At 33.9% G+C, this 144,179-nt stretch overlaps 7 protein-coding genes across 8 annotated transcripts in view; 3 read left to right on the top strand and 4 right to left on the bottom strand.

Annotated features, from left to right (window-relative positions):
• Positions 1–2,411: 2,411 nt before the first annotated feature.
• On the top strand, positions 2,412–64,171 carry nord (neuron derived neurotrophic factor nord). The gene is made up of 12 exons (XM_089632812.1): positions 2,412–2,782; positions 17,843–18,019; positions 28,679–28,794; positions 38,368–38,462; positions 39,045–39,193; positions 50,690–50,937; positions 53,532–53,626; positions 56,078–56,248; positions 60,675–60,896; positions 61,254–61,390; positions 62,170–62,310; positions 63,097–64,171. Exons 2-12 carry the CDS (start codon positions 17,844–17,846, stop codon positions 63,233–63,235), a joined length of 1,689 nt encoding a protein of 562 aa, XP_089488938.1. The 5' UTR covers positions 2,412–2,782; position 17,843; the 3' UTR covers positions 63,236–64,171.
• A 9,457-nt stretch (positions 64,172–73,628) lies between these two features.
• LOC149426680 (uncharacterized) lies at positions 73,629–76,456 on the bottom strand. Of its 2 annotated transcripts, XM_089637952.1 has the most exons (4): positions 75,942–76,456; positions 75,281–75,442; positions 74,627–74,722; positions 73,629–73,971 (listed from the first exon to the last, which is right to left on the bottom strand). In XM_089637952.1, the coding sequence occupies exons 1-4, from the start codon at positions 76,102–76,104 to the stop codon at positions 73,865–73,867; spliced, it is 528 nt and encodes a 175-aa protein (XP_089494078.1). In that variant the 5' UTR covers positions 76,105–76,456; the 3' UTR covers positions 73,629–73,864. The 2 variants fall into 2 exon arrangements, with proteins under 2 accessions (XP_089494078.1, XP_089494086.1); XM_089637960.1 differs by lacking the exon at positions 75,942–76,456 and having other exon boundaries at positions 75,281–75,569.
• Positions 76,457–95,599: 19,143 nt separating this feature from the next.
• LOC149426681 (testisin-like) lies at positions 95,600–102,942 on the top strand. Its single transcript, XM_089640605.1, has 5 exons — positions 95,600–95,603; positions 98,400–98,583; positions 100,324–100,631; positions 101,732–101,883; positions 102,775–102,942. Exons 1-5 carry the CDS (start codon positions 95,600–95,602, stop codon positions 102,940–102,942), a joined length of 816 nt encoding a protein of 271 aa, XP_089496731.1.
• A 986-nt stretch (positions 102,943–103,928) lies between these two features.
• LOC149426682 (SET and MYND domain-containing protein DDB_G0273589-like) lies at positions 103,929–109,419 on the bottom strand. Its single transcript, XM_089637968.1, has 6 exons — positions 109,283–109,419; positions 108,985–109,180; positions 107,920–108,104; positions 106,074–106,199; positions 105,873–105,995; positions 103,929–105,781 (listed from the first exon to the last, which is right to left on the bottom strand). Exons 2-6 carry the CDS (start codon positions 109,171–109,173, stop codon positions 104,671–104,673), a joined length of 1,734 nt encoding a protein of 577 aa, XP_089494094.1. The 5' UTR covers positions 109,174–109,180; positions 109,283–109,419; the 3' UTR covers positions 103,929–104,670.
• Positions 109,420–109,597: 178 nt separating this feature from the next.
• Positions 109,598–116,049, top strand: LOC149426683 (SET domain-containing protein SmydA-8-like). The gene is made up of 3 exons (XM_089637976.1): positions 109,598–111,309; positions 113,146–113,330; positions 115,176–116,049. Exons 1-3 carry the CDS (start codon positions 109,989–109,991, stop codon positions 115,308–115,310), a joined length of 1,641 nt encoding a protein of 546 aa, XP_089494102.1. The 5' UTR covers positions 109,598–109,988; the 3' UTR covers positions 115,311–116,049.
• Positions 116,050–116,079: 30 nt separating this feature from the next.
• On the bottom strand, positions 116,080–130,084 carry LOC149426684 (neuromedin-U receptor 2). Its single transcript, XM_089641561.1, has 7 exons — positions 129,854–130,084; positions 124,849–125,164; positions 124,103–124,281; positions 121,778–121,921; positions 120,925–121,101; positions 118,206–118,367; positions 116,080–116,298 (listed from the first exon to the last, which is right to left on the bottom strand). Exons 1-7 carry the CDS (start codon positions 130,082–130,084, stop codon positions 116,098–116,100), a joined length of 1,410 nt encoding a protein of 469 aa, XP_089497687.1. The 3' UTR covers positions 116,080–116,097.
• A 3,643-nt stretch (positions 130,085–133,727) lies between these two features.
• Positions 133,728–144,179, bottom strand: part of LOC149426685 (uncharacterized) — a 23,197-nt gene continuing 12,745 nt past the window's right edge. Inside the window, exons 9-14 of the mRNA XM_089632832.1 lie at positions 142,467–142,572; positions 141,789–141,909; positions 141,300–141,458; positions 140,799–140,949; positions 139,536–139,610; positions 133,728–139,301 (exon numbers count right to left, since the gene is read on the bottom strand). Of these exons, the coding sequence (XP_089488958.1) occupies positions 139,245–139,301; positions 139,536–139,610; positions 140,799–140,949; positions 141,300–141,458; positions 141,789–141,909; positions 142,467–142,572 (669 nt within the window). The 3' untranslated portion in view covers positions 133,728–139,244. The remainder of the gene's footprint in view (positions 139,302–139,535; positions 139,611–140,798; positions 140,950–141,299; positions 141,459–141,788; positions 141,910–142,466; positions 142,573–144,179) is intronic.

Here is a 144,179-nt window from a genome sequence, read left to right on the forward strand (position 1 = left end):
AAAAGGCCTCAGCTATTTCATATTAAAACATTGAATTTAACCTATCAACTGTTACTCAACATAATTACTAATTACCTACTTCATAATTCGAAAAAAGGAAAAGCTGTATTTATTCCGTAAACAGAACCCAAATTTAAAGAAATTTTGCAAAAAATAGTAGTTTTAGTAATTCTGGGGAATTCAGTATAATCGAGGTGGAATAAAAAGTAATGTCGAAAATAGCAATGACAGTGGTTTGCCATAATAAATACGTTCGACTATCCGAATTTAAAAATATTACGCGATGCCCTAAATCAACGATCGAACTAAGTTAAGTTATTTTTTACGTAACTATATAAATAAAAATTTTCGTTTATTAAAAGTTTTAAATCTCCGAAATTTTGACACAACGTTGCATTCGAATACACGTGTTTTTTTAAATACCTATATTATATAGATGTCACCTGTGACAAGTAAAAACATGCTTTTTTAAACGTAAGACGTAAAACCAACACGCGCTATTGTTTCTCATCTGCACAGACAGACTGAGCCAAAACTACCTTAGAATAAAATGGGTAATTTTGTCACATTATTATTTCTTACTAATTTACTTGCATGTACTTGTATTACATAATTTATAAAATTATTCCATAATAACTTTACGATTCTTTTAGTGATAAATATTTCTTTTTTTTTACTTACACGTGTTACTAACAATAGGTACGTAAATAGTAGACGCACTAATTTCCCACGACATTGGAAGGGCAAACATTCGGAGTATTACTTATTGTGTTAATTTTATCTTGTTTGCTTTGACGTATGTCCCCAAAGTTATACGTACATCGCCAACTCAAGCAGGTGCGGAAATTTATATCACAAACAAATCTGGATAGTTAACTTTAAAGAAAAATAAGGAAATTAAGAGATCTATCTGAGCATTCTTTCCCACACTTATTTAGTGCGTATAAATTAGGATGTATCAAAAAATATTTCTTAGGAATTTCAAAATTTCATTAATTATTTTAATAAATACAAAAATATTGGCCCAAATAAAAAATAAAAAACATGTAGATCTCTCAAAAGAGGCTTAAAGTTATTGAATTTAATTTTTTTTGTAATGAAGGATGAATCGATTTATTTTTTTCCCAATCAAAAAAAAAAGTTATAAGGTGTGAAATAAAAGCATGTACATATTTATGTTAAAACACTCTAATGCAAGGACTCTCGCACGTGACCTTTAATTGACTCATTTTAACGTATTTTTTATCATAAATTAGTTTAATTGATGTTGGGAACACTAAATCTAAAAACTGTTTTTTTCAAGCTTTTTATTCAAGATGTTAAAGATAAAATCACCCCCTTAATTAGCGTATTTAGCCGGATATCATATCTGCTACAAAAGAAAATTAAAAAAGGTCTACATTATAGCCTCGTACACTCACATTTAAACTAATTGATTGAAATCTGGGGAAATGCATGTGAAACACAAAACGAAGTAATCAAAAAGCTATTTCATTTCAAACCTAGAACATCAACAAAAAAATTATAAATGGAAACAAAACTATTAAAATTAAGAAAATTATATGAATATAATACATGTCTCCTTATTTACAAAATAAATCATAAACTCATACATACAAATACAGAACTCATTAAAACGTCCCAAGCACACACACACTTTACACGGCAACACGACAAAATACATTTAAACACCATACATACTCATTATGGCAAGCAATCCATTGGTTACGAGGGGAGCAACATATACAATTGCCTGCCAGACGAAATTAAAAATGAAAAAAGTATTGGTATCTACATTTAAAAAAAAATTGTTCAGTTTTATGCTCAATCAACAAAACAATGAAAGTGAATAATATCGGTGTGTAATATATTTATGTGTTATATACATGTTATTTCTAGTTAATATTTTGTATTTTTTTTATAATAAAAATATTTTTAAAAAAACTTCAAACTATTAAAAAACATATATATAATTTATTAACTTTAGATCTCCTTTATCTTTAAACGTCCACAAAAAATCGATTCACCCTAGTGATAGATAGATAATAATAGATAGGGAAGCGTTCAGCGCTGAAAGTATAGCGTTACAACGTACACCCTGAGAAATACGAGTATTATCATTCGTCTACGTCGAAACATCCCCGCGCGTCGAGAAAGCTAGCGATTACTCGATTAGGTCGAGCGGGCAGCGGGCAGCGGGCAGCGATCAGGCAGATTGGCAGCTAGAGGTGCCGACTAGGTGCGTAATACGTGCCCGAGCCGCATGCCGGCCGGAGTCACTCCGCGCCCCGCGGAAGCAGTCGAGCGCCCATCGCAGGCCTCGCCGCTAGTCGCTAGTTACAAGTTCCGACGGCGGAGCACCACATCACTCCGCTACTCCTTCCGAGCTTTCGAGCGGCGTAGACCTCCGGTCAATTCGCACAATCCGTTCGAATCCACTCAAATATTTGTATATAAGTGGACCGGAAATCAGTGACCGCTCATAGACTCGTCGAAAGCGCCGGCTAGAGCTTGTTATAATTGTTCTAATATTTTATCTAGTATTTTTTATTAACTAAATGGTTTGAGTTCGAAGACAAACTGGAAAAAATAATCCACTCCAATTGATCAAAATAAAATATAAAATTCCAGTAAATTGTTTATTTTTCTACTCTTTCTTTTATTAGTGATGGGATACATCTCCAACATTGTGTGTAATTCTTCAATTTATTGAAACACTTTTATTGAGATTTTCTCGGTTCAGTTCTACATTGGATATACTGTTACTAGCTATCAAAAAAATGTGAGTTACTTTGTGTGTAATATATTTTATTTTGATAAAATTATATAAATGATATTATTTTATTTTTCTTATGATCAGAACACTTAAAAAAATGCCTCATCCCTTAAATGCTTGAAATAATATTATGTTATTGATTGAGCGTGGCAAAGTTCCGTTTTGCATTTTGTCTCTCTGTAAATTTATTTGTACGTACAATTAATGTGTTTTTTAACTTTCTTATTAGTATTTTTCTTTCTCAATATTATGATACCTACCTACCTGAAGAAACTTTGTATAAAGAATTGTCATTGAAATAGGGATGTATCGTTGGACAAATTATATAATTTCTGAGTTAAAAAAGTGTTACTTACTAATGTTCACGGAACTACTAGTTCTAACGTACGTATTACGGTAAAAATATTTTTTGTGAGGTTTAACGTGTGTATTTTAAAATAATAAAAAATACTAGCAGTTAAAAACCCGCTCCGCGGGTTTTTGCTGCTAGGCCCTGCGGGCGGCACTTCGTTGGGCTTCGCCCAGTTTGAGTGATACTAACAGTTACATTTAATAGGTAGATATTAGATCAATGGGTAGATATATAATAGAAAGACATTCTGAACCATTAAACACCCCTCACCCCAAAATAAATCTCGTCAATGAGAAAAATGTTTCCTCTTCCATACCACCGAAATGATTTAATTTTTAAATCGAAACTTAAATTGCAAAATATTTATATGTAATTTGAAAATAAAAAAAAATATCAACATATTACAATATTACATATAACTTTGGTAAAATAATATACTCTTACCAAAAGACTGTCAAAGTAATTACATTTTTTTTAAATATATTAAGAATTATTTTATTGGGATATGTCCTAAAAATCTACATATTTGGGTGAAATAATATTACGCTCTTACCTAACGATTGTCAAAGTAAATACACCAAAACTCTCTTAATTCTTAGGCTGAAAACCTTACAGGTGGGATAAATTGAGTCAAAAAACAAAACTTTTTAAGCAAGTACATTTTATTATACTTTTATTTTTTACAATCTACAACATAATATTATACACTTTCATTAGGAAAAAATCTCTTTATAAACAATATTATCCGTATACCAATCAGTCAGAATTTGTATAAATAACGATGACTGCGCTCAAACTGTCCATGAGAAAATACTGGTTCAGGAAGTAACAGTCCACCCCGTTCAAAAGTTTGTCCTTGAGATTTATTGATGGTCATTGCATAAGCTAATTTGACTAATTGTAACATCCGAAAAAGTGTTTTAAATTCTAGGAATGAAATGTACTGTACCTTTTCTGTTCCCCGTAATGATTTTGGCTTGAATTAAGTTACAGCTGAAATTTTTATAGCACCGCTTTTGTGAGATATCACCTCAGGGGCGCTTTCCGTTGAAGTACATCCTCATTGATAGCATAAACATGACTATTTTTAGGGCACAATATGGTACGTTGACTCATCACTAAGGCATCAGGAGTTGTATGTGTCTCACTGTATATATAGTGAATAATATCTTGACAAATATTTACATTGGGAATAAGCACAGATGATTCTAATGTTCCTTCTACCGAAGGAAGTTTGCCATCTTCCAAGTCCAAAAGCCATTTAGAAAATATATTTTCACTTTCTAAAGCTCTGACATTTGTTTTTAATTGAAAAGTTTTCAAATGGTACCAAAGTATGCTGCTTTTTATGCAAGCGGCAATTAATTGTCCTCGTGAAGTATGTCGACACACTGGAAGGATCTGACGAAAGTCTCCGCCCAAAACAATAACTTTGTTACCAAAGACAGAATCACTTCCCATGATATCACGTATAGTACGCTCAATAACTTCTAAAGCTACACCTGGTGCTTCATCCCATATTATAATATCTGCTTCCGTTATAATTTTCCGATTCTTTGATGTGACCTTACATGTTGTATTGTCCTGTAAATTGATGGGTAAATTAAAAGCAGTATGATAAAACTCTTTTACCTTTTCGTCTTAGAGTGTGAATTAAAGTTTAGTAAAGGTATGTTTTCCCTGTTTCGCCTGGGCCATCAATGAAGAAACATTCATTGTCATCATTTTCATGTGAAAAAACTTATTCAAAATAGAATTATATGCTTGAAGTTGTACGTCATTGAGTTTGGCAGCCATCAATTCACCTAAAGTGTTTTCAGAAATTACATTAAAATCAGATACTTGTCCAAAGGGATTGCATGTAAAAGTTATGACGACGACAGGACGACCAAATTTACGTACCATTGCCATTGAAACTTGATAAAGTTTATTCACATGGCGTGGTCCACCAGTAAATGAAGATGGAAGAATGACTGTATTACCTGCACATACTCCTCTATCGGTGGCTAAATTTCTTACATGGTTTTGCAAACCTTGATAGCATTCCACTCTGAGGTGTCGTTGGTTTTTCCTAATGTAATCTAGGCGACCAGATTGGTAAATAATGTAAGTGCCATGAATTAAATACTGTTGAAAAAGTTTACCCGCATAATGGATTGGATTAAATATGTTTCTTCGCACTGCTAATTTACTTGCATAAAACTACATAGCAGTTACAGTATGACATTGAGCAGTACAGAAATCAGCATGATGCTGAAAGCCTGGAGTCCAACCACATTCACCTGATGGAAATAGTAGTGGGAAAACCATGGGATCTAAATGCTTTGATAAAGTTGCCATCCTTTGAGGTCCTTCAACATTTTTAGGTTAAACAGCGATATCTATACCCGATGACAAATTCCCGTCTGTCTGCTACGTAAACCATGGCGATATCGTGAGAACTGGTTGGAGCATTGTACCTCTGATGAACGTGTAAATAATAGACGTATATCTCTCACCTGCCCACCCTCAGCCGCAATGCGTATTTCTTCTTCCTCGACAGCTTCTTTTAGTTCAATCATCAATTATTTGCATTATATTTTTATAGCAATCGGCATAACATGGATGACTCATACGCACTCTAACAGCCTCATCAGGATCATATAGATAAAGCTGAGCATAGGAAGGTATTTTACCTGCAACTTGTATACTTCTGGAAGTCAGATGATAAACCTAACCAAATTTTTTTAAACAATATGGACCATTACCTGGGATATTAGCTATTTGCGCTCCAAATGAGGCAAATCTATTAGCACTGTATACATCTAGTAGCATTTGTATTGACAAACAAAATTCCTAAAGTTTTTAGATTGACTACAATCTCCTGTCAATCATTCGTTAAGTGCTGGAGGATAAGCTAAAATTTGTGGTATATGGCACTTCAATCGCTTGGTAAATTTCCCTCTCATTCGAACATTCCGAAATTTGACCAATTCTGGTAAAATATTGCCCACATACCTTTTAGCCATAGTAATTAAATTGAAATAATAATCTGAAAATAAAATATTTCTTTTTAGCGATTCACAGCGATAGTTTTTAAAAGAAATATCTACGGTTATCACGTCAATAATAATTCTGTAATTATCACATATAAACATGACAGCTGATGACAGCGAATGGGGTCGGTGTTGTAATATCAAAAAATAATTAATTACGTATAAGTATCGAGTGGAACTGGTTATTTTTTATTTAATTTATAATGGTGGATTTATAATTATATATTATATTTATTATTTATAATTATAATATATCTCACATTAAATAATCACACTGACATTGTACATTGCTTGACACTAACTGGCTATAAAAGTTTTTTACATTGATTGGAAATCCATATACGCTGGCAACACTGAACAATCTGTCTTTCGCGTGAATAATGATAAACGTCAAATTTTAATACGTAATTGTGGACAATTTTTACTGTAATGTAATGAATCCAATGGATTGTCAACTTTCTAAAACATATTCTCTTCGATATTATCAAAAAATTATATGAGCATCGTGTCTTAATTTTGAAATCGTGTCTTTTCAAGTTAGCGGAATTTAACCGAAACAGACAATTTAAATTTGACCAATCAGAGGGCCTACACCGTCCAGACGCTGGAGTATTAATAATATCAGATTCCTTTTTTAGAAAAAAATATTAATAAATTTTTTTGTAATTATTGAAGACAATATTAGCGATTTCTAAACGAAAATATGAAACAGAAAAATCAGAAACCCAGAGGGTTCTGGGTTCGAGTCCTAGATGTGACCGTATCCGTTTCCGATTTTTCTGTTTCAGATTTTCGTTTAGAAATCAATAATATTGTCTTCAATAATTAAATATTACAGTATGAGGTTTTCCTCAATAAAGTTATTCCAAAACAATAAATATTTTTTTTTATTTAACCAGATTATAATGGATTTACGAAACGAATTATTACGAATTTATAAAAAGCATTAACTTTGTGGCTCGTCATAATTTACAGATAGATATTAATAGAAACATAAATTTCTTTTTGACTACTTTAATTTTATTTAAATTTGAAACTTAACCGGTTTCGGAAGAGCCTTCATATTCCTTCATCAGAAGAATATTAAAACTGGATGATGGAAGGGTTCTTCCGAAACCGGTAGAGTTTAAATAAATTTAAAGCGGTCAAAAACAAATTTAATTAAATTATTACTCTTCTTACAAATAAAATTAATAATACCCAGCTTACATATTGTTTTAGTTCTAAAAGCAACTAATCCCCTATAAAATTGTACGGTTGGGGTTTCTTTCCCGCGTTTAGTTGGCAAATGTCAAGTTAATTTAGTTGAACGACAAATGGGAAACAAAAGGATTAGAAAGATATCGAATATCCCAGACACTCTTGTGTCGCTAAATACAGTGCATTCCGCTAATCTGCACGTTCTTGCTTCGACACAAATAAGCAGCAGTGCCTATGTATTACGTACAGCACAGCTACTGTTTCGTATACTTGATGTATGACTTGCCCAATCAGTCAATGAAGCATATTTCTGTAAATAACCGACCATTTATGAGCCGATGCATGAATGTGAATGAAACGCCGTGATAGTTAGTGAGTTAGTTGAAGAGTTCCGTGGAAGAATGGTAAAATCATTGGCCCTGAACTCGGATGTGGCGGGTTTACAACCCATGGAAGTGGGTAAAATGTGTTTTTTCTTAATCTTTCATCTGATATTGTTCATTTTGCGTCATTAAGCAAGTGTGACGAGACTTGAATGATGTTGTAAATACTTTTCACACCACATTTTCGGCATTTCGCAGTTACTAAATTATTACCCAAAATTTCTGACCCTTAAAATTAGGAAAAAATATTTTTAATTTTTTATATTGTTTTTAAATCACAGAAAAGCATTAAAAACCTGAGATATTCTTTAATTCTTCCCGGAAAGACAATATCAAACACACTATTTTTACTTTTTTTTACGTGTCCTCCGTTAAATCTGGTTCAAAGAACTCAAAATTGCTTTGAATTTAATAGCAATTTTCAAAATTGGAACTGAATTGTCGATTTGTTGAATATCCCGTGATTTTTCACAGGTCTGCGCCGGTATAAGCATAAAAACTTAATAAAATAATACAACGTAAAAAGTCATGTTCAATTATATATTTTCACGTCCAAAACAATTATTGTGATTTTTTTTATTTTTTTTTTATTTGGTACAATATTTTTTACATTTCAAAGTTTTCCAGTAATGTTGGCCTCACTGGGAGGCTTGCCCGTGCTGAGTCCTTCATTTTATAATATGAAAATATAAACTACATAATACATTTAAAGAGAAAATAATTGATTTAAAATATGATCTTGTTTGTTTATTAATTAATAAACGATAATAACACTGCATAATAATGCAAAATCGATCAGAATAGAATTAAAACAAGTTTAATAATTAGATCAGCATAACAGAGATTAGAGCATTTTCAACCCTTTCTCTACTTCTTTTCCTTCCGTAAAAAGTGTACGTGAATTATTAAAACCATTAAAAAGGTACCGCAAAAAAGTGTTACGTTTTTGGCATAATGTTTCGAGAATAGACAAATAAAAGGCAATAAAAGATGGCTGACCGATGGGTTCAAAGACGTTCCAGAAGATAGTGGTATTGTCTATCGGCAGAACCGAAGAGATCAAGTGGTGGAAATGTGTTGTGGGCGTTTCCGTGTGCCCAAAGTAAGATCACTTTATCCTTCCATCTAGCGAAATTAATCAAACATTTTCAAATATTGAATAATAAACAAATGACGGATAGGTTTTAGGTACCTATCGTTAAAAATGTTGAAAATATGTTTTTCTGATCATGGTGAAATGTTTATGTTAAATTTTATTATAACTTATTTATTTCTATTAATTTTACAGTTTGATTAATTCAATTATAATATAAAATTTTCATTGTGTATGATTTGAGATTTTCACGGAAAACAGTATCTATTCTTTAGCCAACATTTCGATGTTCACATTTGTCCTGATGATGCGTGCGCATTAAAAATAATATAAAATAAGTAAAATTTGCGGCACGTTCCAGAGTGGAAGATGTTCTCAGTATCGCCTTGGTGTATGACTACCATTCAGAATTAAAACTTTTCTTGAAATGGCTTTTGCCGTGTTTCGTGAACAGCTCTGAATAGCAAACTACTTCCCCACCTTCCTCTTCCCCATATATTTCCCCTTCCACTACCTTCAGCCTCACAACATACCCGATTGGGGATGCCATAGTCTCACTGGCTCCAGACGATAAATAAAAAACAGATATTTTAAACATTTTCATTGATCTGAGTCAGTGCTGGGAATTGTTCAGGAGTCTAAGGACGTGTTGTTTGGGAGAATTTGAACAATTCATCAAATTTCAACGTTCATTTTCGGGTTCTGTGAAAGTCCTATTCAAGTTCTGTTATTATATCATTGTAGGCTAGTTGCTTGACAAAACTGAAATTAAAACAGAACTTGAAAAAATCTTTCACAGAACTTGAAAATGAACGTTGAAATTTGATGAATTGTTCAAATTCTCCGAAACAACCCGTCCTAAAGGTCATATATACAAATAATTGCGACAAACGTTGTTTTTAAGGTTCTAGAGATTATTTGTTCAGTGATCGGTGGCGTAGCAGCGGGATAGGCGCGAATTTAACGCTTCGGTGACTTTTTGACCGCGTGAAAAATCGTCCAAACCCTCACTAAAAATCTCGTTTAATCTAGATTTAAAAAACCCAATCAATCGTGATTTCCGCCAATTACCACCGGCAGATTGCGGGATTTATAACATAATGGCTTTATTATTTACTGTTTATGATGGTAGAAATTAGATACGACAAGAGACACTTCCTTCGTTATATCACTCAACTATAATAAAATAATCCTTATCCGAATGGAAATAAATAATTCCATAGTTTTATACCTTAACCACATGCCTCCATCAACAAAATCATTAAAACAAAAGGTCCTAGAGATTTTTTTCATAATTTAACATCGATAATTTTAAAATATCTGTGTTTTTTAATCTGCTTATAATATTTAATGGCAATTATTACACAACAACATTTTATGAAATAACAACACTCAACTCCTCAGCACAGTGAGGTGTTCACGAAATACTATGTGTATAACAGTAGGTACGTAATATCATTCTTCCTTCGGACTACGCGATATATTTTACATGTAATTATAAACTACGCACATAGACATATGAATATTAGTAGACCTGCCCTAAGTGATTAAAAGCGTATTATCCCCACTCCCCATACCGGTTCCATTGGAGCCGGCGGGGCTCGCGTATGGCCTCAAGTGAAATTTGAAAACGTGACGTCATCATTCTTGTGCGAACTATGGTCGAGGCATCATCGGTTCATTTTACGAAATAACACGGCAAAATGTTGACTTGTACTATGAAAACTTGTAAAAATAGATGTGAAAAAGAGAATAAACCCAATTGTCGTATTACATTCCATATATAAGCATTATTTTACTTTATTTTAAGCATATTCACATCGTATAATATAGATCAGTTTTAGAAACATATACTATCACATCGATAAACGTCTGGACGCGAAACACAAAGCTGGTTGGTTGCTGGGAAGTAAATTATGAACATTTATAAAAGTGTCTTAACTAAATACTTAAACGAAATATTCGACTCTGAAAATAGAACCGAATTTTTTTGCCGAATTCGGACTTCGCAAATTTGTTCATAACGTGGCGAGTAATTTGCGCTCCCATGTAAAAATGTCTATTCATTCAAAAGCAGATTTTACTTTTAAGAAGTAAATGGTGATATTATAATGCGAGATGCCTATTTACTGTCAGATTGATTTATTGACGAATCACAGTCAGCTTCACTCCCTTCGTTCTTCAACAGTTGATTTTACCCCTCGCCATTATCTTCTCGTCTATTAAGTCCTATGTCTGTGACTACGCAACATATTACCCATATAAAAAATGATGTAACATCAACACAACCTACAGCCAACAAACAAGAAGATGTGGAATTCAACAAACACAGTCGACAAACATGAAGATGAGGAAATCAACAAACATGAAGATGAGGAAATGAACAAGCACGAAGATGAGGAAATCAACAAACACGAAGATGAGGAAATCAACAAACATAAAGATGAGGAAATCAACAAAACATGAAGGCGACGAAATCAACAGACATGAAGATGACGAAATGATGATATAATACCAACACATCTACAGCCCTCCCTCGAGAGGAGAAATGCGATTTAACTTATAACTTTATACTTTGTGTTCAAATAGTCATCAATAAATCAAAGTTCTAATTTAAAAATATTACTATATATAATTAAACTTAACTAATTACTTAATGAAGCAAATTGTACTAATTTAACTATAAAAAAGATATAATATATATTAATGAATAAAAAGACTTCTCCATTTATTTGAAATATTTAGCTCTTTAAAAAATGTCTCTAAAACACTAAACTTGCCAGTCTCTGTGTTTTTTCCCTCCTAAAACATGGGTCTCTTCAAGACCCATGTTCAGTCTTTCCTCTCCTCAAAAGACCCTCCACACAGTATCCCAGAGATGACATAGACCCTGAGGGAAATTATTTTCCTCGGGGTCTCCTGCGTAGAGCTAATGTAAAAAATCCGTTTCTTTTTACGTTTCTTTTTTTTATAAATATGGCACTAAAGATCTAACTGATGAGAGCAGTGGGACTATGGTATCCCAAATGTGGTCATGTTGTGAAGCATAAGGAAGTGGTACTTCTCCAATTTCCTCTTCCCTATCTCAATCCCCTCCCTACAACTTTCAGTCTTACAACTTACCACAAGGGGGATGCCATAGTCTCATTGGCTACAGACGGTTTAGAGCATTTTGATACCTTGTCCAGTACTCACATAAAACAAAAAAGTAGATCGGGGAAGATATGGGTAAGATTATTAAGTGCCGGGATATTAGGTTATAGTCACTGAACATAGCTAGAGCCATTTCAAGCAACGTTCCGTTTCTGAACTTTTCTTCTTGCTAGAAGAGTACATTGCATGGAGTATCTTAGAACGTTGTAAAAAATAAGATCAGTTATTAGTACCTATATTTTTTGTATTAGGCAATTCACCCTAAAGAGAGTGCTTTGTGCAAGTACCTATTATAATAACAATGAAAACAACTATCGAAAATAAGTACGAAAATACGAACCTGTGTAACTGTAAGAATAATAACCATGGAATTGCTTTATCAATACGGTATTTTCACTGTTTTTAAATAAAAACAGTCTAAATAGACTCGGAAAAATTACGATGATGAAGTAATTTTTTTAATATTTATGACAATTTGAAATGTGCCATTTTCGATCTGCCTCCAAAACGACATGCTTGTTTTTATTCGTGAATTCGGCGACGTTGACGTCATGCCGGGTTACGTTGGTGACAGCCGCCTTACAGACATTGGCGGTTCTAGGTCATAATGACGTTGTAGCCAATTGGAACCGTCTGGGAACGTGAGGTTTTAGATTGTTTTTTAAATCACTAATTATGAATGAAAATATTATAATTACATTTTTTTAGTACTATAATCATTTATTGTTTTTGTGTTTAATTCGTAGAACTCCATTTAATTTTTTTATAAATTTAATTTAGATTAAATTTGATAATATTATTATTAAGTTCTGCAAGTGTTTTAGTTTTTTATTATTGTGACAGCTGTTTCGGCTTACAAGGCCATTTTCAAACTGTCAAGTGACAGTTTGAAAATGGCCTTGTAAGCCGAAACAGCTGTCACAATAATAAAAAACTAAAACACTTGCAGAACTTAATAATAATATTATCAAATTTAATCTAAATTAAATTTATAAAAAAAAAAAAAAATACTATAATCATATTCATTAAAATAATATTTAAGTCTTTCAAACGTTTCTAACGGTATTCATAGCTCGTGAAAATACCCCACAGTGCTGTGATGTTTGCAGATTAAAGGCGCTGAAATTTTTTTTACCAAATTACTATCAGTGGTTACTTATAGTTACTCTAGTAAGGACCTATTCAGAATGATCAAACAAATACAAAGACCAAATATTACACCAAACTCAAGAGCTAGTTCTCTTCATTGGTTTAGAAATAAAACATATATGTTTTCACTGTTTGGTTATTATTACCACTATTTATTTTTTCTGTAACAATACTATTTTTTTACTTTTTATATTTTATGTGTTTCAAACGAATATATTGTGAAAAATACTTTTTTTCGAAAGAAAAAAAAAATTAAAAAACCAATCGCTAAATTACACGATGCTCTTAGGCACCATATCGGTCAATTCAGTTAAATATTTGTTCAAAATCGCAATTTATTTCTTAAAAACGTTTGATAAATTTCACCAGAAGTAAGGAAAATATAACGTACTTCAGCCACAAGGACACAACAGACTTCTATCGTGTTATCTATTAAGTGGGTTGAAGCGTATTTTTAACACCAGTGGTACGAAAAACGAGATAACCAGTAATTCTGTAAACAGTAGACCTCTCGTCGAAAAATGAGGTAACTAGTAGTTCTGTGAACAGTAGACCTCTCGACAAAAAATAGGATATTTCTAATTTGCTCTTATTTTAAATCAAAACCAATGCTTTCTCTGAAATCATTTTTATTTTCAATTTTGGAGGCGGGTCTGAGTACCGCCGACACGGGAGTCATTCATTGGATTGCCATTCACTCTGCTATAGGTCATCCGAACTTAATCGTTACGTTTGGCGAATTAGTAAGAGTGCCCGGGTTCATGGGGTGAAGTTTGTGTAGGACTTGGCGGCGGATGCCTCTGCCCCTACTAGGTGTCGGCCCAAATCGGGAGAGACTGGTTGAGGCAGTGGATTGGTTAGATTTTTACGTCTGTCACTCCTGGACTCACTGATCCTCACATTTTACCCACCCCTCGTACCTTTTTCCTCACCTGAACTTCTCTCCTTTTTTTCTTTAAAAATCTATCGACTCAGCATCCCACAAATGACATAGGCCTAGAGGGAAATTATTTTATTGAGGGCCTCCTACGTGGAACAGCTTCTTAAATATCTACCTACGTAGTTAATAAACTCGATGATTTCACATTTGAAAAATAATCTTTAATGAAACATTGAAACAACTACCATTTTCAAACCGGATCCGGAGCGTAAAAAAAAATTCCAGACAGATGAAATGCCAAATGGTCGATTTAAAACAAGAGCTAAGCTAAGCTCAGTCAACGAGGCAGGCGACTTTGAATGCTGTTGTATTTTAAAGTTTAAATTGATTTGAAAAAATCATGAACTTGATGTCATATTGTAAACTAATCACAGTTATAACTTTACAACATGACATCGAGTTCATGATTTTTACCTAGCCTATCTACTTATATACTAAGCAATACAAAAACCGATTTCTCATAGAATTATTAAAGTAATATTGCTTATGTTTTGTTACCCATCAGCATTTATTATTTACGCGTTTTACCACCCATATTATCCATCATTGGAGCTATAAAATGAAATGATAGATATTATTTCACTTCTTAAATTGGCAAATATCAAATAAATATCTTGTTTTATTACGCGTAATTTTTTAAAATCTTGTACAGATCAAAAGAAAATTCAAACATTAATCCCAATACTTAAATACCGATTGTTTATGTTTTTTAATTGCCTCAATAAAACAAAATGATTTTTTAAGTGCAGTCGCGAATTCAGCAGCCAGTAAGCCTAAAGTAAACGCTGTGACGTTTCCAGCAAGCTTTAGTGAAGGATTGTTTGTAAATATAGTTATGTCTGGCTGAAGCACTGAGCTGAAGACGTTAGGGCAGGTCTGGCGATCCAGCCACAGTCGCCAGACTATAACGCACAAATTGTCGCAGCATAATAATAGTTTCGAGAACTTTTATCGGTTCTGCGATGAAAACGGCGCGTGATTTTACTTCACGTACTCGACAGTGCAAATAGATTTTTATGGCATATATTTATATTTGACAGACGGCCTCAGTTGTGTTGTGGCTAGGACTTTATTAATGGGAACTTGTAGGCTTGATGAGAGTTAGAAATCCATCCGAATCATATTCTTCGATTGTTTTACGAATCAACCAAGTTTACTTTGCCGGCGTCGCCCAAGGGATATGAATCACGGTCGATCGATAAAGGATTTATCGATTATGTCGATAACTTTTCATCCTTTCCGAGCACGACTACAGATCGTTAACGTACAAACAACAGTTCACGTCAAATAAATTTTAGAACACTTATTCGCGGTGAACTGTTGTTTGTTCGTTGGCGATCTGCAGTCATGCTCGCGAACGTGACAAGTTACCGACATAATAAATAAAAAAATATTGATCGACTGTTCTATACATCCAGGGCCTCGATTCTCGACGAAGTCATTCCACTCGAACAACGAGTGGGTCAAACCACTCGTTGTTCGAGTGGAATGACTTTTGACGTTGGCGGGCGGCCTGGATTGGATAATCGATACCCGAATGTGTACATCATTATATATGTCTTTTACGAGTAGTTGCTACACAATCGGGATTCACTTTCATTATTCTAACATTTTTATCGAGCCTTTTTTTACTGTTGAATTATATCTTATTTTTTTAACGGTTTAAAGTGATTTTTCTTAGCTCCAAAGCATAGAAAAATTGTTTTTTTATTTGTGAAATAACTAATAGGAAAATATTTTTGAACAGATAAAAACGTTTTTTTTACTTTTTCGATAATTAAATTTATTTTTTTGGGTCATTTTAAATTGAATGAAAATAACCAACTTTGTCAACACAATATTTAGTCAAAAATATTAACATGTTTCAAAACCAAAAGTTTCTTCATAGGGATTTAATGTACCTGAACTAAAAATGAAGACATACAAAATATTAACATGTTTCAAAACCAAAAGTTTCTTCATAGGGATTAAATGTACAAACTAAAAATGAAGACATAAAAAATACTAACATGTTCTAAACCAAAAGTTTCTTCATAGGGATTTAATGTACCTAAACTAAAAAAGAAGACATAAAAAATATTAAGATGTTTCAAAACCAAAAGTTTCTTCGTAGGGATTAAATGAGCCTAAACTAAAAATGAAGACATAAAAAATATTAACATGTTTCAAAACCAAAAGTTTCTTCATAGGGATTCAATGAACTTAAATTAAAATTGAAACATAAAAAATATGAACACGTTTCAAAACCAAAAGTTTCTTCAGAGGGATTCAATAAACCCAAACTGAAAATTAAGACATAAAAAATACAAATAAGTACACCTGGAGAAAAATATAGCAATAAACGGTGAAAGAATTGTTGTTGTAAAAATACATTACAAAAAATATTATAAAATGATTATTGTATTTATTTAACAAAAACTTTTATAAATTGAAAAAAAGATCAGAGAAAACAAGATACTTGAATAACAAATATTATTTGTAATTATTATAAATATAAGTATTAATGATAAAATAAATATAGGATTTGGCTATTTTATTTAATATTTGGTTAGTAATTATTAATTCAAGTATTAACTGGCTTTGAAATGAGTGATTTGCTATTTTGATTATGCTTAACAGTTTGAAATAATAACGTTACTTGTCATGAAATTATTACAAAGCCTTTGATTGGGGTTTTAATTTGCTCACTTTTTCAATAAATAGGCGCATTGAAATTGTTAGTATTTTTGTAGTGCCACTCCGACTTAAGTATTCTATTCTGGAGTATACGAACAGTTTGGTACTTTCCAATATAAATGATTGCCCTCCCTATACTATCTAGATTAAGTAGAAGAACACGGGAATTTATTTTGGTCATCCGGTTATACTGGGAATGAAAAATGTTTCGGTGGAACTGGAGCGAAGCGAGGATTTCCCCAGTCTGCCTTCAACAAGCTGCCAATCTCTTGTCGCATGTTTTATGCTTGCATCTTAAACTGTATTTTAGCAAAAGAACGATACTAAATATACCACTATGGGATCACTAAAAAAACCAATTGAACATTCAGCAAATAAAAGTAAAAGTCGAATGCTGACTGCACTTTCCCGAAGAGTTTTAACAGTCGAAGTCTGACTGCACTTTCCCGAAGAGTTTTAACAGTCCAAGTTTGACTGCACTTTCCCGAAGAGTTTTAACAGTCGAAGGCTGACTGCACTTTCCCGAAGAGCGTTAACAGTCTAAGGCTGACTGCATTTTCCCGAAGAGTTTTAACATTCGAAGTCTGATTGCACTTTCCCGAAGAGTTTTAAAGACTAGATGATTCTCTCTTCATCGGTTCTTACGTCATGTCTCATTTTTTTAAACGAAGCTACTATCTAAAGATTTTAATCTAACGTGTGCGTGTTTGAAATTGATCACATTTTAAAGTTTTTTTTAAAGATCTTACTAATTATCTTAAAACTGTAAAACGGTAGATTCGTTACCGACCTAAAACAAAAATATAAATAAATATTTTTCATACGTCAATAATAATATATAATATGTTTGGATTTTGTTAAGTGCAAAATTGTATTTGTTATATTTTAGAAAATTAAAATTAAAACGATTTTTCTAACATTTAGAATATAAATGTAGCAACCTGATTTTAAATCACATTCATAAGAAACAGAAGACTTCTGAAATTAAAAAAAATCTTCTGATTTAAAAAATTAATAAGATAAGTGTTTAAAATAATGTTTTTTTCAATCTTAATCTAATTTCAAAAAATGATTTATATTTACAGCATGATTCTCCGATGGTTTCTGGTGCTATCCACCACCTCTCTTCACCTGGCTGTCACCTCCCCCGCCCCCGCCCACAAGCCGCCACCCAACAATGTGGAACTGGCCTTCCAGCAGTCTGGCCTGCTGCCCAAGGAGCATCAAGTGTCGCTCTACCTCAAAAAGGATGAGACCAAAAGGTTAGAAAGTAGATAAACTCACATAACGTGCCCATTGCCGAACCTAACTGAATAAATCAAAATGAATCAAATCAAAAAATATGACAACAAATAACTAACCTTATTATTAACAGTTATGTTTTTTGTTTTCAATTATACCTAATATAATATAGACCAGAGAGGATTTAAATTTTAATAATATTAGACGCAATTACAAGTTGTGTCTAGTGTAAATCCATGAAATATAAAATAAATGAAAAAAACGTTTTTGGTTAGATATTTTCTATTACAATTTTTTACTTTAGAAAACAATTTTTTTCTTTACAATATAAAATTACTTCTGCTAGAGGGTTTTTCCATTGTTTCATTTTTTATTTCATATGTACAAGGATACCGGAGTAAAATATATTTTTTAGAATAATTCGTCTAAAATCATTAAAAATCGGTGTCTTTATTATATTTCATAAATAAAAAAAACTTATTTCTACCTTTAAAACAATCTCCATAGTAATTTTTTATTTGATATGTAAAAAGTTTTTTGAGAATATATTTTTTTCAATTTCCGTTTATTCATAAATGATTTCCAAAATTACGTAATAATACTAAAAGAACCACATGCGTGCACTTGGTTCCTTTTAAAGCAACAATAATTTCTTACTTTCATGGGTGCATGGCTGTAGGCGTGATTTAAAATAATTGTATTCCTGCGTAATCATCCAAGTTCAATGAACTCTTAACATTCAACATTGGAACTGATAAAGATAAATCATATCATATCATATATTCATTAATAATTCTTTATTTGGATTCAATTTATTTCATTAAAATTTTTAACAGATTTAACTGGCAGGTCAATTAACTCTATGTTAAAAAACGCAGCATATTGCATGATTTGTAGTTTTTATTTTATCTTTCAATAAAATTGATATTATTTATTGGAACTCTAAAATTTGGCGACAAAAATATATTATTGTTTTATAAAAAAAAATTACAACATTTGTTTTTGGACGGTAATGACGTTATAATATCCAATGATTTTGCACGGAACTGTGTTAGTTATATACCAAAAGAACCTAGCTCTTTTTACTAGTGTAAAATCGAAAATATAAACCATAAAAACTCCTATTTTCTTCAAATATAAATGAATAAAGTAATTTTATTTTATGTTCAAAAATAATTACTACGGTAGTTATTTTTTCGCAAACTACGCCTACTATGGAAGTTTTTACTTGATTCGTTTCACGTCATAAATTTGTACTTTTTACAATTTAATAGCTGGGTCCTTTTTTAAAACAGTACTTATCTATACAAAAACTTGGGCGTTTTGTAAGAATGTAAACGACGAATCCAATCGATAATACGAACTAGTAACTAGAAGCAACTCATAAATTCAGCACCGAATTATTATTAAGAGCACGAGTATCGACGTTAATCTATACACGTTGAATTTATTACACGGCTTCTGAACTTAAGCTACTGGCTCTACAGATATATTTAGCTACTGGTTCTACAGATATACTAAGATTAATTACTTGAGAACATTGTTTATAACATTAGAGTATTATTTAATAATTAATACGGTCGCAATGTTAGCAGTGGTATATGAAAAAAATATCGACCAAAGTAATACAGTTTATTTTTCAAAATATCTTAAAACCACCAATTTAATAAACAGTCTAACCCAAACCTTTTTTGGATCTTTTTGAAGAAAGCAAACACTTTGGTGTTTGACAAACTAGAGGACACTATAAAGTATTTTCTAAATATTCGGTAGGTTAGGTTAGTTAGATACTTAACTACAATCAATATTTTGATAATTATTATTACAATTTCATCTATAAACACTTGTTATAAGACTTCAATTAGGTCAATCCACCATACATTACAATTTCATCTATAAACACTTGTTATAACACTTCAATTAGGTCAATCCACCATACATTACAATTTCATCTATAAACACTTGTTATAACACTTCAATTAGGTCAATCCACCATACATTACAATTTCATCTATAAACACTTGTTATAACACTTCAATTAGGTCAATCCACCATACATTACAATTTCATCTATAAACACTTCAATTAGGTCAATCCACCATACATTACAATTTCATCTATAAACACTTGTTATAACACTTCAATTAGGTCAATCCACCATACATTACAATTTCATCTATAAACACTTGTTATAACACTTCAATTAGGTCAATCCACCATACATTACAATTTCATCTATAAACACTTGTTATAACACTTCAATTAGGTCAATCCACCATACATTACAATTTCATCTATAAACACTTGTTATAACACTTCAATTAGGTCAATCCACCATACATTACAATTTCATCTATAAACACTTGTTATAACACTTCAATTAGGTCAATCCACCATACCCCTCCCTCTTCCACCACTTTCGTTTGTGCAACATCTTAAAATCTTAATTTTTATGTACTGCTTTGTAGATTTTTTCTTTCAATAGTTTCTTGTGTGCATATATTATTTACAATAGTCAATAATAATAATAATGATTTAATTATTTGTATAACGTCGTTTTCGTGACATATTACTGGGGAGGAAATCTTTAATCAGTTTATTTATGGAATATTATTTTATTTACTTTACTGTGTATTTGTTAGTTTCTAAAATAAAAAAATAGAAACATTATTAATTGATATTCTACCTACATTTATAAGCGTGCTAAAGTTTTTATTTCGTTCTGACTAATTTTTGATTAACTAGTTGGTATTACACCCTGAAAAATCTCAAAGTCAGAGCAGAACCCAGGCACTAAAACACAAAAGTTTTAATATAAAATAAAATGTTATTTTATTCACATCGCATCGCCTTGATGGGAATGACATCCATTTCCTCTGAGATGATTTAAGTATTAAAGCTCACCACAAAGGATATTAAAGCTCAAAGCTCTATATAACAGGCGCAGTATTATGGAGGTACTAACACAACACAAATAAAGGGAGACATTATCACGAGATTCAAACATAAGAATAAGCACAGATTTAATACTGTTACAAAGAATACTACATTTTAAAATTGACTGTCCCGAATTACTTCGATGTATCAATATCCATGTTCCCAAAAAATCATGCCGACATTTCTTACCTTTTTACTTTAATAACACCAGGACACTAGCTTACCAAAATTTTCCGATTCCGAGACTTCACAATCTCGGAAACAAATATTCTGATCTGGGTGATATATTTCATTTGAAAACTAATCAGTATAAATGTTGTATATATCACTTTTATTCTTTTAGACACAAATAGTTCTTTGTACGCATATAACTTCTCCGCTTCTACTATTTTGTTTTGTTGAATCTTTTAAATTTAATTATATGCGTGAGGATTCATTTTTGCCATTATGTTTACATTCTTCTTAATTGTATTATTTTTTAAGTGTTTACTCTGATACAAAATGCTTGTATTTTTTTTAAAGAAAAGCCGGCTAGGGCGCGTAATAAATAAATAACTAGTTTAAAACCACTCCTATTTATTATGAACAGAAAGGTATACTATTTATGTGTGATGGTCAATATGCAGCAATAGTCTGTTGGGATTGGAAAGAGCTAAACAGAAAGTGGAGAGCTTGATGTATATTTACGAATGTTTGGGCAGTCGTCATTGAGCCGACAGAAGGCTTCCCATCGGAACATAAATTAACCCCCTGACACGATTATTCAGGGGTATGCCACTAATCTCATGAAAATCTTACATGTTTTTTCCCGTTATTTTCTACTGATCACATTTATTTGTGTTTTATATCCTGTTATTATTTTTGGTTTTTATAAATATGTGTTTTATCTTGTCGCTATCTACAGATCACATTATTGATTTTTTTCACAAATATACAAAATAAAAAAAAGTGTGGAAATAATTTAGGTTTTGATTTTGAGAAGGGCTTTGTTTTTTTTAATAGCAGACTTTGGAGAAAGATAATGAAAGCATTTTTAGTGCTAACTGGAGATTTTATGAAAAACACACTTAGTTTTTAATTTTCAGAAAAAACTGATTATGGAGAAAAAACCTTAACGAAAATTGTATGCACAAAAGGTTATTCATTTTTTTATGCAGTAAAATTAAAATTCGCCTGAAACTCCTATTTAAATTGAAAAAATCTTCCGAGAAAAAAATACATGCCGCCGACGGGAATTGAACCCAAAAGTTTTTTTTTCTATTTTGTTAGTGAAAAAAATCCAAAAAGCAATAACTGATGAACGAAAGATACCAGTATATATTGAATAATTTGGCGGGTTTTGAATAAGCTAACGTAGTGCAATTGGTAGAGCACCTGACTGGCAATCAGAAGGCTGTGGGTTCAATTCCTGTCACCAGCATGTATTTTTCTCGGAAGATTTTTTAAAATATATAGGAGTTATATATTAGTTTCAGGCTAAACATTATTTCTTAAAAATAATATGTTATCCTTTGGGCTGTGCATAAAAACCCTTGTCTCTTAAACATTAGTTTACCATTCAAAAAAACTTGCATGATTATAATATCGACTGTGTTTTGGTAAAATCCTTAAATCCACTTTTTGGGCAATATTACTTGTCAGCAGATTTTAATAACAAAAATCCATTCCTATATTTTTTAAAGATTATATCAAAAAACCGTTTAAAAAATTACTCAAATCACAAGTAAATAGAATTCCAATATTCTCAATAAAATTTTAGAAAAACACAAAACCACTTTCGTATAAACTTTTAGAAATTTTATATGTATTTTATCCTGTAAAAAATTTATTTTGTTACTTGAAGGGTTTTAAACCAATAAAGGGATTTGAACAATTTTATGGTCGTATTTTTGCTTGTTTACAAGGAATTTAGAATTTAGATAAAAAATATATTTATATAGTTTCGGAGATAGTCTCCTCAGAAGAGTCTCAATTCAGACCATTGTGTTTAATTAAGAACGAATTTTGTAAAATTGTGAATATTGAATTAAATTTCAACGCATGTAATTTGGTGCCAATTCAGTTATAGATTATTCTGCGTGTGCACCGAGCCTTTCCACAAAGCCATAACGTAAACTGAATCGCACTATAATGGAACATATTTGCCCATCCCTGCTGTAATATTATTTGGTAAATCGGTAACATACTCGTATGTCGCATCTCAACTAGTTGGCGAAATGATATGTTTTAATGTTGGCGTGCATAGACCGCGCAAAGGATTCGCACACTTGGCCCTCCTCTACAGAATTGAACTGCATTTGGGCGTGTGTCACTTCCACTATTGCTTGCTGTATAAATAATTCCCTTTGTTCGGAAATATAAACCACGAGTAATTTACCGTGTCATGTTTTTGCGGAGGCAAAAAATACACAGCGAAGTCTTAGTGCATGTCGCTTGGTAACAACATGAGACATATGTAAGGTAGGTGGAGCGTTTAGTCGAGTAGATACTACTCTGATACAGCTTTCTGTGTTCGGTTCTGTGTTCTCTCGTGGCCTTTTTTCGTCTCCGAGTATTTCTGGCGGGCTTGATTAATAGGAAAGGACGGTTCTATGAAGCGGTCATTTTTTATATCAAGACCCGGTACACATTTAGTTTTGTCCGCCAAAGAAGAGTTAATTTACCCTCTCGAAATTGCAATTACTTATTTTGGAAATGAACATCTGTCGCATGATTTATTGGCCTTTTTATAAGTGGCAATATATCTCGTGTGACAGCATCAAGTGCGAACAACTTTTTAGCGGTTTACTTATTGAAAATTCGTTTAATTTTTTTTGAGTAAGTTAATACCCTTTAACGTGGAATGTTTTGGAAATCGTCTAATTTTCAAATTCCACGGTACGAGTATTACTATACCTTGACTATTAGTCTGATTCCAGTACTGCAAGTTAGTACTGCAGTTGCCATGATTAAAGTTTTCAACTAATCTAATTTTGACACGTAATTTAGTTTTTACGAGAGCCATTAAAATTCTTCCGCGGGTTGCCCTTGCAACCACCGATTCACTTTAAAAAAGATGCTTAATTGCTTTTCGTTTAGCGGACTTCGTAAAAATCATTTTCCGATTAAGGAATGTTTTACGGTGTTCAAGTGAACGCAATTAACCGAAAAAAAAGCAATTCTTTAGAGCTTTGGGGTTTGCGAAGTTGTGATGGTGAAAAACAATTAGCTACAATTATCTAAAAAAATATGTACATATTTACAAAGTCAACAACAATTGAGCTTTTCACGATTATACTTTGTTTGTAGAATTCCTTTTTCACTTAGTGAACTTGACTAAAGTATGGGAGCTTTTGGGATAGAATTACATAAAATGAGGTTAATATTAAAACTTTTCCTTTTAAAAGCTCGAATAACGTCCACGTCACGGTCGTGTATTAAATGTCCCTGAAAGGCCTAACTGACGTAATGTAATTTCTAAAGGTGTTGTCTGGTCTTCTGAAAAGCTTATCTCATTCAAAGGATTCTATTTTCGGTTCAGTAAAAAGTACTGGGGTAGAGAAACGGGGAAAGGAAAATTTTTCTTTTAACCCTCTTTATACATTATTATTATTATAACATTATTAAGCATCAGGAGCATAATAACAAAGTATTAAAAGGTCAAAATTTTTGAATAACTGTCATTATACGTAGTTAAATATCAACATTGCTATTTTCTATTCAACTATATCCAGTGTAGTGTAAAGTTGGTTAAGTTTAAAAAAATCTTCTTATCAACCCCTAATTTACACCATCAAAAGAACTTCGTTATGCTTTTCTCAAACACTTTTTCAAAGAAATTTTTATCCGAAATAATCTTTTCTTGTAGTGGTATTTTTAATAATTTTGAAAGTACCACTAGGTAACTAATTGGGTTAGGAGATGGGAAAGATAAGGATTTGGAATACCTGGCTATTAAGTTCTAGTTACCAAACACTGATAAAGCCATTTCAAGCAATGTTTCGATTTTAAATGATGATACTGAGAGTCAATTAAAAAAACGATATCGATTTAACACAGTATTTTTATCCCGGTGCATGATACTCTTACCACATATAGTTACATAATTAAATGTCATGTTAACGTGGAAAACAAATATAATTCAACCGAAGAGAGAGATCTTTGTTTCTTCTATGTTTACGAAATGTATTTATTTTTAGTAAAAAATTTATTTCAGATTTTTTAGTAAGCAGTCGAATAATGTATTTGCAATTTCAGGATGAAATCAAAAACAATTATTCTGTCCATCGACTTCAAGCAAACAAGAACCACTGTGTTTGGAGTAGTTGTGGCATTAACATTTCGCTGTATCGCAATAATGGGAAAACCTCGTAACTGAAGAAATTTACCTTTTAAATAAGTTAGAAAGAAAAAGTGGTTCCTGAATATTCATTTAGATTTTTTTTAAATCGAGGTATTCCATATAAATCAAAAATAGGATATGTTTATCCGAGACACTATCTAGGTTACAAACCAATTTCATTAAAAACTTTGTTTCCATTTAAAAAGGTAGATGCCAAAAATATGGGAACAATTAGTTGCAAGAAGATATTTGTTAGCTCTGAATTTGAAATACGAGATCGACAAATTGTCGCTAAATAGGTCCCAATGGTCGAATGATTTATAACAAGAGATGCTGGGTTCAATTCCCAGTTGTGACCGTTATCTTTTTATTTTTCTGTGTCTTGTTCTGTTTAATGTTTCATTTAGATTTATTAGTATTATCTTCTTCTTCAATAATATATTACATTGATGGATATAACCTTCAAAATTAGATTAAAAGAAAAATTTGTTGAATGAAAATATATTATAATTCACTGTCTATAATATAAAAGTTTTTATTGCATTGTCAAATAAATATTATTTCACAAATTATCTTACCCTTAAATGGTGTATATTTTGTAAATTAATTTTATGTTGGATAAAAAATATTACCGATTAATGTACAATATGTTTGAACAATAAATCATCATTCTTCATACATAATAACATTACAATAGTAAAATAAAACTGCTAGAATATTAAAATATCATAACACAATTTTTCTAATATCAATCAAAATGAAATTTTATCTTAATTATGTTATTTTTTTTTTCGGGAAATCAACACTTACAATACGGTTGGTTTATACAGGTGCAATTTAGTTAACTGAGAAACCAACTATAGATTTCCTCATTATACTTATGTATTACGTATTAAACATTAAAACAGTATATATATATATATATAAAATTAACAGATATTAAATAAAAAATATATAATTATAACAAGATAAGAGATACTCCTTAATATACGCCATTACATAATGTATACATACATACAATACATTTTATATGGTTTGGTTTAATTGGTGTACAAGTGAATACATTTTTAATTGAGTTTTTTTTTATTCATTTTATTGCAATGAAATCAGTGAGAATATTATTATATGTTGAACGCGGTCTCTTAAGGCAAGCATTTTGGCTTGAATTACTTTATTGCAATGAAATCAATGAGAATATTATTAAATGTTGAACACTTTTGGCTTGAATTGCTTTTATTGAACACAGCCTCTTAAGGCAAACACTTTGGCTTGAATTACGTTTATTGAAATGAAATCAGTGAGAATATTATCATATGTTGAACATAGTCTCTTAAAGCAAGCATTTTGGCTAGAATTATTTTTATTACAATGAAATCAGTGAGAATATTATTATATGTTGAACACAGTCTCTTAAGGGAAGCATTTAGGCTTGAATTATTTTTGAATTGTTTTTCATTAAAAAGCATATCCAATTTATATAATTTATCGTAGAATAACAAATAATTATAAATAAGTAAAATTAAAACATATTTTTGAGGTTTTGGCTGGTCCCATTCCGAATTCCGCGTACAAGATGTTAATCGCAGAATGTCGACGTTTTGTGAAATTTGTTTTATTTAACACCTCGAAATGTTGCACGCGCTCTTTGGCTCCGCGCAATTCGCCAGCAAAGTTCTTGGTCTTGGGATTAGTCACTTAACGAGAAATGTGGAAGCTTTAAGCCTTATAAATTTACTTACAATCCGTACCAAAAATATAAAATATTAAAACACTTTTGTAACCCCGGAGCTAATGAAACTATGTCGTGAATGTTATTATTTTTTTATTTAATTTTTTCACTTTATGTTTCTCATAAACTATCCACTTAATATTACACTAAGCACTTATAACTTCACAATACACTATTTTAAACATTTTTTATACAAACCGCATAGACAAATTGTAATATTTTTTTGTTTTATATGTCCACAGTTTGTTTCTTTCTAGGTACAATAATATAATGCATTTAACTATATTACCCACGCACAGGCTGCGCCTTAGTGAGTTTCCAATATTCTTATTTATTTTTATAATATTGTATGTACTGAATGTAAAAATTGAATTAAAAAAATTAAAAATTGTTGTGAGACGGAAGGGAATTGGGGTGATAAGGGTGGGGTCTGAACGTCGCGTTACTAAACACTAACATCGCTATGGTCGTATCAATATTAATAGAAATATATTTATTTATTAAAGCTTTACTCTTCGTTGTAATATTTCCTTTTCATTTGTGTTTCGAGTCTCAGTCACAGCCTTATCTTTTTCTCTGTGCTCTTTGATTTTTGCTCTTTGATTTTTGCTCTTTGATTTTTGTAAAAACAGATACTGTATAATGTATTTTTACAACAACATTACAGATAAATCGTTTTGCACAGTTACATAAAAATATTTATTATATCGTTGATTTAAGTGGGTTTTTTTGTAGGTGATACTGTTAATGTCAAATTATGTACTTTATGAACACCTCACAAGGAACCTCAGAAGAACCTATGCTGAGGTGTTTACGTGGCTGTGAAAGAAAAATGATGTGCTTTGTTAACACCTTACTAGGAGAACCTGTGCTGAGGTGTTCACGTGGTTGTGTTTATAGGCGATACATGTATTTATAAGCAGTGATTAGTTTTGTTTCTTTTTTATAGTGATTTGTTTTTGGGATATTATGTCGTGTTGCGCTACCTCCTTCTTTAGCCAACGTTTCGGACTTATTAATTAATCATTAATTACACATCTGCCCTGATGATAGACACTGCAATGCTGTCCGAAACGTTGGCTAAAGAAGGAGGTAACGCAACACGGTATAATACCCCAAAACAAATCACTATAATACTTTTGGTCGTGAAAATCACAAATCATACTTGTTTCTTTTTATTCAAAAATATAAATTAATCGAAAAATTATGATAAAATCCTTAAATTATGAACAGTAACAGTAATTAAAAGTCTATTAATCATTGGAATACCGAGGGTAAAATGTCACTTACTTGTTTATGCAAAATGATGATTATTGTAAATTAAGTCTTTCTAGATAATGTGTTTATATATTTGTATTTTTTTTATTTATCCATACATGAGAGTTCACATCAATTGAACAAAAATGTAGCACCCCTTATAAAAAGGAAAGGCATTCAAATAATATGTAAATGAACGAGCCGCTTAAGTATGTCCAATGCACCTTGTTCGGTGAAACAGGCGTGTTGTCTCAGTAACGTATATTCACTCTATTAATTCATTTAAGGATCAATAAACTTGAAGCAATAATGTTGGTACCTACTTTATCACTTGTCTGAAAATATATATGATAAGTAATTACAATAATAATATTTCACATAACTTACCCATGCACCAACAACTGAAATTATTATGTTTATAACATTATAATGCAGGACTGTGCTGATATCGGAGCGTGCCGGGATCCCCCTCTCAATCACCCTGACGCCCTGCTCCTCCACAGTGACCTGGTCCGTCTTCTATGTGCCCCACAATCACTCCATTGCGGCAGGTAAGACATCCATCGACAAACTATTATCTAGACAGGGCGTGTAAATCTTAAAATTAATACCGGTTTAAGAAAACATTTATCAAAAAGAGAATAAAATCTCATAGTTGAATGATAAGAACAAGCATTGCTTTTTATCTTTTGCTGGTCTGCGCTGAGCAAATTTGTCTCTCAGAAAGATCATCACGACGACGCTCAATAGATCAGTTTTGTGAAGATCATTTTTCAAACATAAAATTGAGGCAGTTAGAAATATCAGGTAGAGGCTTGTGATGTTTTGAATATCCACATAAATAAACGATAAATAATAAACGAACGTGCTCTAAAAATTTTTTGTCTAGACTAGCAACATGGGATAGATTATAGGCCTTAAGTAAACACATTCCCACAGAAAGGGATAAAATACGGGCAGTCAGTTCTTGAACGTGGATACGTTGACAGCTCCGAGAAATGAATACAAATCAGAAGTGTTGTGTGAGATTACAGTTAATTAGTGAATTCAGATGGTGTTAGAAAGCTTTGTTGGTTTTTGAATTAAAGTGAAATATTATTGAACCGGTGTTTGTGTGAAGTGAAAGTGGTTCGACTCAGTGAGAATACAATTAATAATAATGACAATAATAATAATTGGATAATTTGTAGAGCGCCGTTTTGTGAAAAATCACCCCAGGGGCGCTAAGGGTTGGGCGATCGCGATTATAATATAAAATGTGTTAAATTAAACGTGATTTCGTAAATATGTAGTTCAAACTAAATTACTTGTTTTAAAAACATGAAAATAATAATAATAATGATTGCGTTGTAAAATAGAGTGAACGTATTTAAAGGCAGGAAGTGTTTTAATCGGGCTAGGGAGGAATTGATTTGACGAGATGGCATTCTATCCACGGAGACCGAAATCCAGAGAATTAAAAAAATCATAAACTCGGGTTCGAATCCCAACAGAGATTAGGGAGGTACAATTGTATTTACAGAATTATTTAATTACCCTTTTATAAGCGTAGGGAGGGGACCAAAATTGAACAGATTGCAAGGATTTCGCTAAAATGAGGAAAGAAACCGATAGGGAGGAGATCGAAAATTAAAGTGATTTAGCTATATAGTGTAACCAGGTAAGCTTCACGCTGAGAATGAGAGATGACTAACTGGGTGAGTTTTTTTATATTATTTATTAAATTTCAGAGGACCCTTTTAAAATACGGATACAACCGAGGTACAGGAACTAAGTTTACGACACCTGCCGCCCAAATAATGTTATCATTAAAAGGGATGTGCTAGGCGAACTGTCAATCAGCTGTGAGCGAGAGACGAGTCAACGACTTTTCATATGTAGGCCGATAACTTTTGTTCTAGGGGAACGCCTTGGACCGAGGGTCATAATATCGAGAATTTACCTACCTGCCGAACTGTTATTCTTTTAAAACATTACAAATCAAATCATGACGTTGTCCCTGCGGTAGGTATTGAATCGCCGACGAAACATAAAATACCTATTACAAATTAGGCCAACCAATATAAATTCGCAGTATAAAAATACCTATCTACAGGGTACCTACCACAACACTGGCGTACAATTGAAACAGCGAACACTATGAGCTACAGCAGTGTACAGTCAGTCGAAGGAGAAGTTTTGCTAGCGTATGACCGCCCAAATAGAAAGCGATCGAATGCAACCAGACAAAACAGAATGAATACTTTTCTTCTGTTATTTGACCTTCTAATTTAATACTTTTCATATATTGTTTGACTTTCTAAGTTACGAATTGGGATGCACAAAAACAAATCTAGAGTCAAAAAGAGGGAGATGGTAATCTCCGAAATAAAACTACCATCCGAACAACTTTTCTCAACAGGTACCTTTCGAGAGGTAGGCAGCCTCTTTAAATTAAATGCAAAAATCACACCAATTATCCGTTTATACCTACTTGAGAGGATAGGTATTCAGTAGAAGTTACCCATACCTAATACACGAGGATGCTAGTAACCTCATAAAATAATTACTAGAACCGAATATTAAAATACAGACAGTCCTCATCCTAAATTTGGCATTTCGAGTAGACCTTACATATATCTCACATGATAATTGGCTGAATGGGTAGGCACACAACCTATCGCTAAAAAGCAGGCTAAATGTCGACAAGATCGTCGTGTGTTATCTATGTTATTGACCTAGAAAGGGATGTAAATCCCCGACGACGAGGGAGTTACAACGTTTTCTAGAGGTGGCACGTAACTTAGGACCTTACGTGTCACATTTTCGCGACTAGATTCGTGACAAGGGATGTCATGGTTTTCCCCTTCTACACTCAGTAAAGTAGATTTTCCTGGAGGTGTATGAGATTGGGGCAATTCTGAAATTGGTGATGAGACCTGGTTTTCTTTATTCTGGCGTGACGGTTGCCGTCGGTTGGAACAAGGGGAGACCCGGCCGGTTGTGATATCCAGACACGCAGATATCGATCGCCTTGCTCAAATTATCATCCATCGGTTTTGTTTGGTAAAGAGGAGGAGCCAATCTTAACTTGAAAAAAATTCATTTCCTTTCCTCTCCTTCCCCTCCCAAAATATATACATGGATGGCGCCGACAACTAACACCATAAATTTATCGTATGTATATCACATATATAAAATCTAACACTTTATTATATTCACATTACCCTACGATAGATAGAATCGCGTAGCTAGTTGGGGGAGCAGGCGACTTAGAAGATAAGGTTTATAAAATGGCTTTAAAACACAGCGGTAATGGATTCAACTCACTCTATCTCAAAAGAACCAAGGGATACCACACATACATAGATAGCTAGGTTTCTAAACCGAGAAACAAAAAACCAACACAACGTTCGGTGAAGCCTTTTTATACTGAACCGTCACGTGAAATGAGTACGTTCAAGGTCGTACGTCACGTAGAAAAACTAGGATGTACACACTTGAAGGGGTGTGTAATAAAGAGAGAGGCAAGGGATTGAAAGACGGCAGGGAGGACCTTCCTACCCCGGATATATACATAACCAAAGCCTTATGGAAAAGTTACCTATGGGACTTAAAGAAAATTTATCGTAGAAAAAAGAGAAGGAAAAAGTTTGAAGTAGAAAGGGCAGATCATTACAGGCTTCTGCGGACTTCATTATTAACAATTAACAATTTCATCATCTACCTGAATATTAAAAAAAATCTTTACCTAATAGATAGCTTCAAGGCGGTGCGTGTCTCGATAAAAATAACAATTAAGGCGATGCACTATCGTGTAATATTTAAAATTGAGCCGCTATCAATAATAACCGTTACGTAAATGGCGATAAGGTTTAAATTCCCGCTTAACACCATCCGCCTGTTTTGATTTATGTAAGAAAAAAACATGGCCAAAAAATGCTTTTTATTTTATTTTGTGGATGTTCAATTTTGTTTTTTCGATCATTTTATAAATAACTTAATTTTCCACATTATTCAATAAAATCATAACCAAAAATGGGTTCGTAAGTAGGAGATTTTGAACTTTAAAGCAGTTTTCATAGGCCTTATACATTATTTTTTTCTGGGCTTATAAAAAGACTTATCTAAAAAATACTCGATAATTTGAAAGGCAAAAATGTATTCTACTCGCAGTATTTAATTAAAGCATCTAAAACATTTCTAGGCGACCAAATTTTCAAACCAAAAAACATGATTTTGCATTACTACGTATGGCATCGCCTTAATAAAAATCTTTAATTTTTTTCTATGAAAACAACTACGTCACGCAACTTTTACCACCATTTATTTTTAATTACTTTTGCCATCAAATGAACGATCTTCACTAGTTTCGCATAGTTGGGTTATTAAGTTCATCTTGTTACACTTTGCTTTTCAGGCTTGCTATTGGCCGATAAATTAACAAATTACAATATATTATTTGAGCGATAACGATGTGCTCTATTTTATATAGTAGGGGACTTTATCTAGGCTATCGAAGCGAGGCATCGGAATTCGATGGGGAGTTGTATTATGAAATTACTCTTAGGTGTTGTTATTTTGATATTGAAACTAGGTATAAGGAGGTAATTTGAAAATTATGAAAACATCATATCAAACTTTTGTTTCCGTCATGGGCGCATTTAAGTGTCCATTTAACAGTAAAAATTATGAAAAATTTGTACGAAAAAGGTCGCGCAGCCGTTCCTCTTAAGTTTATACGAAAAAAATCATAATTCATAGATGGCGCTATTTATGCTTTAAAATATTAAGATGACTTATTTGCGTTAGTACATAAGCAATATGAATATGAATAGTTTTGTTCGTATGCAAACCCAATTCTTTCAACAAAGGCGTACAAATACAATACTGGAGTACAAATATCTCGAGAGTAAAAATAAATGCCGATAACGGGAATTGAACCCGCACCTTCTGATGTAGAGTCAGGTGCTCTGGACTACTGAGCTACTTCGGCTTATTTCCAACACGCCAAATAATTCAATATATACTATTACTTCAATATTTTTTTTTGATAATTGGTTATCCTTTGTGCTATGCATAAAAAACCTTGTCTTATAAACATTAGTTTACCGTTAAAAAAATAATTGAATCAACAATGTTTACGGACGCAAACAAATAATTTATCTTAGTATTTTGAAGCATAACTTTCAAAAGGGTTTTTTTTCCTTCTATGAAAGAGCAGATCATGAATTCTTTTATCTAAACCCCTTAAATCTCGGGCGATGTCAGGTAGGACTTTCTGTAAAATGCATTTAGAGTAATTAGAGTCATTAATTTTACGTAACTGCTTTCAGAAAGTGTTCAATAAATAGTTAATTATTTCAGAACTGTTTAGATAGGTACCTATTTATTTAATAAACTAATTGATTTATTTGAACGAAGTGAAGTTCAATATTATTTTTAAAAAACGTTCGTTTTTCAAAACTCTCTATCCACTAAAGAAATGGTACCTAAGTACATACATATTTTACACATTGTGGGCCTTTCTAAAAAGGTTGTAAGTTTTACCCTAAAAAAATAGTAATGAATTTAGGGTAATTGATTTGTATTCGTTCTCCAAAAAAGTAAATAACATTTATTATGAGGGTATATGAATGTCCCTCCCATAAGTAGGGTTGCCAATTCATGGGGAATTCCCAAAATCAAGGGGAATTTCTAAGAATTTTAACCGATTGGGTATTTTGTGGTGAGAACTTTTATGTGGAGAAAGTGTAGAGATTCTACAATATGTGAACTGACGTAATTAATACCATAAGAGCATTTCTTGATTACCCAACCATATTGAAAAATAAAATTTTCAATTGCAATTAAGAGAATCCAAATACGACTAAATAAAAAAATTAAATTACGTACAAGTATAAATGAACTTGTAGGGAATTGTTATTTTTTCTCCCCAGTTTGGGGATTTTTAGCATCCATTGTCAGTATTTTAGAAGATATGCATTGACAACCCTGCACATATCACGAAGCGTTAACAAAGTAGTTCAGTTATATTATGCGTTGACCGATACGTCATTATAATACGAACCTTTCCAGGTCAATACCCCGGTCCCCTGTCTCCGGTTCCCTGGTCATGGTCATATCAGTCAGGCGTGCTCAACTGCGTATACTGATTAGACGCCACCCGTGACCTTCGGAATATTCAGGGATATTTCAGAGCCTACCTATATTTTGTATATGTATTCAGTATTTTACGTGCTTCCCGAAACGCTAACCACTCATAGATTATCATTTAGTAGTTACAATTCATTCATGATACTTCAAGAAGATTAAAATTCTTCAAAGTAACGGAGATTCTAAAACAATTTTTGCAAGATTTTTATAAATTTTAATACCGGGTCACAGCTAGCTAGAGCCATTGGCACCATTGCATCCACAATATTTTTGGTTATATTATAAGACTGGAGGGGTTGGGGATGGGAAGGGGAAGGTTTATAAGTGCTTGACTAGTCAGATCTATTCACTGAACACGGATAATACCAGCAATAATTTAAGCAGCTTTTTTATTCTCAATGGTGGTCACAGTAATACTGAAAATGTCCACCACTCGGGAACTATTTATGTGTACCTACCTATATCTATTGTTTTGTATTTATTGTGAAATTTATGTGTGTTTATTCAATTTATTTACACACGCCGGTAACAGACCCAAATGCCCCTGACGTCATTCTAACCGTTTGCAGCGCCATTATGAAGCTATATGCAGAGATTGAAAACTATTGTAACGTTGATCTGATTCAAAATGAGATGGATAAATAATCAGGACAAAAATCTAAGAAAATATGTTTTCATTTAAGTTCGATAGTAAATATTGTAAACAGATAATAATTATGACTTCTTCAATTGTCCAATTTTGGGTAGGTATTGTAAGGAAAAAAACAATGTGAAGTGTAGTATAAATAGTGTATTGTTTTGCCCGTTGCAGCCAACAGAGAAGATCAAATTTTATTATTATTCCCAAATGTTAAATAAACAAAAACAATTATCAACTCCAGTATTAAACAAATTACTATAGTTCCTCATTCAGAGGAGAGACAGTATAAAAACCGTGCACATATTGACTCATGCACTAACATAATGCAAAACAGTGCTTTAGATACAAAGTACGAAAGGGATAACAATGTAAACGAAGACCCGCATACTAAACTTGTGATTAAGAAAGGAATCGTTTGAAGAACTGACTTCTTCGGGATAGCAGCTCATGAATGACCTATTCTAAAGAATGGCTCATCTTACAACTTGTTGCAAAATATTTACATGTTTTCGTCCATTCGTTATTTACGTTTGCATACAAACGCATTCAAGCAGATAAAATAGGTTCACTAACCAGATACGCCAGAGTTTCGACTCACTTCGAGTTTTTTTTTCAAATTATATATTACAACTGATAAATACAAAAGCATTCGAAATCGATCTTACCTTTAAATAATTATGATGATATAAAAATTAGGACAGAAAAATGTAAGCAAATTTCATCTCCCCAAAGTTCAACGTTGGACAGTTCTTGCTGCTTCAGAAATCAGATTTCAGAGTTGCATAAACCATCCATAACAATCAAAAACTGATACGTTAATGTTAGCTCAGATGGTTGGAGCTGGCAACACGGTATCACAACCTCATACATAAGCTCACATTTCACCACAACCTCAAATAACACATCTGCCCTGATGATGGACACTGCAATGCTGTCCGAAACGTTGGCTAAAGAAGGATTTAATAAACCATCCGTACATACGGATTTCGTCTCCAAGAGTTCAACGTTAGAGAATTCTTGCTGCTTCAGAAAACAGATTTCAGAGTTATATAATCTATCCATTCATACGGATTTCGTCTCCCCAAAGTTCAACGTTAGAGAATTCTTGCTGCTTCAGAAAACAGATTTCAGAGTTATATAATCTATCCATTCATACGGATTTCGTCTCCCCAAAGTTCAACATTAGAGAATTCTTGCTGCTTCAGAAATCAGATTTCAGAGTTATATAATCTATCCATACATACGGATTTCGTCTCCCCAAAGTTCAACGTTAGAGAATTCTTGCTGCTTCAGAAAACAGATTTCAGAGTTATATAAACTATCCATACGGATTTCATCTCCCCAAACTAAAGTAAAACTTGTTTGTGAAAATTTATAAGCTTTGGGCCATTTATTCAAAGTAAATTTATTACTTCTGCATTCTCTCAATTTAAGCTCTAAGAATATCTAACAGAAATATCAATCTTTAATAATATTTTTCTTACACCCGGCAAAGTTATATTAAATTTAAAAATAAGATTCACATCGAATGGTAATTTATGATCCCAGTGAGCAGGAATGATTTTTCATTGTATTTACCTCACGCAAACATTCAAAGGCCTACCACCTACCACAGCTGACACTTTGCTAATTATTGATAAATATGTAAGTGCAATATTTACCCAACAAATGCATACATTCCCGTCGCTGCAGACGTTTCAATATTGACGAAGGCTGTTGACAGCACTGAAAAGATACATTTCACACCAAGGTGCATTGGTACCATTTAGGATGTAGGCATACTAGGGTGGGCCGTCAATGTGTGCAGTTTTTTTTTTTTGAGATATTTGGGAAAATTTGCGATTATAATCACATTTTTAGTTTAAAGTGAAAATTGAGAGATTTTACGAAAAAAAATTCTATAATACATTTTTTTTTTCTATCTGTAGTGTGACAAAAAATGTAACATGTTGTAAATGGGTCTGCTAAAATTCTCTAATCGCAACCGGTACTAAAATCAAAAAAATTAAATAAGGTAGTAAATATACCCTAAAAATTCTTGACAAATTGTACAGCGCCCTTTAATTATTATTATTTTTAAGGTTTCAGTGACTCCAAAAGTCATAGAAATAAAACATTTTAGGCAATTTATGATTTTTTTTGAAGAGGATGTTATATAATAATATTAGCGCAGACCTGTGAAATTCTCGAGATTTAAAATTTTACAAAAAAAATGAAAATATATGTGTATCAGATTTTTAAATAAATAAACATGCTTGGTGATCTGGTAAGGAGACAAATGTATAAAGTAGCCCCTTTGTACATATATATATATAGAGAAAAAACCGTCGATCGCGAATAGGTAGATGCAGCGTACTTTCGCCGTCAATGTGATGATTCGGATCAGTGGTGAGGTCTACAGGATTAATCATATATATTCTTTTAAGTTACATTATGTTATTGCCAATAAAACTAAATCATGTAAAAAGGTCAAAGTTTAATATTTAGCAATAAAACTCTTCTAATATGCATTAGTTTTAATTTTTTTAAAGAAAACATAAAAAATTATCCGAATAGCCTCGGTATACCCTATTTCTTTTTAAATTTGTCTATTTCATGTAACTGTAGATTTCCTTTTAAAAAATAAATTTAAAAAATAATAGTTTATGTTATTACTAAAAGTAGTAGATATTGATTTTTTTAATCGAGCAGTCCTACGCGTCTAGATTCGGAAAAAGCTCTGAGGGACCACCCTAAAGTACGGGTATGCGGTAAAGGTGTTTATTATCCTGTGTTCGTGCAGTATTGTGAAAGTGGTCGCCAGTAGATTGAACGAAAATATTTATATTCCTCACAAAATATAACCTTTGTTAAGATTATTTTTAATATTTTACTCTATGTTTGCCAGTAGAAATTGTACGTCATGTTTGCATTGTTTTTTTTCCATTCTTTGTCGTTGCCGTTAAACTAACAGTGATATTTTGTGATAGCTACATTAAATTTGCATGTTACATACCAAATTCCCTCTACTTAATATTAAAAGCAATAAAAGCGATGCATGTATTTAGATGACTGTCTATGGCAATAATGAAAGCAAAAAAAAACGTAGACGCACGCCTGTTGCCATGCACGGAAAGGGGCGTGATTTATTAGTAGTTCGCAAGCGTTGGTTGGTGACTTCTTCACCTCCCCAAACTTGCCTTCCTAAGCGCTTCATTCTTCTGTGTATAACTACTATGATGTGTAACTATAACTACACCAATCTTTGGCTCTAACTATTAAAATAATAAAAATAATCCTTTCTCAGAAATAATTAGTTTTACAGCGTTGATTGAAGAGAAATTTGTTTAATGTGCCAATGTTTTTACAGGTCTGAAGAATGCAACACTTCTCATGGAATTTAAAAGCAGTGAAATGGAAACCTTCAACACCAGTTCTGCACAAATTGGACAGTACATAATAGAGGTAATCCAAAAACATGAGATAATCTTTCAACATGTTTATATTGATTGAGCGTAGCAAAGTCCCGTTTCAAACCGAGCGTTTTGTATTTCGAAATCGTCGTGTTTGTTTGGACTTCATATTCGCAATTTTTAATATTATGGTACCTGCCTGCCTGAAGAAAGTTTGAAAAAAGCATTCTCATGACAAATTGTGTAATTCCTTTTTTTATTATTTTGGTACAATATTTTTTACATTTCAGAGTTATTCAGTAATGTTGGCCTCCCTGGTTGGCTTACCCGTACTGAGGCCTTCAAATAATATCTTATATAAAAAGTGTTACATACAATATAAACATGATTTATAATATTTATTAGGTGGGTATTTAAGCACTTAAAAATCTGATGGTCTGGGAGGAAATGATGGTATTGATTTATTAAATAAGAGAAAATTAGAAACAGATCTTTTTTAGAGGCGACGTCACGGAACTACTAGTTTTTAGCACATTTCACAATATAATGAGAGCGATCCGAATACTACTCCTATTTTTTCCAATAAAATAACCGTATTTACGAAAATTTCACGATGTTTTGTTTAATTTAAAAGATGCTGGCTTTGGATTCGGGGACCTACCTGCAGCTTTTCGGGAGTTCGGAACCGGAACCTCCGCACGCAGCGCGCATGGCCCAGCGGCCGCGCATGCGTCTGCAACGCAGGCAGCGCCGCAAGAGGCTCACCGTCAAGTGGGACCAGAGGTGACCACTCACATATCTAACATACAAGAAGGATCAGCGGTGATCACTCATAAAAACATAAATCTTACATACAAGTGGGATCAGAGATAATCACTCAGTTACACTAAAATCTTAGGGTGGTTCCATGACAACGCAAAACAGTAACAAAACAGAATATATAAGAAAAGTGAAGAAAAAAAATAACCTCGCCCAACCTAACTTTACCTAACCTATTAATTTATAGTTCTCCCTTTTGTCGCTATTCTGTTTTATCCTGTTACCAAATGGAATGAAGGTATGTATTTTTCACCGAAATTTCGTCAAAAAAGAAAACTCCATTAAGTCCCCGTAGTAAGCTTTCAAATATTGTTTGAAAAAGAGATATGTAAATACGAATGTTAGAGGGAGCGCGCTAATATTAAAAACGATAATAATTAAGCGAATATGCTGAAAATATTTAACTAAACACGACTCGTTTGAAATGAGCCAATATCTCTCGAAAAATATTTTAGTTGCATTTAAAGATACAGTGTGATTTTTTCATACCTATAACATATTAAATAACAGAACAAAACTTGTTTTTAAAATTTTTCGAACCTTACTTTGCGATCTTTTTTCTATCGAGAGAATTTCATATAATTACCATTTCGGCATTACAAATGTATTAAAAACTTAAAGAAATTTGTTATAAATCTTAGGCTTAACGGTTTTGGTAACAGTCCTACCGCCGGAGTGCAGTAGTGCTGCTTTCACCATTGGCGGTAAAAACGAAATCTCGTCACCTTATCGGTAAAAATGATGACTACGTTAACTGTACTCCAATCCAAATCTGCATAATTCCGCTCCAAGCGTAATTCTTAATAATTAATACTTACCTCAACAAGGCTTGTCCTAGTGAGGTTAAGAGTTCTAACGTAAAAAAAGATACAATGTAAAGAAACAATAAACAACATGTACATGGAATTTGCTCGCAACTTCGATAAACAGTTCACTTTTTTTTGCATTGTGTAATTTTTTAGTACTTATTAGGCTTATATACTCGCATACGACGATTATCATTGATAGCCACTCTGCGAAGGCGGTAGAAAAAACTAAGTCAAGATCAATGTCAACTCTACGCTCATTATTATTTATTGACGAGGTCAGGAATACTTTACAGGAAACCAAACACGATATTATGTTCACCGAGTGTAAAATGCTCTCTAAGTGAACTTGAAAACGCCCGTCTAATATTACATAGGTCAAATAAAAAATTATAGGTTTACATAGTTTGACCACCTCCATAAATGAATGAACCAAATTAAACACACCTGCCTCAACCTTTTTAAAGTTGATGGAGATATAGTAGTTAAATCATTAGACAGGGTATCAAATAGACCGTTCTGGAACATCATCATATTGATTGATGGATCTATGAGGTCAAGAATAAAGAGGCTTTGAATTGAGTTTATTTTGTTAATGTACACAACAGACAGGAGTCAACAAAATAATTTACAAATAAAAATGAATGCTAACCGTCTAATAACGGTGTACAGCAAGGCGCAAACATGAAACAATCACCCTTTTAATATTAAACGCGCTTTAAATTTTACACAACCAACAACCAAAGACAATTAAAACAAGGGGTTCAAGAAATTTTGTAAAGTTCTGTGGTCAATCACTAAATGTGTCCGGAATCTTGCCACTACAGATGTTATATAGTCGACACATTCTCACAAGAGGTTGGGAGAAGGTTAATTTGTTTAAGAATATTGAGCGAGCTGCTCTGATTTTACTTCTTGTGTTTTGTGGTTGGGACTATTCATCATACTGAAAGTCTTTTCAAAGTTTTATAAGCAAGAATAATTGTTGAAAGTCAAAGCGCTAAGTGACATGAAATATATTCGCAAACGCGTCAGTTCCTGTGCTAATTTGAATATAAAATGGTGTTATCGTTTCTTTTTTTGCCTAGTAAAAGATGTGCACGAATCACAATACCTGCATGACATCCTTTCATCCGTGCTTTCGACGGCCTCACAGCCATTGCAGAGCTTTAGCCTCCTTTATAAGTCCATTCCACTAGTGATCTTTTACCCTTTCTTCGGAGCAATTCTTTTCTCTAAACATCTTCAAATTGGCAGCAATTCTAAGTGCCAGAATCTGGCTAATACATGCTGTTTATGAGAGGTTGATGGGATGTTCCTATATCTCAAAATGTTTACAATAACACCTTCTGTCGGCGTTAGGATCATATTCAAAATCGGCACGTCTTGGAGATTCCTGTCTGCCTCCATCTTCCGCCGGTTTCCTCTTCTTTTGACACCAACCCAACACAGGAGGGCCTAAGGAAAATATTTTTTCTCAGGGCCCAAGTCATCTTTAGGGATGCTGTGTAGGGGGCCTTTTTTATGGAAAGGAAAGAGAGGGAGCTCTGGGAAAGTAAAAAGTATGAGGGTTATGTAGCAATCTAGGGATCAGTGTAGCCAAGAGTGACGGACGTGTGAATATATTTCTTTCGAAGGTCGAGAGACCAGTTGGATAGGTCAAGGGGTCTCTCCAATATTCTCCTGATCTGGCACGCCATCCAGCTGGTGGGCAGGCGCATCTGAACACACCTCATCCGATGTACCCGAGCACCCCTGCAATATTCTCCCGATCTGGCACGCCATCCAGCTGGTGGGCAGGCGCATCTGAACACACCTCATCCGATGTACCCGAGCACCCCTGCAATATTCTCCCGATCTGGCACGCCATCCAGCTGGTGGGCAGGCGCATCTGAACACACCTCATCCGATGTACCCGAGCACCCCTGCAATATTCTCCCGATCTGGCACGCCATCCAGCTGGTGGGCAGGCGCATCTGAACACACCTCATCCGATGTACCCGAGCACCCCTGCAATATTCTCGCGATCTGGCACGCCATCCAGCTGGTGGGCAGGCGCATCTGAACACACCTCATCCGATGTACCCGAGCACCCCTGCAATATTCTCCCGATCTGGCACGCCATCCAGCTGGTGGGCAGGCGCATCTGAACACACCTCATCCGATGTACCCGAGCACCCCTGCAATATTCTCCCGATCTGGCACGCCATCCAGCTGGTGGGCAGGCGCATCTGAACACACCTCATCCGATGTACCCGAGCACCCCTGCAATATTCTCCCGATCTGGCACGCCATCCAGCTGGTGGGCAGGCGCATCTGAACACACCTCATCCGATGTACCCGAGCACCCCTGCAATATTCTCCCGATCTGGCACGCCATCCAGCTGGTGGGCAGGCGCATCTGAACACACCTCATCCGATGTACCCGAGCACCCCTGCTAAAATCACCAAACGTTCAAAACTTGGGGTGACCTCTGGCAGATGTGTTGGTTATCCAATAAATGGTTCTCGGGGCGGCGGTACCCAAACCAGCCTTCCAAATTGTAATGGCCATTTTATTCTGCTAGCCCATTCCAATAAGGAACTTGAGTGAAAAATATCATAAAATATTATTTAAAAAACTTATTCATATGGATCAACAAACGCTGATTCTTAAATTATAAGGTTTATTTTATATTATACATAGAATTAATAAATCGTAATTTAAAAACTATTACAAACCCAAGAGATTAAAACACCATTTGATTGATCGGCGGGTTCTGACAGAACTTACACCGCTGCCTCACTGGTCGATCGGCCGCGAGCATTAAGAATGTGGACAATTTTGTGGAAAGTTCCGCTGCGTAGACTCGCACACGGTTTAGAACTGTGGTATACAAATTATTTTTGAACATTTTTTTGGAAATCTTGGTAAATATTCAAATTGGGATTTGTTGATTTCATATCGACCCGAGTGGGATTGACCTTATTATAAGATCATTCCTATTTGCCAACCAGAAATATGTTTATGTTGCTATGACATTGTCCACTACCCTGCATCACTATGCGAACACTGGTCCAGAATCATGTGCAACTTTAATAGCGGTACTTATTTTACCACCCAATCATTTCGGAAGTTTTACTGTACTTACAATGTTTCATAAAGTTTAATGCACGCGTTAAACTAGAGCCATTACTAATCGTTAACCATTCAAAAATAATGTTTGTAAATAAATAAAAATATATATATATATATATATAAAGCCCGCTAATTTCTTAAGTCGTAATTGCAAGATCTGCTAAAACAATTTTTTCAAGGAATTGGAAGTTTTTCTGCACTATTTTACACGAAACGAGTGCAATATAACGGCCATTCCTCTGTTCTTTGTCACATTGCAAAAAATGACCTATATCTGGGAAGGTTACCCGTACAATAATCACATTGTACGTCTTTATGTATTCCAATAATTAAGATCGCACAAGTTCACGAACGCGACAGCTCGTATTTCATGCAAAAAAGGCAAACTTTAATGATGTAGGAATCGTTATTTGATATTTTACAGTTCGCAGTTTTGAATTCCATTACTGACATCTTAAAGCTGAAGTCAAAGCTTTGGCTTCATCGCAACAAATCCCGCGAGATAAACTTAGAAATCCTGTGGGATAAACTTAGAAATCCCGCATGGGTTGTAGGATTTTTTTAAGGGGTGTATTGAAATAATGCCAACATTTTTGTATTATTTGGTTAGATCTGTATTTGATACTAGTACATTTTTAAAAAAGATCTATGGTACAAGTCATTTATAGAAATTTTCGGATCAGTCATTTTTGGTTAACGTATTATAAAAAGATATTGCAAAGGTAACATCATTTATATATCCTCCTGATACCTCCGTTCTCAAAATGGACATCTCTTTCTTCAAAATCGATTCCAGATCTTGAAGTTTCTGCATCATTTCAGCATGTTCTGCATCATTTCAGCATCAAATATTGCTAAAATCGCACGACATTGCGGGATGCGGGATTGTTGGAGTGCTGTATCCCTAGTAGGGAATGCAATCCCGCAAGAAAATGTCAATCCAGGTATCTGCTGGACTGAACAATCTTAGTCCCGCTGGATCCAGGTATTTGCGGGATCCAGCAGAGTGGACTTAGATATCTAATCAATCGTTTAATAAAGACCTCGATCTACCAACCTTGTTTTTATACTTTTAAATGTATACCTATAATAAAACAAGTTCTTTGGGACATTTTAAATGATTAATTAATAGGTATACCTTTAGTTAGACATAGGTAAAGTTTAAGTCATAAATTGGCAATGAATAAGATAAGACATAAATTTACATAACATACTCGCCTCGGAACAGACTTTGTCTAGTGAGGTGGGTAAAAGAAATATATGTACACAAATGAAAATAAAATAAACGCAGGGATTGCCGGCACTGAAACTGTAATTGAACTGAAACTTAAATTTAAATAATAACGTTCACACGATAAACAATATTCTTGTACAATGAGCATCATATGTTTAATTAAACATTATTGTGGAAATAGCTTCGTAAAAAAGTTTAAATATTTATTTATTTATTCATTTTTGGGAAATCAACAGTTTACATTTTTACAGATTGTACATAAGTAAAATAGCCAAAATAAAACCAGTTACGGATTTCCTCCTTGTGACTTTACGTAAGACAGCATTAGAAGAAATAATTAAATTTATGAGAAATGTGAAGTTATAATTATATAAAATAAAAGAATTGTATAAAATAATAGAACAAAATAATACAACAAAAATAAAGGGGAAAAAAAAAACTAAAATTTATATAAAATAAAAGATTATCGATACATTGGTAACCATAATAATACAAACAATATTGTGCATATAAATCATATCATAACCATAACCATAAGAAGACAATGTTGTGCATATAAATCATACCATAACAGGATTATAAATATATAAATACTAGAAACATAAACATCAGAAACATCAATTCAAGAAACATCAGTGAAATACTCTTTTAAGGTCATTTTATATTTAGTAAATTCGCAATTGAAGATGTCGATATTGAATAATATGTTATTGTAATTATTACATATTCTGTTCAGGCAAGAATTTGTCTACAGTTCGTTTTGCTTTGATCGATTTTAAACAGGATAGAAGACCGTGTTAAACGTGCAGGCACATTAAATTTAATATTATTTAGCAACTCTGGGCATTGAATATTATTATTAATTAATTTATATAGGAATCGAGCATCTGCATGATGATATTAATTTTGTCATCTGATAAACGGCTTCTGATATTGGACACAAGGTAGCCAGCGGCTGAAAAAGCTCCTTCAGCTTCCACGCTGGTTGGCACAATAGTCATTAGCGCATTGTAAGTGAATTGAAGGTAATTCTCTGTAATCCCGCCAGTCCAGCGGGATCCCGCAAAATTTTCGACCGAGATTAGTCCCCCAAAATGTCTGTGGGATCTCGGTATTTCGGGATCCCGGTATACCGGGATTGCATTCCCTAATCCCTAGCAAACCCTAATGGCAACAAAGAAAAAAGGATGTATATTTTATTTTGACTTAAAGTTAAAAAAATAAAACGTTTGTTTCATACATTTCTTACTAAAATTTTGTTTATTTTTGTCTACCGGTCTCGAAACGTCCGTGTCATAAACTTTTCTTTTTTTGTTTAAATTTAATTTAATGTTGTTATTATTTTAAATTTACATATATGTATTTTTTAAATGATATTACTGTAAAGCTGCACATCTTGATACAGGAATGCCCTAGTGAGATGTGCAGAGTATGCTTTTTATGTAAAAACTGTTTTTTTTGAATTAAATAAATAAATAAATAAAAAAAAAAAAAAATAAAAAATTGCGACGGTGCACCAAAATATTGTGAGTAGGTACTAAGTATATCCAAATAAGATCCAACCTAAATTATTCTGTCATTTTTTCATTTGAAACATAGAAGTTTAATAAGAAATCTTATAAAATAAATGTAATACATTTATTAGTACATCGTTCCAAAGGGTGTACTTTCAAAATTGTCATGATAGGAGACCACCATTGGGAATCGAAATGAAGCTTGACGTGGCTTTAGAATTTTTGTAGATCTGAACAGTCAGGTACTTTATTCTCAACCTTCCTTTCCCCTTCTCTTTCGATCACGCAATATACCAGGGGGCGTATTAGTTCCACATTAGACAAATTAAAATAAATAAAAAACAAGATTTGTTCTTAAAAAAACTTATTAAATACTTTCCTGTATGTAGGTAGCTAATACTGAAATGCCAGCTTCAAAGTAAAACAATCGACCAACTGTGATAAGTGTTCGGCGATAATGATGTGGTGGATTTTCCGTCAAATAATTGGTTTCTCGTCAGTGATGGGAGGTCAGCGGTGTCAAGAGTGCTGTAATGTGTTTCCGACACTCGCAGTTTCGGGATAAATCTCATTCCGCGTCGAATTGGCTCATTTCTCAGGCCCACTGCGGTTCATCCACACTTGAATGACTTATATACATTGACAGAGAAACAAAAAGCTGTCCGGTGGCTTTGAGATTGCCGACGCAGCTTAACGGATAGGGTGAGATTCACTTAAGTCGTGAAACAGAACAATAATTTAGCTAGGACAATAAATTGATCGGTTCATCGGCTCATCAAAATCGTGTTTTGTTATGTTTTTTAAAATGTATCGTAGAAACGTTTTAGATTCATCAAATCAATACTGCGTGAATAAATACATCTATGCCTTAAGTTTTGCAGAGATATTATTTGTTATTTAACCCTTCTTTAAAGTTTGATTTGTTCTGCTTTTGGGAAAAAATCATATGGTCTCACGGAAATCGTCGTGACTTCCTTACTATAGTGGTGAGAAATTTGATCTAAACGGTGTTTGAAAGAAATAACTCAATGTTTTATATTCAAATCTAGAAGTAAACCATAAAAAGAATAAAATATGCACCTTTTTGAAACCAAAGATAACGACCGCAATTTGAAAAAAAACTTCAGACTTTTATGAATTATTTTTGTATGAAACGACAAAAAAGTGAGATGACCTTAACGTTTTTAATACATTTGTCTAATAAAATAAGTATCTTTTAATTATTTTCGTTGTCATTAATTTTAGTTTAAATAAACGTAAAATGAGCCACATAAAATATATTTTTTTGTTTGCATTAAAATATTAATATTTCAAAAAATATATGTTCATTCCTAATGATAAAATATGATAGCGTATTTTGCAATACAACTCTGGATTAATAAAAGTAATTTAATATGTCAGACGTTATCCAATAAAACATTCCCAATATGAGATACGTGGAAAAATGGAGGTCATACGCAAATATTACATATATTAGGTATATTAATATGTTCATTATTAAAACTAAGTTATATTTGATAGTGCTTAATTAGGTACTCTCGATTTGAAAAAAACAGTCCTAACCTAGTGATGGCGGAATAAAAAGGTACTATCAAGCATCTTGACAGGATTGACCGGACCCGGAACACACAAACAAATTTATAGATAGACGAAATGCAAAGTTGTCGAGTTGAAACAGGACTTCACTACGCTCAGTCAACAACGTTTGATTATACCCATATATCAAGTAAGCTAAGAACATACATCTGTAAAAAGATTCACTCGTTAAATTACACACTCACACAAAAACAGTGTTACGACAATAATCCATCTTATATTCTGCACACGTCTCTAAGCGTTCTCGAGAGCTGTGACCAATAAGCTCCGACGCTGAGTAGAATTGCCACAGCTTTCCTAATCGGTAGCCAGTAAAAAGTTCAGCAAGTAGAAAGTCACATACCTAGTTATAATATCGGTGATAACTGCGAGAATTTCAAACGAACCATAATCCACACATGCGAGAAGAAAAAACTGAACCAATCCGAGCGGATAACGAAGTCTAACTATTGTACACGTACCGTCAAGCCTTACACTGCGCTGTGCGGAGAATCATTACACAACCACCGTGATTGGAAGATATGCTAGGAACGTTAACAAAGTCATCTCAATCGTGAGAAAATAAGATCCTTGGTTAAATACAGGATTCAAAAAAACTTCAGGCATCATAAAAAGATTCCGCACAAGAGGTGGCATCTCCAATTTAAACGAAATATAAGGTTAAAGAAACTTGGGAGGAGGAGAAAAAGGTTGGGAAGGATGTGTGGCTACCCTCGTTAAATTGGTTATAAAAATATTTAATATCTGAAGAGAACTTTTGAGAACTGAAGAAAGCAACAACATATCATTTTATCCATTTTTTATTTGTCTTTTCATTTTCCTTTCCGTCAAACCATGCATAAGAGAAGTAATTTGTACTATATGCATTTGCAATACATTCTGCAAAGCCTCCAATCAAATCTAACATCCTTATTTCGGTTGTTTTCATTTCTAATGTCCGTTGTCTGTGATAAACGTTAGTTATTACTTCGTGAAATCTTTTTCAATGAACTCAAATTTGCTTTGAATGTCGTTTCAAAATTGAATTTTATGGTTTGAAGAATTCAGGCTAGCGAAAATACCTACAATAATATAATATTTTAACAAAAATTATTTTAATTGCCATTTTCAAAATTGGAACTGATTTTTCGAGAATTTGTCAGACTATTCCGTGATTTTTCATGGATCTGCGCTAGTTATAAACATTATAAAATCGTGAAAATCACAACCAGTACCGGTTACAACCGGTAAACATAGCAATAATATTTCACTTCATGGGTGCATGAAAAAATATTTCAACGTAGCCACACCACCATTGACAACATTCCAGTAAGAGTTACGACCTGTTCACGCTTTTTCTTATAATAATAAATATGCTCTGGTATGTTTCGTTAACATGTTGACAAAATTATTTAGCCAGTCAATGAACAGAGTATTTTACTCAAATATCAGAAAAAAATACTCAACCTATTTTTTCACAAAATTTGCTTGTTTATAAGATAATTTCCAATACGTAACTTTGATAAATTGGTTCTCTCAAAAATATTAAATAATAATATATTCTCTCCTTGTTTTATAGTAATTTTACTCTTGAAAAGGGGATAATGCTAATTTGAATACTAAATAAAAAGGAAGTGAGAGTACCGAACTAAACCTTAGACGTTAGATTCCGGTACTACAAGGATAAGGAAATGTCTTAGCCTTAAAATTTACAACTTTTTCCGCTGTCATCTGAGAGAACTAGAATTAAGAAAAAGTCATACATTTTAAGGCTAAGGACAATTCATTATCCTTAAGTAGTACTGGAATTTGCCCTAGTTAACGAAAAGCGCCTGTTGATTCTCATATTATTAAAATATTACCACTCTGTACTGGGAAAGACATAATATTATTTTGTTATCTGTGGATTACCTGAAAGTATCTACTACTCTGGGACGTGCCGCAAATATACTATTTATTATTTTCTTTTGATTATCTGAAAGTATCTATTGCTCTGGGACGTGCCGCAAACATACTAAATATTATTTTCTGTGGATTATCTGAAAGTATCTACTACTCTGGGACATGCCGCAAATATACTATATATTGTTTTGTTTGGATTACCTGAAAATATTTACTACTCTGGGACGTGCCCCAAACATACTAAATATTATTTTCGATGAGTTTATATTATTAAAATATTACCACTCTGTACTGGGAAAGACATAATATTATTTTGTTATCTCTGGATTACCTGAAAGTATCTACTACTCTGGGACGTGCCGCAAATATACTATTTATTATTTTCTTTTGATTATCTGAAAGTATCTACTGCTCTGGGACGTGCCGCAAACATACTTAATATTATTTTCTTTTGATTATCTGAAAGTATCTACTGCTCTGGGACGTGCCGCAAATATACCATATATTGTTTTGTTTGGATTACCTGAAATTATTTACTACTCTGGGACGTGCCGCAAACATACTAAATATTATTTTCTGTGGATTATCTGAAAGTATATACTACTCTGGGACATGCCGCAAATATACTTTATATTGTTTTGTTTGGATTACCTGAAAGTATTTAATACTCTGGGACGTGCCGCAAACATACTAAATATAATTTTCGATGAGTTTATTGTGAAATAACAGTAATTGATAAAATAAAATTTAATGGTGATGGTTAAATTTTTCGAAAATTACTTCATCGGAATCAATTTGCAAGAAGGGCATATTTTTGGAATGGCAGTTCTTCGATATACACGTGTCCACATTTTTCGAGGTCTCAATTCTTAGAAAAGCAATTCTTCAAATTCTTGAATTTTCTTATGCAAAGGCTGTCTAAAAAAGTTACTATTTAGTCGGGAGTAAGTAAACATACACAAAACAGGGTTTTGGTGTGTTAGTTTGGGTTATTTAAAATTCGACTAAATTAGATTTTCGAAAAGTTGCATGGTCGAAAAAAACTTTGTCGAAGATTCAGTAGTTTCGAAGATTTTTTTTTACGAAGAATCGATTTTGAAGAATCGATTTCGAAGAAAACGTTAGATACAAAATTTAATAGCCATGGATCGTAACCACGCAACCTCGGAGTCTCTTCTGTAGTGCAGACTGCAAGATTTCCCTTATTATAGCCAACCTCTGATAAAGAAAACACCATAAAAAGAAGAAAAATAACTATTATTATTGGCATGTCTGTAGAAATAAATAAATAACTCGTAATTTTTATTCTAGCCCCATAGATCCCCACGTTACCGACTACTGTCTCGTGGTCAGCTCTCGGCGAAACTACACGTCCCTCTGCGGGGCCCGCGGGGACCGCTACGGGACCGGAGCGGAGCCCGGGGCTGCGGCGGGGACGGGGGTAGCTACCGAGGGCGAAACCACGGAGGGGAGAGCAACAGGAGAAAGGGCCCCCAAGAACAGGCAGCAGAGGCCACCGCGCTCGAAGGTGGCGCACGGGGGAAACGTCAGCAAAATGGGTTTAACATTCATTATATTTTATCTGTATTATATTTTTGTTCTTCATCATGATAATAATAATTTCCTTATTGTAATAAATTAACAACCATAACTAAAAATACGTGCCATATATGGTGTTCGGTGGTTTATAAATTAGAAACATAAAAATAACCATAGAAAAGAATATAAAAATTAGGTAATTGTAAATAACAGAAATGCAAAGTTATAAGTTTCTCATAACCCGCCTCACTAGGCTAGTCTGTGTTGGGGCAGTACTTTTATAAGTTGAGGATTCTCATAACCCGCTTCACTAGGCCAGTCTGTGTTGGGGCAGTACTTTTATAAGTGTAGAATTCTCATAACCCGCCTCACTAGGCTAGTCTGTGTTGGGGCAATGCTTTTATAAGTTGAAATTTCTCATAACCCGCCTCACTAGGCTAGTCTGTGTTGGGGCAGTACTTTTATAAGTTGAGGATTCTCATAACCCGCCTCACTAGGCTAGTCTGGGTTGGGGCAGTACTTTTATAAGTTGAGGATTCTCATAACCCGCTTCACTAGGCCAGTCTGTGTTGGGGCAGTACTTTTATAAGTGTAGAATTCTCATAACCCGCCTCACTAGGCTAGTCTGTGTTGGGGCAATGCTTTTATAAGTTGAAATTTCTCATAACCCGCCTCACTAGGCTAGTCTGTGTTGGGGCAGTACTTTTATAAGTTAAGGATTCTCATAACCCGCCTCACTAGGCTAGTCTGTGTTGGGGCAGTACTTTTATAAGTTGAGGATTCTCATAACCCGCTTCACTAGGCCAGTCTGTGTTGGGGCAGTACTTTTATAAGTGTAGAATTCTCATAACCCGCCTCACTAGGCTAGTCTGTGTTGGGGCAGTACTTTTATAAGTTGAGGATTCTCATAACCCGCTTCACTAGGCCAGTCTGTGTTGGGGCAGTACTTTTATAAGTGTAGAATTCTCATAACCCGCCTCACTAGGCTAGTCTGTGTTGGGGCAGTACTTTTATAAGTTGAGGATTCTCATAACCCGCCTCACTAGGCTAGTCTGTGTTGGGGCAGTACTTTTATAAGTTGAGGATTCTCATAACCCGCTTCACTAGGCTAGTCTGTGTTGGGGCAGTACTTTTATAAGTTGAGGATTCTCATAACCCGCCTCACTAGGCTAGTCTGTGTTGGGGCAGTACTTTTATAAGTTGAGGATTCTCATAACCCGCCTCACTAGGCTAGTCTGTGTTGGGGCAGTACTTTTATAAGTTGAGGATTCTCATAACCCGCTTCACTAGGCCAGTCTGTGTTGGGGCAGTACTTTTATAAGTGTAGAATTCTCATAACCCGCCTCACTAGGCTAGTCTGTGTTGGGGCAATGCTTTTATAAGTTGAAATTTCTCATAACCCGCCTCACTAGGCTAGTCTGTGTTGGGGCAGTACTTTTATAAGTTGAGGATTCTCATAACCCGCCTCACTAGGCTAGTCTGTGTTGGGGCAGTACTTTTATATGTTGAGGATTCTCATAGCCCGCCTCACTAGGCTAGTCGGTGTTGGGGCAGTACTTTTATAAGTTGAGGATTCTCATAACCCGCTTCACTAGGCTAGTCTGTGTTGGGGCAATGCTTTTATAAGTTGAGGTTTCTCATAACCCGCCTCACTAGGCTAGTCTGTGTTGGGGCAGTACTTTTATAAGTGTAGAATTCTCATAACCCGCCTCACTAGGCTAGTCTGTGTTGGGGCAGTGCTTTTATATGTTGAGGATTCTCATAGCCCGCCTCACTAGGCTAGTCGGTGTTGAGGTAGTAATTTTACAAATTATTTCATAAAACCTACGTATAAAATATTTTCACTGGATAAATCAATAAATTCGAATTGGGGTTAATATACCGGTGAAAGCCCTATCATTACCTCCATTATTTTAATTATATTTGAAATTTTTTGTCAATCGATTTTTTTTATGATATATGGAAGCGGCGCGCCTGGCACTAGTAAAAACTTAAAAGGCGCCGTATTAGGAGCTAGATTATTATCAGCGCCTTGGCGCCTTAGCAATTCGGCCTAAAGTGGACTGCTCCATTTGCGCTTGCGCAAGACCGACCTGTACACACGGGGAAAACTTACTGATAATTTATTAAAAATGTAGTCTAATTATTCGTATTCCTGTATAAAACGGGACTGAAGGCCTTTATCGGATGAATCGACAGATTTCTTAAAAACTATCAGTAAAACACGAATGGGTTATGAGGATGTCGGACAACGTGTTTACAAAAATTCAAATATTTTCGCAATTTGTCATTATATTTATCAACCCGTTTTCCGATATATTCTGAATGTACTCATATTTTATTAGGAAATAACCTACCATCACGTTTTTCACAGGATTTTGATAAATCAGCAAACTTGAATTTTGGAGATAGTGATCATAATGTAGGCCACGATAACTTTTTATGCATATTTATCTTTCTTCTTGGACCCTTTCCTGTGACTTTTCGATTCGACTATCTTCTAGCAGCCTTTCCTTTCTTTTTTAATCTTACCTAACTAACCTGTTTCAATTATCATCATTTTTCAATTCTCTTCCTTTCCGATAGATATACTTAAGTTTTTTAAATATTACAGGTGATGTGACTGAACCGGGAAGCAATGGGGACATATTGATATCCTGCGTGGGAACCCGGACACACCACACCGTGGACAACCTGGAACATGGCAAGGTTAGTTTTTTCTCTCCTATTTGCCACAGTACCTGCCATTGAAACGTGCCTACATACGTGTGTGTGACGGGAATAATGCTCCTGCATTATTTGCTTGTCCGACTTTAAAAAAAATGCTAAATTCTAAAAAAGGTAATGTAGACACTTCCGTCACCTTTGTCCTACCTTCTATTACTACTATACATGTAGGTGGTAAAATTTGGATGACAGTTTTGAAACGTAAGAAAGAAATAATAATAAAAAAATACATCATAAAATACGTGCAAGAAATAAATATAAAAAAAAACAAGAACAGAAATTAAAAAATTCAGCGATTTGACTGGTTTACAAAAATACAACTTCTATTTAAGAATAAACACCGATTTAATAGTACTACATAAAATACTTCATTACAAAATTGACTGTCCTGAGTTACTCCAATTAATCAGCATCCACATACCCAAAAGATCTTGCCGAAATTTACTACCCTTTTATTTTTACAACACCAGGACACTGTCTTATCAAAATTCCCCAATTCCAAGACTTCACAGTCTCGGAAATAAATACTCTGATCTGGGAGATATATATGATTTCATCTTAAAAATAATCAATATAAATATTGTTTATTTCAATTCTTTTATATATCCAGACACAAATAGACATCTATAATTTCCGCAATATATATATTTTTATTTTGAATATCTATTTATGTGAGACTTCTTATCATTTTTACTAATGTATCTTATTTTATTATATGCTTTTGTTGTAACATTTAATACTTTTTCTTTTTTCGTTGTATTATGTTTCCTTTATCGTTTTAATTTTGTAGAATTTATATTATTTTAATAGTGATACTCTACTTTTAAACTTTGTAGTGTGTAAAAGCCCATTAGGGCGTGTAATAATAAATAAATAAATAGTGTTGGAATAAATCTTTTACATGAGCCACAAAATTCGCAAAGTTAATATTAAATATATCACCTAAGTATTGGTTTCCCATAGTGTTAATCCGTTGTATTAGGGAGTTCGAAATATAATTGCGCTTATGGGTGCTGCAGTGGAATAGTGTATTTGTCGTGTTGTTATTGTAGGTATTCGTAAGTTTATGAGTTGCAGAAGTTCGCAACAGTCGAATTTAGAGTTTAGAATTTTGAATAAAAAAAGTTAAGTCTATATTTTTACGCCTGTCCAATGTGTGTATTTTTAGAGTATTTAATAAGAAATGATATTGTAAGTCTTCTAGTGGGATATTTAATTTAAAGTTTATAAAACTTTGTAATCGCTCAATTATATTAATGTCAATTTTGTAAGAAGGGGACCTAACTGCTGAGTTGTATTCGATAATGCTAAACATTTTTGTCATATATGTTATTTTTAATATGTTTACAAAAGTGTGCAACGAAAAGGTAACATATCTGTGTAACTTGTCATTTAACAAAACTAGATTCTGTGGTATACGAGTATTATTGTATTTGACAAATTCGTTAATTGATATTTCCTACTAGACACAACGGCCACTAAAATGTTGAAAATCAACTGTGAAGTGATTTTAGTAAACTTATTAAATGCGGTTAGCCATAATATATGAGAATTTTGGTTCGTATTCCCGTTACTTCAGTGCAACTTCTAAAAACAGAAAAAAAAACTCTTTCGTTTATCACAAAAAACCTGGTAATTGTTCCTAGAGATCGTCGTATCCACAATAAGGAACTTCAGTGAAAAATATTATTGCTTAAAATATGTATATTTATATAGCTCAACAAACTCTGATTCTGAATATACAAGTTTTATTATAGTATATTAGAATACATAGAATTAATATGTCGTCATTTAAAAACGATTAAAACCGACATTAACGCCCTTTGATTGGTCGGCGGGTTTTCGAAGATCTTACACCGCTACCTCACGAGTCGGCCGGACGCATGCTTTAGAATGCAAACAATTTTTCACAGAGTTGCGCTGCGTAAACTAGCACAAGTGTTACCGCTGTGGTACACAAATTATTCAAAAATAATTGATGTTTTGGAAAGCTTGATAAATGTTTAAATCGTGATTTGTTGATTTCATACCAACACGAGTGGAATTGACTTTAATGTTAACCGACAAAATCTAGTACTTCTGACGTCACACGTACCCCGTCAGATTTGGATTGTTTTTGCGAGCTTTGAAAAATTCATTATTTGATGGCTTTTCAGACTATGAATCGCAATTTGTAAAAAAAATGTTTGCTGGTATTTAAGTTAGAAGGTGAACTTTTATAAAAAAATTGACTGTAATTCCTTGTTTAAATTGTAAAAACTTCACTAGTGTCTTCACTAGTATGCAAGGATTCTATAGCAAAAATGCAAGTGAGAAAGATATTAAAGAAACAAACAGAAACTGAGGTGAAGTATCCGTATCTTGATTCCCTATTGTATCTTATTGCAGGTATCTTGACGGCGTATCTTGATTCCCTATTGTATCTTATTGCAGGTATACTACTTTAACCTCTTCGCAGTGAACAAGCAGACCAATTTGACGTTTCCATACGGATCCACTATGCTGCGATACGACCAGAGGGTCAAACAATCGAAGTTGAAGGATGGAAAACCAGAGAGGGTCAACTTGAAAAAACTTGACGGAAAAGCCGTTTTTCGATATAAGGTAAATTTATCCATGTTTTATATATCTTTATAAAACTGGACGACTCTTTTCGACATCGAGATGTTCACGTGAAATTCGTAATTTCGAAACACTATTTTCAATTTTATTTTTTGTGTATTTCTATTAATTAACAAATAACTTTGATAAAATATCCGTTTTATAGTAAAAATAACTAATTTTTTTAAATTGCTGCACTTCTACAATTCTATTGTAGCATTATTAACATTAAACATACCTATACCTTATCAAGAAGAGACATGAATCGCGGAAAGAATAGTTTATTCGTTATTTTCACAACATTCCTTTCTCTCAAATATTTTTCTTTTTCCTCTTCCATCACTTTTCCTTGCGTTATTTTCTTCCCATATTTTCCATTTTTAATTTCTCCCCTTTTCTTTCTCACTTTTCCCTTCATCATTATACATTTTTCTTCTTCGTCTCTTTTTTACATTATTTCCCTTCCATTCCCTCATCTTCATAATCTTCGTCCATACCAAGCATTTTGGCAAATCTCTGATTTCTCCAGTCCATTATTGTTAATGGTCACTGATAATCTTTAAAATTTTATCTTTTTTAAATTTAATTTTCTGATACTCATCTAATCAATCAAATAATCGTCATAACATACGTGCAGCGGCGCGGCGTAGCTACATAGGGGCTACGCGGGGCAGTGCCCCGGGGCCCTCAAGCTCAGGGGGCCCTCGAATCCTTACCAGAAATCTCGATCGAACTGAACTGTTGGAAATTTCTCCCATTTTCAAAATAAATATGACAGGTTGCAACTTGCAACCCCACTTTAATCATGACAACTCAGTTGAGAGAAATTCAAAAGTTATGCGTAGGGAATTCCCCTTAATTCTTTCTGTAGGTTGGCAGTGTTGTCAATTTGACAGGATAGGGATATGCAGGGGCATTTCTCTCAGCTTTGGCTTTGAAACTCATTTGAAACCGCCACGCCCACCTCAAAATTCTTATAGAAAACGAATAATATGGCTTAAAGCTCAGATCTCATTGGTTAGAGCAGAAGGATTGGTTTGATCTCTTGCTCTCTACCATAATGACTCGTGTAACAGAAAGAGATGACGGAATTTTGCCGTTTGACAGTTTTCAAATCATTCCAACAAAATGAGAGCGGTTTATTTATACACGCGGGTTGTCATTTCGCGTCGAAAATATTGCGTGTTAAAGTTGTTCGTGATAAAAATACAATATAAGCCAGTATAGTGTTAGCGAGTTACAAACATATATTCAACCTACCCACGTAAGTTCAAGTTTAAAGTGAATTGACAGTTTTCAGGTTATTACGTAACATACTTGGCATATGTCTTCCTCCACAACGTATAAATGTTATTTATTATATCGACCAACTTATTCATGTTATTGATTAGTGTTATCCTGTATTGTCTTATTGTTTTGGTGAAATTAAAGTTTTGAAACATATGTAACAATGAGTTCAAAATAGGCAGAAAAATGTCGGAATTCATCGTCGTACTGTCGGACAATCATGTTTTGGAATTTTTCTTGCAATTTTGGGTTTCTTCTTCTCAGATTAACAAGTTTCATCTTAATGAAATAAACTGTAAAAGTTCATTTTCTTAGTCAGATGAACCTTGCCCTCGGAAAACATAGTTTTTTGGGGCTAGTGAATGAATAGAGTAGGCTGAGAGCAATTATGTTGTCTATGGTCGCATATTTTTTAAATGGCCTTGAGTTTCCTCTACCTTGTCTACTGCTCTGCTCCGCACGGTAGGTACTGCTTGTATATCTGTGATTAAGTACTGTATAATTCCGTTACATACAAAAAGCCCGAAGATATCGATCTAGAGAGTGGTATGTTTATGGTGATATGTGCGTCATTCCCCAAAGACACTTGTAGCGTATTAAAATATGGATAAAAAGAAAAAACCCAGTGATGCATTTAAACGCAAACAACCCAAGAAAGAGAAGATAGTAAACAAAAATTGCCAAAAATTGACAAGTTTTTTAGTCAGCCTTCTGCAAGTACATCTGGCCAAAATATTTCTATTGATAGTGACTCAATTGAGAAGCCTACTGAAGAAGATTCGACAATTGTTGCAGTTGGAGATACCTCCGCCGCCGATCATGTGAACGTGGATGATGTTTGCATGACACACATAAGAGCGGGGGGTTTGGAGGAACCACAGACCTCTACATTTTTCGAAAATGTGTACGACAAATCTTCTTATGACTTGAAACTTCACGAACAAAATATTAAGTGATAACGAAAAACGTCAAATTCTTGATATGGGGCCTTTACAGCCTTCAGGACTTTTTCCAACAGACATCAACCAGAACAATAGGTGTTTTTCAAAATCGTACTACTTTTCGTGTTCTAAATATGGGCCAGTTAATCGTTTTTCGTTGTGTTATTCTAAAATACTAGACGCTGCCTATTGTCAACCCTGCTGGTTATTTGCTTCACAAAGGAATAATGTTTGGTGTACGGGAATTCGAGATTGGAAGCATTTATCAGAAAGAATCAAACAACACAGTTGTTCGAGTGACCATTCGGAAGCATGTGCTGTGTATGAATTTTGGAAAAAAAACGATACTAATACTATCGACAAGGAACTTGAAAATTTTGATGAATTAGCTGCTGATCACCGATTTCCAAACCGAGAAAAACATTTAAAATTGAGATTTTCAATAAGGTAATAGACACAGTAATATCTCATTTAGATACACGCTTTATTGGTATGAGTGCAGTCTGTCATATATTCGATTTTCTAACACCAACATTTTTATTACATGTTGATGAAGCAGCTTTATCACAAAAGTGTGACGAATTCCAAAGAAAATATTCAGATATAATAGGCCCTAGTTTTTCACTTCAATTTATTAATATTTACCATCTAGTTTTACCTCAACTAACTCAAGCATGCACACTTACTTCGCGTTGCTGCCAGTGTTCAAATCCCGAAACGTCCGTAGGAAAACCAAATTAACCCTGTATAAAACAATTATTAGAACGGTCTTGGCCTATGGATGTGAGGCGGGAACACTGACAGCAAAGTCTGCGGAACGGCTGGACACCTTCGAAAGAAAGGTACTTCGAAGAATCTTAGGAGCGGTGCGAGAGGGAGAGGCATGGAGAATCCGCCACAATAAGGAGCTATATGACATCTACCAAGCTCCCAGACTCTCTACTCATTTACGGCTCCAAAGACTAAGATGGGCCGGACATGTGCACCGAATGCCAAGCACACGTGTACCAAAGAAAGTTCTAACAGGACACCCGGGAGGCAAACGAAAGGCGGGCAGACCTAGGCTGAGATGGGAGGACGATGTCAGGAAAGATGCCAGAGGACTACTCCATGTTGCAGATTGGAAGACGACGGCCGAGGACAGAGGGCGGTGGAGGCTCATGTTAAAGGAGGCCAAGGCTCGAAATGGGCTGTAGCGCCATTGAAGAAGAAGAAGAACTCAAGCATGGACTCTTTACCAATTATGTAAGGAAATAATGAGCAAATATGGAGTGCTAGAATGCGACCTAACGGAAGTATTTACAGCAATGTTATTATTTTTTACAATTCCTGTCACTTCTGCAGCAGCTGAAAGGTCATTTAGCAAATTAAAAACAATAAAAAATAATTTAAGAAATAAGATGGGCCAAACTCGACTCCGACATTTATCGCTAATAGCAATTGAAAACAAAACCGCATAAAGCCTGGATTTAAACAAAGTCATTGATACTTTTGCGAAAACTAAAGCTAGGAAAAAATTGTAAATATAATTGTTATTTAGTCAGTTGGTAGGCCCGACCTTTATATAATAAACCCTTGAATCTTCTCTATTTCGTTTTATTAGCCAAACCTACACCAAGTATTAATTTTAATTTATGTTGTTACTGTTTAATATTTTTATTACCTGCCCTGCAGTCTGCAGTGCACAAAAAAGAGCTTAAGTAGCTTAGCATTTTTAAAGTGTTTGTATATTTCATATTTTTATTTGATAAAATCTAATCTAATCAGTTTACACAGCAGTGGGGCCCCATTTTTTAATTTGCCCCAGGGCCCTTGGTTACCTAGCTACGCCACTGCATACGTGACGTATCGCTCTAATATCTTCTATGTTTTTCGTTTTCGTACAAGACGTGTGTGAACAAAGATATTAGAAGAACGAGATGTGCCATGAGCAGTTCATACTGTGTGGAATTGTTTTGCCCAGTGTCGCCGGTTTTGTTCACCAATACTACTGCACACCTTCGCTTACGCTAAGGTATCCGCACTAATATATAGAACAGATTTTTGTGCGTACACGTCCCGATAGTATTCAAAGTACCCTAATTAGGTAGTACTCCGACTACGGTCTGGCGGCCAACATAGCATATCTCGTTCTTCTAATATCTTTGTGTGTGAAGGAAGAGGACTACTACAGCTGATTTGACTGAATAATGTATTTTCAGGCTGGAAAGCAAGCCTCCGACACGCTGGTGGTGTCAGTGATGCCGTGCGGGGGTGCCGTGGACGTGGAAGTGGCTGCCGCCGGGGGCAGGCCTATGCTGAGGCGCCGCCGCGTGCAGTCCTACGGCCGCCTACAGGTGCCCAGCGTGCAGAGCGGACAGCGCTACGTCATCACCGTGCTCGCCGCCAACCGGGAGGAGCTGCGCAGGACGGACGCTGTGCAGGTCGCTTGACGCGCGGTCAATCCGTATTTAGGCCTATAGTGGTAGATAGTCCGTGGAAAGCCGACGATAGTCGGCACGATTCTATTCCATATCTCCCCTTGTTTCTATTATCTTTGGATGGAACTTTAGATAATAAGAAAAGATTATATTAAGATTAAAATAATAACAATACTTCCTTTCATTTATTTTCAAGAACTATTTTGAAATAACACCACCCTTCCATAACGGTCGGTTTCTCAGTATACTCGGGAATTGGGTTGTCAGGATTCCTACCCAATAGCAACTTGACTATAAACGTAAATGAAATACCGGCCCTAAAACTGATAAATATTCCCTAAGCTATATAAACTATTGCAGGTTTTGGCAACGACCAAGAAAAAACTCCCACTGCCCGAGCTGCCGAGCCAAACGGAAGTTCGGGAGTTCGAGTCTCTGAGGAACTGTGATTCTGTCACCGTGGGCTGGTTGCCTTCTCCGGATTCAACTGCCATCAGGTAATTTCAATTTATAATCAACCCAATGTTTTATATTAGGGGATTAGGTGATTACAATGTCTAAAGAATTTCATAATTGTAATTTCAAATTGATCACACAACAGCATGACATTTAAATTCGTCAAATATAAACGCACAATGAGAACTCCACTATGCAAGTGTCCACCATGTTTACGATTAACTTGTCAACCATGGCTCCATGAAAAAGGCCCGCGAGGATGCACGATTGGTAGATGTTCTTCGATTACAGAATCCTCCAAGGATCAAGTCTCCAGTAAATAATCATGATGGCGTTATTGACGATTGACGAGTGTGTGATTCGTCATCCGTCAATCTAGAGGGGGCCCGTAACTTCAGACTGCCGTATAAGTCTTTAGTTTAGACCTTATTTAAAAAAAAGTGGGTAATTGATTTTTTTTCGTGTTAATGATAATTACTTGTCCTTCAGTTTTTTTTCTTCCAATCATACAACTGATACGCCGTGTGAATATTTTATTTACATGCAATATAATGGAGTTTACAAGGAAACATAATGGTTCTGAAATGTGTTTTTTCGCATAATTATAACAAACAGAACTCACGAAGCACTCTTTTCAGGGTGAAATGCCTAAAACCAAAAAAAAAAAAAAAACAAACAGAACCGGTTATTTTGGAACCGGTTCCATTTGAAAATGCTAAAATTATATTGACGTGACGGTTCCAGTGACAGCTCCGGTTCCATGAATATCGATCAAGTCTGTTTAATAAATAAGATTAATGTAGGTATAAATTTGTTCCAGGTACTGTGTGGTGGCTCGCGAGTCCCGCAGGCGAGAAGCCGAGACCCGCGCCCCCGACCAGTGCGCACTAGAAACTCGCTTGCGCAAAAGCGCCGACTATCACCTCATGCATTGCAGAGACTGGGTTGCTCCAAACGACCGGTACCTGCCTACGAATATTACACTTTACTCTTATTATTCCGTGAATGGGTCATTGTTTTCTTGTGACACTTTTCCCAAAATGACGGAGACTGAGTGTCAATGTCTTCACTCTCATATCGCACAGTTGTGCTTGGATTATTATTTGTTGCGTAGTTAAAATTAGCGTACGGGTCTGAAGTTGATGATCCGACGCGAGGGGCTGGGTTGGTCGGGAGCAAAGATATTAGAAGAACGAGATGTGCTATGAGCAGTTCGTACTGAGTGGAATTGTTTTGCCGAGTGTCGCCGGTTTTGTTCACCAATACTACTGCACACCTTCGCTTACGCTAAGGTATCCGCACTAATACATAGAACAGATTTCTGTGCGTACACGTCCCGATAGTATTCAAAGTACCCTAATTAGGTAGTACTCCGGCTACGGTCCGGCGGCCAACATAGCATATCTCGTTCTTCTAATATCTTTAGTCGGGAGCAACTAATATACTCTCACGCTTGACTATGAAAAGTTCGCCAAGAGTATACGTTATGATTTTCATTAGCCCTATCCAACTGCCCACACACCGCGCTCCTAGCGATCGAGGCAGTTCCCAACCAAAAAAAATTACATTCAAAAGTACAAAGGAAATCATTTATGTCCGTTAAATTAATTAATGTTCAAATTGCTTGATAGATACCTTGATGCTGTTAATTGATTTTCAATTGAATGACGGAGCCATCTGTGTAAAATTTTAACAAAATGATCTTCAGCAAAGACGCAAACCATTCTAAATTCCACCATGTTTTCAGGACGCAAGTAATGATGCAACGCATATCCAGTTTGAAGCCCGGAAGGAGGTACATTGTTCAAGTTACGGTGAAGAAAAGCGGCGGAAAAACTCTCTCATACGATCTACTAACCGTTCACACTAAAACAATTTGTAAATAAATTTTATAATCATTAGAAAAAGCCAATATTATGTTGTAGTTTTATTAAAACCTACAAGGGGTAAATCCAAACGGTAAATTTGTATTAATTTATTTTATAAGATATTTTATTATTATTTTAGTATTATGATGAAAAATTCATGTTTTATATTTCAGGGTTGATTCAACCAATAATTTCATATTTGGGAGGTTGATTCAACCAGTAATTTCATATTTGAGAAGTTGATTCAGCCAGTAATTTCATATTTGGGAGTTGATTCAACCAGTAATTTCATATTTGAGAAGTTGATTCAGCCAGTAATTTCATATTTGGGAGGCTGATTAAATCAATAATTTCATGTTAGGGAAGTTGATTCAATCAGTAATTTCATATTTAGGAGGTTGATTCAACCAGTAATTTCATATTTGGAAGGTTGATTCAACCAGTAATTTCATATCTGAGAGATTGATTCAACCAGTAAGTTAATATTTGGGAGGTTGATTCAAACGAGTCGGGTTTTATTAATTGGTCAATATTTAAATAGCTTATACAAACATAGTACTTAATTATTATCTAACTATTGAAAAATATTCATGTTTTGCATTTGTAAATATATTATTACAAATTTCAATATAATTTGTATAAGACAATATTACCAATTCTTATTTTAAAAAAAAACAGTTGAGACAGCTTATTTAGGTTTAATTATTTAGGTTTAAGAATAAATTGTTATATTAATGTAGTTACAATGGTTGAATTTTTGATCTTTGATGGGTGATTAAATTGTTATATGAATGTAGTTACAATGGTTGAATGTTGGATCTTTGATCGGTAATTAAATTGTTATATGAATGTAGTTACAATGGTTGAAGTTTTGATCTTTGATCGGTGATTAAATTGTTATATGAATGTAGTTACAATGGTTGAATGTTTGATCTTTGATCGGTGATCAAATTGTTAAATTTTGTCTTAGAATACATTTTTCTAATGAATATCTTAGTTATAATAAAGAACCAAGGAAAATAGGTTTTAGTTTCGTCTTTGGATATTATGAAAAGTAGTAAATTAACAGATAATTTAATATTTACCAAACTAATTGTTGATTATCGGTTATTTTATCATACATTATCTGCATTTCGCGTTAGACATCTACATAGAAAAATTAAGCTTACCTGAAATATGTGTGTTAAAGGAAATTATCATTCTCGTTTTAATAATCTATTTTCATGACATTTATTAGAACTTCAGCCTATTGTATAATATAACACAGTGTAAATGTGTATAAGCAAAGAGATATATTTTTCAGTTTGTGATTTTTAATTGAAATAAATTGATGGCATTATTATTAATTAAAAAAATTATTTCATTTTACATAGATTATTAACCCCTTAGAACTAATTACCAGGATTATATCCTTATAAGTATCTTACTATCAGTTCATCGAGAAGAAAGCATTTTCAATAGCATTCAAATTACTTTACAAAGTTGACGGCAAATGTAACTGGCATTATTTATCATAAACTTTCAAAAATACAATCTTAAGGGTTTATTGAACAAACACCAGAATGTTGGAAGATCAGGGCCTGTCTGAAGTTGCCGCGATAGCTCAGTGGATACTGCAGTCACCAGGTTAATGGAAGATACTGGCGCGAAAATAACATATACCTTTTTCTCGTTTTACAGTTGTCGCATTCGTATGTTTTAAAGAACTATCACTTAGCGAATTTATAAATATTTGTGTATACCCATGAAAAATAAGAAATATTTATAAAAATAAAAATAAATTTCCGGAGCCGAATACCTTCATAAATGGACGAAACAATAGCGGCAACCCGCGAGTTTTATTTTATTGTAGATAATATTTATTTACATTGTTTCTTTACAGACAAAGTCTTTTCCTAGGTAGGTAATTTGCATATCATATTTGAGATATTCTAAGATATAGCGTATAGATGAATGGATGAGAGTTGATTCAGGAATAATATAAATGTGAAAATTCATAAATTTATAAGTATGTACAAGATAATGAACTTTACAAACAAGCAGACAAACATTTCGTTGGAAACTGCATGAAGTATGAACGTACATAATATGTACGAGTATAGTATTAAGAATACGTCATGAAGAATGAATGTACATAATATATTTATAGAAGTTAGAAATTTCATGATGTATGAATGTACATAGTAGTTTTAAATTGCATGAAGTATGAATGTATATAATTTGTACGAGTATAGCATTTAGAATACGTCATGAAGAATGAATGTACATAATATATTTATAGAAGTTAGAAATTTCATGATGTATGAATGTACATAATAGTTTTAAATTGCATGAAGTATGAATGTACATAATATGTACGAGTATAGCATTTAGAATATGTCATGAAGCATGAATGTACATAATATATTTATAGAAGTTAGAAATTTCATGATGTATGAATGGACATAGTAGTTTTAAATTGCATGAAGTATGAATGTACATCATATATATAGAAGTTAGAAATTTCACGATGTGAATGTACATAATATGTATAGTAGTTAGAAATTCTATGAAGTATGAATTTAAATAATATATATAGAAGTTAGAAATTTCATGATGTATGAATGTACATAATAGTTTTAAATTGCATGAAGTATGAATGTACATAATATGTACGAGTATAGCATTTAGAATATGTCATGAAGCATGAATGTACATAATATATTTATAGAAGTTAGAAATTTCATGATGTATGAATGGACATAGTAGTTTTAAATTGCATGAAGTATGAATGTACATCATATATATAGAAGTTAGAAATTTCACGATGTGAATGTACATAATATGTATAGTAGTTAGAAATTCTATGAAGTATGAATTTAAATAATATATATAGAAGTTAGAAATTTCATGATGTATGAATGTACATAATATGTATAGTAGTTAGAAATTGCATGAAGTATGAATTTACATAATATGTACAGTATTTAGAACGGGTTGTTCCACGGAATTTTAACAATTCTTCAACCATTTTAAAAGTTGATTTTCAAGTTCTGTGAAGGTTCTCTTCAAGTTCTATTATTATGTCATTATTGGCCATGGGCTTTACAAAATTTAAATAATAACAGAACTTGAAAAGAACCTTCACATAACTTCAAAAGCAACTTTGAAATTTGATGAATTGTTCAAATTCTGTTAAACAACCCGTACTTAGACTATTTCGAGTGTTTGTTCTTTTTTTTCCAGTCAACCACATTAAAAATCTTTTGAACAACCAATTTAAATTTGGGGTCATGTAAGTTTTTGTTTGGGTTAGGAAGAAATTGAATTTGACTTGTGGTGCCAGGTAGGATTGAGGTTTTTGCGAAAGTTGATTTGGTAAAAGGTATAATTTTTAATTTTGTGTTTTTCGAGTGAGGTATGTTATGAGGTGATGTTTTGATACAGTTTTTACAGATGATCAATATATAATGATCAACAATATATGGGATATATATAAAATGGAATAACCGTATTTAATAAGCAGATCTGAACAGCCCGAAATCTCGTTTTTCCCGCTTCTTTCAGTGTCCCGCAATTTAACGACTTGGAGTTGCCATAATCCCACTGGCTACTAATATGTAGAACCGTTGTGTGAAATTACACACAAAACATCAACTTTAAACGAAGACATACAATAGTTTGTTTAGTTTTTTAGAACTAGGTATACGCTAACTACACACTTAAAAAGAATTTCGCATTTACGATTTTCCTCAATAATTGTTATTGAAAATTTAAACACCTCCTGTATTCCATATTATCAAAATTGACAAGATAAAATTAAAACTCCTCCTGTATTCCATATTATCAAAAGTGACAAGATATAATTTAAACACCTCCTGTATTCCATATTATCAAAAGTGACAAAATATAATTTAAACACCTCCTGTATTCCATATTATCAAAAGTGACAGGATATAATTTAAACACCTCCTGTATTCCATATTATCAAAAGTGACAAAATATAATTTAAACACCTCCTGTATTCCATATTATCAAAAGTGACAGGATATAATTTAAACACCTCCTGTATTCCATATTATCAAAAGTGACAAGATATTATTAAAACACCTCCTGTATTCCATATTATCAAAAGTGACAAGATATAATTTTAAACGCTCTCAAAAAATGCATCCGACACACATAACACATTTCCGCAGTGGGATGAAGTTCTAAAAAACGTTCTACCTCCAAAGCCAAAATATATAGCAGGTTCAATGTTTGGCCGTGAAAGATACCGCGAAACAATTCACACGTCTAGCTCCTCGTGCAATAGTTTGGCACATGGCGGGTGGCGGGTGGCGGGTGTCGGGTGTCGGATAGCTGGTGGCTGGTGGCGGATGGCGGGTTGCATGACCCGCGATGGCATTGAAAGCAGTCATATTGTAATAATGATCGGAAATTGGTAATCGGTAGTGCGGTGAGTCAATACACCGGTGGCTGTTGTTCGGTGGGTCATTGGTTCTTCGTTCTTACTCGCTGACCTAGTCACTTTTTGGACATCTGCTTGAAAACCACTTTTTTCTTAGAAATTCATCATATTTCTACAAACAAGACAGTGCACTTGAATCATCGTGGTTGTGCTTCAATCAACTACTAATCCTAAGTATTAAAAAAGGTAAATACCTGCCTAAAGTAAATAGCAAAAATAAACATTAAAAGAAAAAGTGAGGGATATGGTAAAAATCAATCTAAAGTAAATAACAGGTTATATATATATTACAATAATGATATTACCGAAACGAAATGTTCAAAAATTCTGATTTAAAGTTTAGTGTGGAATAAATGAATCCTTTGGACTGTGATTAATAGTTTTTTGCGGTATCTACTTATTATCTGGAATCGTTTTGAAAATACTGTAAACATGTCTATTTTATTTCATAACCTAACCTAACCTTGGTTAAAATTCAAAATGTTACCGAATTCTATACCGAACCTACCACAAGTTTAGTGTTTCCCATAAAGAAGAAAATCTTGGTGATATTTTCCACTACAAACTATTGAACGTTGAACGTTGGCATCAGGACATTATCGGAGTTTTTCTGTTAGGAAATACCAGTCCAATGCAGAAACAAAAGGTAAGGAAATGTCGTTATTTCCTTCAAGTGCTATGTGGTTTTGAAATGTTAATTTTTAAAAATATTCCATATTTCGGATTATATTCAATACATAAGAAAATGGAGTGATGAATTTGGGAAAAAGACGGATAGTAATTATTAATAATAAAATCGATGAGACAAAGCTCTGAAACCATTCTAAATAATAATATACAAAAATAAATATTTGTTAAAACTTAGTTACGTCTCGATTTTAAGTTTTTAAAATAACCAGGGAAATGAACATCAACTCAAATAACCGGGACTTGACAGACCAATAACAATTAACCAGAAAACCAGGGAATCCGCTGTCAACCTGTTGGTTTCTGACTCATAAAACTATTATTAGTATGTATTCTTCCTCCACAGGATTGGCAGATCTTTGAACATAGCAGATCATGTCTGAGACGGGAAATGAGATAGTGGTCCGCGCTCCAAGCGATAGGTCATTGATTCCACCCAGTGACCTAGTCACTTAAAATTCTGGCAAACTCTTCTGCGAGGTGAACAGGCTGAGAGATCGTACGCTGATTCCGCATTTACCGAAGAGTTGAAGGCGACACTTGAAAGAGTTGGAGCCTTGCATGCTTGCCTAATGATTATAATTACCACTGTTTGAATTATTTATGCATTTCTATGATTTTATCTAAAGTTTATGCTGCATGCTACTTTATCCATGGTTGAAAGGAGTGTATTTTGTCATAAAAAGGTACCTTGATATTCATAGTTCCTGTTTTCGGTGTAGTTTTACATTCGTATTATAAAAATCCTGAATTCTGACATAACTTGTCCATGTATTTACTATATTTTAAGGGTTTAAACGTTCTTCTAATATCTTTGGTTAAAACTAGAGATGTTCCGACTAGTCGGCGACTAGTCGGTAAAGCCGACTATCCGGCCACTATTGTAGTCGTCGATTAGTCGGCGACTAATCGGCAAAGAGCGCCGACTATCCGGCTTCTTACGTTGTATGTATTTCTCAATAATATGAATGCGGGGAACTACATGAAATAAAAACCTTGATTATATATTATTTTTTTATTTTATAATCAGTCTTATACATTAAAAAATGTAAAGCAATCTTTCCTTTGGTAATCAGTTTTTAAAATTACTTACTTGTAAAGAAAACATAATTATGACATTTATTGAACAAAATTAGTACCTATCCTAATTAACATAAAAAACAACATAATATCTTCTTATCTTCAATGAACATTTATAAGTATTTCTTATTATTAAAATAAAAAGTAGATTTATTAAATTAACAAACTCAGTTATATGTATTAAAGCAAGATTGTATGTACAAGATGCACAGTAATATATGTATATATTATTTATATATATATATATATATATTTATATCGGACAACACTTATTGGAACATCTTTGAGTAAACCACCTTTCTTGATCATCCTTTCACATGTGATATATAACGCTGTAAATTACGTGGCAACATGTTTTTTTGTGAAATAAATTTAAAATGTGGTCAGCTATTATATATACAGCTATTTTATGCATATGCTCACAAAATTTTCATCATTAAATCATGAACGCATGTTGATCTTTTTTATGAAAGCACTTACTTGATATGCAATGTTGCCAAATCTTTTGTCCTTCTGTCGAGCTTCTGTTTGGACGGACTTGAACAGATTTATTTGTTGGTTGAATATTCGAAAATACGTAATGCATTGGAACGTTTGGCGCGAATATTTAAAATTGCGGGTTTATTTAAAAGTAAAGTTATACAATCAAAACTTATTTATATTACGTTTACAGTTGAATTAATTATTTTAAAATTAGTTTTGTAGAACAGGCTTTTATAAGATATTCTATCTTTTTAATAGCATTAATTTATTATTTGAAAATGTAGATTGATTTACAATTAAAATACCAAAGTTCAATAATATTAGTATTGTGTTTACAGTATTATTGGAAGTATATTTTATAAAATCTGATTTATTTGAGTTGTTTTCTTTCCTTTTATTATAAAATACCTATTATATGATTTTCAGAAAACGATTTTTGTACACAATATTTGTGCTGGTGTATAATAATAACTATTAATACATATTTTGTATTAATAGTTCTTCATTTTTGTTAATTTTATAACCTTAAATATAAAAGTTACAAATCAATGTACACCATAATATGTATGTATAGTTGTAATGTGTAAACTTTCCTAAATAAAGATATTATTATTATTTTTTAGTGGAATAAATCTTTGATTTTTTTTTACATTTACTCCACACAAGAGGCCCTGAGGATAATAATTTGTCATCTTTGAAGATGCTGTGTGGAGGGTCTTTTTGAGGAGAGGAAGGAGTGAACATGTGTCTCGAAGAGACCCATGTCATATGAGGGAGGAAACACAGAGGCCGGAAATTTGATCCAGAGCCGAGCCGTTGAACACCGAAACGAGTCGTAGAAACGACCCGTTCTCATGCGACTAATGTTAACCGTGTACATATGTTGGGCATGCATTTGGCGTGTTTCCCGACTATGCTCCGGTGCTGAAGGGATTAATGATGCTAGTTCCTCGGAGCATCTTCCATAGAAATACCGGTAGAACAAGCATATGCTCTAAAAATTGCAATCCGTTTGTTAAGATGGGAGAATCTATCAAACAGACCGCCCGTTTCTGCACAGAGTCGAGGGTTTTTTCAGGTATTTTCGGGCTTCACACCAGAGGTGGCTGCCAAATCCAACCGTGGGGCGCCCTTGTGATTTGTACAGGGTTAGCAGTTGTGTACTATTCAAGTATTTGCGGGCCCTGTACAGTACGCCCTCATTAACCTCAATTAATTGAAATATTCAGAACTGTTTTATAGTGAATTGTTTTATAGTGAATACCTCACAAGAGTCCCAACTGCTCCCGTCTGGAGCCAGTGAGAATATGGCATCCCCAATTGGGGGATGTTGTGAGGCTGAGGGTAAGTGGGGAAGGGAAAGAGGAAGGTGGGGAAGTACCTGGCTATTCAGATCTAGTCACTAAACACGGCTAAACCCATTTGGAGCAATGTTTCAATTCTGAATGGTGGTCTTACACCAGGGCGATACTGGTAGTATCTTCCACTCTGGAACGTGCCGCAAATATACTATATATTATTTTAATTAATTAATTGTGAAATAACACAAATTAATCAAATAAAATTTATTTGCGCACGCCGGGTTCGAACCCGCGACCTTCGAACTAGTTATGTTACTGAGCCATTTTTTTGTTTGTTTAACAATAGCTCCACACAGGAAGCCCTGAGGAAAATATTTTCCCTCAGGCCTATGTCATCTTTGAAGATGCTGTGTGGAGGGTATTTTAAAGGAAGGGAAGGAGAGGAAGGATAAGGGGTGGGTGGGTGGGGTCTGTGGGTCCAGGAGTGACGGACGTATGAATCCATCCCTCCCACTGCGGTGCAAGACGATGTTCCCAAAGAGTTCTGCCTGAAAGGTTTCCCTCAACCTGTCTCTCCGGCCTTCCACGTAGCTGGAGGACACATCCACCGCCAAGACCCGAGCAAACCTCACCCCATGAACCCGGGCACAGTCACCAAACCACTTGGGGTGACCTATGGCAGAGGTGTAGTTATCCAATAAATGGTTCCCGGGGTGGCAGTACCAAATTGTAAATAGATTAGAAGATACTTTCCTGAATGGTCGCCATTCCCCATGGGGTTACCAGTCACGTCTTCCACTCTGGAATGTACCCGGCAGTAGCTGTAGTATAATCTACCATAGCCACATATTGAACAAGTCTTGTGTTTTAATAAAATTTTGCACAAATTCATTGTTTGGTAAAATAAAAACAAATTTGAAAAAATTCACATTTTAATTTATTTATTTTCAGACATTTTTAAAAACTTTCATTAGGAAATTCAACAGAACTAAAACAAACTTTAAAACTAATTAAGTAATGATTTTTACATAATTGCAGTTTAAAAAATATACAATACGTTATACAAAACTGCCATTATCAGAGTTTAACAAAATATATAATAGCAAAATCGAGAGAAACAAAACATACTTAAAAAATAATGAAGTAATGATTTTTACATAATTTCAGTTTAAAATAATATGGAAAACGTCATACCAAACTGACATTATCAGATATTAACAAAATATATAATAGCAAAATCGATTGAAATAAAACATACTTAAAAAATAATTAATTAATGATTTTTACATAATTTCAGTTTAAAATAATATGGAAAACGTCATACCAAACTGACATTATCAGAGTTTAACAAAATAGAGAAATAAATCACACTTAAAAAAAAAATTGCATTCATTTTCAACTAATTAATTTTCCTTATTTAGTAAAATCCTTATTTAACAACATCCCCATTAAAGAATGCCTTAAAATAATTGAAAATATCCTAGAAAAATCTAATGTCAACCCAATAATAAGAAAAGAGTTATTCCAGCTCATAAAAATTTGCATACAAACAAATTATTTTCTTTTTAATGATACATATTTTGAGCAATTGGACGGACTTCCCATGGGATCCCCTTTAAGCCCACTTCTAGCGGAGATATTTATGGATCATATTGAAAATATTATTCTTAAGTCTCCCTTAGCTAAATATATAATATACTATGTCAGATATGTAGACGATATCTGAATATGTTGGAAAGGCACCAACCGTCAATTAGATATCTTTATTAATTGGACCAACACTGTTAATAATAAAATCTGCTTCACAGTCGAACATGAGATCAAAGCTAAAATATTTTTTTTAGATCTAACAATTGGAAAGAATAATAATAAACATACTTTTGAAATATTTAGAAAACCAACTTTTACAGACACTACAATAAATGCAAATTCAACTCATCCTTCAGAACAGCCAGAAAATGCAAATTCAACTCATCCTTTAGAAACAGAGGTAATTATCTTTAAAATGTACAAAAAGTACGTTACCTGAGAAAAATCCACATAATCGTGTTAGAGTACTAAAATCATCTTCTATATTATTATGCCCAGACAATTCTGAAATTTCAGAATCTCTAAGAAACTCAAATATTTCATGTATTTAAAAATGATAATATTGCAAAAATAGCAATGTCTGACCCATTAATATGTTCATATGGGTCTTTATTATTAAGTAATCACACGGAACACCATTTGAATACACATATAACATCGAAGATGAGGGATTTAGCCAAGGTGTATATAGTTATTAAAGAACAGAAACCTTCAATTTCAACCTTTGATTTAGCGTTTGACCCTGTGCATTTTGATGTTTTTATTAAAGCCGTACAAATAAATAGTGGTTACGATGAAATTACAGGTTCTGTAAAAATTCCTAGCATGTCTCAACGACTTTGTACGGCTATAAAAGATTGTACAAAGTCGTTGAGGCATGCTAGGAATTTTTACAGAACCTGTAATTTCATCGTAACCACTATTTATTTGTACGGCTTTAATAAAAACATCAAAATGCACAGGGTCAAACGCTAAATCAAAGGTTGAAATTGAAGGTATGTTCGTTACCAGTTTAGTACAATATGGACATGAGTTTTTACGGTCATGCACTCGTGCTCATTTACTAGTAGAAATAGTGCTTCGAGTTGTAGTCGATGACACTTCGATTGCCTCCAGCTTCTCTAAATGATGTTGCTCATCATCGGCGTTGGAAATTTTCATATCTAAAAAGTAACAATACATTATTTAGCTTTCTTTAAACTTAATTAGTAAAACCTCAAATTATAAGAAAGTAGTCATTGTTGAATGAAACACTAGTATATATTGAATTATTTCGCGGATAAGCGATAAGCCGCCATAGCTCAGTGGTCAGAGCTGTCGACCGGAAATCGAGGGGACACGGGTTCGAGTCCCGTTGGCGTTATGTAAATCTCAATTATTTGTACCTATATTTTGTTAACTCGGATATTTTCTTATATTATTTTGTATAACATATATTTATCATATAAGATATAAGATCTGTATAATTAAAAAAATATATAAATAAATAAAGATGTACATTATTATCTGTAAAAGCCCTATGGGCGTTTAAATAAATAAATAAAGTATCTTTTATCAGGAGATTTTTCAATGTGGATGAGTGTTTCAGGCGAATAATTATTGCTTTTAAAATAATTATAATTAAATTAAATTATTTAATTAAATGAAGACAATATTAGCATCACTCAATCTAAAATCTGAAACAGAAAAGATACGGTCACATCTGGGACTCGCACCGGACCTTCGGCTTTCTGGGCCGCACCTCTGACCATATAATAATCAAATTATATGTTACGTATTGATTGTTTCAAGAGTATTAAACATGTTTTCTGTAGATACCTGATTCTATCGAAGAAGTAACGTTGTTCGGTTTGTATAGTGAATCATCTTCGGACGTCGGCGGACTCCTTTCTAACATTACTTCAGTTTTGGTTTCTAAAATAAAGCATAATATATTATATATTTATTGTTATTAAGTTTAATTTGTAGAACTCCATTTTATTTTTTATTTTTTATATATTCAATAATATTGTTATTGGGTTTATAAAAACAGTTTATTTTTAAACAAGTTCTGCTGTGTAATTATTATTACGCGTGACAGCTGTTTCGCCCTCTGAAGGCATTATCAAACTGTCGAAGGCATTATCAAACTGATAATGCCTTCAGAGGGCGAAACAGCTGTCACGCGTAATAATAATTACACAGCAGAACTTGTTTAAAAATAAACTGTTTTTATAAACCCAATAACAATATTATTGAATATATAAAAAATAAAAAATATATTATATATTTATCCAATAATAATATCTCAATGTAGTAAGTAAGTCATGTGCACAAATATGAAACCTAACCTAATATAATGACAAAACAACAGACTAATTAAGCATTTGCAACGGAATATTTAATTAGCAGCATTTCTGATATTACCTATAACAATTTACTATAAGCTAAGGTAGCTCTGTAATATTTCAGATTATTATCAGTGAATATTACCTGAATCTGAGGAAGTTTCATGGTTAATTTCTTCGCCCAGTATGCTCTGCATATTGCTGATGATTAAACTTTGTCCTTTGGAAATTAGCGAAAAGGGTGAAGACGAGATCATGTCGTCAGTACTGTTTATTGATGTACGTAAATCACTGGTTCTTGGAACATCTATAAAATATCAAGAACAAACACATTGAAACATACATATATGTACCTGCAGTTTTCTGTTTTTGCAAATTTTATTTCCACAAAGGAATTTGTTTAATTTGAATATGAACAAATTAATGGGTGATTATCCGACGTGTAAAACTTCGTTTTAACTTAATTATTTTAAGAAACAACTGTTTGAAAACAAAACATGCTTTTAAATGCATATTTTAGTATAGGAATATGGCTTTAGTTTGATTTGACATTTTTACCACAAGTTGTTAGGTTAGCTTTTTTGAATTTTGTTAATACATAATATATATCTATTATTCAAAATAATTTTACTGCTTGGGTTCTCAAAAAAGAAAGAAAAAAATCATGACCTATATAATAAAATACGGTAATTATTCTGTACTCATTTGATAAGCATAGATTAAAATTGTTAATATTATATTTATTATATTAATTCTATATTTTACAATTAAGGTTATTACCTATTTAGAAATATGTAATAGCTTACCGTATTTAAAATCCATTTCGCAAAGCTGAAAGATTTTATTAAATCTCCTTCGTAATAAAGCTAATAAAACGCAAAAACAAATCAACCTGTCAACTGATTCGTGATATACGAACATTGAATAACGGTAATATTTAATATTATCTGTTAGCCAGTTACAAGTCATTAAGTGTTTCAGAAAACTAACCTGAAGCTAGCTTCAAATGGACCAATACAAACAAACCAGCCTTGTGCTAGCAAACAACATCATTCAATAATGGGCTTTAAATAATATAACTTTAGAGGTTAATTTTGCATACAATTCTTGAGCCTTATAGTTCCTTTCGAATATTGTTTAGACCAATACGCAATGTCGTACGATAATAAGCTCTAAATAATATTACTTTAGAGGCTATTTTTGCATACAATTGTTAAAACATTTAATTACTTTAGAAAATTATTTGTACACCTGCGTTTGACACAAATAACGATGGCAACGTCGCTTTTTGAGATCAATGAAGTTAGTTTAACATACGATAGAAATAATTAACAAAGTCAGGTTGAATATCTGAGATAAAATCGCATATAGGAGCATATCTAATGCTCACGAAAATCGCACTTGTCACATCAAATTGAGTTGAAAATGCCACTGATCTCGTCTCGCCGAGACGATTAAAATGGCATTTAAATCTCAATTTGTCGATGATCAAGTAAGTGCTCAATGATCAAGTAAGTCGAAATGATCCAATAGTTCCGGTTATTTGCAGACGCTAAGATGTACAAAGTGCCGTATCATAAACCTATATATATATATATATATATATATATATATATATATATATATATATATATATATATATATATATATATATATATATATATATATCCAAAAATTCTAAACATGAACTGTTTGATAAAAACAAATAAAAATGAAAAAAACATATTTCTTATAACCATACCTACATAATCTAATCAAATCAAAGTCACAATTGTGACAACCAAAAATATCACAATCTTCTTATATTTTTTATAATTATGAATCACTGAAGTAAGAATCGTGGCTCCCTTATCAGGCACAAGAGCTCCTCTTTTCTGATAAGGTATACATGAGCAATTATGTACCTAAATATTATATTTTGCAAAAAAATGTATGTATTAATGTAACTATGATCTATATTAAAATAATAAAAATAAAAATAAAATAACTTACTTATATTTTTTAATTAAGGGTAAATTATGATGTAAGAAGACTAAAGCTTCTGCTTCAAACCGTAATCGGCTTAGCCGACTAGTCGGCCGACTAGTCGGTCTTATTACAACCGACTAATCGGCTAGTCGGCTAGTCGGCGAAAGTCATAATCGGCACATCTCTAGTTAAATTACATTATTAAATTACTCTAGTTAAATTTCTAGTTACACATCTCTAGTTATCTTATTTCGTATTTCGAAAAACCTTGGATGAATGACCAACCCTGAAGAACAATAATTCAGATCGCAGGCAGGTAGTTGATGTCTCTTCTTCCTCTCTGCACCAAATCAATACTCCTGCTAGAATTTGTGTAGCTGTCCTGGTTGACCAAAAAAAATACATCATTACGGCCGTACTTCGAATGGAATAGATTTTTTCTATTTTTAATCTGCAATAATTATTTATGTTACAGAATCTATTCCAGAAAACTTAAAAATAAATAAGAAGGGATATGGGAAATGAATTCGGACAACTTGACTCGAAGGATGAAGGGTTTTTAACAATAAATGCACACAGGAGGTCATGATAAACCTTGTGGAACCCTTGCATTGATTTAGTACGGAGGCCAAGAAGAGCCTGAGTTATTGTTCTACCTTTGATAAAGTCCGCAATTTAACTATTCATGATTGGTTATTCATCAAAGGTTTCGAAAAATGAGATAAAATTTGGTTTAAACCCTTTAAAAGAGTGTCAACTTAAGTTTCTGAAACTGTTTGATCTATTTTTGTTGTTTGTTTTTGGGGTGTTATGCCGTGTTGCGCTAACTCCTTCTTTAGCCGACGTTTCGGACAGCGTTGCAGTGATGAGTGATCTTCGGATCTACCGGATCTGCCCTGATGATGGACACTGCAACGCTGTCCGAAACGTCGGCTAAAGAAGGAGTTAGCGCAACACGGCATAACACCCCAAAAACAAACAACAAAAATGCTTTTGGCCGTGAAAATCTAAAAACTTACCTGTTTGATCTATTATTCCTAATTTTCTTATAGCTCATGAAAATGTGTGCCTCCGAAACTGACATATCGTTTCTCGAAAAGTAGTCGCTGTTGAAAAAGCTAATTTTGTTTGTTGATGTAATTAATAGGTATGAGTGAGTACCTGCCTCGTACAAGATGCACTAGAAATGTCCCGTATAAAAACTTAAAATCTCCCTTATACTCGTATTTGTCCCAATACTTTTATTTTTGTTACTTATATTTTGCATTATTCGAACTACATTATTCGTTCGTGTATGCGACATTTTCGTATTTGAGCCGTATCCCAAGATGCCACACCTCACACCTCACTTAATTTGAGGTGATACACCACAACACCTCATTTCAGAATTTGAGTACCTCATAAAAACTCATTCCGAAATCGTGTCCTACCAACCCAATTGATTGGTCAACTTGAGTTTTTTTCAAATATTTTTATTTAAGATTTGGTGCATTTAAGCAACAACTCAATCCTGAATGAAGTTCTCTCAGTATGGCGTGCATAGGTGCAAATATTATAGTGCACTTTCTTTAAGAACTGAAATTTAAAAAAAAATCCTCACCTAATGTTCTATATACATTAGGCAAGGAACATATTGCTCTTCCAAGTCGTTAATGATGTCATGGATAATGTGTTTAATTTTTGTTCTTTTACATTTTCTTCATTCTTCTTCTTCTGGGTATCAAGTATAAAGTTTTATCGATAATGTCGGTAACTTATCAGCGTTCCCGAGTATGACTGCAGATTGCCAACGAACAAATAACAGTTCCCAACGACTAAGTGTTCTTAATCAATTCGCCTTGAGGTGTTGTTTGTATGTTAGCGATCTGCGGTCGTGCTCGGGAACGATGACAAATTATCGAATTTACTATCGATCGACCGTGCTTACTTACCATGGTGCCCCCTTCTTTAGGAGGTTGAATTTCATCAGAGCAATCAACAAGCAAAACAACTTTGAATTTCATCTCATCATCTTAAATTTTAGAACGGTTTCCACACAGCATAAATATTTACAAATAAATCCGTGATTTTGGTCAGGTATGCCACATTATATAACAGTAATTGCAAACACAAACGAAATATTACTATCGTTGTCCTTGCCGAGCTAATCATAAGGAAGGTGTGTTGAGTTACGAACTAGCCAATAGTCCAATGCACTCACCTTTTGACTTGCGAGAAGTTCAACGTTCGGCCTTCCTCACTATTGAAGATCACAGCCTGATCCAAACAGACAGACAACTCATGCTAATTTAAACACCACTCAAATTTACATACAGTTACTGAAGTTTTTAATAATACTTCTATGTTCGTTTTAACATTGCATCTTTATGGTAACTCTAGCACAAACCCGTGGATATTATAATTGTAGGATTTGTGAAGCTGTAAGCATTTATCAAAAAAAAATTGCATCGGGATCATTGCCTTTGAAAAGAATAAATCTACCTTTCAAATGTAAACTTGATAATTTATTGATATTATAAAAATACTAGGGACTTGTTCAGACTAATCGAACATAAATGTAGCACTGCTTATGAGAAGGATAGCCATTCAGAGAAGTTGTATATGAACGGTCCGCTTAAGTATGTCCACTGGACCTAATTCTGTGAAACCTCGCGCGTTGTCAAATTAACGTGATTACTTCACTTTACTCTAATATTATTTCATTTAAGCATCTGTCGACATTTAAACAAAGGAATTACACTTTTCAAATTAAGAACATTTTAATTAATTAAATAATATTGGTATCTACTTTTCGCTTGTAGAATTTGATTTATTCTTATCATTTCATTTTTTTTAATTAAAAGTACATTACTATAGTTTTACGATTTAATGATTTTACGCATTACGCAAGAATTTAATTTCAAATCACCCACCCATGCACCGGCAAAGAAAATTAGTACGTTTAATTTGTACGTACCAGGAAGTCGGTTTTACTTATTTATTTATATATATATACACCTAAAAAGGCTTTTACATAAAAGTGATACATGATGCAGTGTACGCAGGAGAATATCTGTACTATACAGGAGATACTGACAGTAAATAGATGTAATCCATTGTAAAGTAGGTACAAAATACACAATTGTAAAATCGTGATTACAAGTATAAAGAGAAAATATTAAGAAATATTTTTTTTTAAAACAGAAAACTAAATTTTTAAAAAACTAAATATAAAGCAATATTAGTAAAACGTAAGAGTAACATAAAGTAAAAAAGAAATTACAACAATAGTACATATAAGACAAAACATTATAATTAATTTACCAACGCTACTCTAATTTGTAGGATTCGACAAAGTGTTGGTATAGATTATGCTTGGTTTTATAAATGGGGTCAATAAATAAATCAATAGCACCCCCATACTTGTTGCCCAGATCTTGCATCCTATTGGTCAGTGAGTGCGTCTGATAGTTGGTCGTGTATGAATTGCAGAAGAATGTTATATTTTGTCTTGTATTCCTAGTCGGAACATGGAATTTAAGAGTGGCAACGATAGCAGGACTATCAATTAAGTTGTTAATGACTCTGTGTAACACAACCATGTCTGAAATAATTTTCCTGTCAGACAGTGTTATTAGATGCAATTGATTCATCAAACTGACATTAGTAATGTAATCAATAGGAATTCTGAGGTCAAAATTTACGTATTTGAGAAATTTGTGCTGAACTCTTTCTATATTATTGGAGTGAACTTTATATAAAGGGGACCAAATAGGTGAATTATACTCCAAATGACTTCTGACTTATGAAATATAGAAGGTTCTCATACAATATATGGACTTAAAATCAGTTAAAGTTCTGCAAAGGAAGCCAAGCATCTTTAAAGCCTTATTAGTTATATAGTTGATGTGTGCAATGAATGACAAGTTTTCATCAAATATTACACACAATGCACAAATTTGTGACTCTGGTATTAATTTAATATTATTTAATGTATATTCATGTAAGATATTATAACGAGTTTTGGAAAATCGCATTACTTGACATTTCTGAATGTTCAAAAATAAAGCATTTTGTTCACACCATTGATGAAGTTGTTTCGTATACATTTTGTATTATTTTATATATTTTGAAGTCGTCAGCAAATAGCAGAACTTCTACATCATTAAATTGGTCAACAATGTCATTGATGAATAGTAAGAAAAATATTGGGCCGAGGTGGGACCCTTCAGGAATCCCACATGTGGCCTCGAATATATGAGATTGTACAGAATTAATCTTTACATGCGTTTTATGCATGTCTAATAGATTTGTCGACCGCGCCGTCGCCGTGGTTGAACGGTTAACAGGACTTCAGGTATCGATAGGACAAAATTTTATATTATTTATTTATTTGTATTCTTTCACGAAATTCCTGATGGAGGGGCATGCGATGGCGACTCTCCTCGACCGGGCGGACTGCTTCCGACGGCCCCAGAATTCCTTCTCATCCCTTCGTCTTCAGTCTTCTAGTCTTTTGGTCTTCGGGAGAATTTCCTCTTCCTTTTCCCAGTTAAATAAATATTTTAGAGAAAATCCGGGATGTCGGCGCACCACGCATCGCCCCGCCCAGGCGGGACTGCCTTGGGATGGGATGGTGGTTTCTATAATGGATACTGGCTCTTTGGGTTTGGTTTCTCCAGATTGCTGTCATATGATATGGGTCGCCAACCTCCAGATGTAAAAATTATAATTTTAATTAATTGATATGATTTTAAGAATAATGAGAAGTGCTGAATAATAAAATCATGCTTTGGTCTCATATCCGAACGAAATGCAAAAATGTGGGCACTTTTATGAACAAACACCTGCTGCGATCCATCTATAGAGGTCGTCGTGAATTCCTAGACCTAACAACTTATGTAAAAGAATATAGTGATTAACACGGTCAAACGCTTTAGAGTAATCCGTATAAATAACGTGTACTTGGCGTCGCATATCCATTTGACCGTGCAGAACATTTGTAAAGAATGCAAGATTTGATGTTGTAGAGCGATTTTTCTCATGAATCCATGATTATTATTTGAGAGTGAAGGTGAGATGATAGAACGTAATCGATCATAAACAATGTTTTCCAATACTTCATTTAGATTTTTAAAGATTGGGGTAATCCAGGCTGTTTTACACTTGTCGGGAAATGTTCCTTCAGTTAGCGATTGTTTGAAAATAGCAAATATGGGGTGTGTCATTTTTTTGCTACAATAATTTATAAAGATAATTGATAATAATGATTTATTGTCTTCTTTTCTTAGTAATATATAGAGATAATGATATCCTCACTGGGATCTCCCGTGCTGAGGATTTCATTTACATATTATAATTTAATTATAAGAAAATTAATATTACAACAAAGTTACATATGAATTTAATTATGAACATATATCATATAGCATAATTTTTTTTAAAATAATTTTATAATAAGTAAGATAGTGTTTGTTTGTATAGTTCAGATTAGTAGATTCTGTTTTAGTCTGTGTTTGATATCAGTATATTTTCTATTTCAGATCTCCCTATATTAAGTGTCCAGCTTTTTATTTGAGATTTAAATGTTATAATGTTGAGGTTTTTGAGTGAGAGTGGTATTTTAATGTAGAGTTTAATACTATGATATAAGAAGCTTTTTTGCCCAAAAGTTGTATTAGTAGTTATTTGTTGGATAAGTTTTTGACCATGAATGAGATCTAGTGTTTCTATTGTACGTGTTTATTGTTATTCCTTGGAAGTTGATCATCCTTTCGTCTCTTCTTGATAACGATACATTTGAAGTATTTAAATGTGATTTCTTCATTGATCTCGATCGAGTTAGTTAAGCTATTTGAGTTAAGGCAGTCATTGGCAATGCTTGTGTGAGCAGGTTGAATAATCGAGAATGCATTTCTAAAATACTCAGAAAATAATAAGTAAAAACCTGTAATGTGTTCAGAATATATTTATAAAATTCGAGTTGTGGCCTAATTCTGCTTATGCTACTCGAGGATGGTTTCTTTTCGCTCAAAGATGGTTTGTACTGCTGGACACACATGCACAAAAACTCATAAGTTTAAACCAGTCTCATATTGATTATTCTCGAATGCGATGAAAACATTAGGTTTCAGACTTATCTGCTGACACAATTCTAGTTTACATAGTTTTAATTTATTCCGACTCATTCCTTGTTCCTTCCTTGTAAACTTTATAAAATATTAAAAGACTCCTGTGCTGGAATAAGTTCTGAAGAGAATTGAAGGAAAGTATCATAAACAAATTCTCGTAATAATATAGTGGTGAAATTCATATGAAAATAGTTAACGTACTGACATTGACTTGCTAACACAACCCGTGATAGGGGTCGCCAAGGTATGTGCTATTGCATATTAGATAGTAGAACGGCGAGTTCATTCGTTCTTACAGAGAATTTTTCCTGCTTCATAGAATTTATAGACAATTTTACCAATGACACAATGACCCACGATTGGTGCCTGATTTCTATGATGGTATTATTACAGCCCCAAGATAATATAAATGGGGGTTTAGCAGGATTATAACTTCAGAAAATTCATGATGGTGAGTCCATTCGACAAAATAAGCTTTCGACGTGAGTTAGTCATATATTGAAATAACCTTAAGGATTGCTAGCGTGTTATCGAAAGTCGACTAATCACCGATAATGTTGATATAAGTCTTCAAAGCTTCAAAGTCCTCAAAACCGATTGTGCTATGCCTACCGTGTATGCGTAGGTACCCATAGTGCTATAGAGCTTTACGATAAGTCAAATGTTCCAGTTAAATTAAGAAATTTATGTAATTTATTTATAATTAATAAATATTCGTATGACTGGTAATAGTATATAAAAATTATGTTAAGTGTGGGGTTAGAGTTTAAAATAATTTTCTGAATAATATGAAGGTATTTTTGTAGTCGTCTTTCGTAATCATTAATTAATTAATGTTTAATATTTTCTAGGAGAACTTTGGGAGTGTTGAGTAGTTCGTTTATTCATCAAAACTAGGCTCGATCTATCCTACACCTCTCAACCTTTAGCAAAAAAACTTGTGACTATTGACTTAATTTAACCCTTGGCATATTTCTTACAACTTACGACTAACCTATGAACTAACTTGCGCATGACCGATAAGCAAGTTCCATTAACTATAAATCATATGTAGACCTACCTTGAAACTTATGAATAACTTATAATAAACATGTTACTTGTAAACTTTTTCTTCTGATGATGTCAAATTAATTATCTGAGTTCAAGTTTGTAAAGTTTTATGCAATAGGTAATCGTCAATGAATTCTCTTGTACCTTTTCTGGAGTTATATTATCATAAAAATTCAGAAGTAGCGTGCACCTTTTAACACCATGACAACATATTTAAAAAATACGGAAATTATCTGCATTTCGTTAGCATTAATCACTCCCAAAAACGGTTATTTCTTTGAACTAAATAATTTGGAAGTAAATCCGGTCTAGTTAATGCATCTTGTCCTGTCCACCGTTTATAAAAAAAAAGTCAGACAATCAAAAAATACGACGCACCTATGTATTTCAATAATTTCACATCTTGACAATCAACATAAACTGATTATCAACTACGTATTGAAAACCTCTATAAACGTCTGACAATCAAAAATACAATTTATCTAAGTATTTTGATTTCATATCATGACATCAACATAAACCGATGATCAACTTCATCATGAAAACGTCCCTAAGCTTCAAAAATACGAATTTTCTATCTATTTTAATAATTTCACATCATGACAATCAACATAATCCGATGATCAACATCATCATGAAACCCAAAGCGTCTGAAAAATCAAAAATCAACGTAGGTACCTAGTTATTTTACACCTTGATAATTTACATAAACTTATGATCAACTACGCCACAAAACCTCCCTAAGCGTCTGACAGTCAAAAATACAACGTATCTACGTATTTTATTATTTTCACATCATGACAATTAACATAAACTGATGCTCAACCACTTCTTAAAACCTTCCCTTAGCGCCTGACAATCAAAAAAACATTACGTGAATTTTTGCTTATTTAATTTAATTGTTGAATATTAAATATAAGTACCTACTTTGATTGCATTATATATGTGAAATAACGCTTCCAAGGGTCACATATCACTTTATCTTGTAGATGTCAATTTCATTAACGCTTTCGCACAAAAAATTACAAAACTGGTCGCCCCACTTACGCGGAAAATTGATATGAAGAATGATATTTGAATATTTATCAACCAGACATGGAAATTTTTCTGTTATAATAATTACTTCATATCTTTCGCTTGACACAGATGCACCGCTGACCGTGATATTGCACCAAATGTTGCATGCGTTCACTCTTTATTAATATTCAACTTTGTGCTTGTTAAAACCTCTTATCTAAGTGGGGCGCTGTGACCTTGTACTTGGGCTTAAAGTCACTGAAATATTAATGCATACAATACAAAGAAAGCGGGCACATATTATGTGTGCATTATTTTGTAAGATGACTTACGCTTCATTTTAGAAAAGTTACAATATAATTTAACCGTTATTTTTTTAGTTTCTAATTCCGTTTGTGGGTTTTTTTATTATAACATACAAGATAATTATTTAAATTAACGTATTAGTGCATATTTCAAATCATAATTAAAACATATTTACCTTTACGAGAGTCTAACACTCTTGTGTAAAGGGAATTTTCACAATTTGTTTAACTTAACAAAAATGTTTAGAAGTACCTACGTCGTATGCTCCATTCCATCCGTACCGGGAACAAAAGAGCCTGGCTTTGCATGTGATGCCATCAAACATCTTACACTGCCAAGGAAATGAGTATCGCACTGCCGATATATATAGTTTCTGGAAAAAGGACTGCCGAAAGTTTTTATGGAAGAATAGTAACAAGCGTCAATCTGAAGGTGGAAGAGATCATTCAAGGCAAAGGCAAGGAAGACAGGTATATGCTGACTACGAGTGCCCAGTAAAATTTAACACTTTCCCGACATAATTACTAATTCCTGATGATCTCAAACTGTGCCCGTGGTATTGTTCTCAGGTGCAAAGCTTTCACTTAGAACAAATTTCACTTCGTTTCATTTTTACACTAAAAAAAAATATGACATATTTATCAAAATATCCCACTTCGCGGCCATTTTACATCGTACTTTTTGCCGGGAACTTGATGGGAGTCGCTATATGCACAGCGACTAATCGACAGGGGGCGTGGCCAACATATCCGAGCATACCCGAAGTGAAGTATAGGTATAAAAGGGACACTTTCTTTTGAATCACAAACCATGTTACACAAACCTAGCGTAGCCGCTAAACTAATTGAAAACTGGGATGTTTTTCTTGCCTGGACGCGAGCAGGCGGTATTAAGGGGACACTTTCTTTTGAATCACAAACCATGTTACACAAACCTAGCGTAGCCGCTAAACTAATTGAAAACTGGGATGTTTTTCTTGCCTGGACGCGAGCAGGCGGTATTAAGGGGACACTTTCTTTTGAATCACAAATCATGTTACACAAACCTAGCGTAGCCGCTAAACTAATTGAAAACTGGGATGTTTTTCTTGCATTGACGCGAGCAGGCGGTATTAAGGGGACACTTTCTTTTGAATCACAAACCATGTTACACAAACCTAGCGTAGCCGCTAAACTAATTGAAAACTGGGATGTTTTTCTTGCCTTGACGCGAGCAGGCGGTATTAAGGGGACACTTTCTTTTGAATCACAAACCATGTTACACAAACCTAGCGTAGCCGCTAAACTACTTGAAAACTGGGATGTTTTTCTTGCCTTGACGCGAGCAGGCGCTATAAAGGGGGCACTTTCTTTTGTATCACAAACCATGTTACACAAACCTAGCGTAGTTCTAAAAAGGTTTGTTTACATTATATTATTACAACGCCATTTCTGACGTTTCGTTTCACCGCCCATCGCGTTTCACTGATTTTGCAACTCGGAACACCTCGGGTATGCTCGGATATGTTGACCACGCCCCCTGTCGACTAGTCGCTGTGCATATAGCGAAATCAACATGGCCGCTTATAATTTGTTAATAAATGTCGATCTCAAACTATTTTCTGTTTTTTTCCATGTTTTTCCTTTATTATTTCAACTAAAATGAAGCATAATACGTTTGCCCCAAGGAAAGTTCATAATTACTTCTCATACCGTCGAGATTTGGCTTAATTTGACAAAAATAGTGAGAGCACTGATAGACAGCAAGCTCCAGACAGGAAGACAACTCCATTAGTACATTAAATCAGGGGATAATGATGCTTTGGGAATGGAATAGCTTAATCAATCGATTGAGATCGAATTGAAATGGATTTTTTAAAATTATTAATGACATTTTTTCACTATATATTTTTCCAACTACTAAGCCATTTTACGAGATTGTCAACAGGAGCGGAGAAAATATGTAAGATGTTACATAAATTTAAATAAAACGGAATGAAGTACCTTCCGAACCAAAAAGTAAGTTATTACTAGTAATCCATCATTTTTCTTATCTAAATGAACTGTCAAGGATTTTAAAATTATTATTTTTGTTATAAAATCACTCTCACAGACAAACAATTTATAGACTAACACTTCAAATAAAATAAATTTTCCGCCTTTGGCAAAAAAAATTGCTATCCGGAACCCTCATGAGATGGAATAGATCCTCAACGAACAAGTCATTCAACAAACATTTGACTACTAGTGTATTTTTCAGCATAAACTAATACTAAGAACATAAATAGTCTTCGGCATTAGCAAATCCGGAGGTCGCAGGTTTGAATCTAAAAAAATCTTGAAAATTATACATATTATATTGAGGCAAACATACATATTTGCAGTAAATACTTTCAGTATCGCCCTAGTGAAAATAACCTAATTCAGAATATAAACGTTGCTAAACATGGCTTTAGTCATGTTTGGTTACCAGATTTGAATAGCTAGATACTACCTCACGTTCCTCCTACCTATATTCCTTCCGCCCCTAACATAAAATAAAGAACAGGAAATCAAAAGAAAATTCACTGAGTTTGTAGTTAATATTATAATATTAATAGATAATCAGAAACAAAGAAAAAATTCTCCTAATCCTATTTCGTAAATTATTTAAAAGCATAAATCACTCAATTTAATTATTCTTCCTGCATAAACATTATCTGTTACCATGAATAGGGCTATTTAAACTTGACCCACCTTTGATGACTAAATTGACGTGACAAATAATTGCATTGCCCTTCACAACCTAATTCGTGTAAAGTGTAAACGATAAACCTAGAGCCAACATTGATCTAGTGATCTTGAACCAGTTGGGATTCACTGTGAAGGGACCCGCATGCAAAGGGACCTCCAAGTCGGTCTAATCTTCCTAATAGATTGTAAGTATTTTAATTTTGTTTTATTGTGTAATCTATGACGGTCAATATCATAATATTGTGGATGGGTGCTGTCATAACGTTCTTTACTGTCATCTGCTCTGATGTATTATTTAGTCTTTTCATCGGCATGCTCGTACACTCATTGACATATAAAATAGTATCCTACCTCCATTGGCATTGTTGAATTATAAGTAGACTGCATGACCATTCATATAGATATATAGAAGATCAACTTATCTATCCACAGGAATCCAAGTTTTTTTTTTAAAGAAACGTCATTATTTCAATTTCAATTTTTTTCACATATTTTCTGGCAGTTATTTAGATATATAGAAGTATAAGATATATATAGAGTTCATATAGATATATAGAAGATGAACTCATCTATTCACAGGAATCCAAGTTTTTTTTTAAAGAAACGTCACTATTTCAATTTCAATTTTTTTCACATTTTCTTCTGGCAGTTATATAGAAGTATAAGATATATATATATAGAGTTCATATAGATATATAGAAGATCAACTCATCTATCCACAGGAATCCAAGTTTTTTTTTTTAAAGAAATGTCACTATTTCAATTTCAATTTTTTTTCACGTTTTCTTCTGGCAGTTAGGTACCATAATATTGAAAGAAATCAAATGAGAAAGTCCAAAAAAACACGACACATTTGTAAAAATTATCTTTACTGAACATTTAAACGGCCACAAATTTACAGACAGACGACGGTCGAGTTACAAGAAATTAAGTTATATTTACAGACAGACGATGGTCGAGCTACAATAAATTAAGTTATATTTACAGACAGACGACGGTCGAGTTACAACAAATTAAGTTATATTTACAGACAGACGACGGTCGAGTTACAACAAATTAAGTTATATTTACAGACAGACGACGGTAGAGCTACAATAAATTAAGTTATATTTACAGACAGACGACGATCGAGTTACAAAAAATTAACTTATATTTACAGACAGACGACGATCGAGTTACAAGAAATTAAGTTATATTTACAGACAGACGACGATCGAGTTACAAGAAATTAAGTTATATTTACAGACAGACGACGATCGAGTTACAAAAAATTAACTTATATTTACAGACAGACGACGATCGAGTTACAAGAAATTAAGTTATATTTACAGACAGACGACGGTAGAGCTACAATAAATTAAGTTATATTTACAGACAGACGACGGTAGAGCTACAATAAATTAAGTTATATTTACAGACAGACGACGATCGAGTTACAAGAAATTAACTTATATTTACAGACAGACGACGGCGGTCGAAAAATTATAATAAAAGGAAGAAAATAAAAAAAGACAAGCATAAGGGTTAGATTACATACATAATTAGATTTTATTTTTTCCGATTTTTCTAATACATACATATCACACGTATACATATGTATACATTACATAAATGTGTGTATCTAATCTCATATAACATACTTTACGAATTAACTTTTAGACAAATGAACGAATGTGAAAAAAAATTATTCCTTAAAAAATAAGAGTAAAATTGTAAGATTATATATTTTTTTAAATGTGTTATATAAATAAATAAAAAATACACGTTTATAAATCAATGAAAATACACCTTTATAAATATATAAAATACGTGCATGAAAAACAATGTCTTAACAATCTTCTACATGACCCAACCACAAATTATTTAACAGTCTACCCGCGATCAAAACAATGCCCAAGAAAGCCCCTATCAGAGTTCCATCAATCAATGAACCGTGTCTTCTTGACTGAAGTTTAACTGCCAACTGCAAACTGCAAACACCAAATACTAAACATGCATGCTGTTATCACTATCACCTATTGTCAATACTGTCTAACGAAATATGAGTAAAAATCCCGAGTCACTAAACTTTGCACATAATACAAACGAGCCGCGTTATTACGACTGGACGGCCTTCACACCGGTGAACGCATTTCACCTTCCGGTAGCCTTTGCAAGGAGCAGTGAACGGATTTCGTAGAAAGCATACAATGCACTTAGCACATTGTTATCTGTAAACGATTAAAACAACTGCATTTGATAGTTCACTTTTTTTTTTGGTTTTTAACAAAATTTTTAACAAAACAAAAAGAGAAAAATGAGTATTGCTAATTTATTACATATTTCTTCAAATTATTGGTAATACGGGTAAAAACGGGATTGCAGGCCGTGCCCTGATAAACTTTCAGTAAATAATATCGAAACAAGTGTTCATTCACCTGCATTTACCTTCATAATATTCAATGAAGAATTTAGAAAATATTGTATTTTTTATTTATTTATTACACGCCCTAGTGGCCTTTTCTTAAAAAAAACACAAGCATTTTGTATCAGAGTAAACACTTAAAAATTAATACAATATCTTCTTCTTAGAATGTAAACATAATGGCAAAAATGAATCCTCGCGCATATAATTGAATTTAAAAGATTGAACAAAACAAAATAGTAGAAGCGGAGAAGTTATATGGGTACACCGGTCAGTGGTTGAGTGGGCATAGCGTTTGGGTCTCACCCGAGCGTCGCGTGTTCGATTCCTCGGCTGGCTAATTCCTCCATCACAACACAAGCAACATTTTCGGCTTTCTGTGGTGGTAGTAGGAGATTTTCAAAGATTGTTGGGTTATTCGTAACCCGGGAATGTTTGTCTTTCTTTTTAAAAAAAAAAAAATAGTAAAAAATAGGTCTATTTGTGTCTAGAAGAATAAAAGTGATAGAATATACAACATTTATACTGATTAGTTTTCAAATGAAATATATCACCCAGATCAGAATATTTGTTTCCGAGATTGTGAAGTCTCGGAATCCGAGAATTTTGGTAAGTTAGTGTCCTGGTGTTATTGAAGTAAAAAGGTAAGAAATGTCGGCATGATTTTTTGGGAACATGGATATTGATACATTGAAGCAAGGCTGCCCAACCTTTTTAGCAGTTGGGCGAAATTAACGATTTTGAATCACTGGCGGGCCACTGAATTCCTGACGGTTCCTATTTCCATGGGGGGGGGGGTTGTTAGAGAATTTCTATAAAACATAATTCCCCACAAAAAAAAAATCTAAATGAGTGCTCCCCACAAAATAATTGAAATCCATGGGGGGGGGGGTTGTTACGGAACTCCGCTGAGAAAAAGTTCCGCACACCCGAACATCATATGTGATACCCCACAGCAATTTTTCGAATTCCATCCATAAAACATTCGTATTTAATTGAAAGTTTATTAGAAATCTTATGAATTCATTCGTTAAGGGCCGTTATTCTTAATAAAATAACAATATTCAATATCTGTATCTTTTCTCCGTACAGATTCATTGCTACTATGGTTTATATGATGGTGGTATTTTGTGAGGATGAACGAAGCGGAGATGGGGATGCGAAAGGAAGTTCAGGAAGTATCTGGCTATTCAGATCTAGTCACTAAAAACGAAGCTTAAGTCAATCATGCACCGCGAGCGGAGTACCCAAGTACCGAGTACTCAAGAAAGTTTACTTGAGACGGTAATTTACGTGAGGTTATACTAGGTTGGTATTATTGGTGATAATTGATTTTGTATTTTCTCTATCCAAAACGTCTCTTCAAGATACAGGATTTATCCTCTCCCCGCAACACGTCCCCAAATATGACATAGGCAATAAGGTTTCTCCCACATGTGGAAAAAATAAAATAAAAGTTATTAACTGCATGTTAAAAAAATATTAACTTTAAATAAAATCGCATACAATTTGAATAAACAGATGCTTAGAAATACTAATAATGTTCTCCTTGGCCGCCGATGTGACACTTTAGTCCCTACTCACTTGTAATCTAAATGCAAATAGTAACAAAGTGCAGCATTGTTTTGAAGGCGTTGCATTTAATTGCAATAGTGTGTATATTACTCCTAACATCACCTGACGCCTCCATTAACAGCAGCCTTGTGCAAAGCCTTTAATTTCATTACCTACGAATAATAGTCATATATTATTTCCGCTCTAACGTTGAACTGGCAATGTCATAATATTGCACTCTGGCGTAAGCACATGGGTGTTAGGATTATTCCGATCAAGTATATTGCTCACAGAATATTCCCCACATTTTGGAACTCCCCACATAGATTATTCCTCACAAATTTCAAAAATTCTTGACGTAAATTAAAAACTACGAACATAGGGAAAACTCAAAAGATGTTTGTATTATTCTGCACAAATATTACTCCAGATACAGAGGCCGGGCTGAAAGATTTGACGATTCACGAGGCTAGCCGAATGAAACGTCGGTCAAGAGCGTCCTCCCGTCTTGCAACGCTTGGTATTCAAGAGTCGGTTTTACCCCCTCTAGCTGCGCCAAATGATGTTTCACATCAAAACGTTTTAATAAGTGTGGACAATCTTCTTCTTCCGATGCTCTCTCCTTCGGAAGGCTGGCTATCATTGGGGATATACTCGTAGTTCGCTCTGCAGGACCGTAAAACTCGGCGTAACAACTAGGACCTACTGCACTCGTAAATAATCACTATTTTTCTATTGGATATAAAACGTCAAGCAGATTTAAAACAACCCAATTTTAAACATTGACAAAAAATCAAATAAACCCTTCGAATTCCGCTTCACACTAGTTTTCAGCTTAATTACTACAAGAAACGACTATTTATGTCGAGGGGGGGTGGTAAAAGATGTATTAAATCAACGAAGGTTAGGAAACACGCAAAATTATTAAAATAACCCAAACTATTAACCTAAACACTTATTTTGTGCATGTGAGATAGATTAGATATTTATGTTGAAATCAGGTGTTGTTGTTTTTTTAAAGCATCAAGTGGAATTCGATAACTTTACTAAAAATAATTATTCTGAGAAATAATCGCTTTTCGAACTTTTCCATGTGCGCAATCATCTGTGTCCGTAATTATCCTGCATGTGCGGAATCAGTGGTAGTGAGTACATGCAGTGTCGGATCATAACAAGAGATGACATTGAATTTGCAATCAGTCTTTACCTCCGGAGCCGCGCGACCTCTACAATCGCAGCACATTGGACGAAATGGAAAAGAGTGGGTATATTTTACTACAGGATATTATAGTTAGCCATTATATAAACTAAAAGCACTATTTTTAATTCGTCACACTTGACTTATTGGTCCACAGACTGCAACATCATATATATTATCTTGTTACAGTTTGTAGGAGCCAGTAACCCAAATTTATTTTTGTTACTACATAAAAGTCGTAGCTACGTAACCAATTACTAATATTATTGTTTTGATAAAAATTGTATGTAGTGATTTTTTTCAATTAAGTGTGACAGTTTTGTTTTTAGGCGTGCTTTTTAAAAAATCACTTAAGATGTTTAAAATTATTTTGTTACTTTGTGTTTTGTATGTGATAGAAGTGCATCCATTCGTTAACCGTAAGTTTTTTTTCTAATATTATTATGACTGTTTTTTATTTATTTTTGTTGTTGTTAGCATAAAAGTCTGTGTGTAAAGAACTTTTATGTATCTGATTCAAGAAAACTGTTATAAAACTAAAAGCTTTAATTTAACTTTCATTGTGAACTTGGCAACAACCGGGTTTCTTCGTAATTCTAAATGTTTTGAAATATGTCGTAATAAAATTATAATTACGACAAAACGCTAAATTATAAAACAAATGCAGCATCTAATTCGACAATTAACCGAGCTCTTCATACTCTAAATAATATTTGTATTAACTCTAACATTGACATTTTTTCGGATTCACTGCCCAAATTCAAACGTGGCATCATGTCAATAATTTAAAGAATTCAATGCGCATACATACAGACACACACACACACACACACACCCTCAAACACTCACACACACATTACACACGTCACACACACACCTATAAACTACACAAGTCACCTGGTAATTAAGGAATAAACATACCACTTAGCAGACATTACAAGGAAACATATCATAGGTACACAACATGAAGTATCTTATTCCTGTATATTGTTTCATCTCTGTAAATTATGTACTGTTTGTTTCAATAATATAAAATAAAATAAAATAAAAAAAAATTATCAGTTTGAACATTTTAATGTGTAACATTTTAGTCATCTGTCATTTCCAACTGTATCACTCATTTTTTTGTAAATAAACGCTTTGACCATAAAATAATATTTTTTTAATTATTTCTCTCTGAAATAAATTAGCGTTAAAAATTAATTAGCGTTATTAAAAAATATATATTATTTGAACGTTAAATGTGAACCATAATTATTTCGATGTTTTCAACTCCAATATTATATTACGAGAGTTGTTACTACCAAAACTATAGGAGATGTGAAGAAGCTGAAGATAGTCCGATTATATATGGTGCCCGTGTCCCGTCTTTATGGGAAGGTGGCTCAGATTTTGGAAGCCCAAGTTGTGGAACACCCAAAGAAAAATCATCCCTGGTGAACTTCTTTAAGGCTCTCGTTAGAAAGGAAGATTTCTGAAAATGGTTTGAAAGAGAGATACGTCAATACGAATAAAACGCGACTTATTTTATAAAAGCAATCTTATTTTCAGAACGTGTTTTAATAATTTTCGGAACATATTTTGCGATTTTTTTTTGTATAGAGGGAATGTCACAAAATTAATTTTTCAACTCGGCATCTGAAAAAAGATTATATTAAAAATAAAACATATTTTTAGAGCGTTTTCAAGGGAAATTTGTTTTATGTCAGCATTAATTAGGTATTAAAGGGACTGGGTACGTCTACAGTCAGAAGAATGAGGTTAATAATGGAAGAATCACTAGGCCTATGGGAACTGCGCAGATCGTCTCCGTATTAATAATAATAGAAATTTATAAAAATAATATTTATTAGCAGCAAAACAATTTTTCCTCGCGGTTGTGCCGTATACACTAAAACTTATTATTAAGTCATCAGTTATTACATTGTAACGGACCCTAAAATGTGAAAACAAGTTCACTTATGCGTATTGACCAACAGTTCCTTATTTTATCAAAAAAATATTTTAGAATGAATATGACAGATCACTTTCTTTACTTGGAAAATAAATAACATAATATTATCATTTCTGTGATGGATATTCTTATTAATCTCATTTATGAAATTCCTCTTCTGGAGAAATATATCTTAATAAATAAAAATTCAGCATGCGTTTGTTTGCGCTCGCGAAACTCGAAAAGTAATATACCGATATCGCTGAAAATTTCAAATTTTGTTCTTATTAGTGCCAGGAGTGTTTAGAGATAGGAGTTTTTAATGGTTTGAATGGTGGAAGAAGTCGGGGAAGCCCAAGGAATACTTAAGGCAATATCTCTGCCACGGAATGAGATACGGGGTAGAATTAAAGTCAATGTAATGTATTATCGAAGAAAGCAAACACTTTGTGGCTTGACATTATACAAAATGAAACAAACACTTAGTTTTAAACCACTTTATTTCGAGTTATATTCGTCGACCGGTTTCGATTGGACTCAATCTTCATCAGGACAATAAAATATAATACTAAATTATAATACAGAGTAAGGTATAAGGTAAACATAAAAGAAAGAGAAAGTATGTAGTAGAGGGAGAGAACATCAGAGAATGGTTGGTGGAGGGGGTGGGGAAGGGGTAGGGTGAGGGGTTGGGGGAGGACCAAAGGAAGGGTGGGGGTTACGGGTTAGGTTGGAGCAAGGAAACAACTTTAAAATCGGGCTGTTGGTTAATTCTATCTGTTTATTTAAATTTTGGGAATTATTTTTCGTTGATTTAGAAATTTCCAAAGCTTCTAAGTTATTCAGGCGTATTCCTATTTTATTTTCTCCCAACCCCTCACCCTACCCCTTCCCCACCCCCTCCACCAACCATTCTCTGATGTTCTCTCCCTCTACTACATACTTTCTCTTTCTTTTATGTTTACCTTATACCTTACTCTGTATTATAATTTAGTATTATATTTTATTGTCCTGATGAAGATTGAGTCCAATCGAAACCGGTCGACGAATATAACTCGAAATAAAGTGGTTTAAAACTAAGTGTTTGTTTCATTTTGTCAATGTAATGTAGTTGTTTAACAGTAACATCATGGTGTTCAGTAGTGAATAGTGGAAGCATTACAGGGTCCGCTAGTTAGATCCCGAGTACGTAGGTACAGACTATTCGGAAATTATCAAATAATCTAATTTCTAGTCACATTGTGAAATCCAAAAAATAAAACCATCTTTTCACCTCCAACCTCCAAGGCAGAAATTTTTTAAAGGAGCTTTCGAATAATATATTCATCCAACTATCCGAATACAAGGGAATACAATAAGGTGATACCTGCCTAAATATTATATATAGATATTGAGAAAAAAGTGATGAAATCAACTTAGACGTTTTTCAGTTAAATTATAAAGGAATATATAAATATCAAATCTTGGTGAGGCTGGGTAATAGAGCTATATATTTTATAATATCAACTTCCCCGGACAGGAGTCACCTGAGTTAAGGCCTAAAGAGTCACAGTCCCTGGGATAAGTACATAGAGCTATATATTGTGTAATGTCGACTTCCCCGGACAGGAGTCACCTGAGTTAAGGCCTAAAGAGTCACAGTCCCTGGGATAAGTACATAGAGCTATATATTGTGTAATGTCAACTTCCCCGGACAGGAGTCACCTGAGTTAAGGCCTAAAGAGTCACAGTCCCTGGGATAAGTACATAGAGCTATATATTGTGTAATGTCAACTTCCCCGGACAGGAGTCACCTGAGTTAAGGCCTAAAGAGTCACAGTCCCTGGGATAAGTACATAGAGCTATATATTGTGTAATGTCGACTTCCCCGGACAGGAGTCACCTGAGTTAAGGCCCAAAGAGGCCCAGTCCCTGGGATAAGTACATAGAGCTATATATTGTGTAATGTCGACTTCCCCGGACAGGAGTCACCTGAGTTAAGGCCTAAAGAGTCACAGTCCCTGGGATAAGTACATAGAGCTATATATTGTGTAATGTCGACTTCCCCGGACAGGAGTCACCTGAGTTAAGGCCTAAAGAGTCACAATCCCTGGGATAAGTACATAGAGCTATATATTGTGTAATGTCGACTTCGCCGGACAGGAGTCACCTGAGTTAAGGCCTAAAGAGGCACAGTCCCTGGGATAAGTACATAGAGCTATATATTGTGTAATTTCGACTTCCCCGGACAGGAGTCACAAGGCCCTGAGAGCAATAGTCCTGCGAGAAGTTCCGATATAAGCGACAGTAAAAGTATTTATTATCTTAGCAATAAAGGTTTAAAAAATGGTAATTTAATATTTTTTTTGTTATTCATAATTAATTAATACGCTTGAGTGAAAACTCATTATTGGTTCAGTTTGTAAATATATTTACCGTTTCTCAAAGATTTTATAAAGTGAAAGTTTTTAAAAAAGGGCCCAAGTCAAAAAAGGCACAAATTCAGCATCCTAGATATTTGGGAGGAATATTCATATTTGTAATAATTTAACCAGCGTTCCTTCCAAATTCAAACATATTTAAAAAAATAACAAGGCAGGTGAGAATACACAATTTAAAATGTGTGTGTGTGTGCGTGATATTTTAATCCTTTGACCTACATAAGCCTAACTTGAAAGTATCTCTCTTTATAAAAATAAAGCTAAAACATATATATTAGATAGCTACATTGTAATTCTCTTAATCCCTCTGTCTGCTGTAAACTAACTGATGATTTTACTTCTATCAATATGTATAAAAAATTTTCACTCTGATAATTGTTCCTAGTAAATAAATGCTGTAGAAATAAAATAAAATATATGTTTAGCTTTTATTTTGTTATGCGTAGTTCTACAAAACTTCAAAAACAAAGCAATCAGAATTTTGCTGAAAAACTTTCCAGATCCCATGAGATTCTCTAAATACATATTATCTCTAAGCATGCATTACTATCTTACATCGTGAAAAAAATATACCACCGTTTGTTCCATTCCAGTGGCGGACGTGCCATGCGGCGTAGGCGGCGTGGGCCTGCGCTCTGCCCGCGTGGTGGGCGGGGCCGCCGCCCGCCCTGGCCAGTTCCCGTGGCTGGGCTCCCTGACGCGGCGAGGCGGACACTACTGCGGGGCCTCGGTGCTCAACAAGCGCTGGATGCTGACCGCGGGGCACTGCGTATGCAGGTTTGCAAAACTACAACTTATACAAGTCCATGCTTCATATGATATGGGAAATAGTTGGGGGATGATTTTTAGACTCTTTTGAACTGCCCGAATTGTTTTTTTTCAATTTAAGTACCTGAAGTTCAGGAAAGTGAAGAGATCTTGCCCTAAGATTGCTATAAAGGTGAAGAAGGCTTGACCTAAGGTGGCCAGAAAGGTGAAGAAATCTTGCCCTAAGCTATCCAGAAATGTGTAGTCAGCTTGCCCTATAATGTCCGTAAAGGTGAAGAAGGTTTGCTCTAAACTTTCATAAAAATAAATAGTAATTATGTGAATAAAACAATTTTAAGGAATAAAAAATACCCTAAAAATAAAAAAGGTGTCTAGAAAAGTAAAGAAAGCTTGCGTTGAGATTTCCAAAAAGGTAAAGAAAGCTTGCCCTAAGATTTCCAGAAAGGTGATGAAAGCTTGCCCTAAAATGTCCAGAAAGGTGAAGAATGACTGCTCTAAGCTTTCCATAAAGGTGAAAAAAGCTTACCCTGAGAAGATATTCAGAAAAGTGAAGAAAGTTTGCCCTAAATGTCTAGAAAGGTGAAGAGAGCTTGACCTTAGAATTACAGAGAGTGAACAAAAGCTTGTACCAAGATGTCCAGAAAGATTAATAAAGCTTGCCCTAAGAAGTTGTCACAACTCAAAACCAAGGTAATGACGAAAAAATCATACTTGTTTCGTTAATATGTTTCAAATTAGCCTATGATGTTGGAATTTAAGTTAATTTTGATGTTTTTGTAACAATATCAATATGACATAAGTAATCCAAAATTGCTTTACATCAAAAAAGTTTCCTAAAATGTGACTTCCCCTAAATAAGTTTAAATTGGACTAGCAATGTTGCACGCCACAATTCAAACAACTCAATGTAGTTCTCGAATGCCGTAGCCGTAAAGCGTAGGATTCGGGAAAATATGGGTAATCAACATTGAAAAAAAATTGGAAGGAACAAAATTCGCCTATCCAAAACGTTTGAAACCACCCGTTGCACGGCTCCAAAGGGAACTAAACCTCGAACTAAAAGATTAGACGTTGTTGAAACTGAAATAAAAATTACTTTGATTGATGATTATTATTATTATATTTAAAAGATTTTTATGTTCTCCATCCATTTCCCAAAAGAATATTTCTATTCGATTAGTTACAAAAAACCAACTTCTCCCACTAATCTTTCAACTTTTTCAATTTTTTCGTATTTTTTTAGACCTTTAGGATAAGCCCTGGAGACATGTAGATTTCAGCTGCCGGTCGCCGATATAATTATGTCGGTGCTGCCGGTGTATTGAAGGAAGGTATGGTCTACAATAATTTAAATTGCTGAGGTTGGCACCTATCACAACATACATAGAGTAACATGGAAGGCTCATGTAGAATACCCATATTTCTGGTGGTAAATTCTGAAGTATTCTGTAGGTACTTTAAATCTGACCTACGTACGTTTGATATGGGTATGTCATTCGTGTTGTGTAAAAAAATTAAATTCATTATTTTATGACATTTTAAAAATCCTCGATAAAAATGTTGTCTTGACGATGTGAAATATCTTCCAAGGACGGTTTTTGCTTTATATAAATTTCACGTTTAAAACAGAATAGTGGTTTGATTTAATCTAATGATGGCAAGTCATAATGTTTAAGCTGTTTAAGAACACGAAAAGTATGTATCCTAGATCTGCAAAAACTACATCGAATTGATCAAATACATTTCCAGTGGCACAAACGAGCTCATTCGCCCCACCGCGATCCGCGTCACGCTCGGCGAGCACGACCTCACCAAGCCCGAGGTGCCGGTGTCCCGGGAGCTGCGAATCGAGCTGATAGTCCCACACCCCCTGCACAAGTGCGGTAAGCCCCGGGACGACCTGGCCCTCATCAGGCTGGCAGAGGACGTGACCTGGTCCGAGGTGGTGGCCCCCGCCTGCCTGCCCGATGGACCCAGCGGGAAGAGCTACTCAGACTACGCGGGTACGCCTGCCACGGTTGCGGGATGGGGATGGCTTAATGAGGATTCTTCTAAGGGTAACTAATCTCTTAGAATTGTGTTTTTTATAACTGTTTTTTGTTAGTTTTTTCTGAGTGACGTCATACCCCCATGGCGTAAAGTTGGGTTAGGCTGCTTGGATGGTGTAATCATTTGTCAAGTGTACTCACTAACCACGGTGCTTGACTACCTCAGCGCTCGTTCATACAACAAATTTCTAAAATCCGTTTTTTTTTGATCTCTTAAAAGTCAAATGTGTTGACCACTGCACTATTAAAGTCATGCCTGCAGCGCTAGAATGCTCCATAACAAGCATTATCACAACACAAGAAGATCTAGAAGCAAGTAATCAGTAATAGAAGCAAGATCTAGAAGTAATATTTTATTGTGGAAAATGAGCTTTTGAATACCTACCCGATTAAAAAAGGTATTCATATGATGTACAAGGTACGAATTTGAATACAAAGCTTTGTACTTTTGGAAGTAAAAACTCAATTTCCCCGACACCACCACTTGTAAAAGCTATATCTCTTAGATTCACACGATAAATAGGTAAGGTATTGTAATTTGTACAGCTGTAAAGCCATTTGTGTAAGGATTCTTACACAACCGTCAACATCACATCATCAAAACTGGCAGCGTCCATGGGTGAGACGAAAAATCCATAAATTACGCGGCAGCGGTAATTAAATCTCGCATCCTCGGGACTCATTTGCATGGACTACTGCGCTACGATGGCTGCCAAAGGGCAGATTGCCCTTCACCACGGGGTGATCTACCAGTTAAAGAAACTGAATTACACGCTGGATTCCAGGAAGAAAGAAGAACAGAGGTATTAACTAATATAAAGAACAAAAATCCTAGTTTAGTGGTGTTTCAAATATTGTTAAAATTTTAAAGACAGCCCCGAAAAGTTTTATCAAATAATTGAAAAAAGCGTTCTATTTAAGATTTAAATTTTTTACACTTTATCTTTTGTTTTTGAAGTATATTATAGGGTATTTGATCATAATCCACCACTTCTCTAAAAAACTTATTGATTCCCACCGTTCCCACCTACCATTTGCTACTTTTTAAATTTGACTTGCATGCACATCACATTGCACATTATAATGCATAATTCTTATGCTAAATTCAGGAGGTCGTGCCAACGAGCTACAGAAGGTCGACGTAAGTGTCTTGCAGAATGAACTGTGCCAGAAATGGTACGTTTCCCAGGGGAAGAAGACCAAGATCAACCCGGGACAGATGTGCGCTGGGGATGAACAGGGAGGGAAGGACTCTTGCTGGGTGAGTATAATAATTAAAAAAATTAAAACTAAGAATAATCGAAAATTACTGATTGGGTCAGAAAATAATTATTATCACTCTCCTTAATGACGGTTTATCTGGATCAGTTAGTTTCCTGTTATGTACATTTTTGCGAATATTTAAATAACATAAATATATTTTGAACAGTATTGTAATCAGTGATTACTGATTAACATGCGTTACTTAAATACCGTTTTAATTTTTACCAAGTTCTGGTTAAAAATATCGGTGTCAGAAATAAGGACAAATAAGAGTAGGTGCAATCATTTTTCAATGGTAGATTGGAACCGTTAATCATCTGTGCATTTCCCAAGCATTTTATATATTTATTAAAATTATCAGGAACAAAAGTTAATTTATACCCAGCATACCATGATAACAAAAATTCTATAATTATAATATCAAAACATTTAAAGATTGCATAGATGGGATAACAAGAACGTTTTTAATTAACAATGTTTTTTTTTTTTAATTTCTCAAAAACAAATACGAGTTCGACCTCCTCGTCTGTTACTTTGAACTGTGATAAAAGCTCTGATAGAAGGTTCAAAGCGTCCAAGAATTTTTAAAGATTTCCAGTAAAGACTATTCGAAGATACCCTCCACTCTCTCGAGTCGCTTTAAGGATCATCAGTTGTTCTTACGTCAACACTAACAAGTCTTTATTAACTAAGCTACTATTTAAATATTCTAAATACCCCTGACTGTCCATGCATAGCACAACATAAATATATACATTATACATACCAAAAGATATAAGTTTTCTTACCCAGAGCTCTGTTTATCCTTGAGGCTAGAGGAGAGACAAAATAGACAGCTAAGATTACAAAAACTGTTATTATATGACTAATGTGATTGATTTGACTCCAGGCTGACAGCGGCGGCCCCCTGATGTGGTCTCAAGGAGGACAGGCCTCTTCCGCACCCATGGTCATAGGAGTCGTCTCTACCGGCATAGGCTGCGGCCGCCCTCGTCTCCCAGGACTATACACCAGGATCTCGGAATACATGGACTGGATCCAGGAAAACGTCAAATAACTTCATACGTGCAGTATTCATTGATGACTTACCGATTCATCTTACAAGAGTCACATGTTTGTACCGTTGGAATTTGAAAAGAGATTAGTTAAAATTTGACTTCAAGTGGGATTAAATGAAAAAGGAAAGGTGGATGCCGATAGCTTGTTCCACATGCTTACTCTTTTATACATACAAGAAAAGGTCAATATGAAAACATTCCGTTTTCATGCAGCCGACATCAACTAACTGCGAACGGTGTTCCATTCAGATTTAAGAACCCTCAAACGCGATTCGTATTATTTATATTAAATAGATGAGGTCTGTGTTCATTGTGTTATGCACACACATATATAGAAATATACAATAGAATTAATAATTTATCAATCAAACTATTCTAGTCATGTTCTTTATGAACCGATAGTGGTAGATGTCTTCTTGTCAAATTATATTAGTTATTAGTAGATATCGGATTATATGCATCAAAAAGGTGAAACATGCATGCAAATATGCACTAGCGATGCTTAAAGTATTGAAATGCCTAAATTACACGACGAAAACAGGAACATGTCTTTTCGAACCCAGCTCTTTGGATTTTTTTTTGTTAAACGGTAGGGGAGAGGTTTCATGGGGAAGGGAATGGCGAAATTAAAACACGAAAATCTCTACTAAAATACTAATTCTTTCAAAAGTTTCTAAAAGGAACAGGTTTCAAACCAGTTTCCTCAGAAAACACAAAAATATTGATTTATAACTTGAGCAGCTCGTATTTTGAAAAATAATATGATGAAATATGCGTTAATCACAAAAAATTTCAAAATATCCACTAACGACAAAAATGTCCCAAAATGCATTATGCTTATGCAAATTCATGTAATCCTAATAATAGTTTTTAGCAACAAATCTGTGATATTATTGTAATATAAGTTAATTTTACAAGGTTGTTTTTGTACCACCATTTTAATACCAATGTGTAGTCCAATTTAGATTATTAATAAAAGTTCTTTTGTATAACTTGTATTTTATTGATTCCCTTTAAAAATCCATTTCTATTCAAAATAAATGCTTAAATTTATTAATCCATTGCAGTATTATGAGTACAGACATTGGGTACTTACCACGTAAAAAGCGTAAACATTGAAATTATGGAATCTAACACAAAGCAAAAACTGCACTATAATATTTTATAGAGCTTTAATAAATAACAAAACTTTGTCAATCTAGACAAGGACATAGACAAACAATACCGATCTCATAGAGGTTTTAACATAAGGAAACACTGTGGGTATATACACAATGTTGAGTGGATTAGCTGGTGGCGTTATAAAAAAATATTAAAAATCATGTTATACCGTGTTAACCTGAATATAACGTTAAGTTTTTGGCCCAAGTACCTAGGGGCTCGCGTTACATTCGAGTTTTTTGTTATAAATACCGTTCAATGAATAGTAAAAAAACTTACATTTCAGGACGAAACACTCATTTATACTAACCTATAAGTTATGCTGAAAAATAAAAATTGATTAGGTATGGTCCTTGTTTGTAGAATTGAGTTTCTATTATTTGGAGTTTGCTGGTCTCGTTTTTTTAATGACAAGTTCTAAGCTGTTAATTTAATTAACACCTCCCTTATGGAAAATAACTGAGATGGAAAGGATATAGAAAGTGATACATATAAATTTCAGGAAATTAGTAGCGAGAATTGATTCTGAGTGTTTAAAAATCAAAATCTTTCGAAACATATTCAAATTAAGCCTTGTTTTCATTTATCCACCTTGTAAACTGCCTTTCAGAATCTTTCATGACGACAACAAGTTTTTTTCCGGCGCTTCCATCGCCTTCATCTTCTAGCACCTTTTGAGCAGTTTGTAAATAACCTTTCAATTCCTCATTCGCTTCGCCGCCTTCATCCTTATTTAATTCATTCTTTTTCAGCTTGTTTTTAATCAATTGAAATTTGGCTTGAAACAATTCGTGATACAATACTCCCGTGTAAAGGTTGAGTCTGGAGTTGGCGGGGTCAATCTTCGCCGTTACATCGATCAGCTCCCTGCACATTTTGATTTTTTTATTCAAGATCTCATCAGACAACTGGTGATGCAAGTAGCCCTGCTGATAACCATAAAGCTGCACCAGGGAGTGCTTAACAGAAAATAAGTGATAGTGATTCGTATGCACAAAGGTGGACAGCTTCGTCATCAGGTCTTCGAACTGTCTCACAGTCGGGCAGTTTGCTTGTACGTTTTCCACCTCCTCTCCCATTTGGGAAACCAAATAAATTACTTCTTCGTTTTTCACTTTTACATCGCACCTGTCGCAGCACCAATCCGTGGTGTCGTCGCATGGATCCTCAGCAAGCTGAATACCACCACACTGTTCTTTCATTGATCCAATGCACCTCATTGCACTCAAATATGTTCCTAACTCCGTCGGGTCTTTGCATCTCTTACAGACACAGTCGAAGTATTTGGTTGCTTTGAGATGCTCCCTCCTCGCCTGTGTACCCCACAGGGCGTGACTGTACATTGTTGTGATGTGTTCTCCCTTCTTAATGGGCACGATAGCTGTCACTGTGATCTTGAATTGGGAAGGTTCGTCGATGCTCTTTATGTCGAAAGAATGCTTTGTATTGGGGAAGCAGCTATGTTCCATCATGCAAGTCTGCGAAAAGAGAGCTATCATTTCAATTCCGTCGTTGAGTTGTAAATCGAGGGCGTTTACATCAATAATACCGCAAATAGTATGTAGTAATTTATCAGAAATTTCAGGGGCTAGGTTGGTATTCAATTGTGTTTCAACCGTTCTCAGGGCATGAAGAAAATTATCTTGAAGATATTTCACGACGTAATCGTTCGCTTCTCTGAAAACAATAATGAGTAATTAAACAATTTGTTGTACAGGTAACAGACATTTAGTCAACAATTATTGAATGGACACAATAATGTACTTACTGATAAGCTTCCGTGTGGGGTTTTCTTTCATCGTCATGAGACTGAAACTCCATTATTTTAGCGTATTTTTTAGCAAATTTCTTCTGTGAAAGAAGACAACGCAGAGTCAGCAGGGCATCATGTCTGAAAATATATAACCATTGGTCAATAATTGAAAACTGGTAATAAGTTCAGGGAATTAACGATTAATATATGAAATACCTGTAATAGTCCCCGAGGTGGGAGACGGCGCAACCAGGCCGCAAGCTGAGCACCACGCACTCCAGGCCGTGGTGGCGCAGGTCCTTCAAACCCGGGCAGTGGCCGGAGCATATTGGCCAGCCGCAACTGGAATTATTACCAACATCTATAAATAGTAAAAAATAGTGTCGCTTTTCGCGTCTGTTTGTTTGTGCCCTTAGTTCTTCTAAACCATGCATCGGATTTTGAAAGGGTTTTCAATATCATTTAGAGAATTTCTTTTATAGAAAGTAGAGAAAAGTCGATGTTTTGTAATCAATTCGAAAATAAATATTTTCGAGGGCTTACATTGGTAACGCTGGCTAAACCTTACGAGACACATCAAAATAATAAAAAAAGAGAAAAGAAAGTTCGTGGAGGTACGAGTATATGTCTATCTACTAAGGATAACCAGTAACAGATAACAGAAATCATTTTTATCTTTTACATATATGATGGGTTATTTGCGAAGCTATTTTAACCAATAAAATATTAATCCTTTTCCAATTAAATGCGTTAATAATTTCCAATTATTAGTTGCGTTGAACATTTAATTTAGATTAAAATTGCCCTTCACAGCATATCATTAAAATGAATATTTTTGAAGTTACCATTGATATAAAATCACGCGCAACAAAAAAATGATTACTTTGACCGATGTAGTTTTGTTCCTTATCCAATTACTTATATTATTTTCATTTGTCTTTAAAGGAAGATAAACATTGTTTTAATATCTTAGAAGATATCCCATTTTTTAATTGTTCGCAACAACATGCAGAAAATATAGGCGCCTCTGTTTCAATAGGTACAATGTGTGTTGTCTGTGAATATCGCTCTGCTCTGAAATGGAAGAATGAATCTAAAGATATGTGTTACTTACTGGGAAAAGTAAAATTAGAGGAAATTCTTCCTCCATCCTAACCACTACACTCCCTTCTGACGGGTGATCATCCTAAATCTAAATAATTCATGCGCAATATACGCCAATATAAAAACGCATTCCAAACGTCTTTGAATGTTTTACGCCTATATTTAAAACTAAGTTACAAATAAACTAAGAAAGTCGCTAAATCTGTAAAATATTAATAAAAACAAAACGAATTACATAAAGTAATTTTATATTTGTCTAAATCGCTCGGACACTTACGTTAGTATTTTATAGACGCCGTTTCGCTTTCCGTAGGCATTATCAAACTGCCTTCAGAAGGCGAAACAGCTGTCGCGTCTAGTTATAATTACACAGAAGAACTTCTTTATAAAAAAACCATTTTTTTATAAATTGAATCATAACCTTATTGAATGTATAAAAAATACATATAGTATACAATTCTGTCAATAATGCTTGATCACAATAAGCAATATTTTTACACACGTTTTTTTTATATTTTTAAAAAAGTTTTAAAAATCGTGAGGTGACATAACTGGGAGTTGGTACGGAGAAAATACATACATCCCTAACATCCCGATTTTGGGATGTTAGCTTGATGGGATTCTGGTGGAATCATTTTTTTTAAATATAGGTAGATATCAAATGTATTTTTAAAGGTAACAAAATAAATTAACAAGTGATCTTCCCCTCCAGAGACCCAAGGACATGTTACTGTTATTTTTCTTCACTCCAGTTTCCATGGTGGACAAGGCTCCACCATTGTTTTTCAGAAATATTTACCTTTGAACCAAGGCGTCCTGTAAACGCACTGGAGAGATTATAGCATTCATATTGTGATTCAAGTTCCGCTGAATTTTAAAGCTATATTATATATCAGGGGTAAATTTTAGATTGCCACCAGCAGTCATTTCAGCAACAAAATCTGGTAGTGGCACTTACCTTGCACACCTCTCCCCCACGTCCAGTGACACCGGGCGGTAGCAGCCCACGCAGGGGGCCAGGTGCTCCGGGCTCGAGGTGGCCTTGGGCCCCCACACCAAGGGGACCTCTGAGATCACCACCTCTCCAAAGTTAATATCCCTCGAGGCAACCAGGTGCCGCCCTAGCTCCTTGGTCGTCAGCACCTGTACACAACAATTTCATAAAGTTATTAAATCTAACATCGATTCTATTATTTCTTTTAATTCTATTTCAAAATGTAAAATAAATATTTGTACAAAATTTTTAACTTTTTTATTTTTATATGTTTGTAATTAGTACATTTTTAACTAGGAGATATAATACTTGACAAGTTAAGTATGATTATTGGCTTGCTACCAATTGAACGAACGGTATGAAATTCTAGACGGCGTGTAACCGTTTGGAACACATGTGTACACTGTCTGATTTACTTTTAGAAATTTAGAACTAGTTTTCTATTTAATATTTTACTACAAATTACCCTTTAACTTCCAAAGTCACTTAAAAATCATTGTCAAACAAATAAGATAATTGTTTTTCGTGGATATAGGTTATCACAGTTGGTGAAAACCTCTGTTTGTTGACAATTATACGGTATCTGTAAATTAACATATTAGCATTTTGATTAATTTTTTAACTATTTTACTCCATCTCTAAAACTTGATTAGATAATTAAAATATTCTGAATAAATTAAATAGGCCTCAATGAGCTGTGTTGAAAATAAATCCTCCATTAATTGCTCTTGGACTGATGTTGGACCAGTGCCAATTTCAAATCCCTCTTCTCTCTCTAAGCCACAATGTTTCAATAAATCACGTTTTGTCGTGGAATGTTATTCAGTAATTGAACTTCTTTTGTTAGAAAAATTTACGGATAATTAAATAAATTTCGTGACACACTTAACATGCCTAACATTGAAGAACAGTTTTTCACTTCGACACGATTTTAGAAAACTGAATTAATTCAACTTTTTCAGAATTAAAAAAAAAATTGAAACTTTCAAGTAAATATTGCGTTATTCCTTCGTTATCAAATGTTCATACCTCGTATGGCTTGCAAGTATTCTTATGGGTTTTCCAGTCCAACTTCTGGTGTTCCTTCGAGCAGTAGGACACTAGCTTGCAGCCGGAACAGCGAAACTCTGCAACCAGGTTGCACACGGTGCACTGTCCAGCCGCAGCTAATCCACCTGCGCCTTTCCCTTTTCCAGATAAGGTTCCATCTCCTGCCATGTCTCACCTATTGAGGAAAATATCAATCGATCACGAGACGCACAGTCGTAACCTGACAGTCAAAGAATCAATGCACCAATGCCAATCAAGGAAAATTGACACTATTTACCTTGGAACAACTACAATTATTAGCCGTCACTATTTAAAAAAAAGTGGTTTTTCAAAGTGATTGGATCACTTTGTAATATGATTATGATGAACTGAGCGTGCAGTAGCGCGTGGAGACGCTCGGATGCGAGTTACTGGTGCCTCTGGCTAAAAACTGACCCTCACTTCGGACATCGTGAAATTTTCCTCAGTTTTCGGGAACGAGAGACCGGGTTATAATAGTCCTGTAAAGTGCCAGTCAAATATAAACCCCGATAAAAATAGCCGTCTCAAATCTCTCGCGCGCATCAGCTGTGATATCAGCGGTAGAGCGGGCTTGAATTTACGTACGATCATCTCCTTTCGTCGCATTAGAACCAGACGGGTATTATGTCAGTGGCAATCTTCTCTCACGTCTTGGATAACTTCTTGTTAGCAATGTGACTAACGATACAGTTGTATTCTGAAACAATCGACCGTGGTCTTTTACTCTTCGCGGTCGGCTTGCTCTGTATTGCTCCGAGACCCTCCTCAGTGTCTGGCAAGCGGTGCCAGCGGTAACATATCCAATCCGTACACGTGCTTTAGAAATATTAAATTCGTTTAAACTACACTTAAATTTTTATAGTGAACAAAAGTGAGCAAAAATTTTTTTTATAGTTAACTTTAATAATAAAGCCAGCTCAGTCGAGAAGTGAAAAAACTTATTTGTTGATAGCTTATTTAGCATGAACGGCTCAGTGGAGGAGTGCCCCCGGTGCGCGGTGTGTGGGGAGCCGGCTGGGCAGCAGTGCGGTGGCTGCAGGACGGAGCACTACTGCAGCAGGGCGCACCAGAAGCAGGCCTGGAGGAATGGACACCGTCTCCGCTGCAGCACCTTCCGCATGGAGGAGGACCCTGAGCTGGGCCGCCGTCTGGTCGCCACCAGAGACATCAAACAGGGAGAAACCATCCTCAAAGAAAAACCAGCCATAGTGGGACCCAAGATGCTCTGCTATCCAACTTGCTTGTCTTGCTACAAGAGGGTACATGCCTCCAAACAACAAGATGGCACCACGGACTACTACAAATGCACCTCTTGCAACTGGCCCATGTGTGACGCTAAATGCCAGTCCTCAAAAGTTCACAAGGAAGAATGTGAACTAATGACTATTAGAAAATACAAGTCAACAATCTCCTACTCAGGAGGAGATAAAAGGGAATCTGCTTACTGTGTCATTACACCGCTGCGCATTCTTCTCATGAAAAAATCGGATCCTAAACAACACGAAGCCATCATGAGCCTGGAAAGTCATATGGAAGACAGAATAAATACGCCTTTGTACAGGATACTCAAAGCCAACATGGTCACGTTTATGCAACAGGTCCTCGGTCTGTCAACTATTAGTGAAGAAACTATTCTCAAAACGGCTGGAGTATTAGATAGTAACGCTTTCGATATCAGAAATAATGAAATTCAGAGGAAAGCCAGGGGGCTTTACTTAACCGCTACCCTGTTAGCTCATGACTGTAATCCTAATACAAAGCATGTCTTCGTCGATGACAGCTATTGCACAGCTATTATTGCTACCGTTCCTATATCTAAAGGAACTGTCTTATCTACTTCCTACACTCGGCCACTTTGGGGCACCCTTGCCAGAAGATCACATCTCCAGTCTGTGAAATGCTTTACTTGTTCGTGTGACAGATGTAAAGATCCCACGGAATTCGGGACGTACTTGGGCTCAATTAATTGCTCCAAATGCAATCCCTTGAAGGACAGCCCGGAGCTAAGCTCCTTGCCCAAAATGCTCTCGATAGACCCTCTGAACAGTGCTGCAGAATGGAAGTGCGAGCGATGCAACCATAAAATCCCAGCCAAACAGATGACTTGGGGCAATGATGCCATCAGAAAAGAAATACAATTACTAGGTACAACCCATCCTAAACCATTTGAAGAATTTCTGGAAAAATACAAACAAGCCCTTCATCCTACAAACTATCACGTATTGGAAGTTAAATACACCCTGGCACAAATGTATGGCAATCTCCCTGGATTCACATTTAATGGTCAGTATTTTAAATTTCTAATTCTTCTATTTTTTTTAACTCCCTAATAAATATTTATTAACGTCCTCTAAATAGGCTTTTACATATGAATAGTAATTATACATTATACGTAACTGAACTGCCTCAGTAAACAACATTTTGTATTTGCTTAGTGATAAATTGAACATGTCCACGTAGTCGGTATAATTATTTCCCTCCATTAGTAATCTGGATAGAGAAGAATACATTTGGTAGTTAGTCCTAGAATTTCTGCATTGAAATAAATCCCTACTTCTAATACTGTGTAGTGGAATCTGAAAGCTTCTCAATGCAAGCAATTCTGGACCATAATATACATAATTTAGAATTTTATATAGAAATACCAAGTCAGTTAAAATCGTACTCCCTGACAATTTAAGCACATACCCATCATTTAAGAGAGTGTTTCAAAAAATTACCCATTTTGAAACTTAGAAAACGTGAAAATTTATTTTGTATTCTTTCAATAGCTTGTGCATGAATATCATAATGTATTATATTGGCACATAAATCAGATTTCACAACATCCGTAAGTTAAGTCATAGTCGATCAATACATAAGTAACTTTATGCAATCTTATAACCTTATATTTGTTCATTTGTACATATGTACATACCATCTCCTGTGATTCGCCGACCTACATGTACTAGAATTACAAAACAATAGCGGTGTTATTAGATCATTGGATTAATGTTTTGCAGTCGATAGAGGGGTGGTTGCCAATATTGATGTATTAATACACATCTCAATTGCTTGCGACATCAATTTAGTAATCAATGCTCTATAGATTTATATAAAACCTATGTTTCAAATTCTGAAGATGAAATAAAATAAATGTTTTGTGACCTCTGTATACCTTCTTTTTTTCAATTTCGATAAAAATAAAACATTTTAAGTTTTCATCGCTCACCAGAATCTTTTTTTTTAATTTTCTCATTGACACATCGAATCGATAGCCAAGAGCTTAAGCAGATAGTAACTACATTAGTAGAAACGGGAAGGATAAACATAGCTATTAAGAGACTCTACGAAAATAAGAAAATTTGTTAAGGTTTTGATTTAAAAACATTTGCCTTCGGCTTTTCAATTATTAGAAAGTTTCCATGGAACCTACGACTCAAATAGGAAATCTATCAGTGCATATGACCGATTGTAGAAAACCGATCCCCCTTTGAAGGAGAAACACTTTATTTATCGAGCTCGTGAATATAGTTGTTAAAGTCAATTAAAGTTGATAAGATTTGTCGAATTTGAAGCTCATGGGCGACATTGTGTCACGATAACCCTACCCTATGTTTCTGATATCAGTGATTGCCTTCGAAAACAACGTCACCATAGATTATTTTCTCTCCGTGCCTGTTAGAATGAACATGCCAATGGTTCTGTGCCTATTCGAATCAACATACCAATGGTCTGTGCATTTTTGAATCAACATGCCAATGGTTCTATGCCTATTAGAATCAATATGCCAATGGTTCTGTGTCTGTTAGAATCAAGATGCCAATGGTTCTGTGCCTGTTAGAATCAAGATGCCAATGGTTCTGTGTGTGTTAGAATCAACATGCCAATGGTTCTGTGCCTGTTAGAATCAACATGCCAATGGTTCTGTGCCTGTTAGAATCAAGATGCCAATGGTTCTGTGCCCTTGAGTGAAGTATAAATTGATGCGCAATAAATCTAGTATGATATCGCAATATTTTACTTTAGCGTCTTTCAGTTCTCGAAATAATACTTCCTCTCGCCTGGACAGCTATTATTTTTTTGTAATGCTTGTGATCTTACTTGTTTTTATTGATCTTCGATGTTTTTTCTTTACAGAGATCAAAGACTCAGTCCTGAATAGGAAGATCGCTCTGTGCGAGGAGCTGCTAGAGGTGGTGGACGTGTTGCAGGAGGGGATGGCGAGGGCGCGGGGGGAACTGCTACTAGAGCTGCAGGCGGCCAGAGCGGTGCAGGCAAAGAGGGACCTGGCCTCCGACAAGATTACCAAACAAGCCGCACAGGTATCTAACACAACAACACCTTACCATTTTAACGCCATCGTCTAAAGTCTAAAGCTCAGGCTCTCAAACTTATTTCGACCACCGCTTACATTGAGATTTAAAAAAAAAATCTAGTGCCCCGATATTTTTTGACTTACCTTTTTACATTACCATCTGTTGCGTATCTTAAAAACAGTTATTGAAAAAAAATTTAACAATAATTATTATATGGTTAGGATAGAGAGGGTGTGACCAATATTCTATTTCTGAGATCAAAGAATATTTCAATGAGAGGAAATAAAAGTCATACTTGATCATATTTAGTATTTTTATTAACATTAAAAGGCTATGAATTTAAAACTTATCTTAAGTGAAGGATGAATCTGATGCAATTCGACGAGTATATTAATAACAGGGTGGAATTCACTTAAAAACAGCCGTAAGTCACCGCGTTCATGCTATCAAAAATCGTTTAACAACCGGCCATATCCATAATGTTTTGTTAAAGGAAGTAAAACAAACTATTATCATTTATTTCAGTTAGATTCCGTCGGATTTCCATAGATAGAATTTATCTGCCATCGCCCCTCTAGACTTCCTTAAAGCCCCATAATTTTATTTGAGTCTTCTACTGCCCAGAAAGACTGGTCTAAAGCTATAGCGTATTGTTTTCGTGGAGGTGACTCAAGACCAAAAAGTCGTTCCAGCCTTGGTTTCCCTCAGGGCCTCTTGTGTGGAGATCAGGATAGATTGGGATGCTCCAACCTAAACCTCACATTTAATCGACGGTGAAATAGATAATTTACTTTTTAACGGACTGATTATTTAGCTTTGGATCAAATTATGACTTCTGTCAAACATGATAAAGCTAATATGGGACGAAAATCGGCTTTTAACGGGGACCACTCAAATTTCAATAAATAAAATTGTTAACAATCGTCAAGTTTGGCTTTGTCATTCTTCTTTGATGATAAGAATTCGATCCATTTAAAAATTATTCGTATTTGATTCTAACGAAAGAGTAATTATTATGTTTCCTTGATTGATTATATTTCCATTATGTTATAGTTATTAGAGATAAAAAGTTTTTTGGAAGTTATAATTCCCTTATACGTCTGAATCCATCAAATATCAATCTAACTCTCCGAACGATTTCCCAGGACAGACACGGCTTCCAAGCGACGTCAAAAATACAATCATTGGGCACACGTGTGCCAAGCAATTCGCGCAATTCTATATCTGTGTTGATGACAAATACTTAAACTCTGCAGTTTAATCATCTGTGTCGACAATAGATTACAAAAGCTTATAGCAAAGGTTGGGAATTATTTTTGTCTTTGTAAAGATATTCTCAATTTTACCGAACCCATTAATATTGTTATTGTTAAGGAGACGGCCTGCATATGCCTAACACTCGTAAGAACTAAGATAATAAACCCATCGTGCTATAATAATAAGGATTATTTGTAAAGCGCCGTTTTCTTGAGAAAATCACCTCAAGGACGCTTAACAATTTAAAAAATGCATTTAATCTATTCCTATCACTTAGACTTATAACTTATTACTTGTGCCTTATAACTCAGTCCCTTTGGTGAAGTTCACTAGGAATGTCATTGGGTATACGACTATGTCTCGTGGTTCCCAGGAAACTGAGCCTACTTCCCATCTCGGCGTTTCTTCATCCTCTTCACATTTCATATTACATGTCTTGTTAAAAGTCATGCCAACTCCATAAAGTTTACAATAAGCAGGTTCGTTTAGGGTTTGGATATTTTGTTTATCACTTTGGACTCTAATATGTAAATAAATAATTTCACTGAAATAAAACATTATCATTATTACAATAAAATGTTGTTTATGTTTCAGGATATGATGGGAGAATGCATGGGAATGTTACAAGAGGCGTCAGAAATCCTGAAATCGGAGCCAGATATGCAGGAAACATTACACAAACGTTTGCAGAGCTTAGTCGAAGAACTCAACGACGGAGAAATGGAATAAAAAATACCGGGACACAATAATGCTTATCAATTTGGAGTAGGCATTTAATTGTCTGTTATTTATTGACCTTCCAAAACAATACAAAAATATACAATTATGGTTTTGTGTGCACGAATGAATTAACTGATAAGATAATCAAAGCTCTCAGTTCCGAACATAATTGTTATTGTGAAGCAATATGTGATTTGGAGATAAAGCCGTCGAATTAATATAATATATAAGAGTGGATCAATTATGACAATTATTGTTATAACAGAACATGGTTTCATTGTGCTTAGGTTAGGCTAGGTTACTAGTTCATACTACAATAGTATACCTATCTATTGAAACTGAACAGTCCAGAATGAAGACATAGATACTTACAGTAATACATGTGCGAAAATATATATCTGACGTGTGAACTTCAATTTAGGCCATTTTTATAAGATACCTGACAACAGCACTAATTAAGCGTGAAAACTTCTTATGTGGAAGTCTTGTATGAGGGTTTTACTGTATTATACCATAATAATGATTACTAGAATTCCATCTTTGACAAATGAAACGCTTAGGATTGAAATCTTGGAGGAAATAACGTTCAAAGGCAACACAGTTTGAACAACGTTATAACGATAGAAACATATATACCAATAATAGATTGTAGACAATTAGAGATATTTATTTGCTCAATATGGAATATAACTGTAATCTTAATTTATTGTATTTACTAGGTCATATTATTAATTAACTAAATAATAATATTGAGCAATAAAGTTCGCGCACAAAGATGTTCGTTTAATTGTATACCCTAGATATTGTCCTGTGGAAGAGGTGTTATTTTGCTGGAACACATTTTGACGTCGGATTTGGTGTTAGTATCTTTTTCGTTTTGTGTCAAAGTAACTTTTCCTCCTTGCATCATCCCAAATCTGTACCAGGACTGCTTAATCTCTTTGCTTTTATTCTTCAAATCGTCAGGTGTATCTTGTTTTTTATCAGGTTCGTCCTTCTGAAAAAGTAACATTTTTAATAAGCAAGATAGAATAATTCACTAAATAGGCCACTAGCATGCATTTTATAATGGCTTTGAAAAAAAATGGTGTAAATGAGTCTTACAACCTGGATTTCGAAAATGCTATTTAAAAAATTAGAAACTTATAGTTCTTAAATAATAAAGCAAACAAATCCATTTGTTTTCTTTATTTGTTTTAACTCGTGACTTCACTATATCTATTACGAAAATTCCGGTCTCTTTTTTTATAAAATTCCAAACAGTATTTTTTTTTTAAATATAACACTGAATATTCCGCTGGCTTTGATGTTTTGCGTATCTGACAGCTTCATTTCTCGATACGATGAATTTTTTTTAATACAGTAAAAGTATTTTTGCATAAAGAAACAATAAAGTATATTTACTTATTTTTACGATCTTTGACCCCACCATAGTTATTGATCCATATTTAAACAATAAAACGGTGACCGGATAAATCATCACAATGATAATTCATCACATCTTTAAAAATTTATATAAAGTCATGGAAAGTGATGAAACAAAAACTTTATTAACTGGGTTAAATAGGTTAGGTTAGGGTAGGTTAGGTTTAAAAAAAATTCATCGTTTCTAATGACTTTATATCACTTTTTAAAAGTGTGTTGATTTGTCACTGTGTTGAGTTATCATGGAACCCAATAAAACACATCACTGGGTGCGCTCCCCGTCTGAATTTTGAAGGATATTAGCGGCTGACAGTTTTTTAACTGATTTTTCGATTTTTTTTTTTCACATTCTTAAAAAAATTATATACAGCCTTTTTTAGCTTATAATAAAAGGTCCGATTTCACCAATTGATTTTTGTTAAACCCTCTGGTTTCAAGAACTAAAAAAAGAAGAATTTAAAAAAATAATGAATGATTTTTGAAGAATCGATATTTTTAAATGTGTTGCAATGGCCTATTAGAGTCAATTTATAGTTCCATCTGTACTGTAACAGATCTGTAGAGAGGCAAATGTTCTGGCTTTGGATCCTGAGATAAAAGAGCAGATAAAAATTGTACCAATTTTGGAACGGTTTTTTTTTTCAAACATGAAATTTTTAATTAAGCTAAATAAATTGAGTGGAAAATAATGTACATCATAAACCTAATGCTACATGGATATATAGGAACGACAAACGACCACCTTCTTAGTCAAAAAAACATGGTGTGAAGGTGAGTTAAATAATAAATAAAATCTATGAAACGATACGTTACATCTTTCATATTTATTAATAGTGCGTTTTTTTAATATTTCAATAAAAGCATTGAATAAAGAGTATCACATATATGAGTACATATTACTTTTTCTTATATATACAATACTCTTTATTCAATGCTTTTCATATTTCAGTAAAATAATTTAATAAAGAGTATTACATAAATGAGTTCATATTACTTTTACTCGTGTATATAATACTCCTTATTTAATGCTTTCCATATTTCAGTATTTTCGGCATTGTATAAAGAGTATAACATATATGAGTACATATTACTTTTAATCATAAATATAATACTTTTTATTCAATGCTTTTACTGAAATATAGTATTACATATATGAGTACATATTACTTTTACTCATATATATAATACTCTTTATTCAATGCTTTTCATATGTCAGTAAAAGCATTGAATAAAGAATATTATTATTTTTTTTTTATTTTTATTATATTTATTCAATAAAAAAATCTAGAATGTGTGATATACATATATTTATATATATATATATATATATATATATATATATGAGTAAAAGTAATATAGCATATTATTTCATTAGAAAACATCACTAGATATCTTTATTTTTTCTATACCTGATTTTCATTATTTGTAGACAATCGCGTTGTTTACGTCAGTATTTAATTAATTATATAAAGTACTCACGACTGTTTTGCTCTTCTTGCTCAACCATTTGTAGAGCGGAGTTAAGCCCAAAGCCTTTCTGTAGCTTTCGTTAGCTAGGCCATAGATAATAGGATTAATAGCGCAGTTTAGATATATCAGGTAGTGCGATATAAACCATAATATTTGGAAAGCAGAGTCGACCTGTAAACAAAACATTTCATCATTTCAACAATCTCATAATTTGGCTATTGAAACAGGTTCAGGTAACAGTTCTAGCTAACTGGTCTTGACATAAAATAATCAACTACTTTAGTAAGGTCCATGAATGAAACAAAAGACGTGCACCATGATAGAGTTCGCGTGGCGTACCATCCTCTCTTCCAACCTCTGCCGATAAATAGCATGAAGGTTACACACTTTATGATAATATACAACAGTACTTGATTACAACCCTTCGAACCTCGGAAGGACGTTACTAGGCATAAACATCATATTCCATTAGAGCCTCCGAAGGACGTTACTAGCCACAAACATCATATTCCATTAGACCCTCCGAAGGACGTTACTAGCCATAAACATCATATTCCATTAGAGCCTCCGAATGACGTTACTAGCCACAAACATCATATTCCATTAGAGCCTCCGAAGGACGTTACTAGCCATAAACATCATATTCCATTAGAGCCTCCGAAGGACGTTACTAGCCACAAACATCATATTCCATTTGAGACTCTGAAGAACAGATCTAACCGGGGCGTCCATACATTGTAAAAGTTTTTTTTCTATAATGCAGAGATATGTAATTTGTTCGTTGTTGAAAAGAATAATAATCAATAATAAGTAATAAGTAATAATGTCAAACAGAACAGAACAAACTTGTCTCAAATATTTATAATTGAATCCATGGATAAAATCCTTAAATATATCGAAGTGAGTGATTAAAAATCGGCGAGATTTTTTCACGCGGGACACTTGAAAGTTAAAAGATTGTTCATCTTTTTTATTGTATGAACGGCATCAAAAGTGAAGTGATAGTTATCTCACTAATTCTCTACCCAAAAGGAATGTGTTTTCTAAATATAATTTTTTTTTTAATTTTGGACGTTTCGAGTAAAAATGTTTTTTTGCTGACAATTTTCATGTGTGATGTTAATATTTCATTGTTTAGAAATATTTTTTTGGAATAACATAATGCTTAAAACCTCAAATTGTAATATGTATTTATTGAAGACAATATTATCGATTCCTAAAAGAAAATTTGAAACAGAAAAATCAGAAAAAGATAGGCTCAATTCTAGGACACGAACCCAGGACCCTTGCCTTGCCGGGACATCGCTCTACCACCTGAGCTAATGGGATCCTGTCTCCTTCGGTCATATTTAACTGTATCATACTTAATATTACTTACGAATAAGAACTACCAACATTGTCTTAATTTTTCTCACCGGAAATTTTTAAATTATATAGTAAATTATGGCACATTAAAATACCTCAGAATCATTCGTCGGGACTTATCGGAAAAATGTTTGGAAGGCTGAAGGGTTAGCAGTTGTTGTCGTACCTATGTACATTATTATGTAATTTGCGATCCATCAATCCACTGGATAAACAAATGTTATCATCTGGTGGTAACAGTTATCCTATAATATACAATCCAGGTATTTTACAAACTTTTTCGTCTATTTTATAACATATTTGAATAAGACATAAAATCAGGATGCTCTGCTTTTATAAAACAGCCCTTGTCCAATTTTGGGGGAGTGTGTAGATCAGAAGGAGCTCATTTTCGCATTCAGAGAACGTACTTATATAATACTGTACATCGACTCATATGTACAATACAGGTATCGTTCAATAAGTACCCACCTAATGAAGCTTTTATATTTAGGTTATAATAAAAACTTAATTATCAAATATATATATAAAATCTTGTGGTGATTGCAGTTTTACGTGAATAATCGAGAAAACATTGTTAATCATTTATTTCTAAATTTCTTAAATTTAGGATTATTAATTTTGTGTGATTTAACTATTATTATTTTTATATAATATTTTTGCCACCCAATAACAAAGAATACAAAATCAATGAACCTCGCTCAGAATTTTATCTTCTGTCATATATTAAATAATAAAAATATATCATGTGTAATTAATTATAAGACTCTAATAACGGGGTTTTGTGCGACGCTCACCTTTTAGTTAATTCTAATGAACGTATTACTAAAATCTGAAATGTTTCTAGAGGGATCCCTACGGATTTAAGTTATTTATATTTAAGATTAATAATAACAGGACCTTACCATTAAAATATTTTTTGGTAAACGGTTTGAAAATTTTATAAACCTTTTCAAACTATAATATTAGCGGTAAGAACCAGATTTTATTTTTCTAGGCGATGAATTAGTAACTTTCCGAGGAATCCCTCTAGAAACGTTTAAGATTTTAGTAATACGTTTATCAGAAATAATTTTAAAAAGCCCCACGGAAAGATCGCTTTTGTAGGCCTGCTAAGGTAAAGTCGATCGTAGGTCCACCCATTACACCGTCCGCGCGCCAAATATTGTTTTTACACGACTTCGTCACTTACGTCGTTAAGATTTCCAGTTTATTTTAAAGATTTGATAGGGAAAATTCAACCGCAGGTCTGTCCAATACACCAGGGCCGCGCGTCGCATATTTTTGTGCACAGCTGCTTCACTTAAGTCGTTAAGATTTTGGCTTTATTTTAGGGAATTGTCTCGTCTTAATATTCACTTACCCAATCGACCTGTGCCGATTTTAGCTTGTTATTTCTCAGGAAAACCAGAACGGTGAACGGCGTACGACAGATTATGAAAGTGATCAAAATAATGAAAATAGTCTTCGCCACCCGAGTCTTATAGCACACGGACAAGGGGTGTTCGCGCCTCAAGATCTGCTGCTCGTAACGGTCCAACTGAAAAATTAAATAAATGTTATATCTACTATACCTACTAGAAAAAAATTATCTTAATGTCGTACAACAAGGATTCTATATAAGAATGACTTTTCCAAGGGACGAGCTTAATGAAACTAAAAACTTTTTAAAAATTTGTTTTTCTAAGAAATTTGCTTTACATTAGGTAACAATAAATATCAATCCTTCTGACTTCCATCTCGAGTTTCAAAACTATTTACTTTTGAAAATAGTACATAAATAATATACGTTGTCTGGTTTATTTTTTACACGTCAATTATACCTAGTCTTAAACTCATGTTAACATCCACAAATTGTTCAATCAGAGTATTTATACAAACAACAAACATCCACTAATATCTACGTACAACCACACAAATCAACCAATTGTTTAATTGAACGACATATTGTTCAATTCAATAAAAATTTCATCCACAAATATCCTTAAAAAACATTCAGAATAATACTTATCACAAAAATATCCCGTATTGGTCAATTGAACAAAAAATCGACTAAAAAAGACTTGACAAAATCCACAAATAATATTTTATAAAACAGAAAGTAATGATTATTCCCCTGCATAATACACGAAACTTTAAGCGCTAAGCAGTTTTGGAACGATAAATTTAACGATTAAACGAATTTAACGAATTTTTAAAAAATAAATATATTTTACCTTCCAAAAGATTGCTGAATAGCAGATGCACATGATCGCAAGAGGCAGCCATACCAAAATGAAAAGCAGTACATGCCAATATATGGGCAGAATATCTATGTTCTCCGTGCAATAAGTCTCCAGAAAGTTTTTCCACTGGCGTTCCTGTAATCAACAAATAAACATTCAACGATTGGAATAACTTTTGATTATTATATCCACCAAAATTCAGCCTGCGTATGTTTGTGATCGCAAAACTCGAAAAGTAGTCGACCGATATCGCTGAAAATGTTAAAGTTTGTTCTTATTGTTATATTTCAAATTTTGAGTTAACAATATCTTCTTCAACTAATTTTTCCCATATTTTTGGTTGATATCTTTTTTGAATGATTACAAAGTTCGAACGAATTTATTTGTAACCATGGTTAACCAATGACCGAGTTGGTTGAGGCGATATCCTGGTAAGACGGAGATCCTGGGTTCGATTCCCAGTTGAGACTTTTTTTATTTTTTTGTGTCTTGTTCTGATTGATTTTTATCAGTATTAACTTCTTCTTCAATAATAAAAAATGAATAAATCACGAATCAAATCGATATTTCTACCGATTGCTAATACATAAATATCATTCTTAAAATATAAAAATCACGTGTCACTGTTCGTACACGCTAATCTCCGAAACCGCCCAACCGATTTCAATGATTTTTTGTTAATGTGTATGGTTGTCTCCAGCTTGAAATATATGATAGTTTTGGACCCGATAGATGGCGCTGTTGTCTAGATTTAATTATTTTTTTCAACGATTTTTTTTCAGATTTATCATCCAATAATACATAAAAACACAAATTTTATCTTCCCTACATAGAGGGCGGTCTGTGGCAGGACAACGTCTGCCCCGGCCCACTAGTATAATATATAGATACACGAGAACATGAATCAATGAACCAATATACTAATTAGGCACATTAAACTCATTACCATTTTCACACGCATAATGAAATTGTAATATACACTCATTTTTTGATCCGAACATTTCGATTTTTTTCAAACTTTTTCTATTTTTGACAAATAAGGGTTTAAAAACGTTCGAAGCCGGGTATACGCTTCGACGCATTAAGGCGATTCCATACGTAGTAATGCAAAATAATGTGTTTTTGATTTGAAAATTTAGTCGCCTAAAAATGTTTCAGATGCTTTAATTAAATACTGCGAGTAGAATACATCTTGGCCTTTGAAATAATCGAGTATTTTTTAGATAAGTCTTTTTATAAGCCAAGAAAAAAAAATGTATAAGGCCTATGAAAACTGCTTTAAAGTTCAAAATCTCCTACTTACGAACCCATTTTCTCATATGATTTTATTGTATAATGTTGCTGTTTAGTATTGAAACAGCTTTTGAATATTACCTACTATTTTCCTTACTATCCATCTCCTTCCCTAAAAACAGCCCTACCCACATTGGACCTTATGAAGATTTATGTTGCTATGTTGTTATGTTTTTTTACAGTTCACTCAAAGTGTAATAGAACACGCTACAGTTGCAAATTCAGTTATTTATAAAATGATCGAAAAAAAATAAAATATTTATGCCTGAACATCCACAAAATAAAATAAAAGGCACTTTTTGGCCATGTTTTTTTCTTGCATAAATCAAAACAGGCGGATGGTGTTAAGCGGGAATTTAAACCTTTTCGCCATCTACGTAAGGTTTGTTATTGATAGCGGCTCAATTTAAAATATTACACGACGTAGTGCATCGCCTTAAGTAAATTAAACAGTTGATTTACCCCCTAAAGGTTTATAGTACCTACATACTTACATAGGAAAGCTTGAATCCTACACAGTACACACGCTGTAGTCAAAGTAGACGGCTAAAAATCTTTGTTAAAAAGAACATTATGTGTTTTTTTACAAAGATATATCATTTTGGCCTGGTTTTGACTTGGGCCACTTGAACAGTGAGTTACTTACAAACGGCCAAAAATTTTGTGCGGGTAGCATACTCGTCGCTCGTGAGTATTGGTCATACTATTTTACTATTCGTACACAACGCGATGCATCGACAACGGGTTTGACGTCATTTGCAGTTCTGGTAGCACGCTACGCTAGTTGCGTACACACAAAAGGAAACCAGCTAAGGAGTAGCATATCAGTAGGGCCAAAGTTTTAAAATAAAAGTGTGACAAATATAATGACAATATTGGTATTAAAGGTCCAGCGACAAAACGGCCTCATAAAAAGGCAACCATGTACAAGCGTGCTTCTCTTGGGAATAAATATTGGCAACCTCACATTTCCATACATATTTAGATCTACTGAATATAATATGTGATGTGGAATTGTCTTACCTTATAGTTCCTCCAGACGCAGAGCGGCAAAGCGAAGATAATGCCTATACCCCAGGAGATGATAGCTAGACGCAGGGCCACGGAGCGGGACAGCCGCGCCTCATGAGGCAGCACGATGGCCGTGAGGCGGTCGTAGGAGATGACACACAGGTTCATCACGCTGGTTACCAGCAGAGCTCCTGAAAATCTCATTGGTAAATAATACTCCATGTTCCTGCCGCTAAGAGCTTATTCCTAACCTCTCTTTCTGGTATATGGGTCATTTATAAGAAAGAGGGGACCGTATAAGGAAGGAGCATTTATAAAAAAATGTGGTGAAAATCCGAACCCTCTGATATGAAAATATCTGGAGTCGGTGAATTATTTTCCCATTTGATCTCTGGTGATTTGGCGTGTTGTTCTTGTATTGTTTTGTATTTATTTTGCTTATATAATGCACTTGCATAATGTTGATTGACTAGTTGATCATTTGTGGAAAAGTGTGTGGAAGGGTTTAGTTTTTCCTATGGGGAAGATTTAACCCGGACATAAAATCTGAAAAGAAAAAAAAAATTTGGTAAGGCCTGTTTATATTGGAAATGGAAAGGATACCGGTGGCATTTTACAGACAATACTACCAAGGAAATATTGGTGACCGTTTTTGAAACTGCCATTGGCTAGGATAGACTACAATGTGTACAAAGTGACACATTATTACCAGCAAAATTGAATGGTTAGGTTGGAATGGTTATCAAAATCAAGCGAACCCGAGATAAATCCCTCCAACTTGCAACCGACAGGCCCCAGTACATAGTTCTGATAGAAGTGATGGACCAGCAGCATCCAGGGGCACAGCAGAAGTGTGAGCAGGTCGGCCGCGGCCATGCTGCCCACAAGCAGGTTGGTGGGCGTGCGCAGCGGACGCGAGCGCGCCAGCAGCACGAGCAGCACGAGGTTGGCCACCACGCCGAATACCACCACCGGGGCCAGCGTGGCGGCCTTGAGGCACATTTCCCAGGTGGGCCGCATAAGCCACAACTCGGCGGGGAAATCATACTGGCTCACATCCAGGATGGACAGGTTCTACAAATTTACAAGTGAAATCAAGAGTTATCAAATAGCAGGAATTACAAAATAGCAAAATAGAATCGAATAAGAAGTTCAACGCGACGAAATAAAGTAACTAAATATCGAACCCCTGCTACTCTTCTTAGAAATGTCGTAATTGGGGAGGCTTGGTCATGCCTTAAGAATGCCAGAAAATTCCGAGAGTTATTCTAAAGCATCGTTTCTCAATCTTTTAGTGTCGCGACTCCCTTATAGGGAAAAAAAATTAAGTTAAAATGCCAACTCTTTTTCACTCCCTCACTACACATTTTAACGTTTACCATAATTAGGTTAAGTTTTACATAATTGACGTGAAAAAATGTTTGGAACGTTAAAAACTCATAACCCATCAATTGAAATATCGGCTAACAAAACTTTACAAACAGAATTTTTAGCTGGGTTTGTGGTACGGTGTGAATACGGAAGTTTGTAGTTTCGGATGTTTTGAAAATATTGTTCCCATTTGCCACTTCTTACTTATGCGAAAATGAAAAAAAACTTTAAAATCTAAATACAGATATCGTCTGTTATCACTTGAAAATAAAATACTTATATGTTTCAAATGTTGACCCATGTGTACTTTTAAGTGGAAAACTAACTCCACATTCGCTTTCATTGCATAATTAAGACATATTTATTTATTAGTTTATTAGGAAGTGTGTAGGCATACGTAACTTTTGAATATAACTACAAATTCATTCATTAATATAATAATTTTTCGTATGGGTATAAGTATGGGTGAGTTATTTGTTGAAAGATTGCGCCATTCGACTCCCCCTATACCCAGGTAGAGAAACTATGTTCTAGATTGTAAAGGTAAAGGGAAGACATCCGTTGGCCCGCCCCAGATATAGTTGAGTTTGGGAGAAATAACTAAACTGGGCCTACTATGGACTTCTCACTAACGGCGAATGATACTCACTGATGTGACCAATAGTCAATTGATCGTTTCAATTGAGGCAATTGAAGCGGTTGCCATTTGGAACTTCTTAATGACGACGGCGAATAGTGAGAATTCGATGGAAACTTTATTGGCAAATTTATTGACTATCTCCGGGGCCCCCGCATACCAGATTTCCACCGATTTATAATAAGTTTCTCGTTAACTCTTTAAGTTTTTAAGTTCCAAATAAAGTTATTTTGAAGATAATATCCATACATTAATTTGTTATGCCGAAACGTTAATTATAATCAATTCCTCGATAAAAAAAATCGCTTAAGCTCCGAAAATTATTTAAAACACGTTTTGTTCGGTTATTTAATATGCTATAGGTATGAAAAAACCACAGTGTATCTTTAAATGCAACTAAAGCATTTGTCGAGAGATATTGTTCTATTTTTTAACGAGTCGTGTTTTATTGAATATTTTCTATATTTTCGCTTAATTATTATCGTTTTTTTAATATTAGCGCGCTCCCTCTAACATTCGTTTTATAATTTATTTATTTTTAATACATATCTCCCTTTCAAATCATCTTTGAACGCTTACTACGGGGCCTTAAGCCACGCGCCCCATATTTTAGGCTTGTTTTATATTGTTTATTTTAGGTAACTACTGATGTATCTCTGAGCCAAACGACGCCTGGGGCTAGTAAAAACCTCAAGGGAGATGTAAATCTCAAGATGGGTGTTAGGTATTTATTTATTTATTTATTAACGGACATCGTCCAAATTACAAAATAATAACACCGATAAATTAAAATGAAAAATACAGGAGTAGACAAAGGTACACGAAAGCAAAGACATATGATAGATATAATATATGAAAATAAAGTGACAAGTCGAATCAAGTCAAGAATATGCCGTGGGTCAGGACCACAGGACACTTGTAATATTCCGTCACTTGTTTAGCGACTGGCAAAAATCATTCAGACTTATCCCAAAAAAGTTAAGGTTTTGACTTGAGTTGACCAGTCTACACATTCTGGATAATTGTGAATAATATCCATAATTTGTCGACTGATGGTTGAGGAAGAGCAGTTCATTATTTCTGAGTCTTTGCGAGGGGATATTGAAGGGAATGAGTTGCAGTAGAGTAGGTGAATCAATAATCCCATTTATAATTTTGAAGAAGCAAATGAGGTCATTTCTTTCCCGACGGACTTCCAAAAGAGAGAGGTTTAGAGTTTGCTCAATTTCATCATATGAGTATTTGCCTTTTTCTAAACCTAGCCTCCTAGCAATCCCTCTTAAGAACCGATGTTGAACAGATTCAATACGTCGAATGTGGACAGCATAAAAAGGAGACCAAATAACACAAGCATATTCAAGATGGGGGCGAACCAAGGAGCAGTAAAGAGTTCTAAGGGTATTTACGTTTTTGAAGTTCGAAGTGATTCTAGTGATGAAACCAAGTAGTTTGAGGGATTTATTAACGTTTACAGTTATGTGATCCCGAAAAGAAAGCTTGCTATCAAGGGAGACACGAAGGTCTTGAACAGATGTAACAGTTGTAAAGCAAATATTATTAAGTTTGTATTCGAAGACAATCGGTTTTTTTGATCTATAGAAGGACATAATTTTACATTTATCGACATTTAGTTTCAAACAATTAATTTTACACCAATTATTGAAAGAGTCGATATTCGATTGGAAAAGAAGGCAATCATCGTGATTTTTTATTATTTTTAGAATCTTATTGTCGTCCGCAAAAAGCCAAAAGCGTGTATGAGAAAAATACTAATAATGTCGTTTATAAACAACTTAAAAAGAAGCGGTGATAGATGTGCTCCTTGAGGTACGCCAGACGTTACTTCAATAATAGTAGACACAAAGTTGTTTAATTTAAGTAACTCTTTGTTTTCTATTGCTTAAATAAGAATTAAAGAATGATAGCAAGGGGTTTCTAATACCGATAGCATATAGTTTGGCCATAAGGATTGAATGGTTTACTTTGCAAGCATGCAACCAACCGACCGACCATCTAATCAAATCAATCGGATCGAAGCGAGACAACAAACAAACAAACAACAGATCACCATTCCAATTTCGACCCAATCGACGCGAAACGTCACACAAAAATGAATTGTATTATCAGCGCCTTGGCTCCTTGGCGCCTTGGCAAGTCGGCGCTCGGAGCGAACTGCTCCAATTGCGCCCGCGTAGGGCCGGCCCTATATCTATCGAAACAAAACATATTTTATGTATGAAGAAGTAAAAACTCCCGATCTGTGAGCTCTGGCGTCATTATAGAAAGAACGCGACTATTTTCGGGTCGCAATGTAATTTCAATCCTGGGTTAGTAAAAACTTTGAAATATCCATGTTTCCGTCAAAAAATAAGACAATGTTCCATAGCATATCTTTATGTATCTTTTTTATGTATCTTTTTATGTGTCTTCGTTTTAACATACTTATTTTAGCTAGTCTTAAATCCTGTATTCGTCTAGGATAACTTGAAACCTGTAAATTTGACTGTCCTGAAACGGGAATCCTTCCTAGTTGGACAGTCAAAATCATAAAATGTAATCAATATTATATTATAAAAAAATTAAAAATAAATAAAAATAGCGTTGTAAATTTGATAATTTTGAATAAGGTATTCCATCTCTCCAGTGAGTAACCCAAACAATAAATCATCCCATTGTAATATCCGTTATTAATCAATTTTTGCTAAACCTAAACGCGGCAGTACCTACCACGTTTTAAAAATAATATGTCATTGTTTGCACTGGAATTACTTGAAATAATATATTTTTTTAAATTAAAAATATTGATCTACCCAATATGAATTAGCCCACAGCCCGGCCCTGGGTTTAGGCAAAAAGAGACATGTAAAATTGAACTAACCCCACTGAGGGGGGAACTACCCCCCAAATGTTTCAAATATTCCCCTTATTGTTTATGAATATGATAATAACTTTCAAACTTCACAAATAAATCAATATTTTTACTAAGTACGGGTTGTTTCAGAGAATTTGATCAATTCATCAAATTTCAAAGTTGATTTTCAAGTTCTGTAGAGGTTCAATTCAAGTTCGGTTATTACATAATATCATTTTGGCCATCGTTTCTCAAATCTGAAATAATAACAGAACTTGATTAGGACCTTCACAGAACTTGAAAATCAACATGATGAAATTTGATGAATTGTTCAAATCTGTGAAACAACCCTCCAAGTATCTACTTATTTGTACCACATTAGGTAAGTATCTAGTTTTTTGTACCACATTAGGTAAGTATCTATTTATTAAGTACCAAATTAGGTAAGTATCTAGTTATATGTACCACATTAGGTAAGTATCTACTTATTTTGTACCACATTAGGTAAGTATCTAGTTATTTGGATCACTTTGGTAAGTATCTACTATGTTTGTCAACTAACTACTAACAATCAGGCCATTCTACAGAGGTACGCAGAGAGGATGGACCGCCAAACAACTCGGTCTTGGCACACACTCCTTGCCTCATTCACATTCATATACTGTCTCAAACATATTCTTCTGTTATTCTGACTCACATGTGCCATATCTGCCTCGGGCGTCCCCCACTTCTTATACCATCCATGTTCGTATCATATATTCTCCTTACAGTCCTTCATTAATTTGCTCTACATGTCCAAACCATCTAAGCGTCCCTTTTTCCTTTCTTTGTGACAAATAGTTAAATATGGACTTACCTACTTTGGTAATAGTAAAAAGTTTTTTTTTAATTAAAAGATAATTACATCACTCGAATAGTCGTTTTTGGTAACATTAATCTCCATCTTGTGCAGGGTGTTGCCGACATCCAATTCCTTGATGATGATGGAGGTGACGGAAGAATCGTTGATAGAGCAGTTGCTCTCAGCCTCTGTGATCCACGCTTTCACGGCCTCTTTCATGGTGTTGAAATACAGGGACTCTGTCTTGGACAAACACTTCGTCTTGTTCACAAAAGGAAATGAACTAATACACATCTTGCTATGATATATACCCTTTATGTATAATGTATACCCTTTTTATTATATATTAAAAACCCGTTTGTATAATGTATACCTTTATACTATATACCCTTTCTAGAGCAACCAATGTTTTATTATTTCGCTTGAAGAGATCACTTTAACTTAGTATTTAGTTTCACCTAAGATGACTCAAACTAATAAACTAGTAAATTAATCACATTTTTCCTGACTTAAAAGTCGTTCAGTTAAAATTGGGCACATGTTTGAAAATTAAGGTTTTTGCATTTATTATTGATTTTTGTAGTTTGATGCTTAGACGCACAAGCTCATTTAAACACTGATAAACATAACAGGAGATATCCTGTGACATTGGGTTATCTCATGGTGGTGTTTACACAACTAAGGAACCAACAGATAATAAATTAATATAACCAACAATACAAGGGCTGGAATCTTTATTGCAATGGTAATGGCTTGATTTAAGCCATGCATTATCTCATGATAACTTTGCTCAATTTTGTTATTACATATTATAAATGATATAAGATCTGAAGAACCAGATGGTAGATACTCTCAGTTACACCCTAGTTAAAGACCACCTTTAAAAATTTAAATGCTGCTAGATGGTGAAAATGGTTATGGCTGTGTTTGGTGGCCACATCTGAGTAGCAAGGTACTTCCCAACCTTTCTGTTCAATATCTTCTCCCTTCTACTACCATCAGCTTCACAACATACTCCAATTGGGGATGCCATAGTCCTAATGGTCTGGGCAGTAGGGACTTTTTGCGGTGTTTACATAATTTTTTTGAAGATCTAATGAATAAGCAAACCAAAAAACAATAAATTTTTGTACTGCATAGTTACTAAAACAAATGTTTTAAATTTTACACAATTGTTAACAACTATTTATGTATCATGAACATTTGTATCAGTTGTGTAAAATTTAAAAAAAACATTGATCAGTAACGCTGATAATGATTATAAGTTGGTGGAGCTATAAGACAAAACATTTATTTAACTCCTAAATATTTATGTATTATCAATAAATCTTTCCCAAACCCCGATTTCTTCGCCTCGGTAATTCCATATTGGATACCAGATACCTCCCAGCTTTACCAATAAAACAATAGGTAATTAATCATCATTAATCCTCAATGCAGAGCGCAATCTCTCCGCGGTTATTAAAGTAGATATGCGGCCAGGTATCTGTTTCAGAGTTTATCATAATTTCCCGAGTCCCATCCACTCTACCATGCCTTTCCAGCGTCAGATCCTTATCACTCCGTATGGTAACTCCATTAAAACCCATATCAGTTTGTTTGTTTAGCACTTAGAGCCTTCATAATCTTTGCAACAGATGAACAACCAGTTTTATGATATAAACCCTCCATAAAACTTTATGTCGCAATAGGTTTTTTTTAATAATATATGGCTTCTATTAAAATCAAGGCAAGTTGAATAGCTTTGTTTATTTTGTACAAATAAGCGAAGATAGCAGGCCACAATGAAGTGCTGATACCAATCCTGATGTGAGTCATGGAACTAGGAAGGATGACTAGATGTCATGGAACTAGGAAGGATGACTAGATGTCATGGAACTTGGAAGGATGACTAGATGTCATGGAACTAATTATTAGTCATGGAAGTAGGAAGGATGACTAGATATCATGGAACTAGGAAAGATGACAAAATGTCATGGAGCTAAGAAGGATAACATGAACTAAACAATAGACTGAATGCTATAGAAATGTATCCCTGGCTGCCTAATATCCCTGTTGTAAAACCATGTATGACCAATGACCATATTAAAAATGTGGAGAATCGGAAATTAACAGAATGCAAGCCTGATGTAAGTGTGATGAATAAGATTGAGATTGGATTAAGATTAAGATTGGTTTATATGATGTGAAAGTAAGTGATAGAAGAAGTCGGGGAAGCCCAAGGAAGACATGGGAATCAAATACTTGAGTTGGGCAATGTCAAGGATCAGAGCTACAGAAAACTCTATATAAGACAATGTATGAATATGGATAAAGCAAAGAGTGTGTGCTGAGATAAGACAAAATTTGTGTGATGGTCCATTCTCTGTGCCTACCTCTGTGAGAGATGGCGTGATGGTTAATTAATTAATCTCTTCTTACAGAAAAATATGACAAAACAAGATTAATATCTATCACAATTTAACCCTTTCCCTGCGGGAGACGCACGCCTGCGACGCACTGTACATGCCCTGTTCGCGGGAGGCAAATCTGTGCGACGCAAAGTTTCTTCGGCGTTATGGGTATGAAACATGCTTGAACACGGTAAAACTTATACTCCTAAAAAATCTCACATCTTTACACTACTGACATCTTACGATATTTATCCATAATACGTATCCTAATCATCGATACAAAGATTTGAAGGGATCTTCCAACTCAGAGCGAAAAATGAATCAGTTTGAATTCTTCCCGCGTCTTTACACACGTTATTACGCAGGCGCATTTTATAAGATTCTCAAACAGAGACTCTCGCCGTGTAGATTACATTGTTTTATCGAATTATTGTTTGCTTTTTCGTGGATATGAACTATTTTAATTACAGTGTACATTCATCTGATTTATCATATTTTAAAATAAGTTCAGTTACATACATTCATTCAAACTATTGAAGAAATATAAAATTTCGTCAGTGTTAGATTATTTTCAAATAAAGATAGTGGTTAAAACTTATTTTTAGTGAAAAATCAAGTGTAAAGTTGTACAAGTTTGACTTTTTATCAATTTTTGAAAGTATTTTTATTGCCAAAATACAAAATGTCGGGTCCTGGTCTTAATGACGAAGAAATATTTGGTGCTACTTTAGAAATAGATTCAGATTTTGAAATTAGTGACAGTGACGGCGATAATAATTGCGAAGCTGCTGAAATACATGAAAGCCATGATTCTGCCGTTATGCGTTGAGAACTGTTTCAAAATTTATCACGATAAAAAAATATATTAAGTGATACATATTTACGGTGATATAATAACAGAAAAATTATTTCATTATTTTTGTAAATTTAAGTGTAGTTATTTTTTATTATATGAACCTTTTTAAGTGTGTCAATATTTCATGTATCCAGTCAAACGCGACATCGCACCCATAAATCAACCACTTACATCGCACCACAGTTGAAGAGCTCTACTCCGGTATGTTTATGCATGTGTATCGTTATCCTTGAAATATTAACATGGCTGTCCGGGTATACCGTATCAGTTACATTATGAATATATACTTCGAATTTTTATCAAGTCCCATTGATGTTCGGATTGTTTATTTATACTTGAAAAGATAATTCAAGACATAAGCGACGTATTTTTTAAAACAAATTTTAAAATCCATGCGTGATTATTGTTTAAAGTCATAAATTAGATTGATGATAAATAGCCCCGCGTGTGAACGAAGTGATACAAATTTATGACGCATAGAAAAGGTTAAGCAATATTTCATTTAGGGTAAGGTTTTTTCTCTCCTTTTTTTCTTTCAAAAATAGCATTGCTGAATTGTCAATATACACCAATATACGACCAATTCAGTTATTTTCAATTATTATATATATATCTGGCAGTGCATTCTCAGACAGGCAAGTCAGTTCTACAAAAATAGATTTGTACATTGCCCTACAGAATGTAAGGCAAAATGCTTAACCATTAGCGCTTACTGATAGAAACAACATTATTTTTTTATTTGATATTCTTGAAATGAAGAACAATAAATACAATCTTTGGCTTAAATTTATTAAGAAATATTTACAGTGATGAATGTACATGTTTTTTTTACATAAAAGCTCTTATGTTCATAAAAATAAAAATTAGATTCTATAACAAATACACTCCCTCAATTAACCTCATCTACAAAATATTGTATCAAAGACATAAATATAATTTATTTATTTTTGAGGTTTACAAAACATCAATTAAAAAATTACTGTAAACAAAAAGGAAAAATATTTCTGTAAAGTTTGGTTAAATTGATAGAAATACAATTGTATATTATGGGTTGTGGTATTTATAATTTAATGGCACATACGGGTGCTGGACATAGGTTTTAAAAAGGGAAATAATTTAGGTAAATAGTATGTATATATTGTAATGTATGTTTAACATATTGTGCGAAATACAACAACAATACCTCATATGTGACATACATATACAATATCTAGTGTAAAGAGCTAAAAAATATCTTTAAAATATATTTTGCTACTTAATTCGTTTTATGTGACACCTCGTCAAGTATCTTTTAAACATCTCACCTAACTAATGACAACTTTTAAATAAAGCAAACTCATTATACATAGTGTCCCGAAACTCATGGTACAAGTGGGAGACTAGTGTTTCTACATCACATAGAGAACCCATAAAAAAACTCCTTTTTAAATATGTACAACTATTGAATTTCACTTTTGTTTTCGGTAGTGAACGAATGCAAATCTTGGAAGCGAATCACTTCCCGACATCCGATCGAGCTGAAACTCGACAGATAGACTCGTTGTCAATAACAATGCATTCTATCAAGTGTGAAATCGTATGACATTTTAGCATTTGGCGAGATTGGTAGACTTGACGACTCCAGTTCCTGGATAGGAAGGATCAATCATTAGTCAATCCAAAAAATATATATAAGTGCAAAAGGCATTTTAAAACAGACATATTTTAGTATTAACTCTTTTTTTACAGGTCGATTTTTTTTTATCTGAGAATTTAGATTTTTTTTTTACCTTCTAATTTGTTTCGTAATTAGGGGTTAAAAACTTTTGAGACTGGATATTAACCCCCTAGCGACTGATTTTTTGTTTAATTTTGACCTAAAAAATTCCAACTTCGGACACAATTTACACGAAAACAAAACTGAAGACAAAAAAAGGTGTATTTATGTATACGAGCATCACAAAATCAACAACAAATGTGATATAGATTCACTAGTTTCCCGCATGTACTACGAGTTTCCAAACACAGTGTACCTATGTACTTAAATATTTTTTTATAGTATTAGTCCTTCTTTATGTTCATACACAGCAGTTTATCTTTCACTTCATCAAGTAATATATATCACAGAATGTACGGATGAGATTTCAGGCTCCCCGGAAAAGTTGTTTTGTTGTCACTTACGAGGTATCGCAGATGTTATTTTTCACTCTTAGAAAAAGAAATGTTAAAAGGAAAAATATTAGCTTCATATTTTTGAGGTACATAATATTATTTTGTTTTGTTATTTTTTATCTACAAGCTTTCCCCAAGTGGATTAAATCATTTCTATGCTAACTAATGCCATATTTGCTGCTAATTCATATAAATCACATTTATCGTTAATAAAACCACTCGAGCGATAGCATTTTTTTTTTTTAAATGTCTTGAGCACATTTCCAGGCATTAGGTTTGGGATTCGGCCGCACTCATTCCAAAAATCATACCTCCGAATATTAAAGGGGCACTAATTAATAAAACTAAACGAATTGTGGTTTAATGCCAATGAATCCACCCTCATCTCATTATTTATAATAAAAGATTTTATTATAAAATTTATAAACATGTGAATTCTTTATAAGTTAGTGACCAGATATTGCCCTAGCTTATACTTATTTGGAGCAATATTGAATGTTTATTGTTGTCTATAGTCTTCCTACTGCAAATGTCTAATTCACAGACATTAATTAAAACGCAATTTTTAATTTGTAAGCAGCCAATATGTTTAGTGGCTAGCTTGAATAAGCTCCAATCGAATACCAAAAGCCACTAATGTTCCACTCGTGGAATATTTTAGATAATTTTTTGCACTGTGCATTCAGCGTGTAGATGCCATTTTAAATTTTTTTCTAAAAATTGAACATCTGCTCACCAGTGGGGGTCCGTGACTTATCATTGAGCTAGAGTGGTAAGATTGAAAAATACAACATTAGTGAAGTTGTTAATAGGTACGTAATAAGGGCTTTAACGGTAATATCCAAATTTGGGTAGATATTCCTCAAGTGAATTAGCAGTGCTACTCAAATTTGGGTAGCTACTGCTCAAGGGCATTAGCGATGCTACCCAAATTTGGGTAGCTATCGCTCAAGTGGTTAAAATAATTCATACCATCCACACTAGCAGTCTCCATTTAAGAAAACAACATTAGCATATGAAATTAATCCAGTCAAAAAAATTATTCACTCCACAATTAACTCGGCCAGGTTTTGTAATTGGTTTGTTTATTATTAAAGAGGGATATTTTTTGGTCAAATTGATATTTGAATGCAGTTTTATTATCTAGATGTAGACGCATGTTTTGTGAAAGAATTGGACTTATTGAATATTTTTTCCACTTCAACAACTGATTTTCATTAATTGAAATTTAGCTTTTGTTTTATAAAGGGTCAAGTCCCGTTTTAAGACTAAACTGCGTGTTTTATAGGCAGTTGTGTGTCAACGATTTTAGCATCCATGGTCTGAAATCTGGAAAGAGTGAATTTTTTCATTTACCACGGAGATCAGGGAAGAAAGAATATAGTGAAGTCTGTTATTTTCTAAAAAAAAATATATTGACAATGTTCCAATATTCTATGTTGGAAAATGACTGCGTCGTTACACAGTCGTATATCAATATATTGATGGCTTGGTAAAAACACATATTTAAAAAAACTTTTGCAGAGATCCACAGTCATTGGTTTACCTTTTTATTTATAAAGCATTTCCTGAAGGTAAAAACGCAATAAATGTGATGTGAATAAAAGGCAAATAAAGTGATGCAATATACAGGGTGTCCGGAAACTCGTAGTACAAGCGGGAAACTGGTGAATCTACATCACATTTGGAGTAGATTTTGTAGTATATTTTTTTTGTATTTGAGCTTTCGTTATCGAGTAAATCGAGTTTGAAGTTGATTTTTTTTTTTTTATTTTTTTTTTTTTTTTAATCAAATTCTTATAAATTATTACTGAAGATCAAAGTACCCAACTAATTAAAACTATTTGAAAGTAAAACAAATGAAGAAACTCGGATTTGAAGCATTATTTTGAAATCACCCTTCATTTAACCCGGTGTAATCATAAAATATTTCTGCTCTGCAGGGTTAAAACATCTGTTATTCAACCCTAAACACCAGAAAAAACTTTAACCCTAAAATAGCCGAAAAATATTTTTTTTTGGTTTTTTTTTTTTTTTTTGAAAATGCTCAAATCAAAAAACTTTATGTTTTTTTGGGTTCCCCATGTGGTGTAGATTCTCCAGTTTCCCGCTTGTACTACGAGTTTCCGGACACCGTGTATAGACGAAGACCACCAGTGGCGGCTCGTGACATTTGAGTGTGATAGAGTGCTAAGTTTGAAAAATTCATGTTTAGTCCAAAACTAGATTTTTGTATGAAGATTTCAAACTGAAATTTCCTGAAAATTAAAAAAAAACCGAATTAAAAAAAAGAAGATGTTTTCAACTACAACAGCATCAATAATGCCATTTTTTGCAACATTATCACCCTAGTACACCCAAAAGTCAAGAGCCGCCACTGAAGACCACCAAGATTTCTATCTCAGTATCATAAGCTGGCCAACTAAAGAAAGAGAAAACACAGAAAAACCAGATTAATAAGTTGATTTCGACATTTTAATCTCGTTTATTAATAAAAAGGGACTTGTCCCACATACTTAGTATTTTTATTCTTAATAAATTCCTTTTTTTAATTTAACCTAATAATATTGTAATGGCTTTGAAAATGTGCTACAATATCAAAACCAAAATAAATAAATTATAAGATTTTTATTGATTTCCCAACAATTTGATCTGAGTGAAAATGTCCCCCTTTAACAATAAAAGATTCAATTTAATTTAATCATATTTCCAAATATTCAGTGGGTATTTGATGCAAAATATAATAATTTCAAAATATAATTTTATGGATTCAAGTTAGTAATTTGCTATTTTTATTATCGAAACTTAATACAATCCAAGTGAGTTCTCAAAGTTATTATTATTATTTCTTTAATGTTTTTACTTTAACTATCAAAGTCCTACATTATATTTCATTACAAAAACTGTATATTAGATAAAAATCTATTATAATTAATAATCGTAATAAATCATATTATCAGGTATTGTCGAATGCTAAATATTCTCTTTTTTAAGGTTATTTCACTCCAAATATCGATAAAAAAAAATTGTTGAATCCTAGTGAAATTTGTTTGTTGGAAGTTTTATTTATGGAAAACAACACTTCCACACATTTTTTATCCATTTGCATCCAAGCATTACACAAATCTATTTACGCATTTGTGTTGTATTGTCATACCTGTCGTAATCCCATGTGTGTCCATTACTATTTGTAAGCACACGGAAAAGGTAAAATATAGGTACATTACATACACAAATATTGACATTGTACATCCTTTCAACTGAACTTTTGTTGTTCATAGAATAACAGGAGTAAAACACCTACATAATATTTATATGTATGTAGTAAGTGTTCTTGGAAAATAATGGCCTGTATAGATATGCATTTCACTGGCGGCATGGATTATTGCATATGCAGTTAGCTGCAAATAGATTCAAACCAATAAGAGATTTCCATAATTTCCATTTAATTGATTTGTGACATATTCATGAAATATTTGTTAATGATATAATAACAAACAGTACCTTTTAATGAAATAAAGATTAAATAAAACGCAAGGTTAAACAGGGAAGTGATGAGATGATAGAAGTGATTGAATCTTTACCAAACTATTCAAATAAGTACTAAAAAATTGAGTAATTAGTAGAAGTACTGACTGAATTAATCTAATTAATTCAATCAGTCCGGTAAAGCATTTGAATCGGTTCCACTACTTTCTCGCCTTAACATAAAAACAACATTTTAGTACAGAGTAATGGGATCCGTTGTATTCGGTGGCAATTGGTTCATTCGATGAACTTCGGATGGAACACATCAATCAAATTAATTCAATCACACAATGTGGTGAGTCATATTGAATTGATTCACTAAATGTGATGAATCAGATTGAATTGCTTCACTTGACATAGTGAATTAGACTAAATTAATTAACTCGATATAGTGAATCAGACTGAATTGATTCACCGGTATTAATGATTCTGCCAATGTCTAATAGAATGCTCGTTACCTCCCCTGAGATATTTTGAGGGAATACCCACCAGAATGGCCCGTGATGAATTATATCATACAAATTTGCTAATCTATTTCTCCAATTTCATTGTTGCTGTCATTATCTGAATCTATTTTCTCCATCTGCAAACAAAAAACAAAAACCAAAATGAATTCATAATCATAAAAAAATATATTCATAAAATAAAACAAAAACTTTGTGATTATTAATTATCAGGTTAGTAATAAAAATATTAATTTCAAACCATAAAGTGAATGATGTGTTCAAATAAATAAAATTGGCTTTAAGTTTTGGGGCTCTGATTAGGGTGATGAAAAGGGTGCTTTTAAATAAATAAATAAGTAAAAGATTATTACCAGAACATCATCATCTTCATTCTTTTGAAGAATTGAAAGTGCGGCAACTTTGTCTTCCGGAATATATAGATTTTCCTGGAATAAAAAATGCACAATATTTACAATAAATAAAATAAAAGTATCAAAAATCAAATACACTGACTTTTACTTCATCACAGTGATTTTGGACAATGGGCTAACTGTAAGATTTTTTAAAAATTGGGTTTTTGCTGGGAAAATGCGGGGGTTCTGGGCATTTCCTGATTATCTAACCATATTGAAAAATAATATTTACAATAATTGTGAAGATACTATATTTCGTTTTCGCAGCAAATTTTCAAAAAATGTCAGCTTATTTTTAAAGCCCTAACGAAAGAGAAAATACTACATAATGAAAAATAAATGCTAATTTCAATAGAATTATGTTTCATTTTGGAGGTTAAGAAACTTGTGGAGAATTTGAAGATTTCTTCATCTCTTGTGGGTATTTTAAAACATGTACATTGGCGACCCTGGTCTACATTCACATTAGAAACGATGAAAATGTTACAATGCAGGTTTTTAAATACCGGTAAATTGTTTATCAGCTACCATTTTACCTAGTGTTCTTCAATGTTAAAAGCGGGTAATCTTTTGAGTATAAGAAACGTTTCTACTCCTATATAAAATACAGCGCCACATACAGAGCCAAAATAGACTTTTTGAGACTGATGTCTGGTGACATAACAGATTTGGTGCATTTTCAGGAAACGAGAAAAATAAAAATTATTTTAACTATTAAAACTAACTATAATAATAAAAATATATAATTATACCTAGCTCTCTCATTCAAAATTTAGGCGTATTAGATCTGTCAAAGAATTTATACATAAAGAATGCAAAAATCAGTCATTTTAAATGTATGTAGGATTATGAAAGATTTTTTAAATATTTATATTGAGGGATCAGTAGGATTTATAGGTCCAGTTAGGAGTTCTACCGAGCCGAATCTTCTGATATGAAAATATCTGGAGTCGGTGAATTGTTTTCCCATTTGATCTCTGGTGAGTTGACGTGTTGTACTTGTATTGTTTTGTATTTATTATGCTTATATAATGCACTTGCATAATGTGGATTGACTAGATGATCATTTGTGGAAAAGTGTGTGGAAGGGTTTAGTTTTTCCTGTGGGGAATATTTAACTTGGACATAAAGTGGGAAAAAAAAGGGTATTTTAATAAAGATCATTATTGATTAAAAAAGAATTCAAAAATGGCCTGGAGTTCCTTATTATAGTCCTCTTACCTGGATACTATTGTGTTGAGCCTTAAGATGGTCCCTAAGAGCAAAGGCTCGTGCATAACTAGCCCCGCACATCATGCAGTTATACTTCAGGTTGTTCTGGCGCTTGTGAGTCTCCATATGGACGCGGACGGCGTACAGAGAGGCAAAAGGTCTGGAATCATAAATATCATCATCAATGTAGGAAAAATACAACTATAGTGTGGTGCAATAAACTCTTATTCAACTGAAAAACGGTTGAGGCCAAAAAGATTTAGTCAACTCCTGCTCTTGCATACGCTTTGTAAATATTGGCTTAATTGTTATACATAGATAGTTCGACCAAAAACAAGACAGTTCCCTTGCGTTGTGGTATGACATGCTAGAGAACTACTAATAAATCACACCCTTTCTGCGAATGGCAAGCGACGTTCGTCTACGCATCTTCTTTTGCTTGCGATCTAGCTATAAAACTTACAAATTACAATTATTTGAATTAGTTAACATTATGTATTACAAGCTTACCTATTACATTCAGTACAGGAAAATGGTTTGGTGTGTGAATTTTTGTGGCCTGCCAACTGAACTGATGTCTTGAAGGCTTTAGGACAAAATGTACACTTGTAAGCCCGGACATTGGAGTGAGTCAGCACATGATGATTGTACACGCTGTGAGCTTTGAATCTGAAATAAAAACAAATTTTAAACTATGTTTTATTTTGCTACTAGACATACAAAGCGAAATAATATTAGGTGTAAAAACCTATCATTAATGCACATATAATAACTTATCCACTCTTCCCTTCAATTTGTGTTAAATCAGATCAGACCTCGTCATTACACTTGAATTAATTCATATAAGTACTCTTACAATGTTTGAAGTTCCTCAAGAGTACCTATGGCTTATCGTTACCAGCACCCGATTGTCGATAATGCGGGACTCAGTTTCCCCGCCCCTGATTTAGAAGTTATTCTTGGTTATTTTATCATATGTAAATAGAAAACCAAACTGACCTTTTTCCACAGTGAGAACACACATATGGTCGTGCACCCGTGTGAGTACGCATATGCAAGGTGAGGCAGTATGACACTCTGAAGGATTTCCCACAAATGTCACAACTGTGCGGCTTCTCCCCTAGCAAAATAAACCAATATTTCAAAATGTGCACTTTATTCAAACTATTTCATTCAATCAATTTGGTGAATCAGATTGAATTCATTTACTCAACATGGTGAATCACATTGAATTGATTCACTCAACGTGGTGAATCAGATTATTTATTCACTCAACATGGTGATTCAGACTGAATTAATTCACTCCATGTGGTAAATCATACGAATTTGATTCACTCAACGCGGTAAATCATACTACTTTGATTCACCAGTATGAATGAATCTGAGATTAGAATGCTCATTAACTCGCTGAGATCTTTTAAGGGAATACCGATCTGAATGGCCTATGATGAATAACAGTAATAAAATATGTACACATATTTTATTATTTACATGTGGAAGAATTTTCATTGGGTTCTCTCTATAGAACCAACCTGTTAATGATCTTGTCTGTTTGGAGAGGAAATCTAGGGCTGAAAAGAATCACTCAGGATACTGATATGTATTGTATTCATATTTTTGGGATAAAAGAGTGGGAATTAAATATAAGTTACATTCTGTAATCAAATCAGTATTCACCTGTGTGTATCCTCTCGTGCTTTACTTTTTCGTGTGGCCGAGCAAATTGTCTGTTGCAGTAGTTACATTCGTATGGTAATAATTTACTTGACTTCACGCATGGGACCTGTGACCAAAAGAATGAGACATTATCATTAAATAGATTCATTAACCGGTCATGCGATAGCTACACAAATTTGGGTAGGTGATTTTTATGAATTATAAATTGAATGATTTTTCGAATATTTTTTTCAAAACCTAAAAATATGGGATAAATGGTGAAATCAAGGTTGATTTAAACCGTAATAAGCAGTTCATAGCTTTCCATATTAATATTTGTAGATATAATATTAATTAAATCGAATGACTGAATCGAATACCGAACACCCAGAAATCAACATCGCTCGAGTGGTTAATTGGATGAAATTAAGTATGAAAAACATGTTTATAGGTAGTGGCAATAACAGCAGTCTGTACAATAATCTCTCACTTGTCCGCAACCCCAAAAAAATGTCTAAGGGAAGTTAAGTCGTCGATAGAGCCTTTTTTTATTCTTCAATAAGGAATTTCAGAGCTTTTTTTTAGCAATGTTAACTGTCAAACTAAATAAAGCTTATTTAAAAATAATAATTTACGTCAAGATTTCATAGGAAAATTAATTTTTGAAGTTAGATTTTTGTTTGTCCCACCAAATCCGAGGTCTACACGGTACTGCTGCACTTGGTCCTTGCCGACCTAGCTGACAGCTGTTCAACTGTCGTTGTTAGCCGACTCACTGTCAGTTGCGTGCAAAGATATTAGAAGAACGAGATATGCTATGTTGGCCGCCGGACCGTAGCCGGAGTACTACCTAATTAGGGTACTTTGAACGATATCGGGACGTGTACGCACAGAAATCTGTTCTATGTATTAGTGCGGATACCTTAGCGCAAGCGAAGGTGTGCAGTAGTATTGGTGAACAAAACCGGCGACACTGGGCAAAACAATTCCACTCAGTACGAACTGCGCATAGCACATCTCGTTCTTCTAATATCTTTGGTTGCGTGTTATCGTGTTTTCTACAAAACCTTCAAAAATGTCTGGATATAATACGCATTATTATTGCATTGTGCAGATGTGGAAGAATACAGGCATTACAGCACCCAATAAGCAATTTATCGCAGTTCTTAGGAATGCTGTTCTTCGTAAAAAATTGTGTACCGCAATGAAAAGATGTGATAAGCAAAATTCTGTTCTGTCTTGTAATTCCGCAAGATATTGCTGCGAAGATCACTTTGATATAAGTACGACAGTTATCTTAAGTTATCTGTTAAATATTTGCAGGAAATATTACATAATGTAATAATATTATTGTATTATACAGGGTGTCCGGAAACTCGTAGTACAAGCGGGAAACTGGTGAATCTACATCACATTTGGAGTCGATTTTGTAGTATATTTTTTTTTTATTTGAGCTTTCGTTATCGAGTAAATCGAGTTTGAAGTTGATTTTTCTTTTTTTTTTTAATCAAATTCTTATAAATTATTACTGAAGATCAAAGTACCCAACTAATTAAAACTATTTGAAAGTAAAACAAATGAAGAAACTCGGATTTGAAGCATTATTTTGAAATCACCCTTCATTTAACCCGGTGTAATCATAAAATATTTCTGCTCTGCAGGGTTAAAACATCTGTTATTCAACCCTAAACACCAGAAAAAACTTTAACCCTAAAATAGCCGAAAAATATTTTT

Source organism: Hesperophylax consimilis, chromosome 1, assembly GCF_061612785.1.
Source record: "Hesperophylax consimilis isolate HC1 chromosome 1, BYU_Hcon_1.0, whole genome shotgun sequence".
Taxonomy (NCBI): domain Eukaryota; kingdom Metazoa; phylum Arthropoda; class Insecta; order Trichoptera; family Limnephilidae; genus Hesperophylax; species Hesperophylax consimilis.

What these genes read in the sequence shown, in the direction of transcription:
- nord (XM_089632812.1), top strand. Translation starts at nt 17,844, where the DNA reads ATGATTCTCCGATGGTTTCTGGTGCTATCCACCACCTCTCTTCACCTG. An exon ending in ACAACCTGGAACATGGCAAG is followed by an intron (nt 53,627 to 56,077) that starts GTTAGTTTTTTC and finishes ATCTTATTGCAG; the next exon opens with GTATACTACTTTAACCTCTT. An exon ending in AAGCCGTTTTTCGATATAAG is followed by an intron (nt 56,249 to 60,674) that starts GTAAATTTATCC and finishes ATGTATTTTCAG; the next exon opens with GCTGGAAAGCAAGCCTCCGA.
- LOC149426680 (XM_089637952.1), bottom strand. Translation starts at nt 76,104, where the DNA reads ATGACTTGTAACTGGCTAACAGATAATATTAAATATTACCGTTATTCA. An exon ending in TGAAACTTCCTCAGATTCAG is followed by an intron (nt 74,723 to 75,280) that starts GTAATATTCACT and finishes GCTTTATTTTAG; the next exon opens with AAACCAAAACTGAAGTAATG. An exon ending in TACTTCTTCGATAGAATCAG is followed by an intron (nt 73,972 to 74,626) that starts GTATCTACAGAA and finishes GTTACTTTTTAG; the next exon opens with ATATGAAAATTTCCAACGCC.
- LOC149426681 (XM_089640605.1), top strand. An exon ending in GCGGGGCACTGCGTATGCAG is followed by an intron (nt 98,584 to 100,323) that starts GTTTGCAAAACT and finishes ATACATTTCCAG; the next exon opens with TGGCACAAACGAGCTCATTC. An exon ending in GAGGGAAGGACTCTTGCTGG is followed by an intron (nt 101,884 to 102,774) that starts GTGAGTATAATA and finishes ATTTGACTCCAG; the next exon opens with GCTGACAGCGGCGGCCCCCT.
- LOC149426682 (XM_089637968.1), bottom strand. Translation starts at nt 109,173, where the DNA reads ATGGCAGGAGATGGAACCTTATCTGGAAAAGGGAAAGGCGCAGGTGGA. An exon ending in GTGGGGGAGAGGTGTGCAAG is followed by an intron (nt 106,200 to 107,919) that starts GTAAGTGCCACT and finishes TAATAATTCCAG; the next exon opens with TTGCGGCTGGCCAATATGCT. An exon ending in CACCTCGGGGACTATTACAG is followed by an intron (nt 105,996 to 106,073) that starts GTATTTCATATA and finishes ATATATTTTCAG; the next exon opens with ACATGATGCCCTGCTGACTC.
- LOC149426683 (XM_089637976.1), top strand. Translation starts at nt 109,989, where the DNA reads ATGAACGGCTCAGTGGAGGAGTGCCCCCGGTGCGCGGTGTGTGGGGAG. An exon ending in CCCTGGATTCACATTTAATG is followed by an intron (nt 111,310 to 113,145) that starts GTCAGTATTTTA and finishes TTTTCTTTACAG; the next exon opens with AGATCAAAGACTCAGTCCTG. An exon ending in TTACCAAACAAGCCGCACAG is followed by an intron (nt 113,331 to 115,175) that starts GTATCTAACACA and finishes TTTATGTTTCAG; the next exon opens with GATATGATGGGAGAATGCAT.
- LOC149426684 (XM_089641561.1), bottom strand. Translation starts at nt 130,084, where the DNA reads ATGTGTATTAGTTCATTTCCTTTTGTGAACAAGACGAAGTGTTTGTCC. An exon ending in AAAACGACTATTCGAGTGAT is followed by an intron (nt 125,165 to 129,853) that starts GTAATTATCTTT and finishes GTAAATTTGTAG; the next exon opens with AACCTGTCCATCCTGGATGT. An exon ending in GCAAGAAGAGCAAAACAGTC is followed by an intron (nt 116,299 to 118,205) that starts GTGAGTACTTTA and finishes TTACTTTTTCAG; the next exon opens with AAGGACGAACCTGATAAAAA.